This window comes from Sander vitreus, chromosome 24 (assembly GCF_031162955.1).
Source record: "Sander vitreus isolate 19-12246 chromosome 24, sanVit1, whole genome shotgun sequence".
NCBI lineage: Eukaryota > Metazoa > Chordata > Actinopteri > Perciformes > Percidae > Sander > Sander vitreus.
In genome coordinates, this window is record NC_135878.1 from 1,257,501 (window position 1) to 1,394,083 (window position 136,583).

General features: G+C 39.5%; 6 protein-coding genes, 1 long non-coding RNA gene and 1 pseudogene across 14 annotated transcripts in view; 4 read left to right on the forward strand and 4 right to left on the reverse strand.

Moving 5' to 3' along the window:
* Positions 1-4,367, forward strand: part of LOC144513005 (inactive dipeptidyl peptidase 10-like) — a 55,176-nt gene extending 50,809 nt beyond the window's left edge. The window contains 4 exon segments of the mRNA XM_078244046.1: positions 1,295-1,367; positions 1,584-1,657; positions 1,965-2,082; positions 2,085-4,367. Coding sequence (XP_078100172.1) covers positions 1,295-1,367; positions 1,584-1,657; positions 1,965-2,082; positions 2,085-2,281 — 462 coding nt within the window. The 3' untranslated portion in view covers positions 2,282-4,367.
* Positions 4,368-8,428: 4,061 nt separating this feature from the next.
* LOC144512777 (tubulin alpha-1C chain-like) lies at positions 8,429-14,451 on the reverse strand. The gene is made up of 4 exons (XM_078243700.1): positions 14,340-14,451; positions 10,730-10,952; positions 9,896-10,044; positions 8,429-9,636 (listed from the first exon to the last, which is right to left on the reverse strand). The coding sequence occupies exons 1-4, from the start codon at positions 14,340-14,342 to the stop codon at positions 8,662-8,664; spliced, it is 1,350 nt and encodes a 449-aa protein (XP_078099826.1). The 5' UTR covers positions 14,343-14,451; the 3' UTR covers positions 8,429-8,661.
* Positions 14,452-21,780: 7,329 nt separating this feature from the next.
* LOC144512992 (nuclear receptor subfamily 4 group A member 2-like) lies at positions 21,781-27,197 on the reverse strand. Of its 2 annotated transcripts, none has more exons than XM_078244032.1 (8): positions 27,031-27,197; positions 26,871-26,926; positions 25,806-26,662; positions 24,606-24,735; positions 24,347-24,504; positions 23,591-23,790; positions 23,120-23,298; positions 21,781-22,620 (listed from the first exon to the last, which is right to left on the reverse strand). In XM_078244032.1, the coding sequence occupies exons 3-8, from the start codon at positions 26,655-26,657 to the stop codon at positions 22,373-22,375; spliced, it is 1,767 nt and encodes a 588-aa protein (XP_078100158.1). In that variant the 5' UTR covers positions 26,658-26,662; positions 26,871-26,926; positions 27,031-27,197; the 3' UTR covers positions 21,781-22,372. The 2 variants fall into 2 exon arrangements, with proteins under 2 accessions (XP_078100158.1, XP_078100157.1); XM_078244031.1 differs by having other exon boundaries at positions 21,781-22,623.
* Positions 27,198-27,837: 640 nt separating this feature from the next.
* Positions 27,838-53,419, forward strand: gpd2 (glycerol-3-phosphate dehydrogenase 2 (mitochondrial)). 2 transcript variants are annotated; one of them, XM_078243362.1, is made up of 18 exons: positions 27,838-27,948; positions 31,792-31,898; positions 33,144-33,152; positions 34,710-34,881; positions 36,474-36,598; positions 36,685-36,782; positions 36,983-37,146; positions 40,415-40,579; positions 41,619-41,763; positions 42,378-42,571; positions 43,541-43,675; positions 44,636-44,811; positions 47,149-47,280; positions 47,359-47,517; positions 48,644-48,756; positions 49,003-49,081; positions 49,193-49,291; positions 51,922-53,419. In XM_078243362.1, exons 2-18 carry the CDS (start codon positions 31,797-31,799, stop codon positions 52,045-52,047), a joined length of 2,193 nt encoding a protein of 730 aa, XP_078099488.1. In that variant the 5' UTR covers positions 27,838-27,948; positions 31,792-31,796; the 3' UTR covers positions 52,048-53,419. The 2 variants fall into 2 exon arrangements, with proteins under 2 accessions (XP_078099488.1, XP_078099489.1); XM_078243363.1 differs by lacking the exon at positions 33,144-33,152.
* A 7,887-nt stretch (positions 53,420-61,306) lies between these two features.
* On the reverse strand, positions 61,307-65,087 carry LOC144512971 (uncharacterized). Of its 2 annotated transcripts, none has more exons than XR_013501060.1 (2): positions 64,750-65,087; positions 61,307-64,046 (listed from the first exon to the last, which is right to left on the reverse strand). It is a non-coding gene; the product is annotated as an uncharacterized LOC144512971 (long non-coding RNA). The 2 variants fall into 2 exon arrangements; XR_013501059.1 differs by having other exon boundaries at positions 61,307-64,081.
* Positions 65,088-67,535: 2,448 nt separating this feature from the next.
* On the reverse strand, positions 67,536-86,876 carry LOC144512932 (fibronectin type III domain-containing protein 4-like). The gene is made up of 7 exons (XM_078243916.1): positions 86,798-86,876; positions 76,237-76,352; positions 72,091-72,192; positions 70,554-70,656; positions 69,981-70,070; positions 69,229-69,395; positions 67,536-67,577 (listed from the first exon to the last, which is right to left on the reverse strand). Exons 1-7 carry the CDS (start codon positions 86,874-86,876, stop codon positions 67,536-67,538), a joined length of 699 nt encoding a protein of 232 aa, XP_078100042.1.
* Positions 86,877-112,976: 26,100 nt separating this feature from the next.
* LOC144512762 (poly(rC)-binding protein 3-like) lies at positions 112,977-122,223 on the forward strand. 5 transcript variants are annotated; one of them, XM_078243677.1, is made up of 12 exons: positions 112,977-113,051; positions 113,205-113,228; positions 113,316-113,348; positions 113,439-113,555; positions 115,034-115,165; positions 115,299-115,427; positions 116,560-116,703; positions 118,624-118,665; positions 119,820-119,898; positions 120,431-120,483; positions 121,378-121,547; positions 122,169-122,223. In XM_078243677.1, the coding sequence occupies exons 1-12, from the start codon at positions 112,977-112,979 to the stop codon at positions 122,221-122,223; spliced, it is 1,053 nt and encodes a 350-aa protein (XP_078099803.1). The 5 variants fall into 5 exon arrangements, with proteins under 5 accessions (XP_078099803.1, XP_078099804.1, XP_078099805.1 ...); XM_078243678.1 differs by having other exon boundaries at positions 119,823-119,898; XM_078243679.1 differs by having other exon boundaries at positions 116,560-116,634.
* Positions 122,224-132,260: 10,037 nt separating this feature from the next.
* LOC144512529 (leucine-rich repeat-containing protein 3 pseudogene) lies at positions 132,261-133,046 on the forward strand (annotated as a pseudogene).
* Positions 133,047-136,583: the final 3,537 nt, after the last annotated feature.

Consider the following 136,583-nt stretch of genomic DNA (forward strand, 5'->3'; position numbering starts at 1 on the left):
CAAATTTAACTAATAGTTTCATTATGTCCGTTAATTTAACAATTTAACTCGTCAGTTTGTACGCCACCTTCCAATGTAAAAAGAGTCATTATTTTGTGCAGCAGAAGTATGACTTCCCTCCTCTCCTATTCTGTAAATCACCTCTGGACCCTCAGGTTCATCTTGTGAGTTTTTGGAAGGTACCTGACACCACTGCATTCAAGCGAAGCAATAAGTCAGAGCACAGTGGGAAACATCGAGGAAAACATGTTTGGTTACTTAATGCAAGATCTTGGCAACAGAATTATTCAATTTCTAAAATCAATTTTACTAGCAGACTTGAATGGAGCCACAAATAAAAGGCTGCTGGTGTTGGAGCCTACAAATTAAAGTACTACAACAGTGTAAATTAACTACATACTGTTTCAAATTACTTAAAAAATGATTTTTTTTTCTTTCCACAAAGTCTCTCTTCCTCAATAGCGAGGTAGAGGTCACAGCTTTCTAAATGAAAACGCACTCTGCTTTGGTTCACTTCACAAAGAAAACGGTTACAAATAAAGACACAAATGTGGCCACAAGCATTTCAGGCAATTTTCCAAATCCTGTCCTTTTGCAACAGAAAACACACAAACATGAAAAGTAGGAAAATGCCAGAGGTTAAAAAGAAATTACAGAATCGTCCTCTATGTGAAGGTTGCAGTCAAAGTGTGTTTTTCCTCCTAAGTGGGTTGCCTAAAAGTGGGCCGGCTATTTTTGTGACTCTCACAGCAGGAGAGGGTGTCTGCTTTTAAATGACATCCAATGAAAAAGAAATGTGGCGCAATCTGATCAGACAATCAGCGGGACATCATCACTCGTCCTCTGAGACTGAACGAGAAGCAGACGGGGTTATTAAATGTCCGGCTGCTGATGTGCGGCGGCTGACTTGCTGGAATATCTTCTTCGTTTGCATCCCAGCTGGGAATAAAAAGTGAATGATGGGATTGAGAGGTTGAGATATCCTCTAATATAACAGCTACCATTCAAACTCCCCTGAGCAATACATCTAAATGCAATCTGGCTTCCTGTTGCAGAGGAAAAAAATACAAAATACTCACCAGTTTCTCTGCCAATGTGAACATGAGATGTATATGTCAATTTCATGTCAGGCTGCTCCACATGTGGCCACGTCGGCTGCACGATAAATATAAGACTACAGCCAGTTGCTGCTTAGCTTAGCTTAGTATAAAGACTGGAAACTGGGGGATTTTACATACAAAACTTATGTAAAAGTGATCAAATCTGATGTATTCATAAAGAATTTTTCTCCCAGGCATCCAGAGTTGTCACCAACATGAAAGGTCTGCAGGGCGGAACTCTGTTTCTGGCTCACGGCACTGCAGACGGTACGCACATCTCCCACTATTCTCCTCATGTGACAGTTTTCATCGCAAAATATAAGATGAAATCATCACAATAACCTTTTATGTGTTAATGATTGTGTTCTTTTGATGATGCAGAGCTTTAAAACTCCACCCTGCATGAGAACCGCAGCTTTTATATGCAGCAGTGTAAAATAACCCTGTTGACACGTATTTGCATGTCTTGTTTTTCCTCCACAGCAAACGTTCACTTTCAGCACACAGCAGAGCTCATCAAACACTTGATAAAGATCGGAGCCAACTATACTATGCAGGTAAATACTTTGCTCTTAAACAGACTACTTCAACTGGGGCTGGAGACAAAGTAAAAGAAGACTGTTTGACGTAATCAAAGTCTGTAACACGGTTTCAATGTAGAAGTTGTATGTTGCCAAAGGAAAGTTTGCAATCCTGAATCACAATGAAAAGAATCCTCTGTTCCAAACTGCATAGGAAAAACTGTCTTTTTAAGACAATACCAGACAATAATCCGTTAATATGCACTTTCTAAATTTCAGTTGACCTTATGTGTTTTTTATATCTTCTTCACTCTTTTATCTCTTGTGTTTGTTTTTGGGATAGATCTACCCAGACGAGGGACACTTCCTGTCAAGACGCAGCCAGATACAGTTGACTCACTCCCTAATTGGTTATTTTAGAGGATGTTTGCTTGATGCATCATCATTACTCGACCAACAACAACGGGACGACGAGTGAGAGGAAACGTGGTTATTATTACTGGACCGTGTGTGTTTATGATGTGCCCCTGCTTGACTGAGTGTGTGTGTGTGTGTGTGTGTGTGTGTGTGTGTGTGTGTGTGTGTGTGTGTGTGTGTTTTATACCTGTAGAACCACATTTGATGGACAATACAAGCTTCTTCCCAACATATCAGATATAGTTTCTATCGCTCGTCACCTCAGTAGAATAAAGCTCCTACAGTCGGCTCCCATGATGCAAACAGGTCATTCAGAGAGATATCGCCTCTCTCTCACTGACAGAACAGAGAAAATGTTACATTTTTTGTGTCATGGCAAGATTTGCAAACTATACAAAATGTGTGGGAAGATTGCAGGAGGTGATAAAATGACTTTCTTTATGAGGCCAACCTACTCTCTAAAAACCATGACAGGCTTCTGTCGGCACAGTCTCCGCAAAACATTGTGTGAAATTAGCACAAATTCTGAAACAAAGGTTTTTTTTTTACGTGTTGTTTTTATTCCTTCTTCCCATGTAAAGGTGAGATAACTGCAGCTTCAAATCTTCTCACATATTACTCAGCTTGTTTCCATGAAGCATGGCATTTTCCACCTAGTATTCATAAATGGATTTTATTTAGAAGCCCGTTACACTGATTATGTTTCAAGCTCTTTTTCTCAACATTGAGAGGTTTTTTTTCCGATGCCAGTTGCACCAATCTGGTCCATCAGTGGGACATGAAACCAATTTAAAAATGCACATTTATGACATCATTAATCCTCCAAAGCTTCCTGTATAGGAAAAGACGATACATTTGTTTTAAAGAACAACAAAACATGACAGCGTCATGTCAACATCTCTTATTGCTAAAACTTCATCTGAAAGCGATTAACTTGCAGGGAAACATAATGCAACGTGTGTAAGCAATCAAAAAGCAGACACCGTTCGCTCATCGTTCAGAAAACCAGTTTGTCATGTTAGGTCCTGTATATTTATGTTGGCATGGTTACCTGTTTTACAAATAAGGTTACAGATTTTGAAGTCATTAAGCCTTTATTCAGACAGCAAGAGTGCTAAACAGATGGACAGTACTTATTTATTACACTGTCTCCTTGTCAGTATATTACCTGAGATTTATTTATTTTATTATTTACCATGTCACAACAATTTTCTTTTGATATATGATAAAAAAAAACATCTCTAAATATTGAGCTTAAAGGAGCAATAAGTGCAGTTGTTCTCGTCCCATAGCACATAACTCTCACTACATAGATATTTATAGAACATTATATCTCTGGCTCACCATCTATCTGCAGCAGCTTCATACTCTTCATCTGGCCTCTTTCTGTTTGGACCTTTTTCTTCACACAAATCTGCAGCCGGTTTATTGCATTTTTTTTTTATGATAAACTATAACCTTGTCACAAGGAGTTTGCATTGAATTCCTGCTGTAATGTCATTTAATAGCTGCAGGGTATATTTTCTATGGTTTTATATTTTCTACTGGTTGCCTTAACGGTCTTACGTAAACCGCTTAATGTTCCTTCAAATCCTTGGCTGACAGAACATACCAATATTATTTTTGTTTTGTAAACTTGATTTGGAGAAACTCATGTCCTAATTTATTCATTAGAATTCTTCTGGATGAATTATTTCAAGTGCAATTGCCCTTCACTTGTGCATTTCCAGCTGCTAAAAATGTGGCTTTTGTTTCGAAACACTCCCATTTTATAGTGTTATACATAAAGCTTTGTAATTAAAAAGCATCTTAAGTGTTACGGGCAACACAATGCCATAGCAAGAGAGCGTTCCTCACTCTGATTATGCAGACAATTACTGTCGGCCATCAATCCCAGTGAGAAATGTCCTCAGTCAGTTGTAGCTTTTAGAGGAGCCAACATGTGCTCAGTGTCTGGAGTTTCATTTCCAAACTGCTATTAACACGTGAGGAGAAAAAAAAACGTTAATCTCAAATTGTGATAATCCCCTACATTGCATGGCTATTGGTTGTTATGCCAACCTGTCGGTAGTCTTGGATACAGCTACTCTCGGGCTGGTGATGCAACATCTTCAACGTTGTGTGCCGGCTTAACAGCAAAAGACCCACCTGCTGAACAGTCCTGCCTGTGCTCTGTAACAGTTTATTAAGTCCAACTTAAAGAAACAGTGTGTGAAGTCATAGTTATTGTTTTGAATGGGTTTTTACTGTGAGTTTAACTTGATTTATTTATTTTCTGGGTTGGAAACATTGTGGGTGAGAGGTGAATAGAGAAAAAGTTATTGTATTTTTTGGCTGTTTTAATATTAAAGAAACATGAATGAGCCATGTTTGAGTCTTATTTTTTAGGAGGTGGAGAGAATCCTGGAGAATTATGTATATTTATGTAATAATAGTTTCATTTGTCTCTTGCAGAGATGAAAGAAGTACTCACATCCTGTAGTAGACTTAGGCTACTAAAGTAAAAGTAGAAATACTTAAAAGTATCGGTTACAAGTCAAAGCCCTGAATTTTTTAAATGTTTGGTAAGTGAAAGTACAGAAGTAGTACTATCAGAAAAATGTACTGAAAATATCAAAAGTTAATGTACTCATTATGCAGAATGGCTCCTTTCAAAGTTACATAATAAATACACAAGAGCATTTTAATGAGGAGCCACTTTAAGATACTTTGTATAATACTGGGTACAGAGTACTATATAGTATACTAGTATATCATATAGGCATATCGTGTTTTGTGTGTAAAAAGTAACTGTGGGTGTCAAATAAATGTAGTGGTGTCAAACATACATTAGTTCCCTCTGAAATGAATTGGAGTAGAAGAGTAAAGTAGCATACAATTTAAATACTCAAGTATAAGTATTTCAAATACACTAGACATGTGTATTACTTGCATTCTTTTTCACATTATCAGTAATTTTTTAACCTGCCATTCCCTTTCTGACTCCCACAGCTGTTCCAAATCTCCTAATCCCCTTCCCCACCACCATATATACCACCCACCTCCTGCACTTCCCCACCCAATGACATGAAGCCGTTTTAATTACAGATGCCGTAAACCTTCGCCGTGTGCTAAATGCATGACACTGAAAGGTGACATAAAGTTTATTCAAAACAGTCAGTATGCAATGCAAATAATGCAACGCACAAAGAAAATGGAGAAGCTAAAACTAATTGTGGATAGTGGTGAAACAGCTCCATGAAATGAACAAATAAATAATTAAAGTTGCTGTTTAATTACACTACATTTTAGTGACCATCATTTAAGATATACTACATGTAAGTAAAGTAAAGCAGTAAGGTACTATGTTGATTTCGTGGATACCAACTTCAAAAATACTCTGTAAATGCTGCACTGATACAGGTGTACACGGCATTCCTGCTTTTATTCTGCTGTTACGGCATGCCAAGCTGTTAGTTGCTGCACCACCCAAACCTCCAACTTGTACACTAAACTTTTGGTATTGTTGGTTTTACCAAGGCATAATGTTTATGCATGTTTTGTTGAAAGGGGTTTTGTTCTCCCAGAACAATCCTCTCAAAGAAAAGAGCCTTTTCCACCAACTCTAACTGTAAAACCATTTGTCCTGACCCTGCTATGGTTGTTCATTGATATCAGCACCTTTTAGTTTCCCTTTGTCTGAGTAGCTGTGTTTGTGTGACAATGCCTAACCATCGTGTTCTTTTAACCATACTGAGAAGAAATATGAAATATAGGAGACAAAAACATGACCTTCATAATTCCTCTGCCCACGCTGCCGAGACTTAATTACATCAAAGCAATTACAGAGCCAATATGAAGGCCTCCTCCGCTGAGGAGGGGAAGAAAAAAATAATCCAGCAGCAACTTCAGAAACTATGAGTTAAGACCTGAACTGGGAAAATAAGTCTGTCTCTCATGGTCCTGCACAGGAAAATCTGTGAAGAAGGAAGTCTTTTGTACATTTTTTTATTCTTATTCTTTATTTTATAAAGGACGACACACATTAATTAACATTTCTGTAAATGTGCCAGTGTTAGCCAGGCGTCTGATTTTCAACTGTAGTCCTTTGGCTAGATGATTTTAGACCAGAGCAACAGGAAACAGCAAGACATTAGTACAGGTTAAACTATACAGACAGAAGTCAACAAGACACCACACAGACAGCTAGAGCAACAAATACGCTTTCTCAGTAAGCCATGCAGAGCTACAGGAAGCAGCAAGACACAGTTACACATCAACAGTATCCCCATTCAGTATAAGAAGCCATGCAAGCATCAAAACACAGCCAAGCAACACAGACCCGAGCCATCTTCTTGCACTGTTCAACCACGCTGTAGCAAACGAGAAGTCTAAATTAGTTTTAAATGAGCTTTACCTTAGAGCATTCACAGTAATTAGTCAGAACAACACAGATAGATTTCAACTGCATATCTAACTGGAACACAGCACAAGAACAGCCCCAGACTCACAAATTAGATCATTTATTTACCCAAGGATGTCCACATATATATATATATATGTGTGTGTGTGTGTGTGTGTGTTCTTGTTTAACTATATTCGTGGGGTCCAAAAACTGGGAATACAGTATACTTGTGGGGTCCGAACAGCTTTGTGGGTCCAAAATGCTGGACCCAACACCTTTAAAGGGCTGTTTGAGGGTTAAGACTTGGTTTCAGAATTAGGGATAGCATTAGGTTCTGGTTAGGGTGAGGGTAAGGGTTAAGGTTAGGGAACGCATTATGTCAATGACGGGTCCCCACAAAGATGGTGTGTGTGTGTGTGTGTGTGTGTGTGTGTGTGTGTGTGTGTGTGTGTGTGTGTACGCCGAGCTGGTGGCCTTGTCCTTGATAGTTCTCAATTCACATATTCTTTCTTTCCTGTTATCTTCCCTACAGTGTGGTTGTTGTAATGAGCTTCCTCTCACAGTAGCACCCCACTGCCATCTTGTGGTAAAACACCCACAACGTGTACATAAAAAGACAACACATTACTTTGACGCTTTTATCCAAAGTGACTTACAATTAAGTGCGTTCAACCTTGAAGGTGCAAACTCCAGACAACAAGTAGTAAGTGCAAGTACATTAGCTCTAAATAGGTAATGCTACAAAGAGACATATGAAAGTGCAGTATCAAGATATATATATATAATTTTTTTTTTTCCCCTTCATTATCCGAGGTGTACTCGGAAGAGATGTGTGGTGACAATAAACTGTTTATTGTGGACAAACGCCTCTGCCAAGAAACATACACAGACATAACATGTTTCAAATGATTCAGAAATAGGCCTATGTATAAAAAAACAACACCTTATCCGTGTCCTTTCCCGTTCGTTGTCCTGCAGATAACACAAACAAACACCTGTCCATGTGCTGTTTCTATGCTAGCATAAGAAGACAGCAGCAAATCTTTTCTTATTATGGCCTCCATGTTTTCACACACCTGATGCTCTGGGCTACGGCCAACAGTTGGTGGCAGTCATGCAACAAGTTGTTATGCCAAACACCAATATAACAGAAGAAGAAGAACACGCATCCCGACCATGTGAACGCTGGCAGTCGGAAAAACAACGTAACCACGGGGGCGGCGGTCCCTGTTATTCCCAGGTGGCATGAACGCAGCATTAGATCGCACACGCTGAACGTCAACGCGAAAACTAATTTTTTTTTAGCACGTGAGCAGAGTCTATTTGTGATTGACCTGTGAGCTCAATAATTTGAAACAGCTGAGGCAGAGAGGATTCAAAAGGAAAGGAACACCCCCCCTCCCCCCCCCCCAGGGGCAATCATTCTGACTAATCAGACGCTTTTAATGCTGCCTTCCTCCTTTTGTTTATTCGCTTTCACCTCAACCATGATGTGTGCGTTACTTGATTTACCTTCATGCACACAATTTATGTTGGATGTTTGATTTATCTGTTCTCTCTTTGCAGAGTATATGAAATTCCCCAAATAAGGCCATAGATGAGGGAAAAAGAAGAATGGCATACAAGAGAACCTTCTGGAAAGGCAGTAATGTTCTTTGTTTTCTCCTTTAGAACTGCTGTAACTGTGTAGGTTTCCAACTAGTACTTAAATAATTAGTTGATTAATTGACACAAAGTTCATTTTCATTTGTCTTAAGTTAGATCATTTATAAAGCCTCAATTATGAGGAGTTGCTAGTTTTCTATCTTTATATCATTGTCATATCTTTAGGTTTTATGCTGTTTATTGAACACAATTATTACTACATGTTAAAATAACAATTCAAATATGAATAGTGAAAATAATCATAGTTACAACTGTTTCCAAACACATTTCCAAAAGGAAATGCAAAGGTAGTAACTCTAAGTATTATACACTCTAAAATCAAACATTCTTGGAAGTCAAGAGAAGGTGGTGTCAACAGTTTTATTTAGAAAAAGGAAGCAAAGGCACATTCTCTCTCATTGGAGTAATTTTTTATTACACCAAACACCATGGGCTTGAGCTCGGACAGATCTCTGCTCGGCAGTAATGTTAGTGTTCATTAGAGGTCTACACAGCAGTCAATAAACTGCACATCAACACTCAAGGCTGCTTTTACTGTTACTGTTACCCTTTCCTTAAAAACGTCTGTCTGTTTTCAATACTCCTCCCCCTCTTCATCTTCTTCGAATGAGTCGATACCCACCTCTTCGTAATCCTTCTCCAGGGCAGCCATGTCCTCTCTGGCCTCCGAGAACTCTCCCTCCTCCATCCCCTCTCCGACGTACCAGTGGACGAAGGCCCTCTTGGCGTACATCAGGTCAAACTTGTGGTCGAGGCGAGCCCAGGCCTCGGCGATGGCGGTGGTGTTGCTGAGCATGCACACGGCCCTCTGCACCTTGGCCAGGTCTCCTCCAGGAACCACAGTGGGAGGCTGGTAGTTGATGCCCACCTTGAAGCCTGTGGGACACCAGTCCACAAACTGGATGGAGCGCTTGGTTTTGATGTTGCTGATGGCGACGTTGACGTCTTTGGGAACTACATCACCGCGGTACAGGAGACAGCAGGCCATGTACTTGCCGTGGCGAGGGTCACATTTCACCATCTGATTGGCTGGCTCGAAGCAGGAGTTGGTGATCTCAGCCACAGTGAGCTGCTCATGATAGGCCTTCTCTGCGGAGATAACCGGGGCGTAGGTGGCCAGAGGGAAATGGATACGAGGGTAGGGCACCAAGTTGGTCTGGAACTCCGTCAGGTCCACATTCAGGGCGCCGTCGAAGCGCAGGGAGGCGGTGATGGAGGAGACGATCTGGCTGATCAGGCGATTCAGGTTGGTGTACGACGGACGCTCGATGTCCAGGTTCCTGCGGCAGATGTCGTAGATGGCCTCATTGTCCACCATGAAGGCGCAGTCGGAGTGCTCCAGGGTGGTGTGGGTGGTCAAGATGGAGTTGTAGGGCTCCACCACAGCAGTGGACACCTGGGGGGCTGGGTAGATGGCAAACTCCAGCTTGGACTTCTTGCCAAAGTCTACTGAGAGGCGCTCCATCAGCAGGGAGGTGAAGCCTGAGCCGGTTCCTCCTCCAAAGGAGTGAAAGACCAGGAAACCTTGCAGCCCAGTACACTGGTCAGACTGCAAGAGAAAGGTAGAATTTAAGAAGTTTTGAAATGGACTAAATGGCACACTTTTTATTTGAGTTTTATCAAGAAATTCAAAGACTATACTGCTTGGTGAAATAGTGTTTCCTTCGTTCTATTTGATTTAAGATTGTGGTTTTTAAATCATCTTATATAGCATCAAATCACCCTTTAAATCAACAGCTGACTGACATATTTTGGATGTTGTGAAATTGCTGTAAAGCTTGGCCTCTTGAATTAAGAGCTTTTCTTACCAGTTTGCGGATCCTGTCGAGTACAGAGTCAATGTGCTCCTTTCCGACGGTGTAGTGACCACGGGCGTAGTTGTTGGCGGCATCCTCCTTTCCTGAGATCAGCTGCTCGGGGTGGAAGAGCTGGCGGTACGTGCCTGTACGAACCTCATCTGGAGGAGAGAGCATGGTAATACGGTTTAGATTTGGGGCTGTAGATAGAATTTGCTTGACTTTTATGTGGATAATGAACTGAAAAGACTTTCAAAGAAAAACACGTTGGTTTCAAATATCAGATTTGTCTAGAGCAATCCGACACATTAAGTTTCAAAATAAATTTGAGGCGACAGGCCATGCAGTGGTTGGGTTATGCATAATTTAACATCTACAATGCCTATTTTTCATCAACTTGGATAGATGAAGTTGTATTGAATTGAAGAGGTCTTGCTTTGTGAATGTTTTGTTTGCCCAAGACACCGAGTAATTTTATTGAATAGTTGATTAGAGTGTTGTTGGACTCTGCATTTAAAAATAAGAACATACTTTGAGCAGTTTCCGGACTTGCAGTGGAAAGTTAGCTTTTGAGATCTGATTGACTGATTCAAACTGAAATGGGCGTGGCCAAAATAAAACTGACTGCAGACCCATTCACTTAAATAGCTTGAAGTAAACTTTGGTCGAAATATAAATTCAAGTCAATGACAATGATATGCACTGTCTTGGACTTAGTTAATGATTAATGATCAGTTTCATCTTTAGAAAGCTGTATTGTCTTCATAAAATCTCAGGCAAGACCCTCTTCTCCTAAACACTAGCTCCCACATCAAATAATGTCAAACAACAGGTTGTTGCTCTCACCAATCACAGTGGGCTCCAGGTCGACAAAGATGGCTCTGGGGACATACTTCCCGGTGCCGGTCTCGCTGAAGAAGGTGGTGAAGGAGTCGTCGTAGCCTCCGCTGGGCTTTTCGCTGGGCATGTGGCCGTCAGGCTGGATGCCGTGCTCCAGGCAGTACAGCTCCCAGCAGGTGTTGCCCATCTGGACACCAGCCTGGCCAACGTGGATAGAGATACACTCGCGCTGCGGAATGAAAAAGGAGAGATTTGTATGTATATTATTTTATATTGTTTCCAATATGATTTAGGGATACTTGTGTATGTATAAACTTCAGAATATGATCAATATCAACTGTATTTCTCAGATTTTCAGCTGCAAAATTATCCCTGCATTCATCATGCAAACCAAACCCCATTGGAATTCACACTTAAGCCGTACCATTTTGCTGGATAGCTGGATGCAAACATTTCTGTTTATAACCTGTCGTGACTTGCTGAAAATGACAGTTAAGTGCCAAAAATAACAAAAAAAAGACTTTTTAACCTAAATTTGCATTTACACATTAGCCCCACAACCTGATTTCTGTGTATTCAAATTTCCAGGTCTGCATCTGCAAACTTTGCAGAAACCTGTTACATTTTCACATCTCCTTGCAAGTAGGATGTGACACCAATCCAAATCAGGAGTCATTATCTAAAAAAGCAAGCATGGATTATTAGCATGTTCTTGTCAGAGTATCTGTAAGGGCCAAAGTGCTTCCACACCCTCCTGAAGTATTTCTAGCTCATTGTAAAGGGTGTGGGTGGGATGGAGGGTGGAGGCAATGGGTGCACGTTTGCTGAGGCCTAAAACAAGTTTGGTCTCATAATTTAGAAGAGAAATAAGGCCTGAGGGAGTTTAAAATGCAACGTCAACTGTCCTGTTTGGTTAACTGGCGCTTCATGAGGAGATTAAAAGTGATGGAAATGAAAATATGTGACACAGGGAGTTTTTTTTTTTTTTACAAAAAAGTAGCACCTTTTGAGGGTGAATTCAACAGATCAATTTAATTTCTGCTGACCCATAACTGCTTTGTTCCACTGTGTGTTTACATTATTGCAGCTGTAGTCTGTCAACAAAAGGCCAGCTGTCACAGATGACAACACAAACACGCCAGATATGTCTCCAAAGAGTTTAGGTAAGCCCAACTCTTATATTCATGTATAATAATTCCATGTTTACATAGTGGTAAAAGAGGCTGCAGCTGACCTCTGACCTCATTTATGGAGGGAACATGTGGGTGTGTATTATATTGTTACATATGTTGTGAAATTCCTATGAAGTCAGTCTGTCTTTGAGCCTAGAGCCGAGCCTAAAAACATCCTGGCATGTTTTTCCCAGTGGGACCTCTTCAGCAACACAAACAGCTCTTAACAATGCTCTGCAGAACATGTCCGTCCTCCCGCACAAGATCATTCAGTCTGATAAGCAGTCTTGAAGGGTTTTACTTTGCTGTGCATGTTTTTTCAATCAGGAATTATCTTGACGTGAGTTGTGTTATTATTTTAATGAGTGGAGTGACCGACTTTCTTTCAAGTTAGCTACATTCTTAATATCAGTAATACTGTTTCAATTCAAACCACATAAACTAGTTAGATAAGTGTAAGATAAATGGTTATAATATGCCTTTATGTATATGAAAATAGTTACCTAAAAGTATGGATAAATTGGAATAATGTAAGCTGGATGATAAAGGTGGTAATAAATAACCAACAGTACTCTAATGGATAAATGCTGGAATAGCTAAAAGTAATGGGAAAAACGTAAAAAAATAGTTAGCTAAAAGTAATGGATAAACCATTGTAGTAAAGTTATTAATAATACTTAATACAAAAAAGTGTTGCGATAGCCAAATGTATCAGCTGTATTTAATAGTCGAAATAGTTACGTAAAAGTAATCAATAAATGGTTGAGATGTCAGTCTTCTGCCACAGTGGTAGTGCTACTAATACCTGAACTAAACATTGACAGCTGAGTAATAGTAGTATAATTTATATTATAAATAGCACAACCACCAGAAACGGCATATTTTAGCCTAGAATAACAGTTTTTTTCATTGTGGGCTTTTGTTTTGAATTTTGATCCCTTGACCTCCCCCCTCCCCCCTTAAACAGATTGTGAGAAAGACGGAGGAGGGGGTCAGGGTGACACGGGAGCTGCCTAGTATGGCGATGGCAGCCTGCTCAGCAGCCAGCTATTTTGAGTGAAGCCTCACACAGACAGCTACACCACAAACATGTTTAGATGGCAGCTTACATCATGGAAATAATATGCTTTAAATGCAATGACTTTATGGAGCATTTACAGCGTCTTAGCAAAATGCAGTATGCAGACATAACTGCGATGAAGCTTATATTCTGCCTTATTGTGAGCCGGGGAGCTTCGACAGGATATGAGAAAAGTGGGAGTGGTAGTGTGCAACATGCCACATTGGTTCATGCTTACAAGACACACACAGACTGAAAGTTACACTTCCTGGCAATGGCAGTACAGTGAGCGACTATGCGCTTCCTGGATCTTGTTCTAAAACTGTCACAGCTGACGTTGGGGCCTAGACATAGGCGAGCAAACACAGTGGAGCATTGTATTGTAAGTCTGTTGTGTACCAAGATACAGAACTTTAATTATTCTGTAGCTTCCCAATTCAAATGAAGTGGAGGGATGTGTTTTTCCACACTTGACAAATCACGTAATGTTCATAAAATCAAGAGATGCTATTTATCTTCATCTAAACCCACTCTAGCAATACTTTTTAAATGTGGGATGGCAACTCTGAAGGCAGTATGACTGTCCACAGCTCCCCTTTCATGTTGTATCACAAATGGCCCAACAGGAAGTGTCAGCGGAACCAAAAAACCATTTGGGGAAACACTTTTCTTGTAGTCAGCGCCTAAACAAACCGTTTGTATTCACTCCTGTCTTTTCAAATGGCCTGCAAACGTTACGACACACTCACTGTTTGCTCTTCCAAGGGAACAAAGTAAAAGTCATCATGCTGAACTCATGCTGAAGAATTAACGCAAGACTCTTTAGCTCTTGTAAAAATGTTGATCCATGGCTTTTAGGGTTTATTGTCATGTGCCAGACCTCATGTCTAACATGTTTTTTTTATTTTTATTATCTGAAGGGTGTTTAATGCATTCACAAGACGCAGCTTTAGGTCAAACACTGCAGGAATGCAGCAGCTTATCAGCACGATGGCGCTGAACGGCAGAAATAGAAATGTAAAATACACAAGCGGCCTCTGGAAGCCACATCAGCATTCCCCAAACAAGCACGCCCTCCTGACAGACAGACATATGGAAACAGTTAACCTTTACTGGGGCTGGAGCCACATGCCTGGTAGCAATGGTTCCACTGATTCACTTTATAATTTTCACAATTTCAAGCATATAAATGAGTTTTTAATGTGCTGTAGCAATGTCAAAAATTTATTTTAGTAGCAACCTGGGGCCACTAAAGTGGAAACGAGCAGAGGCTTGTAATAGATTTTGGAGGGAAAGTCTGCAGACGCAACAAGAAATTATCTCATAAAATCCTGCGAATGTTGCTTTTCTTTTGGATAAGTTAATAATAGTAAAAAGTACTCACCATTGTGCTGTTTTGATTGTCCTTTGAGAAGAGGAAGATGAAACTTGTGGGCTCTCACAGGGCACCTATAATGAGATCTATGTGAGTGAAGTCCTATCAGTCTGTGCCACACACACACTTTTATAGCTGCTACATGAGGAGGAGGAGGATGAGGAGGAGCTTCTTCTTCTTCCTCTGTGTTTTGACGACAGTTTGCATCCAGTGTGTTGCACTACTGCCAGCTACTGGTGATACAGTCCGCCTATAGTGTCCAACCCCATTATTCAAACTCTGCCCATCAGTTCAGTTTCTGTTTAAAAACTGATCAAACCTCTCCTGCCCTGTCCACCTCCTCGACATTCCAGTAGGTTTTTCAATCCTGTTCCCTTCAATCCTGGTCCTTTCATTCCCTCCATCATGATCCTTCTCTCTAGTATGTATTTCCTGCATTCAATTAAAACATGTTACACAGTTTCTGACAGCTACACAACCCTGTTGTATGTTTTTGGTGTACTATTTAAATAAGCATGCCCAATTCTCAATCCGGTGAGGACTGTCTCCTCTTTTCTACTTCCTCCTCCTCTCCTTACATTACCAACTCTATTTTGGATGCTGTATAAATGTAACTTTTAGTTTTTCTCCATTTATTCCATATTTGCATAATACCATGTAATTTGTAATACCACCTCACCTATCATGGATCATGTGGATGCACCGACAGTGTTGTCATTACTTAGAATTCCTCATGGGGGCGACAGAAACTACGCACTATAGCTTTAAAGTAAGTTTTCACAGAATTGGTAGTGGCTTTCTAGTTACATATTTCAGTGTTTCCCCTACTGTGATGGTCCAGAATTATGTTAAAATAGACAGCACAGTAGAATAAGGTTTTAAAAAACGACATTAAAGGGTTCCAGGCAACCCTAAGGCTCTCACCCCTGATTATGTCCTTACTGAAGTGCTTCTTTAATAAATATAATAATGTATCATAAACCAGCCAGAAAAAGGACTTTTGATATTTAGGTGTCAAATCTTGAAACAAAAAGTTTCAATAGTTTTTTGTATAAGGCCTTCATTGCACTCACATCTGAAAATAAGTAATTTCTGAGCACGTGAAATGCAACATAAAAAAAGAAAACAGCAGTTGTTGAAAACACTCCACAAAATAGAAAAAAAAGGTTAATAAAGAGAAAGAGAGAGCATTATCAATTTCATTAGCAAATTTAATTTACATGCGTGAAAGGAAGTAGGAAGAAATATAAACTTACAAACTTTACAAAAATGCAATACAACTATAGAGCTTGAAATACTTGTCAATTATCCCACCCAGTTCCATAGTGATGCAGGTTACAGCCACTAGATGGAGGCATTATCATTTATTATTTGTGTCCAGGTGAACTCTGCCAGTCGCACACTGTATACAGTTTACACTATGATGATGAGCAAATATCCTCAGTGTCTTTACGATGCAGGACACTCTCTGAGCACACCAAAGAGTGCTTTGAAGGTCTTTTAACATGTTGCAGGCCTCATGCTCACATGGTAGCAACTTCTTCTACATTTTGATCTGAGTGGAAGACAACTTTACTACGATCCTGAAGGAAATTTGGTTTGCAGGCAGCCAACATGACGACGATATTGCAGCATCAATTAATAGTCAAGGACATTAAAAACGTATATAAAAATAAATACAACTGTTAAAAAAAAAAAAACACACAAAAAAACAGGAGCAGATCAAGCCAGAAATGGAAACACAATTAAACAAGTGGAAGATTAAGACCAGCACTTAGGCTATAGTATATAGAGCCAAATGTGTATTGTAGCATATTCATGTACTCAATTATATTTTATACATTTCCCAATTTTAAAGTTTGGTATGAGATTGTTTTACACTGACTCTTATCCAGCTGACTCTAACCTGTTATTGAGGTTTTGTTCTCACTGTGAGTGAAAACATCCAAAATGTTTTTGTTTCTCTTTTACGTGGCTCACATCAACATTTCAGTGTGACCTGGAAAAAGCTATATAGTGAAATTCTGCTCCTGTCTGTGTGGATATGTTTTAAAATGTGAGTATATAATATATGTGTGCAACTTGTCATTATAGCAGCATTATGAGATCATACACCAGCTCTATGATGCTTTATGACGAATTCTCAAATCTCAAATTCAGTTTTCACCCCACAAATGTTTTCCATTTACCATCCCCACTGTTCGTGAACTTCAGCTGTCCATCACTCTTTACAGGAATGCAGAGCTGATCCAGGAGCCTTCAGAGACTCCTAATCCTCAAACAAACCCCTGAGTCCTCCGGAGCCTATACAGCTTCATCCCCTCAACCACTCATTCCTCTTCAAACACTCCCCTAAGCATCTTCTTTTTTTTTTTTTTTTTTGGAAAGGAGAGATATTTTGCGATAGACGGATAATGGAAATCTTTTTCAAGTGTTGTGTTTCAGCCTCCTCCCCTAGGAGGTCCACAGATTACTTTTCTTTTACATCTTCCTCAGTTGTTAAACTCTTTCTCTCCCTCTCTTCTACTTGGCAGCTTTTCTTTTGCCCTATCTTTTTTTTGCGATGGCTTGAATGCAATGAGAAGTCTTATTGCTGCAAAAGAAAGAAGTCTCCATTTAAGTCATTTAATTGTAAGAACAAGAAATACATAAACAAAAAAAAACACTGGGTCATACAGATTACATTTACATTAACAATAAACTTCCCAAAAGCAACTGTAAAACACTGCTAGGATTTAAGATTTTAGAAAAGAACATTCTGAAGCAAACCTGTTGTTGTAGCACAAAAAAAGGAAGAGGGCTGTGTTCATTCAGGTTGAACTGAAGCTGACATTTTATTGATAAAGAAGTTAAAAGGATTTTTTTTTAATACTGAATATATGAACAGCTACTTTCCACAGGCTGTTTTAAATGGACTGTGCCCCCTCCCACTGCCATGCTTCTCTACTGTGCAGCTACCTGCCTGAACTGCACTGTTTGGACTAAACACATTGCACTTTACACAGCTTGTGCTGCTGTTCTGCACAAGCTGCTACTCTCCACTGCACTTTAATACTCGGTGCCCAAGCTCCTATATGTCTATATGCTGTATTTTATGTGTTTTTATTATATTTATTTCCTTGTTTTATACTGACACAAGCTTGGGGAACAATATTTCATTTTTTGTATGTATGGAAGTACACGTGACAATGACAAAGTAAATCTTGACTCTTGAACTTCAGAATACAAATCTTATAAACAAGCATTTCACCATTTGATACAATTTTAAAAAGCTGAGCAGAATAGTCAGTATTACAGTGCAATATACACAAAAGTGACAATGAAAGCCATAACAAAAATTCATAATAAAAAGAATAAATAAATAAAAATTCGATACAGTAAAATAGTAATTCTTTCATCGGTCAGTGTAAATAGAAGGTCTGATAAAAAAGATATAGAGCATTTTTTTTATTTAATCAATTTTAAAGAATCTTAATTCTTTAAGGAACGTTGTGAAACGTGCAATAGTTTTAAGGAATTTGCATTTGTGTGTCAAATATTTAGCGAGTGTTATCAAATTATTAAACAATCTGTCTTTTTTTTTCCTCCAAAAGAAGTGAAGACTTTGTAGACAAATGTTTTACCCTCTGGGACAGGAAGCAGCTCTTGATCTGGATAAACACTAGAAACGGTCACATGTGCCCAGCATGGTTCCCATTCATGGTAATTATGACAAGATATTAATTAGATCATGTGTAACATCTCTAACATACATGTTGCTAATTTAAACTTTAAAGTTAGACATTTATTTATTCCACTTATAAGTGGAGTTTTCAAAGGAATGCACCGAATAACAGTCGGGACTAAAGAAGCGTGTTGTGGATTCTTCAAATGATGTGATAAATCCCTTCCACACAGTATTAACAAATGAATAAATGGATTCTGGATTGGAGTTCACTGAAGTGGGATATTTCATGTCCTCTGTGTGTATTCTGTCCTTTATTGTCTCAGGGTTTATAATCCAATCCACTGATTCAAGTGTTTAGACGATGTAACGGAGAGACTCCCTGAAGGATTTACCCTCAGAAAAAGGGAATAATAACCCCTTCCATTTATTGTCTGTTGTTTCAATGACAGGAAGTGAGATTTGGTAAGTGGACCCTTCATCTTGACTAAATCTGTTTTCATACAAAATCCTCATTACTTTCCTAAACAAAGGCTCTTAGACAAAGAGTCAGTTCATTTATAAACAGAGATGATTTAAAATGGAAGAGTTAATCTCCCAAAAAGCTAATAGCCCTGTTTCTGTTTTAAATAATATTACAATCGATAATTACTATGGTGAACAGGTTTGGCTCTTGTTCTCACTGTGGATGTTGAAATTGAAGCAGTTTATTAGCTTTTATTCACAAGAATGTGTCAATCAAATGTCATGTCACACTGCCAACAAACTAATTCAAATTTACAACTACAACAACTAATCATCTGATCAGTAATCTGTAATAATCTGTAATGGATTACATGTTGCTGTAACCAGGGGTCCCTGCCTGTAAATCCATCTTGATGCTGGCGGTCTCTGGGCTGGCGGTGATAAGGGTTAAGCTGTATTGAAGCTGGATGGATGCAGAGATCAAAGTTGGCAGTCAGAGCCTTTAAAAAAGCCGTGCTCCCCTGAACACCGCCACAACCAGCCGGCGGGGCCCGGGGCTTCAGGATCCCCCAAAAAACAACTTGTTTCTGGGAAAAATTGTTGATTCTTGAGGGACTTCTTATTGGTGCCTGTGATCAATAATAGTGTCCTTTTTGTATGTAAGTTAATAGGAGTCAACATTTTTGCATGTAGCACAATAATATGATTTGACATACAAGGCCAAAAACTATGTGGACACGAGCTTTACACCCATATGTGATTATTGAACACCTATTTCCCGCTGATCTAACAGCCTCCACTCTCTTCCCATTTCAGGCTTTCCACACAATGTTTGGAACCTGGCTGCAGAGATTTGCTCCCATTCAGCCTCAAGAGCATCAGTGAGGTCCAGCACTGATGCTGGGTGATCAGGTCTTCCTCACAGTCCATCACAAAGGAGTCGGATGGGGTTGAGGTCAGAGCTCTGTGCAGCTCAGTTAAGTTCTTCCACACTAAACTGGGAAAACCATTTCTGTTTGGAGCTGGCTTTGTCGCTTTGAAACAGGAAAGGTGGTGCAAGAAGTGTATACATACTTTGTTACAAGTAAAATCCCTGCATTCAAAATAAAATAAAAAGTACAAAAGCATTAGCATCAAAATATACTTAATAAAGTACCAAAAGTAAAAGTATTCACTATGCAGATTGGCCTATTTCAAAATAATGTGTATTATATTATAGGATTATAATCACAATGCATTAATGTGTTCATCACTTTAATGTTGCAGCTGGTAAATGGAAGTACTCAAGTAAAGGTACCTCTAAATTGTACTTTAGCACAGCACTTGATTAAATGTACAGTTTCTTTCCACCCCTTGGGTATTTCCCTCTACTCTGTACCACACAGTAGTACTCAGTAGTGACCTTACCACATCTATTGGAGTCTTTCAATATCCATACCTATAATATTGTATTTCTGCTGTGAAATATCTGATGTTGTATTGTACTCTCTCCACCTGTCAATCACCACCACCATCAGAATAAATTGGACGTTTCTTCAATACTGCCATTGATTCATTTCTATCTCGGCCTGCCATGCTGCAGCATTGACCAGCCTCCACTATTGATCTGCAGGCCTGTTAAAACCTATTTTATTTATATATATATATATATATATATATATATATATATATATATATATATATATATAATGTGTATATATATATATATATATATATATATATAATGTATATTTAAGACTTTTTTTAAACCATAAAATCAATTCTTTCTGCCAAATAGAAGATGTCACATTGTTGCAGACAAAGATGAGGCTGAGTACAAATCAGTTGGGATGATTCAAAGTGATTTAATTTCTCCCAGGTGATCTCATTATGATTTAACACATATTTGACTGATATGTTTAGGCTTCTGTTTTAAGTATTTGGATGTGTATTTTTAATTTAAACCATACTCACATAAAGATGAGCAACAGGAGGTTTTAGACTTTATTTGCCACTGTGGTCAGCAGCTGTATGTTCACATATTTCCCTGTTTTTTACTTCTCTTGGTGCATGCTCTGAATTCAGTTACGGCAGCAGAAACTGACTTCTTTAATGCCAGATGTAACCAAAGGGGTGCAGAAATGTCAGGCAGCCAGCGGCCATAAAACACACACACACACACACACACACACACACACACACACACACACACACACACACACACACACTTTTAACTCCTATCCTCATGTCTTGCAAAGTGATGAATGAAATCTCTAAAAACCTCTCTGTAAGATAGTAAGGATTGCCTTGACCTTTGAACTTGACACACACACACACACACACACACACACACACACACACACACACACACACACACACACATATGCATGCACACATGCAAATATGTAGAATACGGCCTTTCTTATAGCAGAGTTTGTTAATTACCCTCCACACTTTGCCTTTTTCATGTCTTTTAATGGTTAAAAAAATACTCGCTGAATACCTCACAGTACTAAAACCATATTGAATACATTTTAACTGTGTAAAATTAAGAAAACAGAAAAATGTAAAAACTTTAAATGAGCAGCATTACATTTGCAAAATGTCTCTTTCTTACTAGTTAACAACATGATTTATATAAATACTGTATATATTTTAGTTTTTTACTATCTTGTATTATCTTATGTATTCAGGTCTCTCTGGAAAATCAGATCTTAAGCTCAGTGGGACTTACCTGATTAAATAAAAGTTATATAATATATGTAACATATTGTGTATATAACTACTCCTGTTATGTAGTTGATCCTTGCATTGGGTTAGGTATCTTAAATACTAGAATATGACTTTACATGACCTGAAAAATACTTCATACCAGTTTAAAGACAGCCTATGAGCTTTGCAGAGTAGAGAATATCACATGGGTTATTATTATCCTGAATATACTATACACCTCAATATAATATATCATAGAAAGGTGATTTATTATAAGGATGTATACCTGTAAAGACCATTGAAGCATTTGTAAAACACATGGCTGCAGCAGATGCATCATTTTTTTAAAAGGTCATGCTTATAAACCACAACCTGCATGCAAAGGTACCTGAAATATTTCTTTTGACTGTAAAATATTATTATATAAACATAACTAATTGTTTTGAAATTGGCATTTTATGTCAGTAAATAAATGTTAAAAAAGTAAAGATCTAATTGATATTTGTGAGGACTAACATTATGATTATTATATTTGAGTCATTGCAACAGACCTCTGATTTTCTTTAAAAAAAAAAAAATAATAATAAATTAATGAGGTTAATAAAAAAAACAGCCCAGCAGCAGTAATGGTCATTCATTTATTAAAACATGAACACTGACAGTTTACTCTGAGAACACAACAGACCATGATAGAGTCTACCAATAATATTATTATATTAATCACTGTAAGACTAATATTTGTTGTGAAAAACCTAAACATGATGGGAAACACTTGTCTTGTATCAAAAACTGCCTCTTTATAAGAATGTAAAATGGGTTGAACATATAGTTCACTTACAGTCAATCATTTTGGCCTGACAGGCAGTTAAATCACGCTGCAAAAAAAAGATAAAGTAAATTCAAATTATGGACTATAAATGAATCTCCTTTCCTGCAGACCATTATGAAACTGGTCCTTTAGATACTCACATAATTCAAATTTTACAAAGCAGATCATTTGATATTATTACTCCCCATCAATGCAAAAAGTGGTCACAATTCTTTAAATAAATTAGTTTTCATTCTCATGTTCTCTTGTTTTGAGGAGAATGTGATATAACAACTCAATCTTAGATTTTAAAATGTCTTTTTCTACGGTGCACAGATGTCAAACTGGCAGGAATAACTGTTTGGATTAAATCGAAAGAGAAAAAAACGTCCCCATATGTATTCTCTAATGTCTCTAAAATGGCAACGTGTCCAGGAATAACTTATCTATTATTGCAGGCGGCGGCACCAAATCCTCCAGCTTCAAATAGAAAATCCTCTGCAGGCCTTGGATGCACAGAGTGCGAAGTTCACGCAGTTTTTCCAAAAGTCTGGACAAATGGTTGGACCAACAGTCCGAGAGGCCATCGGCGTCCTTCAAGCACTTGACAATGTTGTTCTGCAGCTCCTCCACTTTCTTCGGCTCCTTCAGTCCGTGCCGCTCTGCTGGTCCGTAAATCACATTTTAAACAAACATATTAGATCATAATGAAACATAATTAACCAAAAGTGGTAGGAAAATAACAGTACTGTATACTGCTATTCTTGTTTCTCAAAGTAATGATGCTTTCACTGTAAACTCTTAATTTCACATTCATCCAGTAAAGTTTTATCAATCAATTTAAACCATTTATCCATTCAATTTAGCTTTTTCAATGATGTATTCATTACTTTTAGCAACCTATTTCAACCAATACAGCAGTCAGTTCTCTGTGTCCTACTTGATGTCTGGCCCCTAAACATTACATGTGGTTTACAGCCAAGAAAGTTATTAAAAAAGTTATTACTAACCTCTTAAAGCTTAATCTCTCTGCATGACCTGACTTTACAGATATGTGATTTTGGGCTACTTTTGTTACTGGGTCCATTTAGTTAATAATTCATTTCAAAGGACTATTAATGTGCATAGATGGGCAAACAAAAGTGTTTTTAAGCATCTCACCAGTGACCAAGGCGAGAGTGCATATGCAGGAGAAGGTGGACACATCCAGGTTCATCCTCTGCAGATTAGCGGAGAATTCAACGATGCTGTCAATCCACTCCCCAAAGCCACGCAAGCACTGGAGCCGCTCCCACACCGACCCGTCGCAGAACATCAGCTTCCCGTCCTCTGGGTTGGATCTGAAACAGTATGACAGCTTGTGCTCAAATTTTAGGCCCCATAATGACAGTGACAAATCTTCCTTTCACAAATTCCCATGTCCTTTTGGGGCCTCTCCAGCTGTTAACCCGTCTTTCATTAGTGCCAAAAGTGCTGCAAAACAAATCCATTCCCAAGTTTTGTTGTGTTTATTGGCAGATCCATAAGCAAACAAATGTACATGCTGTGGACTGACTGCTAACTTGCGGTCCAAATTTGCTGAGAAAAAGGAAATACCATGTGAAAAGATGAGTCCCTTTGTGAGTTCTTTACCTGTACGACAACCGTAAAACAAAGAGCTCCAGAAAAGCAGAGTAGAAGAGGAGGTCTTGGTCGTGTTTGGGCAGGGAGGTAAAGCCCGGTATCTTCTGCGCCCAGCCTCGAATCACCTCCATCGATCTGGTCAGGAGGTCATAAAACTGCCGCACATGCTGAGCGTCGTCTCCTGGGGGGCTTCCTGGACTCTCCTTAAACTAGTGAAAGGTCACCGGTGGGATGAAGTAGAAAAGATGGAAAATACCTTTGATTACAGCTCTATAATGCCCTTCTTTTGTGTATAAGGGCACTGCACCCTCACTCATTGGTAAAGCAATGAAATGATGCCCACTGCTTATTAAGAGTGTAAATCACACGTTTTATCACGATATGATATTACATCAATTCTTTGGACAACAATACAACATTTACTGATATCACAAAGTCTGCCACGAAACGATTTTGATTCTATTCCATTCAAGGGCCTGCGATACATTACGATACATAAGCCCAATCAAAAAAACATTACATTTATATATATTTACAAAAAGCAACTATACTATGATTTAACAATTTCATTACTAAGCTCTTCCAGACATTTACATTAAAAACAAACTACTCTTATTAATAAAAAGAATATCTATAAAATGGGAATTTTAATAAAGGCACATCTTAAAGATGACGATATTTATCGATAATATTGGATCATTGAGGATTGAATCGATGTTTCGATCTTGATCGATGTACATGTATTGTCACACCCTCACTGCTTACTTTAAGAAAGTCAAGGCGAGAAGGTGGAGGGTTTGATTCCACATGCGCCCTGATGAGGGTGCTCAGGAGGGGGCTGACGGGTGAAGATGAGTCCGGGAGAGATTTAGGTTTGGACGGCAGGCGCCCCCGTCGACCTTTCAGACCATCTGTCCTCACCACTGCAGAGCATGAAGAGAAACAGGACACACTTTTCTTTGACTGTTCTGCATCTGACCCGAATGTCAGACATGAAACGTGGTTTCAAGGTTTATTGGTTTACCTTCTTTGACCATACCCACTGCAAGACACTTCTGGAAGCGACAGTACTGGCATCGGTTCCTCCTGCGTTTGTCCACAGGGCAGCTTTTGGCTGCTAAACACACGTACTTGGCATTTTTTTGTACTGTGCGCTGCATGGACAAAGAAAAAGATTCAGTTATTTTGCAAAAAACAAAGTTTAAAAATGTGATACCTGCACAAAGGCTGAGGTGATGCATTAAGCTTACTTTGAGTAAAATCAAACCTCATTACCATACACTAATGTTGTCTGTTTAATATAATAAAACATCTGCTTTTTAAGGTTCTTTGGTTAAGCTCCATATGAAACATTACTGACTCAAACAGACCTAAGATGTTGTAGTGTTATCTTAAATGTTCTGTTCTGAAAACCTCAAAATGTAAGACAAGCTAAATTGCACATGCTGCACTTTGGCACTTCTGGAAAGAGCATTAAAGCACGATCTTGGTCTTTGTAGAACCAATATCTTACTGTTCTCAAAAGGTTCACTATATGGCACCAAAGGGGGCTTTCTACGCCTAGAGAGATAATCTAAGTTGGTGGCATGTGGAACCTTTTTTCTTGAAAGAAACTTTGGGAATTTTTTTTAACATAAAGAACCTTTTTTTTAGTAGCTCCTCAACTCATTTTTGTTAAGACTTAAGTAAAAAGCCCTAAATGGTCCGTTGAAAATTTACAGCAGCACTCTTGCGCCTGTGGGTCATCTGAGGCACTATAAGGCATTCAGCAGGCGGACAGGGCAGTCTGGGTAAATACAGGGTCGTGGCCATTCATAATTTGGAGAATTGCCCCGGGGAATCTCCTTCAGCGAGAAGAAAGGAAAGGTTTTTATTCATGGCACGTTGTTAGCCATTTTCATACAGGACATTGCCCCTAAAACGCGTGTGTCAAGAGATCAGAACGTGCATCTGAAGCATAATGTGCAATTAAGGAGGCCAGCCAGGGGTCCCAGTGGGATTTCTTTTTTACATTATGTCCAATTACCTGAGGTTAGGGTTGAAGATATCCATTTTGACAAATCTGGTATTTAAAATGTTTCATAGCATTTGCATGTGGCATGTTTCATGATTTTAGGATACTAAAGATTCCCTAATCGTGTTTCCCCGTCTGCTGCCTGCGACTATCCAGGTTGAAATCGTAGTTTTCATGCAGCTTTAAAATAAAGTTGCATTGAGAACAAACCTTGAAGAAACCCTTGCAGCCCTCGCAGGTGCGCACTCCGTAGTGCTGGCAGGCTGCGTTATCCCCGCAGACGGCGCACAGTCCTTCTGCGCTCAGCGGTCCTCGGCTGGGAGCACAAGAAGTCTGGTAGTCCATAAAGTGGTGGCCGTGGGCGAACTGGGGCAGGTGAGGAAATCCCACTACGGGATGATCTCCGTGGGCAGTGGAGCCTAAAACCCCGGGGCTATCCAGCGGCTGGTGCGCCCCGGTTGCGTCCAGGTTCATGGACACCTGGAGAGAACCGTCAAATTTCATTTGGCAGGTGGACAAGCTCTGACCGCCGTGTTGCGCGTGTTTTAGGGAAAACAGCGAGAATCTGGATAGTGTGTCTTTCCTGTGTGCCGCCGCCAAATAGTCCTGTCGAAAACTGTACAGAGGGCCAGAGTCCTCCCATATATGTCCCAGTGGAGTTTGAAAGTTGGATGTGATGGGGGTGTGCGGCGACGGAGGCCGATAATAATAAATGGAGCCCGGGGAGGAGAGCAGCTCGTCGGACTGGTGCGGGTGATGCTGATTCGGCTGATACCGCGGACACCCGTGCGCATCCTCCACCTTGACGCACGGAAGCTCTCCCTGCACCGGCATTTGGAAGAGACACGGTGGCTTCACGTCGTACCCGGCGCCATAAGTGTCACCCATGGAGCCGAAACTGGGAGCCGATGTTGCAGTTGAGATTTCACTGTTAGTAAGGTCCATGCTATACTTGACAAACTCCGGGGTGAGGAAGTCGCAGCTGCGCTCTCCACCGGCGCTCTGAGAGGCCGGGCTGGCTCCTTGTGGAGAGGAGCCGCACTGGGTCTGCACACACGGCATGGCTCCTGCAAACATGGATATAATGCAGGGTTTTGCGCTTGGAGCTGATATTAAACAATACTTAAGAATGTTTTCCTTGTATAAAAAACACATTGCGCGCACGTTAGGCAGAAATATCCACTTGTTGAAAGGCCGATACTTAAGACTATTCTAAAAGACCTGGAAATATGTTGCAGTACGCAGAAAAACAGCACGAAGAACAGTCTTTATTACCTTAAGGCTTTAGTTGTCTTATTTTCCAAAGGATAATATGGCCTGCTTTACTTTGCCTGAAAAAAAACAACAACATCAGAGCATCACTTTCAAGCTTTACACTGACATGCATCATTGATTTCCTAATAAATAAATGGAGAACAAGTAGAATATGCAATACCTCAGACCTCCATGCAGTGCAGGAGGACAGTGACAAGTAATCCCATCTCTGCTGTAGTGTTGCGTGCGGAACTATTAAAGCTTTAGCTGCGGCTAGAAAGGTCCACTCGCTGTCTAGAGAGCAAAGGAAATGACTGTCCACTTCTCCCACTCTTGGCTTGCAGACTGGCTGGCAGTCACATCGACAATGTGCTTTTGTTTACGTGGTGCGCACCCTTCTGCCAAACCCTTACGCACGAGCCACAGACGGGTGGGGTGCTGTGTGTGTCTCTGGTGTGGGCACAGAAAGTGGTTCATGTGATTTGAAAAGAATGCTTGCACTCTCTTGCAATTATTTCATTTTTTATTATATTTATTGTGATTTTATTGCGACAACTATCAAACCTGGCGTTGCTACATAAATACACACTCTCTTTACATTTCTGGGGAGTAAGATTCAAAACATTTAAACATAAGAATTATCCCTCACAGCTGTTCTTTAATCTGGGGTTGATTGAGGAGCATAATTAAAACACGTTTGGTTTAAAAAATACTAGCCTACAGAAAATGTCAGTCTGATATATATCTTATAGGCTTTATTTTTTCTTCCATGTGTCCTGTGCTGAAAGACAGAGAAAGCGACAGCTGGTGGCACTTCTGTCCCTCTTTATTATTATCCTTAAGGAGGAGGATGGAGGGGAGACCAGCGTTGTGCGATCTCCTTACATCACCAACGTGGCACCGCCTCCTCTCGAACGCTATTGGACGAGCGTAGCTGAGCGCTGCGTTCTGATTGGCTCTGCGCGACGTCGCTCGAGGCGCTCTCTGCTTCCTGGTTGTAGTTGTCAAACACAAGCGGTTTGGATAACAACCGATGTCCTCAGTCTACGCCCTGCATCGCCCCGAGCGAGTTTTAATCAGCCACAAAGCAAGAAATCCTGTAAGTGGGAATGTCTGTTGTATAACCGAGTGTTTTTCGGACATTGTAAAATATGTCTGACGACTATTTAATAACCCTTTGTTGTTTTTGGCGTAGAGCCAAAAATGCAGAACATCTGCGAGTTTTTCTTAGCTAGTGCTTGTATGACCATGACTGAATGACATCTTCTCATCAATTGTTCTAGCTAACGATACGCCAGGCTAATGTGTGTATTTGGTTATATAAAACCGTAAAAACTGCTACATATTCCTGTCTTCCTGTGGAGGTGTATACCAGGTCTCTTTTTTTATACCGTGAAGAGCTTATTTGTGACTGTTAAGACGACGCTTTTTCTAGGGTTTCCCTCAAAGACTGAAACTGAAACAAACCGAGCAGACATTTTAATCCACAGCAAGACTTCGAAGAACAGGGACTTCCTCTTGCGTGGTGATAGATAACGGGACACTAAACCTGGCAATACATCTGACATTATAAATCTACTACCCCCTGCTGTGTGGGTTTGTCAATACTACATACGGGATTCACAATTATTAAATATATACGTTAGGCCGTTAAAAATAGGAATATGTCAATGGACCTCTCCACGTGAATCTTTAAAAACCCTAACCCCCTCTTCTGCTGACTCACTAGGAGTCTGAAGGCTGATGTAAGTGAATGAGGCGGTGATCATGCTTGGGAGAAATGTTTACATTGTTCGGCATTCTGTGGACAGCAAAGGAAGAATGTCAGTGTACAGGGAAACATGTTTCCTTACTGTGCATACGACAATACACTTTGAACTTGAAATGGTTAATGGGATACTTTTCCGATATTCAACCAACTTCGTATTATAATAATACTGGAAGTATGTGTAAATGAACTATGCTAAACTTCCCTCCATCTACCAGTGCCCAGATCTCCCTACTAACAGGCCAGCAGAAAAACCTCCAAGTGATGCTTTTGACACAACTTGGTGGTTTTCTGCTGGCTCTAGGGCCTGTTGTTTGAACTACAGACTGTCCTTCCACATATGGACACAAAAAGTAGATGGGATAGAGAGAGAGAGAGAGACGCCACTCTCTCTCTTTCTTAAACTCAGACTGAATTTAGACTAAACTGTAAAACTAAACAGTGCTGGTCAAATATGAACCAAGGTCCAGTTACCCTATTGCCTACTTGGAACTTGAACTTGAACTTGAACTACTTTACAGAAACATATTTTAGTGCATAGTGCACTGTTTGGTTGACTACAAGTAACAAGCGTTAATTGGTCGTAAATAGTAGTCTGGTACCTTTTGAGCGAAAGGGAGTAAATATAACTTCTTAAAAAATATAAAAGCTTCTTTTCTCTGTTTTCTCTGGTCATGCAGCACTAGGTCTGGGCAAAATATTGATATTATATTGTGATATGAGACAATATATCATCTTAGATTTTGGATATCGTAATATGGTGATATGGTAAGTGTAGTCTTTTCCTGGTTTTCAGGCTGCATTACAGTAAAGTGATGTCATTTTATTGAACTTTAAACACATAGTTATTATATTTACATTATTGATGATTATCTAAAATCTAATTCTGAAAATATTTTGTGAAAGCAGCAAAAGTCAACCCTACAATATAGTCGCAATATCGACATCGAGGTATTTGGTCAATAATATCGTGATATCTGATTTTCTCCATATCGCCCAGCCCTATGCAGCACCAATTTCCAAACAAATATTTTCACCATTCTACTGCATAGACAGCCCAGCTTTATGACAATGAATGGTTTTGTCACTCACTTATTAGGGCTTCAGCTTCAACAGTTGTGTGGTTCAGCTGGCTAAACTCCACACGTCAGCAAGTTCCAGTCAAGAAGGTTCTTTAGGGCTCATTTTTGTCCATGTTTGGCCTTTGTAGTCTCCAGAAATGAGCAGCCTGTGAAAGGGTGTGAAAGCCTGTGGTATGCCACAGAGAGAGAGGGTTTTTATTATACTGTAGGGGTTTTAAAGGCCAATACACTGGTTGGACATTGGTAATACCTGGCTTTGAGAAAGATAAACAAAAACCTATTTCATTTAACAAAAGATAGTGTCTTTGCTGAAATAAAATAGTGTAAAACTAGGACTTTGTATTGGAGTACTGACCATTTTTAAGTAGCAGAGTGTCTAGTCACACTTTTAATCTTGCTTACTTATTTGATCTAACATATCCTTATTTGAATACCAATTTTGGACTATTGTTTGGGCAATACTTGGTGAGTGTTATAATTCAGTCATATACTGTAGCTCACAGCTTTAGTGTCTAACATATGCAGTTGTGGTATTGCACAGTGCAGCTTCAGTTCTAAAGAGAAGCTTTCATATCGTCTTTATAACAGGTTATGAAAGAGGCTAATTTGCCTAAACCGAGGTGCCCTCTGGTAGTCAGGGAGCTCACACAAATTATACTTTTATGTTGTTGTTTTATATCCTTTCAGAATCAGCTTTATTGGCTAGGTTTGTGTAAACAAACAAGGAATTTGACTCTGGTTAATCTTTTCTCTCAAAGTACAACACTCACTTAACATATACAGAATTAAAACAGAAAAGACAGTAAGAAATATAAAAAAATACTATTAAGTATACATTATAACAATACAATAGAATTTACAATTTTACAAAAAATATACAATAACAATTGAAGAGAGGGAAGGAATAGTGCAATATCAGTATGGTCTGAGATTTAAGATTTAAATATAAATATAGTGCAAGTTTCAGTTTGTATTAAGTGACAAAGGCAGTGGCAGTAAAAATATGACCCCAATGTTTGGTGCTAATATTGGCTGACACTATAGGTCACTTGTTACCCAGAAGTCATTACTGACATTTGTGCCATCTGTAGCTGTGTTTTATATTAGAATCTGCTTCAGTGTATGGCACTCCCTGGAAACCTTTATTCAAAGTGCATTGTACTGGGGATGCAAGTACTTTTTTTGGGACTGCCCTGGTGAGAATTGAGGCCCTCATGCTGCCAGAGCTGGTGTCATGTTCTGCTCCTTATGGTACACAGGGCCATTATAAAAACATGGAAACAGTATCCTAGCAGTTGCTTAATGCTTAACTGCAAATAGTATTGTATTGCATTGCACAGCACAGTTAGGCTACTTATGTATAGTGAAGGAAATGCATTAATGCTGCATAGTTGGACAAACAATGATTTTGCAAAAGGTGCCGCTAACAATAATTTCCATTATCAATTCATCTGTCAGTTACTTATTTTTTAAAGCTAATCAATTTGTCTGATCATTTTGAAATGTCAAAAATAATCACAAACATCTATCATAGAGCGAATGCGGTGTCCTTAAAGTGCTTGTTTTGCACAATTAATTAAAGGTACATAATCATTATTGATTATGTAATGAGCAATTTCCTTTCAAATGACAAAAATAATGTCCCTTTTCCAGCTTCTCAAATGTGAGAATTTTCAGCTTTTTCTCTATTTTATATCATTGTAAACTAAATACCTTTGGTTTGTGGATGTTGGTCGGACATAACAAGACATTTGAAGACATCTTGACATTTTAATGGTAAAAAAAAAAATCAATGGTATAATAATCTCAGATGCAGCTCTAAACAAAATAAGTGATATAGTATTAAAATTGGCAATGCTTTCTCTGCGTAATGAAAGTTTCTCCTTATTCTGTGCAACAGGAAACATAAACACAGCATGCCCTGCCTCTGTCTGCACACCTTCTCTACCTGAACATTTGGCCTTACAGCCTTTTTAGAGCCTCCCACCCACCATACTTAGTTACATTCCTTCCTCATCACGTGTCATACCAGCCTTTTAACCCAGGTGTCCCTGATCTGTCTCCTCACTGCACTTTACGTTTACTCCAACAGGGACGATGGCGTTCAGGAAGGCTCTGAAACGGACAGTGATCATCGGCAGTGGGGCGGTCGCCACAGTTTTTGGCCTATCACAGCTGATCGAGTACAGGAAGACGCAGGTAAGCTGATGCACCTGTCAGTTTGTGTGCTGTTAGAGATGCTTCGCCAAGTGTTTGGTGTTGCATGTTTACACGTTACAAGAATTGCAGTTTTGCAGAATTTGACTGAAGACAAATGTGTTTAGGCTTCATTGTCAGTATTGTATATGCTGCTTCACGTTTTTACATCTTGACAGATGTAAAATGAAAGGACAAACCTTGAATACGTCAGTTTTGGGCATGACAACAGTACAATATTGAGAATAGTATTTCTTTTGGCCTGAAACAAAACGACCAAGCAGGGCACGTCCGTTCTAGATTTTGGAATGTGCTTGCTGTCGTATCCAAGGTATTTTGTCTTTTTGTTTAATTGGATGTTTTCCAGCTGTTGAGCAGGAGGCATCAGTTCACTTGCAGGCATGCCGGCACTCGATCCTGTTTTCTTACTCAGCCTTAGATGAGAAGGGCGATGCCACTCGCATGTTCATACGCTTAATATAAAGCCGTATTAGAATATAGTGTGGAACCAGTTTCTGGGAAGCCAGTGTAGACTCCAGGTCCCAGCCAAGAAAAAGTATGGTCCATAACCCCCAGGAAAACAGCAAATAGTTGCTTTTACACAAAACAGTCAACAAATGAGACCTAGCATGTTAATTAGTGAGCTCTAGAGGTGCTGGTAGGCCGACTTTTGTTACTTTTACACAGAGCCATGCTCGCTGTTTCCAGTTTTTGTAGGCAAATGATGTCAAGTCAAGTGATGGATGTACAGCTGTACATCACCTAGCTGCGAGCTTAATTCAATTTGTTTTGTTAACGCTGAACATGCCACACCTCGTGTTTAAAAATAGATTTTTGTGTTTAAAAAAAAAAAAAACATTTACAGTGAATTAAGATTTTAGCATTTATTTAATTCATTTGAAACATGAATTTTTGTTTTGACACTTAAATCCCCAAACTCTCTCTCAATCTTAAAGAAAACGGTTCGCTGCTTGACAATGTAGACACACATACATTTGAGGAATGAAGACACTTTGAAAAGATTAATTATCTTAATTATCTTAATGTCAAGCCTTAAAACTCAGCCACTGATTGTCTCTCTCTCTTCATTTGGACAAGCAGCTGTGTGACCTCTGACGTAGGCCTATTTCAGGCATGCCACACAACTACATACCAGACTTTATGTGACTGTGCAACCTAATGTGAACTTTGTTTTGTGCCCTGGCGCGATAATGTCTTCTCTTGCCCATCATCGTCTTCTCAACCAAGCATGGATTGGTAAGCAAGAAGTCGACCCTGATGAAATATAATAATGTTTCACAATAGTTTGTAATCATGCATGCCTCTAATCCCAGTGATTGCAATGCGTCTTGTTTCCTTTAGCAAGGGCATATGGCTTGGATAGGTTTTCAAGATAGCGGCCGATTGGCTATTAGCATGGGCCTTGCTGTGCCATTCACTGACTTAACTTGATTACTGGCCGCACGTTGGCACTTAATTCTGTGGCGGTGTTTGTCTGTATGCATCATCAAAAATAGACAATGATTATATCATCGTCTCGCTTGTGGTTGCAGACCTAAATTACAAACGCCTGCTACTATTTGCAAGTCAAATACCGCGTTTGCTTCAAAGCAGCTTGATGCAATCATTTAGCTTGGACTGCTAAATAGAAAAATGAATAAATATTTCATTAGCAATGAAGCCCTCATATCAGAGCGGAGCTCTGTTTTTTTGTTTTATCGTTGTGATTATTTATTTAAATTCATTTTTTTGCTAATCAAACAAAGGATACAAATAATGTAAAAAAATTGTTATTTTATTTTGTGAGGTTTGCAAAGTTGAGCAGCATGTTGCAGCAGATCGTAACCTTCAGCAAACTCTGCTTGCTGTGCTTTACTGGGCTTTTTTAGCAACACTTTTGGAAACTAATGATGAAAATGAGACATCGTGATCACTACCAAGAACAGCTTGGATTTCAGCTCGGACAAAAATCTCATTCTTGGATTTGTTGAAAATGCATTCCAACTACATTTGTGCTGTGATTAAGTAAAAGTAGCAATACTATCAAGTAAAAATACTCTTTTACAAGTAAAAGTCCAGCATCCAAACTCGTACATAAGTAACAGTTTGTAACAACTATCAGCAAAATATACTTAAAGTATCAAAATAATTTTTATTTTTATAAGGTGGTCTCATTTCTAGAGCTAGACTGATAAATGAGCTTATAGCCCATACAATAAATGGGAACCACCAAAGTAACAGTAGCTCAGCTGTCGCTATCTAACAAAGGCCAAAAAATAAAATAAAGAAAATCTTACAAAACGCACAAATGTACAGGGTTAGTTTGCTTTTGTTATCTATTAATGTAAAATAATGAATACTCGTTTTCTTCTAATAGGTTTTTCGAACTCCGTATTGTTAACTTTGTTAATCATAATCACAGTAGTAGATGCACTTCTAGCCTTCTGTACATACATTATACTCCATCCATTTCAACAAAATAATGCATATGATAAGCACAGTACAGTAATCTCATTACACAGTCAAATCCATAATGTATTAAAGTGATTGCAAGTCATTATGCATTATATCACATTGAATTAATTAATTCATTAATGCATGAACATATAACACTGGGGATGCTGACAATGTTTCAGAATAAACCTCAAGAAAAGTTTTGCTATATTTGCGTGACATTTGTAGTCTTTAACATAGAGTGTAAATAGAAATTAACATTGGAACTCGTAGTTTTGCACAATTTAGAGAATCTTTAGGTCATGGAAAGTATTCTTCTTATTGTATGCGTGTTGCTGCATGTATCTGTGTCACACCCAGGCTCGGTTAGCCCACGTGGCAGCAGAAGCAGAGCTGAGGGTTCCCTTTGCGGATGATTTCCCCGCTCGGCAGGCCCAGCTCGCGGTGCTGCAAAACACAGAGGAGTTCGATGTCCTGGTTGTCGGAGGAGGGGCCACGGGTGCTGGATGTGCCTTAGACGCTGTCACGCGCAGTAAGTAAGCCTATCTGCTTTCAAGTGCATCAACTCTCCTGGGATGTAACAGGTGTCGAGCTCTATAAGTGTCCTTATTGCGTTCCGACTGATGGAGGAAGACGCCTCGTAGGCTGGTACGGGAGTTTATAATGGTCTCGCTTCAGTATGTCAGCTGTTATTCTGGCCACAAAGGCTTAAGTGTAAGTTACTGTAAATACACCTACTGAACATATATCAGTGCTGTGGTAATTTAACATACAGTAGATTAATAGTAGATATTTATGCAGCATTATAGGATTGGGACGATATGCGTTTGTCCTGATTTGATTTTTTTCACGATACATGGGTGCCGATCTGATTGGGATTGCGATTTTCTTTTCCTTCTTTAACAAAAACAAAAGTTGAATAATACACTTCTAGAGAAGGATGCACATCACATGTCAGTCAGTCTGACTTATATTTCATTTGTAAAGAAGAACATAACACGGATTTTCTGCATTTTCTGCTTTCGCTCTGTTTTGCTAGAAACGGATATGATGTAGTCGCTGTCAGTGGTACCGCACAAAAAGAAAATATTTAGGAGAATCATTGGTAATAAAATAAAAAATATCAATTCTAGGGAAAACAATCAATTTTAAAAAATCATCACAAAATACAGCATTAATATATGTGCCCGTACCAAAATGTTGAACGGAGGGTGTTATTTCCTATTTGAGTAATCTTCATTTTAGAGTTTTACTTGCTAATATCTTTGTAAAAAGATACTTACTTAGCATTCTACAAATTACTATTGTTCAAACCAACCCAACCAAATTAGTTGACTCCCTGACGAAGGCTTGTATGCCGAAACGCATCAGAGTGTTTTAAAGGTTTAAGATGACCAAGCCAAAACAATAAAGGCGTTTTGATTTTTCTAAAGAGAGTGCCTTGGAGTTTCCTGAGTTTTGCAACCAAATTAGTTATTGAGGTTTTGGTTTTACACATCTGGAGAGTTCGCTCCCTTGTAATGCTAAAGAGTGGAACATTATTTGCATCGATATACATATATCGATATAGCACATATAGATATTAGAATATATCCTTTATTTTTTTTATTATTTTTTGGGCATTTTTAGGCCTTTATTGACAGGACAGCTGGAGACATGCAGGGGAGAGAGAGGGGGGAATGGCATGCAGCAAAGGGCCGCAGGTCGGAGTCGAACCCTGGCCCGCTGTGTCGAGGAGTAAACCTCTATATATGGGCGCCCGCTCTACCAACTGAGCTATCCGGGCGCCCAGAATATATCCTTTTTATGACTGACCAATCCTAGCACTGAAAATGCACATACACTATAAATCTAGGTTGTCTTGGTGAACAGTAGCAAGCTAACACGTCATTTTAAACTAGACACATGGATTGATTTTTGGATTATTAAAGCATGTTGTATTTTTTATATTTCTATTTTGTGTGTTTCTGGGTTTAAGACATTAATAGAGCCAGCTTTCTGTCAGCAAAACCAAATGAAATTGTCAGTCACTACTTTTATTGTCACTAATTTTCTCAGCTTTTAAGACATATTAGTATGAAACTGTGCAGGTATATTCACTTCTTCTTTGTCATTTCTTCCCAGACCTGAAAACCGCCCTCGTAGAGAGAAGCGATTTCTCTTCGGGGACCAGCAGTCGGAGTACCAAGCTAATCCACGGTGGAGTCCGCTACCTCCAGAAGGCCATCATGCAGTTAGACTACGAACAGGTTCCTCTTCCTCCTCCTATTTTTAATTGCATCTTGTTTTGTTGCTCTTCTTTGTCATCACCCTACTCTTTCTTTTCTCGGAACAGTACATGATGGTGAAAGAGGCGCTCCACGAGCGAGCCAACCTCCTGGAGATTGCACCTCACCTATCTGCGCCACTACCCATCATGCTTCCTGTTTACAAGTAGGTGTCAGGACTCGTACAATATGGAAAATGCACAAGACGTGGTAAAAATAGCACAACCAAGCAGGTTATAATAGGAATAGTTTGTTAGCGTGATGCTTTTAAGTGAAGAAAGTTGTTATTTTGTCTGGATGGAAAATTAACACCAGCTCCTGCACTTCTATCTAACTATCTAACTTTAATCCCTGTTTATTTCCAAGATGGTGGCAGTTGCCTTACTACTGGGCAGGGATCAAGATGTACGACTTGGTGGCTGGGATCCAGTGCCTGAAGAGCAGCTACGTCCTCAGTAAGACCAAAGCCTTGGAGCTTTTCCCCATGTTGAAGAAGGACAAGCTGGTGGGAGCCATCGTCTACTATGATGGTGAGTCAAAGCTCCAAAATGCTTCCTTTCATGCCCGCAGAGGCTTCTATGCCTTTGCTTTGAATGGGATATTTCCACATAGACACTGGTATGTGTGGACAGTAATCTCAAAAGCACACTTGGTTCGTTGATTCATTACTCACCTTTTTATTTTCTGTAAACACGTACAGCAGCTGAGTCAGTATTGTTGCCCTTTTCCACAGTTTTCCTTTGTAATTCCTTTCCAGTGGTAATGAATTGTATAAAATAACACCATGATTTGAAACCTGAAAGTAAACAGGCTTCTGTGCCGAGTAACTGTCATGATGTAAACAACCCAACCTGTGGCTCTGGGCCCTTTAAATGGATCCCGAGACATAGCGGAGGGGTTAGGAGATGATTAATGGGAAAGAAAAGAATGGAATAAATATTATTTCTTGTGGCTTTTCTGTAATTATTCTTTTTTCCCCCTGTGAAATTCATTGTTTACCATTTTTGGTCTCTAAAAATTGATTAAATGTAACAATTTGAGAAGGGAAATTCATTTTGCTTTATTAAAGGTTTTAGTCTGGTAGCTCTAGTGCAAATGCAAATATGAAAAACTATTTTCTAGTTCTGGATCAATTTTAATATTGTAGAAACTGCACGATCGAGCCAAACAGAAGATTAAAATAGGCTTCAGATGTTAATTTTGCCCCGTGGCCTTCCACTGGTGCCGAACAAAATGTGTTGACAGGCTGGTTGGATGCCCTCTCTTCCCCGTGGCAGTAAAAAGCTGCACGCTCCCTGGACGGTGCGGAGGAGAACCTATTGAGTATCAGCTCGTCATGTCGAATGCCAAAAGGCCAGATCTGTTTAGAGCTGTAACAATTCCAAATTGTACTGTACAATTAATTGTCCAAGAAATAATTGCGATTAACAATATAATTGTCTCTTTGAGTCAAATTTTATATATATATAAATATATGTATGACCATTTTCATAGAAATACAGTTTTGAATGAATCCCAGGATAAATCTTTTGGTTATATCTGTGACCCAGATGATGTAATAACACAAGTACACAGCCTATGAAGTTAACCACGCTTAAAGAGGCTTTTATTGTTTCTTATTCATGGTATTCAACAGTTGGACAGCTTTAGATATCCATCCAAATCTGTGCGATAGTAGCAAAAATAAAATCCATGCTGCTTTTTGAAGGATGTTGCAAAATAAAAATATCTGTGACTCCTGGTTAAATATTAGTTTTTTTATGACATTCATCAAATTCAATGTTTTGGTCTTGTTAGTTGTCTTGAGAGCTTAATTTACATGCTGTTATTAATGCTTTATAGATGCTACACACTAAATATGAAGATGTGTTTTTAAAAAACCAAAACATCAGGCTTTTTACTCTTTAAATGTAAAATATAAGAGAGAACTGGATTTGTGCAGGCTGGAAAAAGGGAAGAGCATTTTCTTGGTGCAAAGCAGCATATGTTTGATTTTCCACCCCCGCCGCCATCATCTGCTCTGAGGGGGGACAGGGCCGGGATGGTGGAGGGGTGGGCGTCTTTTCTCCAATTATGCCGTCTGGAACAATCATGCCGGTGACATTTGGAAATCTGACCTTCTCTCCCGGCGGTGTAGAGCGCAAAGGAGCGTCTTAGACGGTCGGAGCGGCTGAGCAACAGCTATTTCTCCCGGTGCCACCAACTACAGCAGACACCTTTTCTATTCTGCAGCAAATGTGGAGGCATAATGCTCTTATTTTGAATTGACTGCATGGTATACTTGTTTATATGCCCTGGATGCTCAGGAAAATGAAACTACAGTATGGTAATGCTGCTGTAGGTACAACAGACATGTCTCTTCTTACAGTGCCTCACTGTCAGTGCTATCAAAACCACTAATAATGCACAGAAGCCTACAGACAAAATAGAGCATTTAGAGTCAGGGATGCAGGGATTGGTACGTGTTTGTTGGTAATAATATTAAAAGTATGAATATCACAACCTTTACCTTTTTAATTACATTTGAGACAAAAGAAATCTGCAACATTTTCATGTATCTGAATGTCTGGTTCTATAGTAACATGAGTTGTAGAGACAAAGAATTGTATGTGTAATTACAAGATGTTGTGGCTGTGAGCCTCTGTGGCAAATATTTTGACGTTGATAGATGTTGATATGGCAACTTGCATCAACTGTTGTGATCTGTGCACTGAGAAATCCACAGGAAACAGTCGGTGATAATACCCAGAAAAATCAGGGGAGCCCTTGAATGCAGAAACATGAGAACACATACATGACATAAAACTGTAAATGCAAGACAATAATAGGCCACTTACATTATCTATAAAGAGTATTAAGCATGTGATCCTCTAACATAATGATGACATATTTAACAGAACAACAATATTTGTTATGTGGATGTGCAGCGACATAGTAATCTGGTGGTAGCCCACTGATTAATCCAATAATTAAGATAAAATGGACTTTATTGATCCCACAATAGGGAAATTCACTTGTCACAGCAGCTCAATGCAGCACAACAAATTACAAAAATGCACATTAAATATAAATAGGATAGAAAAATACACAAAGAAAGAAGAAAAAATAGGAAACGGAAGAAAAAAATAAGAAGAGAGTAATAACGGTAATGTGTACACTATAAACACTTCTTGTATTTACAGGTTGGGAGAATATATATATATATACAGATGAATATACATATGACTATGAAAAAGGCATATTGTACAGGCCATTATTTACATGTGGGGAGAATATATATATATATATATATATATATATATATATATATATATATATATATATATATATATATATATATATATATACAGATGAATATGATATGTCATATTGCACAGGTCATAGTAAGATGTACAGAGTAATAAATAAATAACTATAAATAGTGCAGAATATTTTTAAGCATTGGCTCATGTTATTGTGTTATCATCAGAGAGTATCAATATACAAAACTATGTATTACATGTGAGGTTAAGATGAAACAAACCTAGAACAGCAGCTGTTTTCATGATGTAAAACAGGGCTGGATTATGATTTTGATATACTGTAATGTCATCATCACTGGGACTTCTTGATTCATATTTATATATCTTTGTTACATGGACATAGTCAGTCTCCTTTAGCTTGCATTTTGTCACCGTCGGTGTACACATTGAAAGAGGCATCCGGCCTTAAATGTCAAATACATACAGTGTAACAAAAAGTGTATTATTAAATCTGCCTTAAACCCTCCCCATCTTTCTTCTTCTCTGTCTCCTTCAGGGCAGCACAATGATGCCCGTATGAACCTGGCCATCGCCCTCACTTCAGCCCGCTACGGCGCGGCCGTCGCCAACTACACCGAGGTGGTCCACCTGCTGAAGACAAACGACCCACAGACCGGCAAGGAGAAGGTGTGCGGCGCTCGCTGCAGGGACGTCATCACAGGTGAGGCATGCAGGTGCAGGATTTCCCCAGTGTATTGCAAGCCCTGTGGCCCACCAGGCCTAAGTTGCCCCCCAGCAGGCCTAAGCCACTGGGAGAAAAAATGTGAATGTATTTTTATGAGTTGTTTTTAAACTAGTTGGAAACTTAGATGTAGTCATATTTCCAATCTCCAGTTAGCTTTTAGCACTGACTTAATGTACAGCCCTATGAAACCTGTCTTATAGCTTTTATAAATTCTCAGTTTCGCAATTCCGTCCATGATTCTGTTTTTACAGAAACTACTGGGCTCTACATTAATGCTGCTGTCAGTCTGTGACTGGCCCCAGGCGGGCCCTCGTCAAAAAAAGACACTTGCCACCCGGCCTAACAACTTTTCTGGGGGAAACCCTGAGAGGGCTTGTATAACATTTCCTGCTGTAGCAGCAGTTAGAGTGACCGTCCCATATGTAGAGATTTAGACCTTCACCCTTCAAAGTCAGGTATTGCGATAAAAGCATGAGCATTTTTAGTCTCACTGGAGCTATCTTCAAGTGCTCAGGGGTCTTTCCTCTATCATTTCGGAGTTCAATGTGAACTTTATATTGGTTTAAAAGTTATGTGATTCAGCTGTCCTATTGTAAGATGAAGAGGTCAGTGAGAGGTGCAGTTTTGGAATAAAATCAGTCAAATCATTTGACCAAAATGTCTAATAAGACAGTTTCCTGTTTCAAGTTTGTTGTCTTAATTTAAATTAAAGTGGTAAAAAGTCTGCACACTGTCCTCTGCCCTTACAATGTTGTATTTACTTGCTGCGCACAACAGGACTAACAGGCATCACATTATTCATGTACATATGTCAAAGCACAGTGTGCAGATTCTACTTTTTACAATAATACATTGTTTTCTTCTCCATTTACTCAAGTTGAAGTAGTTACTTTTACACTCCTTCCTCACACTCTCTCATTCTCCCACCTGTAATAAAAACAACAACAAAGGCTGTTAAGTTATCTTGTGTCTTTTTAATACCATGGCTGTTTCCCCGTCTTTTTTCCCCTCACAGGACGGGAGTTTGACGTGAAGGCCAAGTGTGTGATCAACGCCACCGGGCCGTTCACAGACTCCCTGAGGAAGATGGACAACCAGGAAACCAAAAACATCTGCCAACCCAGCGCTGGTGTTCACATCGTCATCCCCGGTTACTACAGGTACGACATATCACATGTCACACATACAGCCCAACACTGTACAATACACTATATCCTTTTTAAAACGTTGTTTGATGATTTTTTTGTATTTCAGAGGTATAAACTTGTATGTAATCCTCAATGTTTTTCCATCTTATGTGTAAATACTAAACTATTATCTGACCTATACTTACATGCGCAGGACAATCTTTTCTGGTTAAAATACAGCAGAGCAATAGAGTGGTTTTAAAGTTCAGCGAAGCTTATTGAGCGAAACCCGAGGGAGCGCAAGCCCTTTGAACAGTGCCAGAAATGCCAACTACCTAATTCTCTTCCTCTCTTTCTCTCGTCTTCCTCCTGCTGCTATCTGCGCCCTCTCCACCTTTTCTTCCTCCCCCATATCTGTGTTTCTCCATTTGTGTCTTTTCTCCTCAATTTGTCCCTCTCTTCTTCTCATTACCACTTTTTTTTTTTTTCTCTTTCTTATCCTCTCATCAACACTCCTTCCACATACTTGAGACAGTAAAGATAACAGATTTAACCTAATAACTATGCTGCTACTCCGGCTACTTCTACTACTTGCACTTGTGATGATAATAATAATAATCCTACTTCCTATATTTCCTGTCCCACAGCCCTGACAACATGGGTCTCCTCGATCCGGCGACAAGTGACGGACGTGTCATCTTCTTCCTGCCCTGGGAGAAGATGACCATCGCCGGGACGACCGACTCGCCCACCAGCGTGACAGCCCACCCCATCCCAGGGGAGGAAGACATCAACTTCATCCTGAATGAAGTCCGCAACTACCTCAGCCCCGACGTAGAAGGTGAGGGTAGTCCTCCCTTTCCATGTTAACAGAGCATGCGGTTATGTATAGGCTTTTCTTTGATATTATTTAGTTGCTAAGTGCCCACTGCTTTGGTGTTCCTGGACTGCACTTCATAGGGTATGGAGATTTGTGTCCAAATATGGAAAGTAAACACCAGGAAAGAAATGCTGAATGAGAGATAGCATTACAGAAGCTAGAGTGGAGCAGAGGCTAAACAGGAAGTGACATCAGGACATTGGCTGTCTATTTTTCCATTAAGCCATGTTGGCTACCAGTGCTCCTGCTAACTAATCATTTCCCCAAGTAATGCTAAATAGGGCTGCACAGTATATTGGTTTTTTATTGTCAATGCAACATCAACTGCCGCATTATACATGTCGTGGAAAGGCTGCGACATATCGCAAAAGACAATCGGAGATTTATTGTGTTAGTTGAAAGAAAATATCAGTACTTTAAAATGTAACTGTCATTCATTTTTTTAGCGGTGCCTTTTATATTCAATTCAATGTTGAATTTGTTTAATTAAAGATTGTTGTTAATGACTTATAAAATTGAACAAGCAATTTGTTGTATTTTAGCAGAATACTGAAAGCAGCAGAAATGCAGAACTGGGTACACTCTAATATCTGTTTATGTATCGCAAGTTATATCGTTATGGCGATATTCAACAACATTATTGCATATTTCTCTGATATCATGCAGTCCTAATGCTAAAACAAAAACACTTTTTCTTGCACCATAGGTGTTTTTTAACCCCAAGGCAGAGTATGTGGAACAGCGAGTCTAAAAGCAAACACAAACTGGAGTGAAATGAAGTTTATTTGTATAGCTTAATATCACACATATCACAATGGACCAACAACCACAGCAGACTCAACTCATCAAAAACAAAAGAATACCTTGAAGAGTCTCCAGACATGCATAACCCCATACTGGAAATGTGTCTTGTGTTTGTGTCGTCTGCAGTGCGTAGAGGAGACGTGTTGGCAGCGTGGAGCGGCATCCGTCCACTGGTCACTGACCCCAACTCCAAAGACACTCAGTCCATCTGTAGAAACCACATCGTCAGCATCAGTGACAGCGGACTGGTCACCATCGCTGGTCAGTTTTTGGATTATTTTGTGATATTACTGCACAGATACTGTTGGGTATAGAGCTTAACTGTGTGGTGCCGGAAGTAAAAATCCCGTTCATTTTCTTTTTGATTATTAGCCATAATGTCTAAACGAGAGATCTTCAACAGTCACTGCAGGGGGTACCGCCAAATTATTGTTTAATACATTTTTAATGTGTTTTTCCCCAAAACTTTAAATATGCCGTTGAAGACCCCTGATCTAAACCATCCAAGGTAGACTGACCAGGAGCTGTGAGGTTGTGAAACCAACGTTTCTACAGCTGTAGAAGCTAGAAGTCCATATGAAATCAAGCTTGTTTTAAGAGAAACATGATTTATTCCCGGTTTTATGGAGAAATACAACACTACCCACAATCCTAAGCGTAACAGCACCGTCTCTGATTGGTGGAACCCACTGTGGGTGGTGATGGCGCAGTGGATATGACCTTCTTATATACAGTCTATGGATATGACACATGCCTTTGGTGTGGGAGACCTGGGTTTGATTCCCACTGCGATACATCAACCAATGTGTCCCTGAGCAAGGCACTTAACCCTTAGTTGCTCCAGAGGCGGGCGACCTCTGACATATATAGCAGTTGTAAGTCGCTTTGGTTAAAAGCGTCAGCTAAATGACATGTAATGTAATGTTACCATGGAAATGTTTACTGAACCTGCGAACTGCTAGAACAAGCTTCTACCATTGAAATCTATGATATTTTCTGTACACAGGCTTGTGCCTTTGCCTTTTTTCATCAAATGTTTAATGGTCCACGGTTCCTCTCAGAGCTGGTTGGCTCGGTTCCAGGCTTAAAACTCTTTATATCAGCATTTATTGAAACGTCAATGGAGATGTTGAACGGGGAAAAATACTTCCTAAACCAGAGCCGTTAAAAAAGTGTTTACATCGTTGAGCCCTATTAAGGCTGCTTATTTTGCGTGTCCAGGTGGGAAGTGGACTACCTACAGATCGATGGCTGAAGAGACTCTGGACGCAGCCATCAAAGCCCACAGCCTCTCAGCAGAGCCCTGCAAGACCGTGGGCCTGATGCTGGAGGGAGCCAAAGGCTGGACGCCCACGCTCTACATCCGCCTGGTGCAGGACTACGGACTGGAGAATGAGGTAAGACACATTTGCATGTTAAATGAAATTGTGAATTTTTACTTCTAGCAGAGTATTTTTACACTGTGTTATTGCTACTTTTACTGAATGTTTTGAATACTTCTTCCACCACAGTAATTGTACCAAACTCAGTGTGGCGATAAGACTTCAGTATGCCAGTCTAGCACCACAAATTGTCATTTTTACATTTCTGTTAAGATGCAACATGTGAGCTGTCGAGGTGCTTTTTAATGGTAAGAAATAAAAAAAAAAAACATATCTCCCCAAAATGTTGAACTATTTCTTAAAGCTCTGGCTCCAAGAACAGCTTGACTTATGTACTAAAACATTTTCAGCATGGCGAGGCGTAGAAGAGAAGTAGATCTTTAACTACCTATGGATAAAAAACAAAGCTGTAAACGCTGACGCAGGTCCCTTCACTGTCCTCTTCTCCGGCAGCAGTGGAGCTGACATTAAAGCCGCCGCTGTAACAATGCTGACATTTCTACTACACAAAAGACTGGACACACATCGAAATGCACTGTATTCTGTACGATTTACCAATGGCATTAAGTAAGGGCACATTGATTTACATCAGCCACACGTCATATTTCCAATAATTAGGCTGTGCGTTTCATGAAACCCAATAGAACATGGTTTCATGAAGAAAAAGTACTCCTGCGCCGAGTGCCTACAGTACACATACTCCTCATTAGAGGCGTTCTGCACCGGCTCTGGTGAAAAGGTCACTGTTGATATTTGGACAGGGTGTGCCCTTTCACATGATCGCCAAGCCAACGATCTGAATAGCAAATAGCCCTCTTGTGTTCTGTAAACATAAGACACCTCATTGACAAAGTGGCGCCAACGCTTATCTCTTAACTCGGAAGAGGTGAAATCGATCATGTGAATACCAGAAGCTACATCTACACTGTTTAACCTGTGATTTTATATCAGCACAGTGACTAAAAATCACAATAATCCACAACCAGCTCAGGGCCAAATAGCTCCATCTTTGAATAAATACGCAGTTAATAAAGGTTATACTGCAACCTATGTTACAATTTTTAATAATTGATCATTTAGAGATGCACATACAGCAATTTAGTTTGAGTTTGAGTAAAAGCAGTCTGGCTAGTGCACACAGCATTCTGGTTTATGCTCTGGCATAATCACAATTGGTGCCGCTGCAAAATAGTCTCAGGAAGGAACTTGTTTTGGTGGAACATGTGTACGTACAAAAGTTGTTTTAGTTGCAACAGAAACCTCAGATTGGACAGATAATCTAGCTAGCTGTCTGGATTTACCCTGCAGAGATCTGAGGAGCAGTTAACCATAGTCCTCACAAATCCACCAGAGGTTAGAACGCCAACACAGAGACAAAGGAAGGGGACGGACATCTGGCCGTAAAGAGGGACATCCGGCGGAATTTCAGGCAGCACCTGATCAATCCCGGAAGTGGAACGTCGTGGATATAGACTAGAGTAAAAGTTTCAATTTAGTCTATCGATGCATATCTATCAATAGTTTGAGTCCTTTTTAAAGCATAAATGTCAAACATTACTTAGTTCCAGCTTTCCAAATGTTGTATGTGATATTAAAATGAAATATGATTGGGTTTTGGACTATGGAATGAACTTGGAAACAAGCAATTTGAAGATGTCACAAAACTGCGAGGGGCATTTTTCTCTCTTTTCTGACATGTCATGCATCAAATGACCAATCGATTAATTGAGAAAATAATCGTTAGTTGCAGCCCTAGTTTACATTTGTACGCAGATATCGTCATGCATCTTGTCTGGTGATCAACTCAGCTATATGATACCATATTCGCTTATTAAAAATATGTGACGTGCAGTGTGAAATAGTGCCTCTGCTCTTTCTTCCTAAAGGTTAAAGTTTTGTTTCATAAAAGGGTTTTCATTTTATTGATATTAGCGGAAAGAAAGCAGGCGAGAAACCTGCTAATACTGTGTTTTTAAGAGCATAAAGTGTGTTGGTTTGACTGGAAAACTGGAGATGAAACCTGATAAGGAAGACATTTTATTTAAAAAAATGTTGGTGATGATTATTTTCTTTTCTTCTTGTACAGTAATTATTGTATTTCTTAAGAACTATTTTAGATAATTGTAACGTTGTCTTGTATCTTTATCTATATTTATAGCAGTAAAAGTTGCAGAGTTTCTGTGTATTTTCCCTGTCTAATTTTTGCTGTAGTACTATGAAGTAGTTTACTGAACTGACGACAGAGAAGCCGCTGGTTGAAACTTCTGTACAGGTTTTTTTTCTGTGCAGGCGTTGCAAGTTGAATGTCTTATATTTTCTTTTTAATATTGTATTTTTTTCTTCTGTGCACAGGTCGCTCAGCACCTGGTCTCCACGTACGGAGGAAGGGCGTTCGACGTGGCCAAGATGGCTCAGGTCACTGGGAAAAGATGGCCAATCGTGGGGAAGAGATTGGTGTCTGAATTCCCCTACATCGAGGGCGAGGTAAATTGGGATTTGATGCTTATTTTTTGCCCTCAAAAGGCTCACATACTCCAGCCTCATGTCAGTCTCCTTTCTCAGGTGCTGTATGCAATTAAGGAGTACGCCTGCACAGCCATTGACGTTATCGCCCGGCGAACACGCCTGGGCTTCTTGAACGTGCAGGCGGCTGATGAAGCCCTCCCACGCATCGTGCAGATCATGGGGAAAGAGCTGGACTGGAGTGAGGAGCGGAAGACGGTACGCTTTTACAACACATTGTTAATTGAGTGGGGGAAAAGATCTGCCAAAATAGAACGATATAATGACACAAACTGAGGATTTTGTTTCAGTGGTTTGTGTAAACCTGCTCTGTTTTACATAATGCTTTAATCCCTGGTGGGTTTCTAAAGTCCTGGCTTCTTTGTCGATCAGTACACAATAGAAAAGGTCCACACCCTTTGGAAGAGGAAGCTCTGTCTGTGTGTGTATGAAAGAGATGACGTGATATGGGTGCATGAAAACTGAACTCTTTTTGAGCTATTTTTAGCCGGTATAGTTACAGCACAGGGAAGCCACATGTCTTACACTGTAACATTAACAAGACATCTGCCAGTATGGGGAATAGTTTATTCAAGATTTTAAAACAGTAATTGTGTATGCAGGGGTACAGGTTCAGTGGACGTATTTTATTTACTGTATGCTTTCCAGTCTTGTATAAAGTACTTGGAAGCAATACTTGAGGAAAAGTACAAGTATCTTACCAGAAAATGACTTTGGTAGAAGTAATTTTATGATATTAAATGTACTTAACTATTAGAAGTAAAAATAAAAAATAAAAAAAACTTTGATTATGAACTTTATTGTGGCTTCCTTATAGTGAAGCGTAATATTCAGGGTTTCCACACCTTCTTAAACATCAAGTCTGACATCAACAAAGAGAAAAACAGAAATAGAATTTAATTTTTTTTGTGAGAAAGAATATTTCACTCCAACGTACAAAAACATTTCTTGCAAGGAACGAGTAATGAAGATGCTGAGGGGAAATGTAAAAGTATACATTTTCTTTAGGCTATGTAGTGGAGTGAAAGGAAAAGTTTCCAAAAATATAAATAACAAAGTAAAGTACAGATACGTGAAAATTCTACTTAAGCGCAGTAACAAAGTATTTGGACTTTGTTACACTACAACACTGATGCTTTCCTTAAAGAAGTATTTTTACAACAATTTCCAATGTAAAACATTGGGGGGTTATGTTGGTGCTGCCATCTAACAATAGAAGTCTTGGTATATTTGATGTGGATGGATGGAGAAGAGATGGAGGGATGCAGTATCACTACAAGCTCTTTTCTGACTCCTCTCTTCTCTCTGCTGATGTGGAATCCAGGCCGAGCTGGAAGCAGCCAGGAAGTTTTTGTACCTGGAGATGGGCTACAGGTCTCGCTCTGAACAGCTGACCAAGACATCTGAGATCAATCTGGACAACCAGGAAGTAGTCAGGTCATTAATACACTTCACTCTTTTTTATTGTTTTTAAAACATGGTAACGTTTGTTTTCTGATGCAATTTGAGTTTCTGTAGGTGAGCTGGTGATTACATCAGTCACAAAATAGTTCTGTTTATCCTCATTATGAAGACAGACGTCGATCACTGGTTACTATTAAATCTAAGTTTTGTCAAAAGCTGTAGAATCAAATGTAAAGAAGTGATTAAGAAAACTCTAACACTCTAATATCTGTGCAACAGGTACAAAAAGCGTTTCCATAAGTTTGACAAAGAGAGCAAAGGATTCATCACGACTGTTGACGTCCAGCAAGTTTTAGAAGTGAGTTGTCTTTTCTTCTTTCCTTTTTTTCTTTCTGTCTGCCTCTCATCTTTACACACTTGTCTCCATTACACGTCATTGATCCCTGGTCCTGTTTTTCTGTCTCTGCAGAGCATCAATGTCCACATTGATGAAAATGCGCTCCATGAAATCCTTAATGAAGTGGACCTGAACAAGAACGGACAAGTGGAAATTGATGAATTCATGCAGGTATGTAACACGCAGCTCAGCGAGGATGCATCTGATAACACATCATTTCCCATATTTGTTCAGTCAGGAACACACTCGTCATAGATGTAACCATTTAATGCAACTCAGGCACCGTTTAGGCACCGGCACCGTATTAAAAGCATCGTTTTAGCATCGGTATCGGTAAAAATCCAAATGTGAGTGAAGCAGTGTCAGTGTAGCAGGGACCAGTGAGCAGGTTGCTGCAGAAGAAGATAAAAAAAAAAAATCTCTTTGATTTAAGAAAAGCTTGAAACATGTTGATTTGCGCTGGAAATGGACAATCATTCTTACTGCCCTGGGACATTCTTTCACTTGTTATTAGAAAATAGCACATATGAGGGAATTACTTTATTTAAAGGGTGATTTCTGCAGAAAATATAGAATTTAAAACCAACTGAAAATGCAAGTAAAAATGACGAGTGCACCTAAGCACTGTGGTGTGATGAGAGGAGCCATTAATGCCTAACACCTCTGTCAGTAACAGCAGAACCAACAGGACATAATATAAACCCAGGGGAATGCAATCCATTAAACACACTTCTTCTACTTAAAAAAAAAAAAGTCCTTTCCATTTTTTTGTGTGTGGACATATTCCTTTAATCCGTTTCAATCGCCTGCCTCGTTATGCTTCGGAAACTGTTATGAAATTTGGCTTTTAATATACATTTTTCCTCCCTGACATATATATCAGTACATCCAGTTGAAAGCAGGTATTTGTAGGTCTATACATCCTTATAGATACGTGTTTTATATTGTATACATTAATTTACAATATCAGGGAATCATAGCAGGGAGAGCACCTTTCTCTTTGTTTGTCGTTTTGAGTATTATCAGCCAGATACAGACATATTCCTCCTTCTTTATGCTATAATGTCACCAACGCTGCAACACATATTACCCTATCATTAAAAAAAGAGGCCGTTGTCCACCTGAGATGTGAGAACAATGAACTTCCTGCAAACAGAAACAGGTGTGAAGTCCGACTAGATGGAGCTAATTAAAAAGGCTCTGTCAGCAACTTGTGTAATGAGGCCTGAAGTGTCCGTCCGCCGCTAAAGAAATTACTTTCTCACTTGACAACGAAGTCCAGAAAAAGAGTCATTATAGGAGAGGTTGATGTCAGTCGGTGATTTAGTCTTCATTAGAGTGCCGGCGTCTCCTCTGGCCGAGGAGACGAGCTGATGGAATAAATCAACCAAGAGTCAAAATATCTTTTAACTAGAAGCCTTGTCTGTCCCCCTCTGTGACAAGTAAAACAGGAAAGAGTTGAGTATTTAATCATGCATGCCATGTAAGCCCCATCGTTGTCCACAAAGGATTAAAAACTTTCACTAAACTGTACAAACATATTTGTACACTTACAAAGTTCTCAATGCTTCGGTTAACATTTAGGGACCCTCATTATGCTACCGTTGAAGTGTGGTGATATTTTGAGCCTTTTTAGTGGTATAAATAGCGATTTGTTTTTAAGTTCCCTGTGCCCCGAATACTAGCGTTGTTAGCTAATCAGCGGTCCGTGCTAGCTTGTTTCAAGCTACAAAGACATTTGATTAGCATGAAAACATGTCCCAGAGAGCGACAGAGTGGGTACACATCTGTTAATAAACCCTAGGTTCATTTTGCGCCGGAATTGTCCTTTAAACAGCGTCTGCCTGTTTACAGCCTACTGTCACCTTAACAACCAGAGAATGTACAGACATCACATCAATCAGTTTGATGTAAATCTTCAGTAAGAGCCAGTAGGTTCGGGGCTTGCAACTCATTGTTGGTTTTGGTCTTAATGGAATGTGTTAACAATTAGAAAAATATAGACTAATATCATCCTTTTTAAAAACTCTAAAATAAAAACGCAGAAATTCTGAACATGCTGTATAGCAAACTGAAGACCACACGCTGAAGAGTGAGTCCTGCATGTTTAACCCTCGTGGTGTCTTCCCGTCCACCATGAACTTGTTGTCCTTCCGGGTCACAAATGAAGAAAAAAAAAAACGTATGTGTGTACTTTTTACTTTTCTTTAAACGTTTTTGTCACTTTTTTCAACACTTTTATAAATTCATGGTCAATAAACCTAATTTATATGACATTATACCTAAGTTTTGAGTTTTAAAAAAGCAGAAATTATGAATTACTTTGACTAATAGTTAAGATTATAAGATTTTGAGTGGATCACAGACTGGTATATGTCAAAGTTTAGTCAGGATTCTGTTTTGAAACCATTTCATTTTTGTTTTCAAAAGCTATAAAATTGAATAAAACACCCAAAATTCAAAATGTAATGAAAGCAATCATTAATGTTACCTGCTAAGATTGTTGTAATCTATGCATCCATGTTATTTTGGGGCAGTTTGCTTAAAATAGTCTCTCTTTAAAAGGAAGGAAGGAAGGAAGGGGACGCTGCTCTTTTTTGTAGAACCAGTCACTGTTAAAATGGCTTCTTTTTCCAGCTGTGCAGCTTTAACACATAAACAAGACAGCCCGTGCTGGGTTCATGGTCTACTTCTTGAAGTCAGGGATATGTGAAGGTGGCTGAGCGGTGATCTTGTTGTCCTGTACCGATAATTCTAATAGTTAACCTTTTCCCTGCTGTTCTCTGCCGTTTCCTGTGCAGCTGATGAGCGCGGTGAAGAAAGGACAAGTGTCTGACAGCCGTCTGGCCATACTGATGAAAACGGCGGAGGAAACCTTGGAAAAAAGAGGGCCAGTGACGGTGGACCGAAGCGGGGGCGGAGTCTGAGTCGTAGTAGTGACAACAAAAGGGGCAAACGGTGCCATTTCAAAGACAATAATGCAATCAAGCACGCGGCGGGATGAATTTAGCCAAATCAAGCGTCACACCTGAGTGTGTTTTTGAGTGGAATGGTACCTAATGATTGAGGCTGAGGTTTGTGTCTCATGACCAGTTGATCTGTCTCTTTTTCTCAACATCTGGTGCCTGTTACGCAGCACATCTGTTTTATACTGTCTTTTGATATTTCAATCATTCACATTATCTTTGTACTTTCTCCAACGCTGCTTTTTAAACTTAATTTATTTTTTACCATTACCGACACTGATTGTTGGTAAGACACTGTCCTCGATGCGATGCAGCTTTTTCATGTGGCAACTGAGCATTTGGTTCTGCTTTATTTTACGGGTCCGTTATTAATTATCCTAATAATTCCCTGTAAGAAATATGTAACCTGCTACCAATTATCGGGAAAATCGAGACATACTTTTACAAGCATACAACTTAACATAAATGAAGAATAAAGTTTCCATTAAGGAATGACTAATAATGAATATTTAATTGGCTTAAATGGACCCTATTTTTCCTGTAATCAGTAAAATGTCACCAATTATTTCCAGGAAACTTTCAAATAAGTAATTATGGACCCCTAAAATAAAGCCTTGGCGAGATTTTCAATGTGTTGTTTCTGACCTTATGATGTTCCAAGCACTAGTCAGGTAATATTGAATGGTTCTTAAAGCACTCTGAGATGTTTCTGAAGTACTTGTACTGATTTGGATCAAGTGTGGGATGAATCTTGCATCTTCTTGCCCACTGTGTTTTTCCATTTATTGCACTACTGACAACTACTGACAACTACTACAGATACTGAGGTTTACATTGCAAGGTTTCCAGCTTTGGCATTTTTAATCCTTTCTTTCCATCTACTGTATATTTTAATTATTTATTCTTTTTTCTCATGTTACTACAGCCATTTATAGACAAATACAGTTAGATGTTTTAGTATGTCGCATGAGATAATCTGGATTTTAAAGGGACTTTTTCTTTGCATGCTACCCTTTTAACTCAAATTTTTATTTTTTTATTTACACAAAATGTGTTTTGGAGTTCATTCTTTTATTTCTTGTGCTTGTGGTCGAGGTGGAGATAAAGTATATACTCCTGCTGACATTGGTAATCCAGCGTTGTTGTCATGTCAGAGCATGTTTGATCATTTTGTGATTTTTAGGAAATGAAAAGTATGATATGTGCCTTGATGTGCCTAAGATATGAATCTGTTTTTCACAGCACACTCCATGTTAAACAAATACAGAAAATTTATGTTAAAGAATGTAAAGATATTTAAATAATAGTTGTTATATAAAGAATAGTATTTAAACTGCATTGTATGTTTTTTGTTTAGAACAGAGGTCTTGTTGGAAGGAGCATGCTGCCATGTTGGAGGGGTGAACCCGAGTTTAACCCGGGTTATTTTTAGTTTGGTCATTTGACCTGCACAAGTCAATAGGGCATAGGTGTTTTATAGGGCAGAGGGATTGTTTACGTATCTGAAGTATTTTAGTTTTTGTGTGAGCCTTTCTCACAGGTTTAAAGTCAGGCGGTTGAAAAAAGCAAGAAGGTGATCTCATTTACTTCTGAGCCCCAATCAGGATTGAGGAAGCAGGTTAGTTGACTTTTTGAGTCTTAAGTAATACGTACAGATGTTTTTTTCTGAACTTTAGCTTTGAGTGAGGCATATTTAGTTATAAATTCTAATGTTGCAGAGAAGAGCTTAAGATGAAACCAAGATTTTAGGGTTTTAGGAGCTTGAAAAAGATTGTTTAGTAGTAGTAGATAGTAGTAGTAGATAGTAGTAGTTATAATATTCCTCAAAGACCACATTCAGACTGACTTTAGCCTTCTGGCAAGAAAGTTAACCCTCAACTTGCAACCTAACGCATCGTTGAGTATTTGTTGCTCAAAATAGTTCCTTTTCCAGAGTTGTAAAATCCTGTCCTCAAGTGTTGTGCAGTGTTGCATCTGAGATGCCTTTAAAGTCTTCGATCTGCTGCTCAAACTCACTTGCATTTCATTTCCATCTAGACGCCCGCTATTTAAGCTATCAAATAAATAAAAAAATGGATGAAATTGTACATTGTGTAGTAGCAACACCGGAGTTTTTGGCCCTGAAATTTAGGCATCAGAACCAGTCTCAAAGCATGAAGAAAAGCCTGTACTCAGCACTTTTATTTATGTTCACTCCTCTGAAACAACATTCGTACCAAATAATAAATAATGGAGTGGTAAATGAAAACAGAAAAATAGAAAAGAAACAGTTTGTTTTCATTCCTCCAACATGGCAGTAGGTCCATCCTCACGCTTCCTCTTCACAGACCTCCTGCAGACGGTTTTATATTGTAAAAGAAATGTGTGTGTGTGTGTGTGTGTGTGTGTGTGCTTCCTTACTGCCTTCATATTATGATTTATATTTTTATCACTTACATGAGATTTTCTATGGACTTATTCATATTCAGTAAACATAATTCCATAAGGTTTCCTCCCATGAACCATCACTGGAACAGTTACTGTGTGTGTGTGTGTGTGTGTGTGTGTGGGTGTGTGGGGGTGTGTGGGTGGGTGGGTTTGGCTACAATACGTCCACACTGAGGACCCTTCAAACTGCAGCTGCTCGTCAACAATATAGCTCATGGGCAGCACGGCGTAAAACCCCATCCTGATGTTTGATTGTCTCCTGTGGATGAAATTACAGCTTTATCTATGCTCAAAGAGAATCATATTCCATCTACTGTAAGAATGCTGTGAGCAGGTCTTCAGGTAAAAAAAACAACAATTATCTATTTAAATGTATCTGGTTGCTTGCTAAGCTTTGTTTCATTTTGTGTTTCTTGTGTGAGCATCATTCGTAGCTGGTGTCATACAAGCGGAGAGAGGGAGAGGGGATGTGACAAGACAGACAGAAAAAACGTGTTTACTGTATGAAAAGGTATTTTTTTTATTATTATTTTTATTTTAAAATTGTGAAATCACTGAAAAATGAAGCTTGGAATCAAGGGGATAAATAAACAGCTACTCAATGGACTTTGTAGTGAGATCTTTCTCTCAAATATAACTTAAACCTACATTGTGTAATGTTTTGAGTTGATTCTTAGCAAAAAAAAACTTTGTTCTTTCACAAATATATGTTCATTCATGTGTAATTACTTCCACCAACTAATCAAAGTATTCTCATAAGCGTAGAATCTGACATTTAGAATCATTCAGAATACATACAAGCGAGTCGCTCGAATGACGGCCGCCATGTTGCGCCTCCATCTTTAAAATACATTAGCCAAAGAGGGACATACCTCCGCCTTTCACCCTCTCACACTCAGAGGCACCGTGACGAATGCCAGGGTTAGATTACTCGCCAGGGAAGCGAAAAAGAGAATTAAAACGACTACGTGACGGGCAAAGCAAGAAGACCAAAGTTAATATTGGAGTGGCTAGAACAGCTGCGTGGAAATTGTGGAGATACTAGGAGCTAATTTCGGGTTCGGCCACCGTAGCAGTTAAAACACGCTCGGAATGGGGCGGGGGCTAGAAAGTAATATTCAGTTGGTTGTCATATACAATTTCACCGCTAGATGGGAGAAATTCTTATACAATGTAGCTTTAAATTTGACTTCAACTTAAACCTAATTTGACTATATCTTCTGTCTCACTGCTGACCTCTATTGTTTAACAACAGCTACTCTAAACTAAATTAGTGAGGTAAGAGTTTATGATCTAAATATAATGATGCAGGGGGAGTCCAAAAGCAATTACTGTCCTATTACCTGTCGGATCGGGTTGCACCTGGTAAAAATAGCCTCACTCAGATTGGTTCTCACAAGGATAGAAGTACACACACACACACACACACACACACACACACACACACTAAACTCCATCAGTCTGCTTCCTGGAAACTGGGTGAAAAACAGCCTTTTCCCCCCAAAAGGTCACAGTGAGATTTGAATGACAGCTTTAAGTCCTTTGCTCATATTACAATCTGCGGCAGAGGAGACGTCCGCACTGTGCTGCCTTCCTTGGAAAGGCCGGGAGTACAGGGAAGCAATTAATTGAAATGAATAATGGGACAAATCTGGTTGGCATATGAGCGCTAATGCTCCTTTTCTTTCTCAGGAGGATTTAGGACAGCAATGCCTGCCCCGCTGAGGCGTCTGCCTGCACACTAATTGAAAAGTGTGAGGATGCTGGCACTGTCTCCCTCCATTTCCGTATTTATTCATTATGTTCAGTTATCTCTTGTAGGCCTAATTGTTTTCTCCCTATACAATGCTGTTTTAAAAGCATGTTTGCATGTGAAGAAATACCATTTTTGGGAGTAAAAATTTAAAGAATTTAGCATGAAGAAATATCTAAATCAGCCTCAAAGTGTAACTTTGTTGTTCGATATAAGTCAATCTTACTATAAAACCTTTAATTGGATGACAAATTCTGCAGTTCACAATGATAACAGTGTCAGATATTCCACTTGAAGTTTGTAGTGATTTTGAAAGCTATATCTAGATAAATGCAGGCCTCTTATTTAAAATGTATGTAATTTGTGTGGGGTTTGTTCGCCCCCCCCCGCCCCTCATTTGTGTCAGACTTTGAGAGGAGCAAAGAGGAACGAAATGCCTGGTAGCCCTGAGGAATCTCCACTTTATGGGGTGAAATAATGGCTCACACCTTTTTGAACCTCCTCCGGTGGAACAAAAAGCCATTTTGCACAGTGTCCTGACATTTCCCTGGGTCATTCACAGGCTTTGTGTCTGTCCAAGTGTGCACAGGAAGCTCTTTGAGATGCATTTCAATGGACACCTGCCAATCAACGCAAACCACGAGAGACTCTTAGGTCCTCAAATCCAAGAAGAAGAGGACTATTAACATCGAAGATTCCTCTTGTCCTGTAAAACTACAGTCTTTTTGTCTCAAAATGTGTCCAACTGGTGCAACTCGAGACTAAAAAACACTGTACAGCTCTTTTAATTTTCTAAATATATATTTTACATATTTTTGTACTTGTTTATTGATACATTTTTTTTTTTTCCTCCATATTTAAGAAGTGTTAAACTGCATGAGAAGCTCGGAAGGATGTGCAGCTGGATAATTGTGCAAAAGATAATATCCAACAAGTTGTAGGCTACGTAGCAGGATTGTAGCGGGTGACATGGGAGCAAAGGACCACCAGCAGACTCTAATGTAATAATGCTAGAGACGAAACAAAGAGGTCTGCAAATAATCACAACTGCAGCTGCAGAAATGGATAAATAGAGTAATAGAGTAGTGGGTCAAGCCTGAAATGTATTTGTGCTCATAACTTCTACAGGTTGAGAGGACAACTAAAAGCATCCTGTGCTTTTGCTCAGTGAAATGAACAGATTGTTGTGGCGTTAATCTTGAGTGTGTTAGTGAATGTTGAGGTCCAGCACCTGAAGCTGGGGTTGCTCAATGTGTTTACCTTATATGTGATTTGAAAGAAACTCGTATTTTTAGCCTAATTGTTTATCAAAAACATATAGCAAACTATAGAGTACTAGTCTATTACTAGACTTATGATTTTGTATTATATAAGTTTTTGTATTGTTGTTTGCCCGTCCCCCTCTTTTGGTATGGCTCTGTAAATGATCAAGATCGATGATGATGATAAATGAGAGGTATCTGATGATGGCCCTCATGTGGCACTGACACTCCAGACCCCCGGCCGACTTCAAACTGACCCGAAGATACTCTGCGACCTCTGGACACGTAGCAACTTGAGCGGATGAATTTATGGATTATGAATCATCTTCATAAAGAGACGAATGGAGGGACGTTATGAGGCCACTCAGAGGCTGGACGGTACGTCACACACATACAGCAGTCTCCGTCCTTAGGCAACAATCATCCGCGGCACTATCCACTCGCCATAGGCCGGATACTGAAGCTCTGAGGTAGGACATGCTTTCTCTCAGGATTAACAGCTGCTGTGTTTAATGTTGAGGGACTGAGTTCATTTGAAAGGGTCAGGTCACACAGAGTCCAGAATCTCAACAACATTGTCCACAGTAAGGATTCTAAAATATATAACTGGAGGAACTGAGACACTGTTTGTGGACATTTCCTCAAACTAAATGTTAATGAGAAAATACTTGATGGCTCACATGCTTGTGTTGTTAGGTCAGTGGTTAAGTGTTTGCACGGGTTTAATTCCTGCTTGTGGTAGAGATATTTCCAGTGGCACAACTGTTACCTTGTGTGTGTGTTAGACCCAGGTTGTGTTGTGTTGTTTATGCTGAAGAAGTATAATAGGACTATGTAGTGATAGAGCAGAGTGTAAGCCGCTGTCTTCCTGTGTTACATCTTTCTAAAACCCGCCGGTCAGGCGGCTGCTTTGGTGTTCAGAAGGTTGTAGTTTGAAGCCCTCGGCAGGTCTGCTGGGTTTTGAAGGAGTAAACACACAAAGCAATGTGTGAAATGTTTCAGAGAATTAGTGCTGAAGCTGAATGTTCTGTTAGCTCCCCGACACTGACGGCAGCGTTAGTTTTAGAGTTGTTGCTAAGCTGTCAGAGAGGACGTGTGAGTGTGGTAGTCTTGGTGGTGTAGTGCTGTTGTCACATCTCATATTGTTCTCCCGCCCTCAGCTTAATGCATCCCTGAACACACATTACATTTTCTAACGAAAGAAGTTAGAAACATGTATGAAAACTCATTTATTTAAATGGCATAAGTAACACAGAATAGTTTGTGAATGTTGACAAAACTTTAAAAATGGAAACATTTAGCGCTTTGTTCTTGCCCGGTGCAGATGACATCATTTGAGTGCTTGGATCATAAAAACAATTAAATACAGGAACATTAAATCAAACGCACCCTTCCAAGCGCTGCGTGTGTGTTTATTAAGTAAAGAAGTGCGGTCGCCCACCATTATTATTATTAGTATTATTATTAGTATTATTGTTGCATAGCTTGTTTGACCTGCCGTCCGTGGTGTTGGAATAAAGCGAAGAGTCATTTAACTTGGGAGATTTTTGCCATTAACGACCCACAGCTCTGGATATCAGGCAGTCAGCTGTAGGAGAAGTTGACGTTAGCCAGCAGTAACTAAACAGCTTTGGACAGGCGCTTCCCTCCAGCATGGATTAAAAACCCACAGGTCAAACACTGACACTGGAACAATTTAGAAGCAATTCATGAGAAAAGTAACTGTTGTTTATGTCAGCAGCTGTCTTTTCTTGTTGGAAATGCGATGGTGACGGGTTGTTGTATGTGGGTTTTGGCAGGCGGCCGCCGTTCCCACTTCCTGCGTACCGGCACTGAATCGTTTAGTGGTACGGGGTATCGGACCGCACCGGCCTTCTTTCCCCCCCGGTTGCAGCCCTAATATTAATATGTAACATTTAATTTGTTACGGTCTTTGTGTCTTAGCTGGATTGAAATGCAGCTGCATGCAGTTGACCTTAGGGTGCAGCTCAGATACTAAATGATGTCAACAAAACACGGCCTGTCCTCTGCTTGTGAGCTCCAGGTGTCGGCACTAGTAGCTTTACCGTGTGTCTCGGTGTCTTTTATTCCTCCTTGAGGAAAAGAAATGGACCCAAATGTATTGGAGCAGAACAATCCAATAAACTCTTGCTTTCTCTTGTTTTCTCCCCAGATGAGTGCAGAGTTTCCGGACCACAACGGAGAAGTTCCTTCACTCCATTCATGCCGCCTTCTTTCCGTACTCACTGTATCCTCATAGTATTGTATGTCATGCAATAAATTAATAAAAAAGTAAGTAATAGTATGTATTATGTCACAAAATCTCAGAAAAAGTCAAACAAAATGTAAAAAAGTGTTATTACATTGTTATAACACAAAATAAATCTAGCAAAAAGTCATAAAAAAATGTCAGAAAGTGTTATTACACAGTTATACACAGGAAGTGGATGTAAATTATTTATTTTTTTAATACTTTTTTTTAATTATTAAAAAAATAAAAAGTTTTTTTTTTAATAAATAATTCACATTCTCTACTCTGGTCGCTTCCTTGCCCTACTCTGATCTCTCCCTTATTCTGATCCCTGCCTGTTCTTGTCTTAATACTTTCCTAACCTCTTCTTTGCCTGCACTTCCTTTTCTAACCTCTCTTTCCTATCTAAGGGGCCTATCTATGTGCACATACATTGATACCGAGCTGGTCTTGAACCCAACACCGGCGCCTTTAGTGTTGAGAACAAACCAACCGCGCTATCCACGCATGTACGACCTGAAACAGTTCTCTGGGTGTATTTGTCTTTGTCATTCTGGGTGTAAAGCTCAAAAAAAAATTGACTGTTCCTGTGTTGGAACCCATGCCCTTCATATCTTCCTACCAGCATGCCTTCATGCTGAGCTATCACATCTGATGCGAGCAGTATCTGTTTAATTGTCTATTTGACTTCTTCATTCTCGGTGTTGGACCTTAAAATGTAGTGTGGTGTAAAGAGTTGAACCCACAACCTTCTGAACAGATTCCATGGCATTCTTCATGCTGAGCTACCTCTGAAGCTGGAAGCTGTCTGGTTGGAGGTTGTATTTAACGTTCACATCACTGAGGCGAGAAATAATAAAAAAAAGGCTTACCTGAGCTGGGATTTGATCCTTCAACCTCACGTTGTCACATCAGCATCTTAACCTGGTGAGCTATGCTTCAGGCTGGGCTTTTTTTTCTTTTTTCGTTCTATTATTTGTTCTTCACACTACCGGAAGAATCCTTGGACAGCTTTTAGCCAGACAGGGGAGCCAGGGGATAGATGCTAGATCGGATCCACTAGACGTGTCGATGTCAAACGACATGCCTTGTGGCCTGCCTTATGGCCTCTGATTGCGCACCACTGAATAAAGGAAGCTACGTTAGTTTAGCTAACAGCTAATTCGGCTAACCGCTAGCTGAGACAGCATGTAATAACTTTAAAAGACCCTCAAAATAAAACCTGAAAATAACCCTTAACATATATAACGGCTGTTACGTCAGCTGTAGACGGCTTTACCCAGTGTTAAGTTTGAGTTCACGTTATTTTAGACCGAATCAAGCTGTCAGCTAGCGGTTAGCCCAATTAGCTGTTAGCTAAACTAACGTTAACTTCCCGGCAGAGCCTAACGTCAGAAGCGTGGAACAGATCGCGATTCGTGCAGTGTCGTGAATTTAATTTTTTTATTTATTAAATTAATAAAAAAATTTTTTTTCAAATTTATAAAATAAAAGAAATTATAAATTTTTTTTTTTCTTTTCGTCAAATCATCAAATTTTTCTATTCTGTGTTACTTATGCCATTTAAATAAATTAGTTTTCATACATGTTTCTAACATCCGACCCCGGAGAAGCGGATGAAGATGGATGGATGGACATGTTTCTAACTTCTTTCGTTAGAAAATGTAATGTGTGTGTTCAGGGATGCATTAAGCTGAGGGCGGGAGAACAATATGAGATGTGACAACAGCACTACACCACCAAGACTACCACACTCACACGTCCTCTCTGACAGCTTAGCAACAACTCTAAAACACAGACCAAACAGGGGTCAATCATCCACTGTAGAAAGTAACTTTCAGTATGTCCAAAAATATTTAAATCCCTGAGTAAACTGATTTGCCATTATTCCGTTTTATCCACATCCTAAAATGAGATAACTCTGCTCAACAATAACATATGTGCTGCTTGAGCACATATGTAACACTGGATAAATTCATATCCGATATGAGCGCAGTGATCTTTGTACAGTGCACTCACCGCCTTGTGCTGCAGCTCCTGGGTCAGCTGGTCGTCCACCTCTGGGCTCTTCTTGTGATCTGCTCGCTTCTTCAGTCACGCCGAAGTGTAATATGAAAGAGTTTTAAAGCAACTACTATTTCAATCATTTTGAGTGAACAATTATTTATTGACTTGTGCACAATAAAAATGGTAGGTGGAAGGTCATAAGTCTTTGGCGATTAGACCCCATCAACACATCATCAGATTCCCATTGTGATGTCATCACATTTAAAAAGGTACAGTAAGCGATCTCTCCCCCAAAATCTTTTTTTCCCGTTTGCATTCCCACTGGCCCCTTAGGGACTGGTAGGAGGGGTAAGGGAGTGACGCAAGCACGGCAACGGTCTTTATAGCATCGTCACTAGACCTTAGCGCCACACACAACAACAACAAAGCAGCATTCCGTCCATTCTCGTAGTAATTCACGTAATGTTTTGCTCAACACAAATGGGGCTTTATTATACTCGGAACAGACCCCGCCTCTGCCTGCTGCTGCGTTGTGGACGTGTGTGTGTGTGTGTGACGGCCGGGGAGGCGCAGGACGAAATAAAAGCCTCTTATTTACGAGAGCGGTCTGAGAGACCTCCAGCTCACAGCGAGGTGTCTGAGCAAGACTGGCCGAGCGACGAGCTAGAGGCCGGGGCAGGCGCTTGCTGGCTGTCGCCTCACTTCATGGAGCTTCTCAACTCCGAAAACTTTGAAGCAAATTGTCAATTCGCCATACATTTTTGCATAGACTGCCTATATTCCAAATCTAAACAGTTAATTTCTCGTCTAAAACGTTGTCAGAAGTGAATTTAATGATGAATAAGATGGCGAAAATTGTTAAAAATGTCCCGTTGTTGCTCTGTCTGCAAGTTTCCGAGTTGGCAGTGGGCGGGACTTATAAGTTCGACCAATCAAGTACACCTAGGAAAAGGGAAAAGGGAAAAGACCCTGCTCTGGAGTAGGAGCTAAAAAAGTACGCTACAGCGGCCAGACGAACTTAAAAATCCCCAAATTTTTCCTGTCGGAACACGACAAAAAAAGTGTTCTAGGAACGTTTAGTTTTAAGAACTGCAAAAATCCCTCCGGTCGGAAAGCCCCTATAAGATAGTCTTCATTAGACGTGTACATTCCTGAATGTATACAAAATGTATGCCATGTATACACTGAACTGTGGCAGTATATGTGCTCTGTTGGTGGTATTAAAGACTTTGCTTTGGACACTAATGTTTGTGATGTCATTCTTTTAGAGTTACATGTTTGAAGCATGCTCCCATCTCTGTTACCTCCAAGTCAGAGGGCAGACTGTCAAACAAGAAGTGGAAGAATCCAATTTCACTGATAAAAGCGGGACCCAGACTGTAGACTACTAAGTGGGGTAGAGTACAGAGGGGGTGTTTGGTTCCCCAACTTTCATATTAATACAGTAGGAAGAATGTTTTAACATTGTTGTTTTGAATGGAAATATTGTATGACGTTATTAAAAGACAGCTTCAGAGACTTTTCTTAGAGGATTTAACCCACAACGACATGCTCTTCTAGGTTCAGAGGGTTGACTCTCAGTTTTTGAGACATGGGTTTAAACTATATTGAACTATCAACATCATTATGATTATCATAGCAATCCACGCTATAGATATCATAGATATGATATGAAGGATGAGTGCAATATCCTGTGCAAAAAAACCCACTCGAGTCCGATATTTAGGTCCCTTTGTGAATTACAACACTTCTGGTGTGACTCAAGGCTGCAGGGTTCCTTTAACATTGTCTAAAATGTCACGTTACTGTACAGTACTTTGAGTAAAAGTGTGCACCAAACTACAATTTTGCTGTCCAGAACATTGCGAGAAAGAGCAGAGACACAATTTCCCAGCCTGCTCCTTAAACCCTCTTTCTCACCCATCACCACTTAATGACTTCTTTAAATGTCACCTTGGAGGCTGCTGTTATATACGTCGGATTAAAATCTCATTAACTCTGAATGAGGTGCTCCACCGGTTCCTTACACTCCTTTCAAAGAAAATCAGACGGTGAAAGCAGCATTAAAACAGAGGATTTACCCACAGTCAATCCATCTTGTACCCCTGACTTGTCAGAAAGTCCCTCGCAGCATCAGAGACGGTGACAAGCCCCGGGCAAGCTGTGGTATTTCAGTCTGTCGGCCGGCGAGGGTGACCTGCCTTTTCCATCACCTCCCTGCTGAGGATTCCTCCACTCCTCCATCCTGCCTTTTGTTTTCCTCCAGAAAGAGGGAATGGAAGAAAAAGACTGAGGCTAAAAACAAAGACAAAGTACAACAGAAACATATTTGACTTTCTGTGCCTGCAGGGTCTGCTGTGGCTGTCCTTCCTGTGATCTCTGACCCAGGAAGCCCTAAAGCTGCAGCTCATGCTCACTGTGGGGTGAACGGTGACATTTGCCTCTATTCAAATGAACCTGAAATACATGCATTCCTTTTAAACAAATATGCACACCTCATCCACTTCTAATGGCATTGTTTTTTCCAGGGGAGTCGTGTGCTCTTTCATTGTCAACATATGTAAATACAGCATATTAAATCTGTTAAAGATGATGGATATTATTTACATTATCTACGTCTTTTTTCTTTTTTTAAGAAAATTTGATATTGCTTTATCTTCTTCAACAGCATTTTTTGGTATAAAAACAATCAAATATAAAAAAAATACTTAAATATCAGAATCAGCTTGCTAAACCCGTGTTTAATGTGTTTGTGTTTTGTCTTGTGTTTTTCCTTAGCTTAGCATAACAAGTGTTAACAGGAGAGCAGTTAATTAGAGGTGATGGTAGGGAGGGTTGTTTCTGTTTACACTACACTCTTCTGCTAAAACTGTTGGCTCTCACTGATATTTTGCGTGATTTTCTACTTAAAACTTAATAAAATCTGACATGTTACACATATGTTTAGATTCATTGTGACTTACTCTTCCTCAAAATAGGATTATCTTCGATGTCCATCGCAAGTAAACGTCCGTAAATCCGCAAAGATATCAAGGAAAAAGACGCTGCTTAAAACTCTCGAACTTGCATTAAAATCATCACGGTTTTAAGTTTTCTTCAGTTTTCTAAGTATCCCAGTGTTGCTTGTCTGTAAATCCATGGGTACATGCAATAATTAACTACTAATGGCTAATTCGGCATACTTTAAGGGTGCCAATCTTCCAAAAAAAGTGAACAAATATCGCAAAACGTGGCTCAAGTTGTAGCCATAGACAGTATATAAACGGTTGTAGCCCACAGCTGACTCGCTCACACAGCAATATTACACTTCCTAAAAAAAAAAAAATTCCGGGAACTGTAGTTCCAAAACCTTCAAAATATCAAACTATTCCTTCAAAAATTCAACCATCTGTACTTAGGACATTTTTGTATAACTATATTTATATTTTGAATCCATTTGTTTATCTATTATTTATACTTTTATAGATAAATAATTATCGATATATTCGTGCAGCTTGCAGGACACAACGTTCATCTGACTATAGCGCCCTCTGTTGGCCACATATCCACATATCTAACGTCACAACATGTCAAACATTGTTCATTTTTGCACAAATATTAGTTATATAAGCCTAAAAATAACAACTCAGATTTTATAACTCATGCTGAGGACAGGAAAATTACATTTCTGACATAATTCCTTTCAATGTTTGTGGATCCTAATATCACTGATGGAATTATCCACTCTATACATGTTGTAAAATTCACTGAATACATGCTTCAAATCTCAGTGTTTGTCCTCATTGAAATGTTTTTCTAGAAAAATATCTCTTCATATGTGCACACCTATATTGACTCAAAACCAATCAAGAATAATGTCTACCCACACGTGCACACAGGCTATTGATTAACTGTATCCGTTAATCATCCTGCATGTACTGGTGAAATGCTGAGTGTGTGCATGTGCTACTACCACAGCATTTCTTTCATTTGTTTTTTATTGAAACTGGAGAATACAGAGTCAGACATTCTAATCAGACACTTGATTCACAAACTTAATATTCAAGGTACTGCCATGTAATATGGAGCAACACGGATAATAAAACAAATGACATTTAAAAAGATATTTTTTTCTCACCATTTACATAATAACGGTGAAAAACTCTTGATGTCTTTGGAGTTTGATTATGCCATTAGAGATGAGATAATATATTTTAATTTCCAGATTCCCTGGTTTCATTGTACATTCAAGAAAGAGCTGTCAGTGATAATATCCTCACCATGACCCATAAGTCCTATCATTGTGTGAGCCAACGGCTCCATCTGAAGGCCAAGATTTCTTCTACATCCCATTCATTTACAGAAAAAGGGGGCGAGATGCATTTGCTTCCTGTTGCAAATCAAACATGGCTGATCTTTGCAAGTCTACTGGGGTTGACGTCTCATTCAAGAAGCATCGATTGTTGCAGTTTTAGGATTTCATAGGATTTCCTTAGGTGTATAATAACTGGATGTTGAAAGAAGTCAAGCAGCAGAGTAGGAGATATGCTTGTTTAGATGCTTCTCCGTCTCTTTCTGGCCATAATGTAAAGGTTAATTTCAGTTTTTCATACTTTTTTACAACTTGGATGTTTGTGGCCAGAGATCTTGCAGCAACATTGTTAAACAGGACAAGAAACACTAAGTAGACGTGTGACATATAAAGAATGGGAGATGGATCTTTTGTGTTGTAGTCCCACTTTTTGTTTAACGTTAATACATGTGGCCTATAGCAGCTTTAATTATTATAATCTCATTGCACCTGGATGTGATTCTAATTATACATTTACATCTGTATTTTATGAAACTTACAAGTTCATCAATCTATATTGAAATATATATATATATAATATATATATATATTGGCTTGATTTGCAGCTGTTGCATTCTGGGAACTATGCTAATAGGTGAATAATGTTTCAAAACAACTTCATTTGATGAGTTTCATGATCATTAGTCATATTTTTAAGACTTGTGATAACAATATAGAGCACACATAGAAACATATCTGATTACATTAATTAAATGGCAAAATGATGAATTGATTTTATCAAAACCTACTATACTTACTACTAACTTTGACCTATGTACATATACTAATTACTGTGCATATGATACACTATTTCTGATGTTACTGTACATCAAATTATTGATTAGAAGATGCAAAATACAGATGAGGGGAAGTTATATGCAGAAATTGCACAACACACACACACACACACACACACACACACACACACTTGCATTCATATCTTCAACAACAAGTTGTCTCAAACTTGACACACAGATCTTTTTTGAATTAATTTGAAGCCGACATGCTGGCGAATATTTACAATCAGTCTTTGAAATCAGAGAGACGACGTAATAGAAAAAAAAAAAAATTGTACAGCAGGAAATGAGTTTGGCTGCAGGTCAGACTGTGTCCTCTTGCACTGAACTGCTCTTGGGAAAAGCTCTAAAAAAAAGCTGCAGTGCGCATGTGTTCCCATGTAGTATTTAATGCTGCAGTCGTCTGCCACTAGAGAGCAGTAGTCATCCATTTCCTCCACAGTTTCAATTGCATGGAGTGCTACTTACTTTCTCCATATTTTACAATAAATCAGACTCTCAGTCAGGTCTATAAATTCTCCACTTTTGGTGATAATCCCACTGAAGTTCCTCAGGCGTCATCCCTGACTCCAGCCGTCCTGCTCTGTACAGTATGTTGAGTCTCATAACCAAACGTCCAAACTCAGACTCTAATGATGCTGATGGAGGAGGAGGCTCTGTGGAGCTAAAACAGAGAGGGAAGAGTGAGAGGGAGCTGTATTCATAAACACATGAGTCATATACAGAGAGGTTCACATATATGAGCATGACTCATACACCTCAGAGTGTGGGATATATTCACATGCACCGCCATGTGCCTTCATGCACTTTATATATAATGTCTGTTGCACTTTATATATAATGTCTGTTAAAGATGTATTCGCTAATTAAATGGCCTGTGCATTGATCCTCGACCTTTAAGACACACTCAGATGAAGTTCTCACTTCACTGAGAAGTGAAAAGAAGTAATTCGAACTGTGGGGAGGATGATGAGAAACTCCTTGTTATCGAGGCACCCAGACATTAAATAAATCACGTTTGGCACATCTTGTTTTGCTCTTGTTTCTCTGCCCTGAGGCAACATGTGCAAAAGCAACACATTTTTAATATATTCCGCCTCTAAATCTGACATCTTTCTTCTTTAACATGCATCCTCACCACACAGTTTAAGCATTCATACCATTTTATACCCATTTAATATAATTGTTCATAATCCAATTTGACTTTTAACCTTTTAAATTATTATAAACTCATGCTGTGCAGCCAAACTGTATTCAAACTTTCAGAACTTTACTTGAAATTCAAGCAAGAAATTCAAGGAGATGCAAAAGTTAACAAAATATAAGAAAGATGTCAGGCTGAATTAGGGGGGGGAAATGATTGTAAATGATGCCTAAAACATTTGGAATTCATCTTTTCATGGCATATATAGTCCCAGGTTTTAGTATATTCAACTATGTTATACAGAGAGTGGAATAAGATGATTTTTTTCAATTTTAAAGCTATTTTGGGGGAAATATAAGGACATTAAAGGGTTAATGATTTCCTTTCTCAAATGCATTAGAGCTGAAGTGATAAGAGGACTAATTGGACAGAAATATTTTTAATGACTGATTTATTGTTTAACAATTGATAAACAAATCTCTACATAATCATATATATGGTTTTTAAATCACGCTTTAAGTTTTCCAATATTCAGTGTGGGTACATTCACAATCACTGTCTCACTGAAAGAAAATATTTCCAATTTAGACATGCACTATCAATGCAAGTAGAATCAATTTGCACCTGCAAACATATAACATCATGGAGAATGATCCTTCTTTTTGAGCTTCATGATTTAGGTGTGATCTGGCCTTGCTTGTAAGTATTATAAAATACATTTTGATGTTCATGTTGCAGCTCCTCAGCACCTTCCATTCCCCACTCATTGATTTCTCATCATCTTAAGAGAACTGAGAGATTACTGTGAACACGAGTGCTGCAGTGGCAGCCAAGACTGACTGATCCGACTCAAGTTTATCGTCTCATATTTGGAGACAGAGCTACATTGGCAGACTGCATGCCACTGATCCACATCAGCAAACTAACAAGCTCTCTCTGTTCCCAGCCTGGTTGTTTTATATTTAGCCACGATGGCAGCAGCTCTGGTTGCTAGGAGATCTCGGATGCAACTACAAAGGCTCTCTTCAGAGACAAAACAAAATCCTCCTAGCAGCCAAGAATGATCATGCATTATAGAGAGGGGCTGCAACCAAATGAAAGCCATGGAGAAGAAAAGTTTGGAAAGATGGAAGAGTTTGTTAACAAAGTTGATGGAGTAGAGATGAGTCACCCTGCTGCTGTGCACGGCTCCATTGTGGTAGATGGGGGAGCTGCCGGCTGAAGCGTTGTAGTAGGGGGGAGTGGCTCGGACCAGCGGCCTCTTGCTTTTGTCTTTGCTGCTGTTGGAGTCGTTGTCTTTGATGATGTCATACTGACGGCAGAAGAGGGCGATGACAGCTGGGGAGATGACCGAAACAACGTCAAAAACACATCAACAGTCAGTATACTCCAAATACTCCCAGTATACTGTATCTGTCTACGCCAGTGATGGAGTACTCGAGTCCTGGACTCAGACTCGAGTCCGACTCTAGTCACTATTCTCTGGACTCATGACTCGACTTGGACTCGCGCACTGTTGACTTGGATTTGAGGATTTACGAAATTGGACTCGAGCATTCATAAATAGGACTCGGAAGTTGGATGAAGTTTTTGACTACTTTTATGTGTAATAGGCAGTGATGAAGCACTCGAGTCCGACTTGAGACGCTATTGTCTGGACTAGTGACTCGACTCGGAATCAAACTCAGGTAATGGTGACTCGACTCGGACTCTTCTTTGGTGACTCAGACTTAGACTCAGACTCTAACACTGGGGACTCAAGACTCTTATTTACATGAATGCATGAGTCATGATATTTTTCTAATGATAGAATATATAATAGTATAACAGTCACAGAGGACATTTTTATTCTTTTAACACTTTAACTACATTTTCCTGATTATTCTTACATTTATTTTTTATTTTTTAATACTTTGCCCACACCTGCCCACAGCAGCAGCACAGTGGTGATAATGAGCAGCTCTCCTGTCTGTAAGTGAGGAGTCATGCCCAAGCCCTCCATCGCCGGTTCATCTAAAGAGAAATACAGAAAACAAAGTCACAAGATTTACATTTACATGTGTACAATGATGGCTTTATCAATCCCCAGAAGGGAAACTACTTTGGTCGCCAATGCACAAAAAAGCACCAGGCTAGCTGTTTTGCCCTATTTCCAGTCTATATGCTACGCTAAGCTAAACAGCTGCTGGCTGTAGCTACAAACTGTACAGACCTGAGAGTGGTATTGATCTCATCTAATCCTCAACAAGACAAACAATCAGCGTTGAGCGATTTCTTTTGTAAACTTTGTGAAAAAGGTGCAGTTCTTGGTGGTTTAACTTGCACATACAAATGTTTGTTTTATTTAGACTTTTTTCCTTTTAAAAATGCACATTCTTAGTGATAAACTGTAAGCCATGGTGTCAGGAAATAGAAATAGAAATAAGTAAGTTAAAGAGTACAATATATGTAATATATATGTGTGTGTGTGTGTGTGTGTGTGTGTGTGTTATTTACGGTGGTCCAGTACTCCGGCTGGATAATGGTCACTCCTCTCCAGAGTCCTGAAGTGGATGGCACGGCTAGGCTGGCTGTCACCATGTGGCCCAACAGACTGCACCTAAACCCCCCCACAAAAGAGTGTTTCTTTAGGTGAAAGCATGAAGCACTCCTTGTATATTTAAGGAAGAGTACTGTAGTTGAACTTCTTTACAGCGGATCACGGGGTACATTCCCAGCTGACATTAATGGAGGACGACATTATGTAACAATGAGAGGAAACTGGCTTGCGAGGGTATATTTAGCGAGTGAATGGTGCTTTGGTTTTTTGGCCGTGATCCTGAATGATCATTGGAGGACGAGCAGTACTGTAAATGCAGAAGCAGACTGGAAGATTGGAAGACAAAAGAGAAAATATAGATTTCAGATAAAGACTCACTTAGGGACAGCTAACTGAGAAAAGTGAGAATCCATCCAAAAATGAGGCGACTTGCAAAAAATTAACATGGTTTGATTGTGTGTTCTCACTCAAACAGAACATTGAGATTGCAGCTACAGTGGAATTTGATAGCAGAAAATATTCGGTTCGACAATTATACAGTTAGAGAAATCCATCACAGAGGAACATTAAGATACACAAGAGGTCTAACTGTGCCTCTGCCTACACATTACACCCAAAGAATAGCCATTCTAGGAAAATTACTAATCAAGGCAGAAGTGGGTGCAAAAACAAAAGTTATTTACAACACACATCACAAAATAGTCCCTCAATTAATGTAAACATATCAAAAAACACTTTTTTAATTGGAAAGTTGCAAGTTTAAGCTCTGCAAACCATCCTTGAGCAAAAAAGGCCCACAAAAGTCTTTCACTAAACTCCACAGAGAAATTCTCTTTTTCTACCGTCCTCTCATCTCAAATAAAGGTCAGAGTTGAAAGGTTCAAATCTCCAGCTCCTGGGGCTGGCTAGGCTTCAGTGCTTTGCTCAATGACACTTCTGCAGGACTTGCGCTTGCTGACGAGCACATTTTACGAGTTCTCCAGCTGAAGGACAATTTGTATCAGTCTATTAAGTCTATAATGGATTATAAAAAGTTGAATAGAGTCATGATAATGGAGTCACATTAGATCGTCCTCCGTCAGAGAGTAGCTGTAGCTTGTGCTGCTGTTTGATTTAAAAAAAACAAAAACAACCTTTAATTACAAACTGAGAGGAAGTTAATATGAATGTCCTTAAATGTGGTTTATCTGGTGGTTACAGCTGCACCACAGACATCTGTAGAAAGCCTCTCATTGGCTGCAGCTGTCACAAACTATTTGTTAATGCCAACTTTTATGATTTATAAACCATTAATAAAGTTACATCTTAGAATTTAGAACTTATAAACCTGCTTCATGGTAATCTTGCAAACATTGCATGACAGTGCAAATTAAGCCGAGTTATTGCACAGGGAACAAAGGAGTTTTTACTCCTATTGCTCTTGAACTGGGGTACTCTGTGTGTGTGTGTGTGTGTGTGTGTGTGTGTGTGTGTGTGTGTGTGTGTGCAGCTCACCTGGACGCTGTAGTGTGTGTCCTCGTCCAGGTCCCACAGCACACACCAGCGGCTGGAGGTGTTCACCTCTCGGATGGAGCGCTGCATCAGGCCGTCCTGCCTCTGGAGACGAGCAAAAACAAGGACATGTAAATACCCTGCCTCTGGGGGGGGGGGAGATACGTGCAAACACAAGGACAAGTCACAAACACTCCATTGCACCATCGTGCCTAATTTAACAAATGTTATTTCACAATTTCAAGACACACATAATAAAATCCCCCCACTGTTACAAGCAGCTTCACTTCACTCGTATAAATTCAAATCCCACTGGGGGGAATTAGGTCTGCAGGCAAGGTAACACCATCAATCACCATTTGGAAGAAACACGTGCACAGGCAGAGATGCTACAAATGTCACCTTCCTGTAGATTTTGACCTGGGGAAAATACATCTTTAAATAATCAGGTTCACTCAGAAGGATTTGGGCTTAGCTTAAAAGCTTATTACTTACAGTAAGACAAAACAATGAGACTGTATTCTTATTTAAACATCATACCATTAAGGGAAAGCAGTGAGTCAAATCTACTAATCACCTTTCCAGTAAATAAGACTAACTTATTAGCAAGAAGTTGCTGATTTTACACATCCAGCAGTTACATTTTCATTCATTTGGAGTTGTGCTTCAGTCCACTTCATCAATATAAGTCCAAGGTTCTTTCTCTTTAAGCTGTGAAATATACGTCCTTTGGCAGGATGCTCAAGGCTCTCCAGATGTCTGAATCAACTGAGTGGTGTCTTCTGCTCCTCAGCAGCTCTGTGAGGGTCAGTGAGGAAGCCTTTATTGTCCCAAAGCACTAAAAGACCATCATATATAAAATATCCTTATGGAGGTTAAAAGTTATTCAATACCAGTGACTCAGCTGCAAGATTCTCTGAGGATTAAAAGACTGTAAAGTCCTCGCTGCTGCTCTTTAAGATTAATTCCAGCGAACGCCTGGTAATAATTCAATTTCGGCCTCTGTTTCATTTGTATTTTTGGTCATAAATGCCACCCTTTTTTTTTGCACTTCTGCCAGCTGAATCTGCGTCTTTAACATTCCCTTTAAAGTTTCTCCAGTGCCACACAACATTAAATCAAGTTGAAGGTTTTGCAGGGTCTTTAAATCCCGTGGCTGTACAAGTGATCATGGCACTTTCCCAAAAGAAACAATCAGTATGGTGTGACATGAAAAAAACAAGCTTTTAGCTGGGTTGGTTGGAGTTTAATTGAGACAAGCTGCCCCAGAGGCCTTTTAAATGTTCGGTAAAATGTGTCTTCACTGAGGACAAAGTTTGGTTCCAAAGCTATTTTTAGCAGTCAGCAGCTTAATGTATTCCAGCAGTGAAGTGCAGCAGATAAACAAACCTTTCTGTCACAGGCTGACAGTTTTCTTCAGCAGCAGGTAAAGAAACACGCCTACAGTTGAAACACACCTCTCTGCACCTGCAGCATGGATTTATTTGATCAAGGTCCACCCACATATACACATTAATCATCAATTAACCCTGTGATAGTTTGGGATTTATGAATCAGAATGAGGATTATTGTGCATCTCAGACACACAATCTCAAATTGGGTTCCTTCCTTTCTTGGGTTATTTGTGTGTATGAAAGTGCTGTTGCATAACGTGTGAATCTCAGCAGCCGGAGCTTCTGGGATATGTAACAACTTCAGATGAGTGAAGCAACTCGTTGTCTGAGCACATTCACTCGTCCTGCTTCTCCTTCACTAATAGAAGGCTCAGCTTGTTACTGGAGATGAAATAATCTTCTAAAGCAAGCTGGTATACACTGGTGGGATGTAACTAAGTACATTTACTCAAGTACTGTATTTACTGTAAGTACTAATGTTGAGTCTTTTTCTTTTCATGCCACTTTCTACTTCTACTCCGCTACATTTCAGAGAGAAATATTGTACTTTTTACTCCACTACATTCATCTGTTACAGCTTTAGTTACTAGTTACTTTACACATTAAGATGTTTGCACACAAAACACATGTACGTGTTTATAAAATCTGATGTTTTATTATAAATTAAACTAGCCAACAATATAACGGCCTACAAGTCCAGCTGAAATGATTAGACCATTAAACACACAACTGTTTGGATCCTTTACACTTTCCCCAATGGGACATTGTTCTGCATTGAGAACTTTTACTTTTAATACTTTAAATACATTTTTCTCATAATACTTACATACTTTTACTTAAGCAACATTTTCAATGCAGGGTTTTTACTTGTAACAGAGTATTTTTACAGAGTGGTATTAGTACTTTACTTAAGTAAAGGTTCTGAATACTTCTTCCACCACTGCACAGGTATACAGTATGTGTGTCCAAACCAAGCCTAAAGCCTGACATGGGATCATTGGTGCTTTTACACCATAAAAGCAGAAAAAAGTCCTGAAGACATGCATGATTGACTGCAGCCTTTTATATAACTGCATCCTGTGAGGTCTTTTGTACATTTCTCCCTCAGCCAGAGCACCTTTTGATGACTAACAGAAACTAACTGAAAAAAGGAGCTCAGTAGATAAAACTGCATTTATACCCGCTACCTGCTCCAATCATCCCTATTAATATTAGAGTAAGGTTCTTGCTTAAGAGCTTTCTAAGGTCGTGGCAGGAGATGCTTTACATCCTCATCCTCTGTTATCTTGCAAATGCTAAGAGGCTGATGGATTCTGAGTCAGATGTGAGACGACTTTAAAAAAAAACATAAAAACCACAAGAGTTGTCTGGCATGGCCACCGCCGCCGCTGTGGATGTTCCTCCTGTGATACGAGTCCCGGCCAAATCATTTCCACTAATGGAGACAACTCCTACTCAGAGCTCAGCTAATGTCGGATTGTCCTGTTGCCAAACTGTGGGTGGTAAAACCTCATTAGAATGAAGCAAGGTGAGTTAGCAGCTTGGCTTCAAGAGGGGAACCAAATGTGGCGATATATGAGCAGAATTAAATGTCTAGAGATTCCTAACACAGTGTATTTGTACCGCAGGGGGTATGTGTGAAAACACGGTAGTTTTGCAACTAATTTGAAAAAAATAGACGTTTTAATTTGAATAAAACTCCCACTACTGAGTCAAAGTTGAAATAGTAAGCTAAAGGCAACAGATAAATGGTTGTAATAGCTGTTAGTAATGGAGGAAATGTGTCGAAAAGTAATGGATACATGGATAAAATAGACAAAGTGAAGGACACGCAGTGAAATAGCTGTACAAATCATTGCAATCGAGAGATAAATACACGGATTAACAGTTTAAACAATGAGCTATAAGTAATTTGGTTCATATATTGCTTTTTGATATTTATAAGTATCATAGTATGTGAATAATATGAAAAACCTAAATAAAAACTATGTTAAAGAAAAAAGTTCAATTAGTTGAAATAGTTAGCTGTAAGTATTAGACAGCTGAATTTGTTGGTGGATTAATTGTTCTAATCAAAGTGTTTTATGTACAGTAATTCATAGCATCAATTACATCCAAGTTAAGCTAAAAGCTACTGGTCTATTACTCGGTTTCCACTTATTAACCACATTTCTATTACCAATATTTGTCTGTTGCTTTTTCTTTGTCTTCTTTTGGATGGAACGTTTGTAATCAGACCTGCATCAACCGGCAGCTAGCCTTGGCATTACAAGTTTATTGTTTATGAGTGAGTTCCTCTGACATTTCCAAACTTTTAAAGGAGACTAAAAGTTCCTGGCCCTGTGAATGATGCGGCGTTTTGAAAAGAATGAAGTCCTCAAGAGATAAACAAAAAAAATTATACATAATTCATCTAAGGGAAAGCTATCTTCTAGCCCTGCGCATGGCAGCGATCCAAGTTTTCTGAACGATTCATAATTAATACCCCTTCCATTTGTATCCCTGCTAAATTAACTGGCTGTCAACCAAATCAGAGTACAGAGGGGACAAAGGGTTCAATCAGGGCGAGTTTGACGTGATACAGATAGACTCATTATTTTCCAAGCTTTTTGAGGATTAGAGCAATTAAGAAAAATCAATCTTTCAGCTGAGCATATAGCAAATATTCTCTCTCTCACACACACACACACACACACACACACACACACACACACACACACACAGAGCACAGAGTGATGATACTATTTTATTGTACCTGCTGTGAGATGGAGTATCCAATGACGGTGTCTCCCTGAGGGACGTTCCAGGTCACCATGGCCGAGTGCGCCCTCAGCTGGGTCACTGATATGTTCACCGGGGCTGCTGGCACAGCTGTTGAAACACACACACACACACACACATTACTTCTTAGGGATGGTCAGTAACACACTTTAGATTCTACACGTCTAGTTTGCAGAGGCCTTCGTGTCCTGCTGCAGCAAAGACAACTCAAACTCTACTGCAGTTCCTGGAAATACACTACATGACCAAAGGTATGTGGACATGCCAACATTACACCCATATGCATTTTAATCTGCTGCTATAACAGCCCCCCGCCACTCTCCTCTGATTCAAGGCTTTTCACCAGATGTTGGAACTGCTAACAAGAAAGCAAATAAGCATACTGTATTTTCCAAAATGTCAAATTAACAATCCACAAAAGATGAAAGCTTCTTTAATTACAGCTGGTGTTCCCTGACTAATGTACAATTCTCCCTTAGTGCTTTCAGTGTCCTGGACATCCTGAACACAAAAAACAAACAGCCACACTGATACTCCGTCATAACCCAGTGTTTCCATTCCTGTCCAAGGATCCTGTACTTGGTGTGGATTAAAGTGTCTGTTAAATGGCTGAACTGTAAATGTATGATCATGTGCAAAAGAACACACACACACACACATACTGTACTTACACACTTGAAGGCTCATACTAATGATCCTCTGGGGGCAGGTTAAAACTGATGGGAAATCTGAAGTGTTCAGCTGAGAGAGTGAGAGAGTTTTTTTATATTGTTAAATCATCAGTAAAAGCTATGACCTCCACTGAGAGGGAGGGACACAGAAGGTAAATAACTATTAAATAATAAACTATTACTGTACTTATTTACTTATTTTTACAGCTAGTCGTTAGGAGGGAAGAAGGGAAGTGAAAAAGAGAAGAAATGGGTGAAAAAGGGTTACAGAAACAGAGAAAAAGACAAATGTTTTCCTCAAAAGCTAAACAATCAGAAAGAAAGAAACTGTCTGAAAAAGACAGAAAAAGGAATGGATACAGATAAAAAAGACAAAAAATGTGAGAAAAGAAAGACTGAAAAAAAAAGAAAGAAATAAAATGGAAGAAAATGAAAGTGATAGACAAAAAGACATGAAAACAAAAAGACGAAACATGAAAGAAAAACAGCAAGAAAGAAAGAAAAGACAAAAGAAAGAAAGACAGAAACGAAACAGAAGGAAACTCAAAGAAGAGACAAAGACTAAATGACACAAAAAGACAGAAAGAAAAGACAGAAATAAAGACAGACAGGAAAAATACAAACAAGAAAGAGAGAAAAAGAGAGAGAAAGGCAGCAAGAAAGACATAAAGGGAAGACAAAATGAGACATAAAACCCAGAGAGAAATGATGAGCAGACATCCCTCTTCCCTCTAAGTGATGATTTAAGCTCTGATGGAATCAATAACTGGATTTATACTGTGAGTCAGGAGCTATAGATGACTTCACTTATATATATTATATATTCAATCCAACTTCTTCTTTTAGTGCAGGAGGACAGGAATAGCAACTCCACATTTCTCATCCATTTCTCTGGCTGCAGAAAGCAATTCATATGTGTGTGTGGTTAAAAAAAAACACACACACACACACACACACACACACACACACACACACACACACACACACACGCCTTTTCCCATCAGAAGGGAAAAGGCGCCGGCACAGCAGCCAATTAGGGCATCAAGGCTGAAAAGGGACATTCAAATGCTGAGTTTTTATCAAAAGAGGACGAAACAAAGAAGCACTTCAGATTTAGAGAACACATGCAACTGGAGAAAACCAAAAACAGGAACGCTCTGCAAGTTAAACATGATGCACACGGCTGGGACAACGCTTGCTGTTGCTATGGTTTTGGGCTCATGGAGTTATTGAGGTCAGCTTTCTGTCAGTGGTGTTGGAAAATCAAATGGAGTTTTTAACATTGTGATCGCACGATTAAGATATTATTGCAAAGCTGAGTGTGTCATGTAAAGTCAGCCTACATTGTGTTAGTCTGGTATTTAGTGTCTCTTTATAGAGAATAGACATACACTGAAATATTTATAATTTATTATTATTAATAAATCTTTTGCAATCTAATTCTAATAGTTTTAATTTGGATTACTAGTATCTTAAATTCGTTATGCTTTGCAGATGTTAGTTATTAATGGTGAACCAAGTTGCACCAACTATATAGATTTTCTTTCTTATATTACTTCTTTCTTTATGTTTTCAAATTAAATTAGCTTCTCTCCATATTTCATTGATGTTTCTTTATCCTAGTTATGTAATTATGTTTTTATATCATAACTGCCACAGAGTCATCGTGTTGTGTTTGGTCTGATGCGCTGTTGATTGTTCTCATGCATCCAGATACTACACACATAAACACAACTGCAGTGGTGGAAGAAGTATTCAGATCTTTGACTTAAGTAAAAGTACTAATATCACACTGTAAAAATACTCTGTTACAAGTAAAAACCCTGCATTGAAAATGTTACTTTAGTAAAAGTATGTGTCATCAGGAAAATGTACTTAAAGTATTAAAAGTAAAAGTACTCAATGCAGAAGAATCCTCCCATTTTAAGCTGGACTTGTAGGCCGTTATATTGTTGGCTAGCTTCATTTATAATAAAACAGATTTTATAAACACATACATGTGTTCTGTGTGCAAAAAGTTTCATTTGTAAAGTAACTAGTAACTAAATCTGTGAGATGAATGTAGTGGAGTAAAAAGTTCAATATTTCTCTCTGAAATGTAGCGGAGTAGAAGTAGAAAGTGGCATGAAAAGAAAAAGACTCAACATTAGTACTTACAGTAAGTACAGTACTTGAGTAAATGTACTTAGTTACATCCCACCAGTGTATACCAGCTTGCTTTAGAAGATTATTTCATCTCCAGTAACAAGCTGAGCCTTCTATTAGTGAAGGAGAAGCAGGACGAGTGAATGTGCTCAGACAACGAGTTGCTTCACTCATCTGAAGTTGTTACATATCCCAGAAGCTCCGGCTGCTGAGATTCACACGTTATGCAACAGCACTTTCATACACACAAATAAAGTAAAGTACCTCAAATTTGTAGAGTACAGTACTTGAGTAAATGTACTTAGTTACATTCCATCACTGCAGAAATGTCAGCAGCATCGCCTCCTTTTTGCTGTAAAAACAAATGAAAGTGCTCAATCCCAGGCTGCTGGACACCAACTGCACTGACACCAACTCTCCAACCAAGCATACGGTAGACAGACTAAAAAAGTACCAAACCGAAAGCATCCAGTCGGGCTCCTTGGTGCATGACCGTGAATGTCAAACTCTATCTCCGGCTAACAAGCTAACCGCAACTCAATATGCAAGCCAGCCGTGCTCCGCTCCCTGCTCAGTCATTCAAATAAACATCAACATGCCTCCTTTTAAACTCTCATACAAAATAATCAATAATATGTGATAGAGTGTATCAAGTTCCTTCAATCTGTCTGTGTGTTTCCAACATTTCCCAGAATGCCCTTTGACAGTTCACAGGGAAGGCTTATGAACCTGTTGCACTCAGCGTGTGTAGGTGGAGTGAGCAAGAACAAGAAAGAGCGAGGCTTGTTTTTTCAGTTGAGAAAAAGCAACTTGCCCTGTGGCTGAAATGCATTCTGGTCTATTTCCTGATACTGTGGGCGTAGAATCTGGCCACTGTGCTGATTAATTCCTCTCTGTATAATTATTGAATGTCTGAGCTAAATGGATGCTGCAGAAAATGCTCTTTGATTCGGAGGAACTGACTTGAAACCTCATGTTTAATGCTGAATTTCTCCATTTTCCATCATTCTCTGAGATTAAATGCTGCACAATATGGCCAAAAGTAGGTGGACACCCAAACGTTACACCCATATGTCATTTATTTTTTATGAACACCTTATTCTAAAAACTTTCTGCAAGATTTCGGAGCCTGGCTGCAGGGATTTGCTTCCATTCAGCAAGCAAAATTTAGTGGCTCAATTGTTGCAAGTGAACACAAACAAACAGATTCACTATCTGTTTATATAGGCCAGTATCACAAATCACAAATCACCCCTCTGTCCATAGACCCTCAATTCGGATAAGAAAAAACCCTTTAACAGGGAAAGAATGGAAGAAACCTCAGGAAGAATCAGAATCAGAAAAGGATTTATTGCCAAGTAAGTAACACTTACAAGGACTTTGCCTTGTTGGTTGGTGGGTACATAAACACACATATTACAGAGGAGGGATCGGTCTCCCTGGACATCTCACCAAACGTGCTGTGTGTGTGTGTTTTCGGTCTAAACACCCAGTAACACAATGCAAAACATTGCTTCAGTGTCCGAATACATCTTTCGTGAGTTCAGCAACTGATGTTGGACGATAAGGACCGGCTCATAGTTGGAACAGAACTTATTAAGTTCATGTCAGGTCAAGTTCTTCCACACCACTCTGGAAAAAAACATCTCTTTATGGAGCTGGCTTTGTGCACGGAGAATGGTCAAGTTTAAAGAGGTACTGGTCCCCTCCAAACTGTTGCTACAAAGTTGGAAGCACAATATTGTTTAAAATATCACCCACATATGCATGTCCACATACTTTTGGTAATATAGTGCATTTATTCACAGGAGGACCTTTTAGGAGGATTTGTACAGAGAGAATAAAGGACATACAAACCAAATCCCCTCCTCCACCTACAGTACACACACACACACACACACACACACACACACACACACACACACACACACACACTCAAAACCATGTTCCCTTGTCTCTGCCAATGACAGCCAAGATCCCCCTCAAACTCCCATCATGTTACATGCTGCTAAATCCCAATGGCTCTTATCTGCCAGGGCTGCAATCAAGTGCACACACACACAGCGAATAGACCTTTGCAAATACATTATACAAACCGGGGGAGGGGATGAGAGGGGAAGCTTGGATGGAGTCAGGAAGACAGAGGAAAAGAGAGATGATGATGATGATGATGATGATGATGGAGAGAGAGAGAGAGAGAGAGAGAGAGAGAGAGAGAGAGAGAGAGAGCAGACGACAGAAAGAGGAAGAGGAGGATGAAAGATGACAGAACAATAGATGAACGAGTCAGAGGGGAAAAGGGGGAAAAGACAGCAATTATCTCAGGCAGATATCAAGAGATGGCGAGTGAATTTTCAATCTTTTAGTTTTGAGATAAAAGGCAGACGAAGGGCAAAGTGAGATGGATGGACGGGGGGGGGGGGACAAAAAATAGATCAATGATGGAGGGAGTGGTAAGAGATAGAGAGAGGGTGGAGGGAAAATATAGCAGTTCAGGTAGACTTAAAACACACACACACACACACACACACACACACACACACACACACACGTCCTTCATGTTTTCGGCTGGTTTGTCCACATTATTTATTCATTCCCATTCATCATTTTTTATTTAAACATTTCAGGATGCATTTAGCCACCTTTCCAGCCTAAAATTCTTCTTTATTAAGATGAATTATGGATTCTAAAGTTGTTTTTCTCTAAAATCTATTGAAATAAAATATATATCACCATGCACAAAATATAACATAGATTACATCCAACCCTCTTAATAGAAGAAAAACAGAAGTTAAACCGTAAAGCTTTGTTACTCCACAACTCATATTACACTAACCCGTGCTGATCAAGGATTTATTTTACATTAATAATTATTTTAGTGTGAATAAATGAAAGTTTTTTTTATTTTTTTTTTATTTCCAAAAAGTGTCTCTTTAGGTGTTATCCTGCAGCAAACAGCAGTTTTTCCCCATCACCAAGCAATAAAAAAGGTATTTTCGTATCTAACTCATAGTCAGGACTTTTCACAAGAAATTATAGCTGAAGCTTACAGTTACGTCTTAAAATGACCTATGGTCTGGAAATGTTAAGTAGTACGTGAACATCATTCGTAGGCGATAACATTGGTTCTTCTACAGTACACCAGACTGGGAAATCTGCTTCACAAAGCTTTTGATAAGAAATTAGATTTAAACCGAAGTCTCCATATTTCATATAAATGTGTCTATCTTATTTAGTTTGAGCAAAGAAAGTCACCATTTTCTCTGACTCCAGGAAACATTCCAAGAATGAATAATTGTGGGCACAGAGGCATTTATGATAAAAACATTCAGTACATTTTGCCAAAATCTGAATTTCTTTACACTTAAAATACAAAGGAATAGGTATCCTTTAATCTTTTAGTTAGGGTTCAGATGGCTAGTCTATTTCCTGAAAATGCCCTCTTAGATAGATGATGCATGCTTCCATAAAAGTACTCCAAAATAAAAAAGATACCTCTTAACAAATACAAAATAAAACATGTCAATCTGTTTGAGGTCATTATCTATTCTTAATAAATATTACAAACATTTATTTAAGAATATTTTGCTATCCTTATTGCAATAAGTGGATTCATATAGCTACAGTGGCACAATGAAAACACTGTGCAAAAGAGAGGAACAGATGGGATGTGTTTACTTTTGAGGATCCCCCTCATCTTTCTGCACTTACAGTATTTGGTCCTAAGAAGGTTAGAAAAACACATGCACACACACCCGGTGGTTTTGATCTTTCCAAACACTGCTCTATTCATTTATTGTACTACGAGACGGACAAAAGCTTCTGCCAAACGTACATTTTCTTGTCTGATCCAGCACGGCGTTTCTCTGCAGATCCAAGCAACACAACAATGACAAAAACCACAACACTACACGTGACAGCTGTTGTTTACATCAGTTCCCTGGAGTAGAGTGACTGTGACGTACGACTCGGAGTGTAAACCACAGCCAAGTCACACTTTGCTGATAGACTCAGACAGACAGTCTAATCTGGCTAATGGCTCCCTACCCTCTCTGGGATGGATGGCTGCTCTGCGTGTGCGTGTGTGTGTGTGTGTGTGTGTGTGTGTGTGTGTGCGCGCGCTTGAGATACAGAAACAACCTGCGTTCTGATTAAGATACAGTATGATCATGGGCGTGGGGCATGGGACGCGTAAAGGGCCCCCGATCCTTTCTACGAAGACCTGACGACTGAGAGAGACACAAAACACAACACGTGTTATGATGCAAAATGAGCATTTTGTCTCTCTTTGCGTTCACTTTGCATCTTTTTGCGTCCGTTTTAAGTCTCTACGTAGTTGTTTTGTCTCTTGTTATGGTCATTTTGAGTCTCTTTGCAGCGGTTTTGCCTTTCTTTGTGGTCACTTGATTACCTTTTTGTGGTTATTTTGTGTCTCTTTGTGGCAGTTTTGCATCTTTTTTTGTGGTCATTCTCTCTCTTTGTAGTCGTTTTCTGTATCTCTCTTGATGGACTCTCCAACAACAACAACAACAACAACAGTATACAGTCGCTTCATACAGAGGCACAGGGGCCCCCTGATCCCTGGGGCCTGTGATCGGTAGGCCCACTCAGTAATCCTTCCATGACTATGATTATATAACGGTAAGACATGACGTGATAAGACTTTAAATTATTTTTTAACTTTTCTGCAAGTCAACTAAAAGTTGCTAATCATTTTCCGATTAATTATGCAACAGCAGCTTTGATCTTGACCCAAATGTCAGCAATTACCTGAGAATTTTAGCGGTCGAGTTTAGGCACGTTTCACAAGAACCCATCAAAGTGATGCTGCAAAAGTGAAACAACCCAGGTACAAGAAACCCCCCAAAAAGGAGACCATGGGATCACTGAAATCATTAAGATCAGAGTGAGCAAAGACTATAAATAACCACAATCAACGATGAGAGGAGCAGTGATGTGAAGCAGAAAGAAAGCCCTCCCTGCATGAATAAAGAAGCTCTTTGCCCTGCTTCTGTTCAATAAAAACCTCCCGTGCTCCCAGTGGGTGCATTTGTATGTTCCTCTTTGTGCTGCTTCTGTGCAGCTTCTGTCTTTAAGCTCCTTTTCCAAAATACATTGAAGAATGTTAGGTCTGAAAACAAACAGCAGCTATGGTATGGTAGCTGTCAGGGGATTGTGGCGATGCAGGACAATGTGAGGAAATTGCTGCCTTTCTGGAGAGTTGGAGGGGATTCCATGCCCACCATGAACTACAACATGTTTAAATCTGACCAGGGGGCGGGCCTCATTTCCTGTCATCTCTCCACTATTGCTATCAAATGATGGCATAAAATAACCCCCAAAATACATCACTGAAACACATGAAACTGCCTATTAAGCAAACATCACAGACAATACGAGCATACAAGTACTTCTTGTACATGTTAAACGTTCATGACAACTGAGCGAACTCAACTGAAAGCTCCAGAACAGCTACTAAATGGCAGTGTTACTAGTACTTGAGATCGGTCTTGGTCTCGAGACCACTTTTCGAAGGTCTCGGTCTCGACCACATGTTTACTCCGTCTGGTCTCGGTCTCAGATAAAGAGGAGTCAGGCCTTTTATTTCAAGACCCCGGCTGTCTTTTGATTATTTTATCAAGGCATTTCTCATGATACACTTCTGCCAATAAAAGATGTGAATGAAGAAGAATCTTATTTTGTTTTCTGTGGGTGTTTTTTTTATGGGAATGTGGATCTATCAGATCAATTTGAGGAGTGCCTATGGTTAGCATTTTCCACAGATATGCAGTGTGGGACTCGCACTGGTCTGGTCTTGGTCTTGTCTCTGTCTCAACCCCTCAAAGTCTTGGTCTTGTTTCAGTCTCGATACACACTGGTCTGGGTGATGACCCTGTCTCGGTTTAGGTGGCCTTGACTACAACACTGTTAAATGGACCTCTAGGTCCACTGCTCTTTTCACAGTCAAGAATGATTTATGACTCTTTAAGATAAATATTCTGCACATATTCAAGTGCATCTCAAAAGTACAACTTGCCAAAACCTTCACTACCAATGTAGAAATTTAGTTTGCAGTACCAGCACAGCAAACGTCATACCGTAGTCCATAATCAAACTCATTCATTATAGTTTCCCATGTGCAGTAAATACTATTATTTAGAATTTGGAAAGTAGAGTTTCAGTTTTGTCCCACAGTGAGATCTGCTGGGTGAGGCCGAACATGACACCAAGCAAGTTATTGTTGGAAAACAATGTTTCCACGTTAATAAAGATATTTCTCCTAAAACCTTGTGTGAATAAATCTGTTTGCCCTGCCTTCCGTAACATTTTCTAGTAATTACTGTTTAAAGCCAATACTGAACAAGAAAAAGCTTTTCGTCGTTTAACCTGAGGCAAAGAGCAGCAGGATTCTGAGCTCCTGTTATGGGATGGTTCTGTCATGAAGGCCATGTGGGGAAATATACAAGGCACACTTCATTAGCCTAATTAACACAGAGCCTCATAAAAGCAGATTAGTCGCCTGTTGGTCATCAGCCAAGGAGACGCACGTTGATTTTTGCTAAAGGTTGCTCTTCATAAAACCTTTTATAAAGATAGAGAGAGCAGAAATCTCACCAGTGGCTTGGATGATTTAAGTGCATTGCTACTACCACTAATTTAAATGGCCAGAGAGTGAGAGAGAGAGAGCTTTAAAACCCTAATCCCGTGATAGACATCACATTACGGTTTTGACAGTTTTACAACAGCTGTTTGTCTTGTTGAAATGTATGGCGTAAATACAGTACAGCAACCCCCCACTCAACCCAAATCACACATTTAGTCACATGTTAATGTAAAGCTGTGCATCCAGTTTGCCCTTTTTGTTGCACCTTTAGTAGCTTTACGTGTATTAATATGATGTTATTCCACACTGCCTCATGTTTGCAGAGTGAAATGTGTTTTCATGGCATGATTTTTGTGTGATTTTATACAGATTTCTCCAAAATGTACCCCAACATATCTATTGCTATATTTAGAAATGTTTGGAACCCTGCTAGAATTTCAAATGAAGTGATCTGGGTTTAAGAAATGTTTGCCTGCACAGCATGAGGTTATATTGACTGGAGCACCAGCATCTTTTCATGTTATTTTCCAAAATCTTGAAAACGAGAGCAGGATGAAAACCACGAACACGGAATGTCTGAACATGATGAAAGAGACCAAGCAGCTTGCACTGTGAACACTGGAAATTAGATTAATTTCCTTCCTTTTTTTTGTCCAAAGTCCAGCATTCAGATTAACATTTTAAAATGTCCATTTTGTTTACAGACAAAACATTTGAAAGTAACTTAAAGGCATGCCTCAATAAGTGACCTCAGAAACAACTGAATTATCCCCTTAACCGATCAGCATCTCTTACAGTCATGGTATTTTTGATGTTCTAAATGTTATTTCTGTAAACATTGCATAGAAATCATCATTCCACTTTCACAAATGAGCTTAATATTTGTTCATTTATGAGAGAGGTGGTTGGACAAACAAAAACGTGTTTCAGCAAATGTGTTGGATGACAATTGTCTGCTTCTAATGCATTCTTTGCATGTAAGCACCTTTAAAACACACATCATATCCCTGGTACAAAAATCTCCTTATTAACTGAATTCTGCCAGATATTTGCACCTGGACTTCACTTTGACGATGAATATTACATTGAAAATGAGAAACCAAACAGAGACTCACTTGCTCCGACCATCCCCGGTGTTTGCCAGCAGGCCAGCAACAGCAGCAGCCCGAGGTGCAGGTGAAAAGACGCGGTCATAACCTTCTCTGTCTCCGCACGCACACACACCCACACCTCTGGCTCTTCAGCACGCCTTCTCCTCTTCCCTCCTCTAACTCTCCTGCGTTTCACTGGAACTTTCCCCACAGGGTCACTACTGTTCCTACATCATCTTCATCTCTTACAACTAGAACATGCACTGCTTCCTCTTCTTGCGTCGGTTTTTCTCCCAACTTGCGCAAAGTAGGTCAGCAGGTATGCAACTGCGATTTCAAATACGCTGAATGAATATGAAACGACACTTCTCAGTCGCGTCGCGCAGCAGAGGCAGCATAATCCCGCAGCCCGGGGAAGCTAACAGGTAGTTGGACCCTGTACCGCCAATTGTCCTCGCCTCTGCATGTATCCAGCGGGCTCGATTTTGCGTCAAACGTCAGATGGAGACGCAGAAATATGTGCCTCTCTCCGCGGCAGCCAGGTGGAAGGTCGCGGGGAGTTTCAGCACCGCGGACAGCGTTCAGGCAGGGTGGCTGGCATTTCAGCGAAGGAGAAAGAAAACATCGGCGTTGTTTTGAGGATTTCAATAAATAAAAGAGAAGACAATAGTGGGGCTCACAGGAAGAGGCTGGAGCGGCAAAGGTGGCGCGTCTCATCCAGGTTTAATCTGACAAATTATGGGAAGCCTGGAGGAGCAGAAAATGTCTGTCTGCAGGAGGCTTCGGCGCAAACTCCTCCAGCAAAACACACACACACACAAATCCTGTCACTACACTGGGGATGGAGGAAGGAGGAGGGAGGGAGAGAATGGTGCATTTCATCACTCTGAATTCCAGCACATGAGTGTTGTGATCAACAATAGGGGGGAACTGTTGATTATGTAATCAGATTACATTTGACATTAAAACAATCCTATATTCATTTGTACATTAACTCAAAGTACAAATTCGTAAAAAATAAAAACAAATAGTACTTTTTATTGTATGCTATTGTATAGGCTACTTCATTACATTTCAGATGGGAATAGTGTACTTTTATTTTACTCCACTACATTTATTTGACAGATATAGTTGCTTTAAAGATTACAGTTTCACATTAAACATCTGATAAGCTTGTTAAACACACCAAATTGCTAAATATGAAAGCAGTGGCTCCCAACCTTTTTTGGCTTATCCAAAAATACCCTTTTCACTTTTCAAATGTTAGCAGTTCCACTAAGAGACAATTACCCATTCATTGCTAAGAACTGTCCGAGGCCTAAAGAGATAAAATGAATAAAATCATAAAAAGCAAAGACTGGAGAAAAGTCCAAACATTAACTTTGACCTCTCAGATTTATCTTGTGAGTCTTTAAAAAAAGCATGATCCCTAGATTGAGATCACCACAGCACAGTACTTTAATACAAACAAAAAAACTCAAAATGTACATAAAAGTCAAAAGAAATCATTTAAATGTATCTTGTTAGCTCTTGAAGGGGTCCAGGCCTTCAGGTTGGGAACCACAGGAGACATAAAAGATCCTATTGATGCCACTATAATATCACTTTAAATCAATGTAGCATTATTGAACTGAAGTATTAGAAGCCTGTAAACACTGTAAATGGAGAAAAATAAATGACCTTAAGTAACATTACGAGGTAGGGTTATATATTTTCATTATGAAGCAGAAGAGAGCACCCTATTTTCTGCTTGTTATATTCTCATAATAACTTCTGGTGTGGCAGCCATGCGTCTATAAAATGGACCATTTGACCTTGCTTGTAAAATCGAGTCCATAAACAAAGACATGCTCCCAACCTCTTGCGAAGCCTTTTCTATGGTGTAAACTGGCATTTGTCCCAGATTTGGTGTCAAAAATAAATACCTGTTTAATAAAGTCCTTTAAAAGCTGCGGGCGGCAATTACTCAGTGACCGTCTTCACACATCATTAATCTTCAGGTTGAAGCCTTTCAACATGATTTATTTGACTTATTTCACGGCAAAGTCATACAGTTTGACATATCTGACATTTGATATTGATTCAAGATCAAGGCAGGGTTTTCGCTCTTGGCTTCTGGGATCGAACAGCACCGTAATGTCTTAACAATCCTCTGATGCACAGCAGATTCTTCATCATCGTCAAATGAATGGGTGGAAAAGTTCTTATTACTTCTGAAAACATTTGAAAAATAGACAGTGTATTAAGTAAAAAGAGCCACAATGTCAGAAAACCAATGAAAACAACCTGCAGCTGCATTTAAAAGTCAGTTTAACTGAAGTACAGCATCATGTTATGTGAGTATTAAATAGCGTAGTATACAGAAAATAGCATACTAGCAGGATCAGTACTTATTAGGGTGCATTTAGTATGTAGTATGGCAATAAAGTAACCCTTCTGCCACATGCTGTCACCATTTAGTGCAACTAAGAGTGCTGCACACCAATCCCCTGCGAGAAGTGGCGGGGAAGAAGTATTTACATTCTTTACTTAAGTAAAAGTAGTAATACAACACTGTGAAAATACTCCACATGTTAAAGACCTGCATTGAAAAAAATAAGTCAGCAAAATGCACTTAATGCTGACGAATTACCCCTGAGTATTTCACTATAAAATAGTCTTATTACTCATGCATTCATGTGTAAGTATATTGTTGTAGCTGATTTTATGCATTGTATAGTTTTATATTCAAGTACAAAACATGAACTTATAAAACATGACGTCATGTTTTCTACGTTAAATCTCAGTCTGCAAAGTTACTAAAGCTGTAATGTATTGCAGTAAAAAAGTACTATATTTCCCTCTGAGATGAAGTGGGGTAGAAGTATAAAGTAGCATACGGTAAAGTGTACCTCAAATGTGTTACTAAGTATAGAACTTGAGTTAAGTTACTTAGTCACATCCCAGCACTGCAGATACTAGTTGTATGCAGTGTGTCAGATTTTCTACTGTTTCCACAGCTTGTGTACAAGAAATCCACATACTCAGATGTAGTACAATAAGAATTTGATGAGAATGTTTCACTGCAACTTTGGAACATTAATTAAATGGAAATTAAACATAAAAAAAAAGAAAAACACTTGAATTTTTGCTTTTTTATTTTTGTTTACTATAATCTCTCTCAGCTGTCTCCCCATCCATAATTAGTGTTAATCGTTTGCAGCTGCAGCTTCTCCTGTACGTGTTACCATCAACAGCACACTCAAAAATCACACGCTGGTTAGTATTCATGGAGACTTTTTGAGTGTTTGCATAATGTTTCATTGTGTTTTGCTATAAACCTGTACAGCTTAAAACCTGTTCAGCAGTTTGTGCTGAGAAGTTTTCATGTTTTAGTTTCTTAAAACATAGAATTCAATGTATATTTAATGTGGCTTTTTTTGACTATTGGCTTATTTTTTTCTGTTGATTAGTGTCAAAAGAGCCTCACTGAATCTACTTTGGTTCAATGTTGTAGAACAATAAAACATGAAAACTTCCAAGTGGGGGTGAATACACTCTAATAGGCAATGTAAGGACAGTGGCGATACGTCATAGCTTTGTTTGAAAGTCTATGGGGTCACAGATCTGTGAAATAAATTATCCATACACAGAACCAGTATTTTCCTTTGTTGACAGCTGATTTCAGACATCTGCTCATCTGTTTTATAACTGGGAGGAGGATCAAGAACATGCCGGAGGGTTTAAATATCCCATCTGGTCTGGGAACGCCTCGGGATCCCCCAGAAAAAGAGTAATCATCCGTAGGGAAAAAAACTTTTGCTACACAAAGGCAGAGAGATGCATCTATAGAAGCGGTGAAGTTTAGAAAAGTTAAAGTTTCAAGTTTTCAAGCTGGCCGGAAAACTGCAGAACAGATACAAAGCTGTAATACCTTCATTTTATGTCTTTGGAGCTGATTATTTTACCCTTCAAAAAGCATTGCAACATAATCTATATCTTGCAGATGCAGTTTAAATAACCTGTCAACTTTCATATTATTGGTTATTTTATTTCATTTAAATTTTTATATTCTTTTTCATTTGTCCAATATGATTTGCCTTATTGCAGTCCTGAAATGTTTTGGTTTAACCACGTAAAGCTTCAAGTAACTGTTTTTAACTCAGTTTGTTAAAGAAAAAGTATTTTTTATTATTTGCACTCCATAGTTCAATGGAATTAAATGTAGGCCTATTTCTGTTTTGTTGTGTGTCCCTCTACTATTACTATTCATATTGAAGTTAATATAATAAAGTATTTTACAATAACATACATGTAAATATGTGAATCAAATATAACTAAACCATATTGGAATTAAGTCAAAAGCTGAGAGGCTAGTTAAAGAGATTTGGCTGGGTTTGTTTTCTCCACAGTAATTGGATTAGCTCGTCTCAAAAATCTCAGCGTAACGTCCTTTACCATCGACCAACTTGCAGCAACCCAAAAGATTTCCAGGCCGGATGTTATACATTGTGCTCATATGAAAAACTTGTCACCAAAGTTAAAAAGCTATGCCCATCACCACTGAAACATCACAGTTAATTGCAGTCACAGTTGCTTTGTTGTTAAAGTTCCACTTTACTGCTCTCTGTGCCTGCTCCCTGGAGGACTTGTTGGCAAAAATCAAGTTGTATTCCCTTATTTATTGCAATATGCTAATGTGTTTCTGCTGTGTAAAGCTCAGAAAGAAAAACGCCTCAAGTCAAAGGATTAAAGTTTGCTTCTGCTTTGAATAAGACACAAAGCAGGAGAAATTATGTGACATTTGGTTTTGGATATTTGAGTGTTTCTGGAGTTTATTTTGAGCTGATCATTTGCATGTTTTATTAACTGTAAATGTGACACCAGATTAAATGAATGCTCCTGCTAACCACTGTATCTCCACATACTAATGGAAACATGCACCAGAAACAGGTTACAGCAGAGGAATCCTGTTTACTCCAGTGTACCAACTCTGTGTACCGACTCTCTCCACCAAGGGGAGCTAGCAGCCTACAGAACATTTTTTTGTCCTTTGGCAATACCAAGATTATGAGTCAACCAACTTCAGATCACGTCTTCCTCCAGCCAAGCACACACATATCCAGAACAGGCCCAGTGAAACGAGGCCAGACCACATCACTGTGTAGATGTACAGTATGATTAGTCTGGGCTTTCAACTGTAAAACATCAGCAATAGACATAAAGGGATTGTGCTGCATCAGATGTGTTAACTTGAAACAGTGAGAAGCACCAAAAATTTCACAAGAATATATCAGACAACATAATACTACATTAAATAACTAACAAAATGGATGGCATTAATTTATGGAATACATTTACAATTTTGCAATCTCCCGTCTTGTATTAAACCCCACACTGTGTTCTTATAACCAGAGTTTACTCATTTTTTTAAAGGACCAATTATCAACCAACATTGGGTTTTGAAGGCTGTTACTGATACATATATGCAAAGTATTTATCATGTGCCAGTCTTGGCAAACAGACAATAACTAACACCACCAAATCATACATGCATGTCGCTCTTTTATGTGCATCAGCTGCTCCTAAAACAGCGTCCAACCCCTCACAACACAAGATGTATTCAATGAGAGGGGAAACCGCAGGACGTTACAGCCTCTGCATCAATAAAATACACAGGGCGTAAGAACAAGAGTTGTGCTAAATGCTAATGCTACCATGTAGTGAGCAGGTATAATGTTTACCAACTGAGGCATGCTAGCATTTGCTAATTAGCACTTAAAGCTGATATAGCTGAAACTGATGGGAATGTCAGTAGTTTTGACCTGCAGATAGCATGAGAGGAACAGTTAATGGATCACCAAAGTTATTACATTTCATCCTGACTGGGATATATATATATATATATATATATATATACACACACACACACCTAATTCTATGGCAATCCATTTCATATTTGCCAAGAAATTTCACTCAAAATCACAAATGTTAGTTATTTATCAAACTAATACAGTATATTAACTTGTGTTCACATTTGTTCCTAAAATATTCCCGAAACCAACTTTATTTAACAAACTTGTGAGCCATTCTGAAACAGTACTTTAAAAAACAAATGAATGAAAATATGTCCCTGTTATAAAAAGCACTGAGCTGCAGGGTTCTTTCCAATCTTCCACAGCTGAGTGGTTCATGCTACTTTACAGTATCCCTCAGAGACGAGAATGCAAATTACAACACAATGATGATGATGCGGCAAGAACTACAGATCACAAAAGCTCCCTGCTGAGGTGTGACAATTTAATTTATGAAGTTTTAATTCAAACACTGTCCTGACATGACTTCTCGATTAACATTTTCCTACTTTCATTTTTCTTGTATTTTACACATTTATGCAGCTGTGAAAACGGCTGGATCTTTACTTGAGGGGGGGGATGAGAAATGCTTGAAATTGCCAGGGCTAATTAAGTTTTTTTTTTTAAACAATGTCTTTGCCAATTATGAAGGCCAGCCATGCATAGGCTAAGTGGGCAACTCTACATATGGTGCTGCAGCCAAGAGGAATGTCTGTGTGGCCACGGCACACTAAACATTTACATAAAAGGGTTGGTAGTTTGACGCCTGATAAAAAGGAAGAGGCTTTAGTAAATCAGACACTGTCCAGAACATCATGTTGGCAGATACTGTAGAAACAAGTGAGGCTTTTGTCTCAGTGCTCAGCTTTTTATTAATACATGGAGCAGCCCATTATAATTTCATGCAGACGTGAGCACTAAATGGCTCAGCCTCGTACGGCTCCGTCTCAGCTACATCTCATCTGGTTTCTTGTGTGTTGTCTGATTTGAGACACATTTTACACATTTAGTGGGTTTGGATCTTTATTTAGACTCTGGTAAAAGTAGAAATATGTTTGATTTGATCCCTGACTAAATAATATCAAATATATACCCATACAGCATTTCAATAAATATCAAGTTGTTTATTTATGCAGTAAATTATAAGTTTTTTTTTAAATTGCTCCGTAGTGCCATTCATGGATGGGTTACAGAGCCTCTGTTTTAAGGTACTGTTAACATTTCTTGTGGATGGCACAAAATGACTAGAAAAAGATGCTAAACGACCAAAGAGCAGCTACTAAGAGTGTATCTGTGCAAACACCAGCCTGATAATACAACAAAAGAATAAAACAGACAGAGAGCACTTATTAGCAGTGTTTTCCTCTGAACTTCAGCTTCATTAAGCTAAACTACTTCACTCAAGTGACTCAGGATCTCCATCTTGCCAGGCACTTAACTGTACTGTACATGTCTGTTTGATACTCCTCATATATCTGTCTGTTTTGGTCATATAGATTTTGATCAAAAATCCTTAAATCTGCCTGAACATGCTGTTGTATTCCCATTCGACCATGACAAAAAAAGAGCTTCATATTATCTTTTACACACATGCAATCTTACCTTAACCCTACATTGACCATTTAACTAACCCTGGCCTTTCTATGCTTGTGAGCACATTTTGTCCTCACAAGTACAGTAGAGAATAAGAAGACTCCGCAGGACCTTTGGATACACTATACAGACACTCAAGCACATACCAGCATGCAAACAGTGACACTTATATTCAGGGCATCAAAGCTTCAGTCCTACTGACACCTAGGGGAACTTGTGTCCTTTGTCAAAGCAACTGGTTCTGCCACACTGGCAGCTTCCGCTAGAAGGCAGTCTGTGTGTGTCTGTGTGTGTGTGTGTGTGTGTGTGTGTGTGTGTGTGTGTGTGTGTGTGTCAGTAAATGAGAGAGAGAGAGAGAGAGAGAGAGAGAGAGAGAGAGAAATCACTGTATATGCTGCTCTGTATGATCAGTAAACCCAGTGGGTGGCCATGCAGCAGCAACAACTAAAAAAACTTGACTTACAGTCACCCAATCTGTTTGATTGACAGGTGATCACTAGCAACGGCATGGCTACGAGTGCTTAGCAACAAGGACAGGGACAAGATGTATCAGCTCTTAATCTGTCATCTTGACAAAAAGGCGGATATTCCCAGCAGCCAACAAATGATCGCTTTATGTTTGAAACTTTCAAATTGAATTATAAAAACCCAATGGATAATAGTAGACATTCCAGCTTCTTAAAATGATCTTACCTAGGCTTTTATTATTATTTTCACATATTATATCCTTCAGATCGCAAGAGATTTTTTGTTTTTGGAGAATGGGAGTCACTACTGGGCAATAATTGTTGCAGTTTCCTTCCTTTTTGGTATCCTTGTGCAATATCTATACATTTTCCTAAGACAATTTTATGACTTACAAATATGGACAAAGCATTACAAATGACACAATATACTGTACATGGACATTATAGAAGAGCAGGAAAGAGGGGCAGGTACTGTACATAATAAATTGTGGCTGCACAAGTTTCTATTAAAGTGTTTGAAACAAAAAGCTGATCTCTGCATGTTTAACAGATCAAGATAGTCCTCAAACCATCTCTTCTTTTACAAACCAAGATGATTTACACTCGCTCCAGATCATAATTATCACGTTTTCTGAGAGACAGAGCCGAAAAGGGTTGGTAAATAATGAGGGCACAGTTTCACACCAGTACGTGATAACAGATAGAAATAGCCACAACAAATATATTTTAAAATGTATTCTTGATTACGTATATAGTCCTAATTCTCAGTGAGATGCATATATTATTAAACCTATAGTGCATAGTTTGTCTCCCCCATGAGGAACAAAACTGACGGCGCGTCCACATGATACAAGCCTTCTGTGATCGCGCACAGTTCTATGGTAACCTAAAAAACTTAATTATTTATGGCTGATAAACACTATCTACTGCATGCATTTACAGTATATCTGCAGCTTTTGAATATTTCATAAATGCAGTCAGGCTGTTGCAGCCGACTCCACTTCTACTTGAGGCCCCCGAGGTCGTCTCGAGTGTTTGTGTGTTAAGGGGCCCTCTAACTTCGCTAGCGTCAAAAACTGTCCTTCTGAGGTTCGGTGATGTTCCTCCATGTGTGTGCAAGTGTGTCTCGTCTCCAGCCTCTGGCATGGTCAGCTCCCATTTCTATCACTGCACTCTTTGGATGGGCTAAGAAAATGGTTTGCTCTGCTGCTGCAATGCACCAGTCATCCATGAGTTTATGTATCTTCCCGTTCATTCATTGTATGCATCCATCTGTCCATCAATTAATCCATCATCAGACCTTTGTTTTGTAAATCATCTCCATTCCAGATGTGTATTCCTGCACTGTCTGCCCTGCGGTTACCCTACCAATAATCCCCTGGCGCATGTCTCTGTAGTTTAGCACATGGTTGCCCTGCTCATAATCATCCTCATCTGATTTCACAGCTGTATGTGCCCGACATCTTTACATGTCAGATTTCATTGGATGGTACAAGTCTAAATCCTATCGGGATTGTTCCAGGGGAATTGATTAAAATAGATTTCCGTTGTGCAGAATTTGTTATGACTCAATAGCAATGTTCCGTCCTGTATTACCGCCAAGGTAATCCTGAGATTGAAGCGTCACCCTGAGAAAGATTGTGTCACTTTTAACACCTCTGTGTCTCTACATGGGGGCAAAACATACTGGAAATGTAAGCAACAACACTGATCCACATCACATCAGCAAAATGGGGCTGTAAATGCAAAAAAGAAAAAACAAATCCATGCCAATTGTTTGAGGAGATTCAACATGATTTTCCCACAAGAAATGACCAATCTAAAATAAAATGGGAGGAGGTTTGGTGGGAGCCATGACACTGAGCCACAGAATCTGGTTGTGGGCCAAAAGGACCAAAATTAAAAGCTTACCAATGTTTAAAAGCCACATAAAGATGCATGGCTGGGTGCAATTACCTTCGCCAAGGAGGTTATGTTCTTGGACGGGTTGGTCTGTTTGTCTGTCGCCAGGATTACAGAATACTACTGGCCAATTTTCAATGTAGCATAGGCCAAGAAAGAACCAATTAGATTTTGGAGCCGATCCAAATTTCTGGGCGGATACACCATTTATCAACTGTTGTTACCATTGTGAGCTAGGCCGAGGTCGCACTGAGTGATCACTGCTGCTTTATGTAGGTTTAAAGACCAAAGATAAAACTAAAGACCCTCTTGAGAAAAGTGAGGTCAAAGGTACCGGCAGCAGGCCTAAACACCACTACAACAGGAAAGCATTGGTTATCATGCCGTGTTTGTTTTGATAGAAAACACAGCCTGATGTTAGAGATTTTGACAATACATTTTAGATGGTTAGAAAAAATTAGGATCGACAAAAATGGGCAAGGGTTTCGTTAGTTTACCTCCATTTAAATTTGACGTTTTGTAAAGGTTCTTTTAAGTACCTGCACTTTATTCCCATCGGATTTGATTTGTCTCTCGATTTTAAGAGGTAACTAAATCAATGGTGGTTGCCCATAAAGAGTTGACCTAATAACTGCAAGAAAAGGGCCAAAAAATAGAAATAGACTGATCTGCAGCATCAGGGTCAAGAAAAGGCTGTTTTATAGTGGTACAAAAGGTGGAACTAATATCTCTGCTTTCAAAATGTTCTTCCCATAACTTTTTCTGTACTAACTAGTGTTTATTTTCAAAACCTCTACAGAAAATTAATATTTCATGTATCCCTCTTCAGAAGACAGCTTGTTGGATTAACATGGGAAATACAGCGTGACTCAGTGTTGTCTGCACATCAATGTGTAATAGGTTGCCCCTCGTGTTTGCCGTGTTCTCTTTGGTGGCCCAGCCAAAACTAAACTTCCTCACAAATAAATATCCTGCATCTGCATGGTACAGTATATTGTTCCTTTGTACAGCATAAAGCGAGAACACAGTGTTTGAGCCCAGAGGAGTCAGACACAATCACAGTTCTTCACCAAACAGAAGTCTATTCATCATCGGTTTTTGCCAGGAGGCAATGTGGACCCATTACTGGCTGTATTGACCACATCAGCGGAGAGGGTCAGGCAGTACTTTCCATTAGGAACATGGAGTTGCTTTGTGTGGAGCAGCTTTAGAGTTCTGGGCGAGGGCTTTTAGAGCATGCTGAACACTTATGGGAGGTTTATTGTTCCTCTGACACAAGAGTGCTGCAGTTATGGCTATCGGGGATAAACTCATCAAAAGAAGATGGTAAGACATTATCAAACCGAAAAGGGTTCAAAGGGGCGTCTATATTTCTTTTTAGATTACATTCATTTGTGTGTAAGTAAAGCTTCCTTTCTGCGTGTTTATTGCCTTTTACATTCATACTCCACAAGAATATCTGAATACTCTTTTATGCAGAGCCTTATGGCATTTTTCATTTTAATGCGTTTTGAAAAATATATTGAGTTTCACATCTTCATTTAAGGCACCAAAGGTCATTCACTTTAAGACAAGTTCAAAATACCTAAAATATGCCGACAAAGAGTACACCTTAAAGCTCCCTCCAAGAAATATTAATGATTACGGTTCATCACCATGATCCAGAATGACATGCCATGAAATGTTGGACAGAGATTCATGGTGCCCAGAGGATGAACTCTAATGACATGAGCCATCCCCTCCTGACTTTTCCTCTCACGCCACCATGAGGTTCACATTTTATTTGTATGGGCCAATGTAGAAAATCAGCTTTTACATAATAAATAAATACCATCCTTTTACAGACTCAAGTAGTCAGGCTGCAGGAACGAGACGATAAAAGATTAAAACTGACATTCTCAACAAAACACAAAGTGTATGCTGTCTTATCTCGTCTGTCACTGGTTTTATTTCTCTGCCTGCCCTTTCTAATCATTTATTCAATCCGTTATTTGTTGAAAATGAAATGATGAGCAGTGATAACAGAAGCTTGTGCCAAAACCATTCAGGGTTTGAATCCTAGATGAAACAATGGAACTACGACACAACTAATATGATTAAGTGCAGCGCTGAACACATACAGTATGTTGACGCTTTTGAAATCTTTACTGGGTAAAAGAAGGAGTTACACTAGGGCTGAAACAATTCCTCGAATAATTAGATTACAAAAAATCCTCGAAGCAAAATTCTTTCCCTCGAAGCTTCGTTAAATCAATGTCATTAAGGTTGTACGGCTCATTGTGTTTCCGCACGGAAGATTATTACTAGCGCACAACAGGTTGACGCTTCTGTGGACACAAGACTGACGGCCCAGATTACAAATGAACGAAGACGAAAATAGCGAGGGTCTAAGAGAAGAGACAGGCGAGAGAAAACGACAGAAAGTTTGGGATCATTTTAAGCTGCAAACATGCTGCTACATCATCTCAGTAGAAAACATCCAGTCTACTCATCCATTCCACGGAGCGAACCCGACACCAGGTAGCTAACTAACGTCTGCTGCTCTCGTCCCCGCGCTGTTTTACACAACTAGCCTACAGCATGCTACTCTGCTAATAGCCATGTTTTACCAACAAGCTAAAACGAGAGCTGTCGGTTTGTAGTCTAACTGTTTATTAGTTTGCTACTAATCTTTGGAAACTTAGCTGCTGCCGGAGACAAACCGGCTCCTCCCCCCAGCATGGCCACTTAATAAGAACGTGATTGACGTCATCATGCCGGTGATGTCTGCATTCTTTATTCTTTCTCCTCACTGTGTATTAGGCTTCTTAAAATGTGTCCCCCAGAACAGTGTAGTTGAATAGCCCTGCTGTAAGCTTTGTACCGTCACATTTACCCTCTGGTTAGTGAACAGCTCTTTTGCATATCCAGTGCAAAGAGCCAGAGGCAAGAAGGGGAAGGGGGTGAAAAAAATTAACATTTGGGCCACCAAAAATGTACTTTAAGGGTCTTTTTTTGGCAATAAAAAAATGTTGCTTTTTCTAAAAAAGGAAACAGGTTTCCTTTTTTTTTTTTTAGTAAACAGCAATAATAAATATTTACTATTGCTTTTACTAAGTATTTCTTACTAAGTATTTCTCATCCGATTACTCGATTAATCTATGGAATAATCGGTAGAATACTCAATTACTAAAATAATCGATAGCTGCAGCCCTAAGTTACACATACAATGTATTACTGTTATTAACTAATAAAACATAATCTAAGGCTTTTTTTTTTTAATATGTTTCCTGAGGGAAAAAGAATTTTCAGTCTGAATGCCTACGTCAAATTTTACACAGAAATTTAGGCAAAATGCTTCATGTTTTCTATATAACAGTTCTTGGCACCATGCTCATAAAGAGGACAGCTGCAAAGGTCTAAGTCAAGTGTATATAAACAGCCCTTAATCACAGTTAAAGCCCCAAATGACACCCAAGAGAGCCGCATTATTAACCAAACAATAACCGAAACGACAAAAATATGTTAGAGATCAGTGCCTCAAATATCTATGTATATTTCAAGACTATATAAGTGAGGATCCTCATTGTCCAAAGCTGCAGGTTGATTAGTCATATCAGTGATGGGGACAAAACAGTAACTAGGATATCACTGATCTCGTCGATGATATAAGCCCAATCAAAGCAATTTATAGGAATTGTTTTTGGACCGATACCCATTACATTGGCTAGCCCGGGTCTGGTCTCTGACAGTTACATGCTGTTGGTCACTAATGGAAAATCAGCATTGATTGTAGAGGACAGTCTGACAGAAATAGTTTAAAGCCAATATGACCCGTCACATCACTCTTTTAAACATCTTTTATACACATCACTTTCTATTCATAAATTGTAGAGTTTCTCTGACTGTTTTCTTTATCTTAGTTGTAATCTTACTTTCCTGGCTTTTACAGTTACACATTAAAAGGACAAATGTATGAAACTTTTAACTATTACTGTAAAATGACCCATTGGTGAAATGTTCCAATTTTACTTGACTTTGTCCAGAAGACTTTTGCTCAATGGAATACACCACTTAAATGTAATGAAATTCCAGAAACAGTGGACATTTTTATTCATTTTCACACTAAAATGGTACAAATGAGGTCAAGTCAGCCCCCTTTTGTTCGCCCCTCTCCTGCATCCAACAATCATGTGGATTGGCAGTCACTGATCTACCTCGCGCTCTCCTTCACGCCCGTCTGCCTCCATTAGGACCCTGGCACCCTGATACACATGAGTGGCTGTGATGACATGCTCTAGTAGGGGTGGGGTGGTAATGGGGGGGGGGGGGTCTGTGCAGTTCATCACCTTGCTGGAGGCCATGGGCGGGGGGGGTTAGTCCACTTATAGGACCCTAGGAGCTGCCCCAGCCCTTAGTGTGCCCACAATCTGCCATCTTGGTCCTAAACTCCCAGACTGCACCTCCTCTCTCCTGATAAGGAGCTTCCCCACATCTTAACCGGTAAGCAATTTGACCTTTGACCCATTGACGTGCTTTGTTAAAAAGGGCCTGACCGAGAATGCTTTTCCATCAAACCATTTTTTTTTTTTTTTAAGGTTTAATCCTCATATAGAAATCTTCAGCTCCCAAATACGATTAATTCAGTGGATAATTATTTATTTTAGTTGTTTTTCTTATTTAGATGACTTATTATAGTCCTCTACACCAATAATACTGCACCATGATATGGAATATGTAATTTCTCAAAGACTGAGGACAGAGCGCATTTAGCACTAACAAATATTAGATTTTACTCAATTACAATACAAGAATGTTGTGTAAACTAGTGTTCTTTCCCCAGTGCTTCCACAAGTCTTGGTATTAGGTTGGAAGGTGAAAAACAGTGTTATTCGAATATAAAGCAGATTTCCTCTGACACAGCGCTCTTTTTTTTTTTTTAAAGATAATTTTTTGGGCATTTCCGCCTTTAATGGATAGGACAGCTAGATATGAAAGGGGAGAGAGAGGGGGAAGATATGCAGGAAATTGTCACAGGTTGGACTCAAACCCTGGACCTTCTGCGTTGAGGAATAAACCTCCATATAGGTGCGCATGCTCTACCACTGAGCTAACCCGGCCACACACAGCGCTCTTTTATTTTTTTACCACACTCGTGCGCTGCCTGTTACGATTCAATGTGGAGCAAATTTAATGCTCTATTTGTAGTTTATCCCATGGGCCATTTTACAATCGAGTGGGTAGGTAAAGGCATGGTTACCATGTTGTTGTATAGGTACAAATAATTAAGAGCACATGCATAGTGGGAGCCTCATTACAGAGCCTTTAGTCTGATATAGGACTGGCTTTTGCAGGGAGAGCATCTGTGCTATATGAAAACACTTGGCAGTGAATGTTGAGGTGAAACCCGTTGTCGTTCATTGTCTGCATTGCCCCTAATCCAGACAGCATAACCCCACTGTTTGCTTTCCCCTGGCAGCTCCCTTAAACGTTCTGCTGTCATCCAACCCTAATAATGTCAGATTAAGCTCTGCACACAACCGTCCATCTGACATGAGGGCTGGATTTGTGCTGGATTGGAAAATCTGGATGAGATGCCTCCAAAGCTCTGTAATTCTGCACACACACACTCACAAATAGAAGCAGATTAAAAAGCAGAGGACCAAAGAGGCTGCAGAGAATATGCATGCCACGGTAACGTGTTTGTGCACTGTGTCTAAGTGTTTGTGCGTTTGCTTTGACCTCTACTTTTTTTTAGGTGTTTGGTTGCATCAAAAAGTTCCTCAAATGTCCTGAGTGAGGCTCCACATAAATAACTTTGAGCAGCAGTACTTCAGTTTTTTAAATCTAAGATATTTGAACATAGCTGGGTTATTTTTGTGTCAATTGTTATCTACAAAGACAAGGACGATAGCTTGGTGGATTTCAGGGGTGCTCGACCCTCCCCGCTGATAGACGAGAATCCCGGAGGCAATACTTCTGATTCAGACCACCTCATCCCCAAACGTGCCCCCACAATGCCCGCGTGCCTCACTGGGCATGCCCCCCTTTTGTTGCAGCTGAGGGAAGGGGGGCGGCAGACAGGGAGGTGGGTGATGGTCACCCAGATTACTCATTATCATTCGGCCTATTTACACTTGACACCAAACAGTACAGAAAACAGTATCGCAACGCAGCAACTAAAAGTGTGCACTTTGAGGATGCCAGTCGGTTTCGTTTCATCATATAATTTCGAGAAGTGTCACGTGTTCCTCTGGTCGCTCATGTGACCCTGCGGTACGAACCAATAGGGTGGCACCGTTTGTCGTGGGCAGAGCGAAGAGGAGAAAAAAAATATTTTCCCTTTGCAATTTTTAATCTTGCAACGCCAAAAGTGGACGTCATCTACTGTATCCTGCGCTACATAAAGGTAAACTCTCTTTTTATGGCTCTTATGGAGAATCATTTGGTAAATCCTACATCGTGTGCGTTATTTTCTAGGATGCTAGTTTTAAAATGGGTAATTTTTATTTTTTAGAAAACATTGTTTCCGGACTTCCAAAAGCATTAAACTGTTAAAAACTTGCATTAAATACAGGTCCATGCTGAGCCGGGTAATGCCGTTCAATAATTAATTAACTTGATAACTTACCCACCGTCAAGAATAATTATCATCCTGATAATGAGTTGTGACAGTACGACTTATTGACTCGCTATCTAATTTGGTTATTTGAAGTAGATTGAGTTAACATTTTCCGAAGTTATCCGCGCGTCCAAATAAGCCGACTGCATACAGTGTGGAAATATTTTGGTTTCTCCCAGAGAATAGTCAATTTTATGGTCAGTCGATTTTGCTTTCGTGGGTCTTTTGATTATCATTGTTTGGGTGTTCATTGTCTTGGCTTAGATTCAAGCATGAGCGATTTTATTGTTGAAGAATCTTCCCCAAACAAGGAACATGAAACAAATGGATAAACTGGAAGAACTGCCGTTTATCTACTGCAAACTACGACGCTGGACTGACCTTTTTCACAGTAGGATTGATAACATGATGGTCAGTGGCATTGATACATCAGCCCCCCCCGACCATTATTCCAATTATCGTCACACTGATAATAGCGCTGCTGATGGCCTTATTCTCGGCTAGTTATGGACCAAAAATGTCATTCGTCATTACCTCAAACGTTGTGTTCGACTTGTACCATGCCGATATATAACTCCTTTGTCTGGGTAAAGAGCAGTGAAAGTCTGGGGTGCTCACAAATCTCTGCTCCTGCTGTAGGTGACAATACTAAAATAGAGCAATGATTGGTGAGAATGACAGTAAACCAAAGAAAAGGGGACGTGCTTTGGACCCGTTCTGCGTGACTGCTCGGCGAAAGCTTCGCGTATGGAAGCCATGACTTTGTGACAAGCAGTGATCTCACATTACAAATTGTGGCAAATCTAAAATGGCCGACTTAACGCTCAGCTCTTAGCACCGCATTCCCAGCACAACATGGTGTGCCTGCATCGTAAAGCCCTTTACACTGTGCCACTGCCAGCACCGACTCACTGGAAACTCCCCCCACCCCTGGACTATTTCAAGCCAACACGTAGTACTCCGAGGTACTTTTAAAGCTACTTGGTGATAGTTGGTCCCCGTGTCTTATTTGTCCTTTTCTTGCTCTGATTTGACTGGTTGCGGTGAGGATGTGGGGGCCACAGTTTTGATTGTGATTTAGGCTGAGCTATCAGGATGCTGGGCAGCTGATGTGGGCTGACAGCTCTTGAGAGCACTGTCATAGTGGCGTATAGGAAGGCCGATGGGGGTAGACGCCCCCCCTACTTCGCCGCACAACACCGCACCACATACAACAAAAGCCTGCGCCAGACGAGATGAGAGCTGCTCATATACCAGTAAACTGAGGGCCAAATCCTAAGGACTCAGTGGAACTCCTCTCCTCCATCTGTCTACAGTTACTATTTCTGACAGGTCGCCAGAAATTATTTATCCTTCACCCTTTGCTCCTCCTGCTCCTCAGATGTCCTCATCCCGGCTGCTTTCCCTGTCATAAACTTTGTCTCTAAAGAGGTTTTCTCACTGTCAAAAATGAGTTGATAGAGGCCTGAAAGTGAGAAGTTCCTTCATGCAGAACTGAGATGCTTTGAACAGATTGTGTGAAAACATATGGATCAATGAGGTCACTCTGTGTGCTCCCCCTCTGCTGCCCTACATGCACGCTAATTTTCCTTTTGTTCACCCTTAATTGGAACACAAACATGTACGTTAGGAGATCTCCTCGGCTGTGGGTCGAACATATTGGCTAAATTACAAGTAAACCTTTTTTGGAGGTCCAGTTCATTTACTGTGACTGTTTAAATCGCAGTACAGTAAAATAAATGTACTACGATACAATATGTAAGCATTGGACAGCTTGGATAAGATACAGTACTTAATCCCAAAGAGCCATTCCCATTTAAAAGCACTATATGCATAGTATATATTTACCACCACACACCATGGTTTTATTTGTTTAGAAAGGTTTTGAAAGGGGCTTGGATTTTGCAGAGAAATAGTCTGGATCGACAATTTATTTACCAGATAATCGCCGGAGCATCAATCGCCACCAGATCTTTCTCAGATGTCCCTCGCTTTGCAAAACTCGGTTGGTTTCGGGAAACATCAACAAACTTCGAGCTAGCAAGTTATTAGCTGAAAATTTGGATCGTGCAACCTGTTTGGTTCTTTCGGGGAATGATTGTAAAATTTTACAGAAAATATGTTTAGGGCATTTCCTCTCTAACTGGGACGTTTTGGGACTGATTGGTGGGATTTGCTATGGACAAAATACACACAGCGATACAAGGATAAGAGCTTATGAGGCTTAACCATGTATCAGCTAATTTAAATAGCTCACGGTACTGTATTGAACAGGTAACTTCATTTAATATTGTATGTGGCATTTTCTTTTGTGGGGTGCAAATGTTCCACCAAAACAAGTTGCTTCCAGAAACTATTTAGCAGAGCCACCGTCGCTGCGTCCAGCGCTGCCCAAGAATATTGTGATTGGTTAAAAAAAACACAAACAACCCAGAGTGTTTCTTTCTCCCATCCAGGAGTGTGTGTGTGGAGGGGTCAGACTTTACTCCACAGCACTGTGGAGATGGAGCTGGCAAGCAAGACTGGCAGAGAAAAAGTGATGACTATTAAAGTTTTCTAACAAAGTCTATCCTATAGTCTGGCAAATATAAAGAAAACCTTCAGAAAGGCAGAACCATAGCTGTACACAGTTTACCTTGAAGTGAAACTTGAACTCTAAAAGAAACAGCTGCTTCCATAAAAGTTATTCTCAAATTTACGGCGTCGTTTTAAATGATTGTGAATGCTTGAATGAATCCTTAAAAAAAAGTTGTAAACTGTAAAAAGGTCACGAAGCTCCAAGTTGGACACCTCATTCAGTAGCATGTAAACAGTACAGATTAACTTAGTTTGGGATGTATTGGGACTATTCTTAAGGGCGAGTCTGCTCAGCAGTATGACAGACTGAAACCTCACACAAAAACTTTAACCATAAAGAACGACATTAAAATACTGAATTTAGTGAGTTTACTGAAAGGAAAACTCCCCGAGACTTTGCATTAAAATGCATTATGTCAAATTTTCTAATTGAAGAAACAAAGAACCGCACATAATAAAATATACCAAACGACTCTCACTTGAAATCTATTGTTCAATATTGCTACGCATGAAAAATGTTGCTCTACAACTGCAGATTCATTTAGTGAAACCTCGTGCTCGCAGCTTCTGCCCAGGCTCCGGTGGACAGTCATGGAGGGTTTTATATCAAAACATCATAATGACATATCTGTAGATATGTGGATTAGGATGGAACAGATGACAGCAGCTTTGGCCTAGATTAGACTGCCGGTCATCCATTTAATGATTTTCCTTACTGGATTTCAGATGTCTCGGTCAGCTATTCTGTTAACACTGGAACTGATTGTCTGACAATTAATCTTATTTTAAAATGATATTAAATGCCATATTCTTTTCATACAACTACAAAAAACAGTTTAAAACATGCATGGGAATTTAAATTCATAACTTTTTTTCTTCTCTTTCAATTTTCTATTTTTTAAAGTTGCATTTTGGTGTTTCAGTGGATAGTTTTACTGTCATATGATCGTCTAAATTTACCCTGATGAGGATCTGATGGAATCACTGAATCTTAGTTCATTTAAAAAATGATCATTATTTGCATTAAGTATCCAATATTTGCGGTTTGCAGCAAATACTAAAACTTAATGCGTAGCTTGAGCAGTAAACACATTTACAAATGTCACAATGTAAAATGTAAACAAATGTAAATAAACAAAATTGCATACGGTGGAGGTTGTAGCAGTTCCTCCATCCATCATATAAATCTTGAAAGGCAAACGGAAACCGCTTCAGAATCGATTAATCCACATTTTATACCTTTAGGTGAGGCGCTAGATTTGTTTCCTGTCCACATACGCATCTAAAAAGACTTAAAACCGAATATATTGGGCATTTATTTTTTTCAAAATGACAAATGAAGGTTTCAGGATATAAGTAAAAAAAACAACACGTCTTGAACTTTTTTGCTCTTATTCTTGAAATATTGAAATACATGCTGCCAGTTTTTTCATGCTTTAAAACACTTTCCGAACTCACGACACTAGACGGAGTGAAGTGGATCGTGTCAAAAGGGGCCAAAGTGAGTTGACTGTCTCTCAGCTGTGCAGCGGCTCTCGGCCTGGAGTGCAGGGCACAGTAACCGTTTAAATGCAGTGGAGTGCTGTAATGAGATGTCTCCATATCCTGTACCCTGCCCTCTTTCTGTCAAAGCCAAGAGAACAATTGATAATCCTCAATATTTTATAAATAACGACAATTTTTATGTCTTTTAAACTGATATACTCAGAATAGCATCAGTGTTCAATAATGATCAATAACCCGAGCCCTTTCCAGCTTTCCTGCTCACCAAAGCTCTTCAAAATGCACTTTCACATGCCAAACATCGTCCCTTAAATTCACTTTGAGTGTTTTTGCATCACTTACACCCCAATAGCTCTGCACAAGGGCAGCATCTCCTCAATGTTAGGGAGTATACAAAAAGATAAAAAGAGAGACGAGACCTTAGATTCAAGTTCTTCAAGAGCAATGCACAAGTCTTTCTGTGGCGAGCACCGAGCAGACGCAGGGAGAGACGGGAGGCGAGGGGAGGGGGGAGCCATTTTGTGCACTGCGTTGTCCAGCCGAGCGTAAAGCGTGATTAATTCAATAGCCGCCATAGAGGAGGAGGCTAGCAGCACTGCAACACCGAGTATGACCCACTTTCCCCATCAGATGTCATGAAAAATTCCCTGCCGTCCCTCTGTGTTCCTCATTTTCCCCTCCAACTTCCTGCCTGATTAACAGACACAGGGAGGACAATTACAAAATCAATGCATGGGAAATGTGTTTGAAATGACCAGAAGTGGCCACAGAGCATGACGTTTAGTAAAAATATAAGCTTTTAGGTGGATGGTTAGTAGCTTTTAAAATGCAGCCAGAAATTCATGCCTTAAAATAAAAAGCAAAAACTGCCAATTAGCTGGAAGGTTTTAGCCCATTGGGGCAAATGATTCACAGGGCCTTGACCTAATTCTATTATGCTACAGGATGTATGAGCAAAATACAGTCTGGGAGGACATCTATTCAAACGCAGCTCCTAACGCTGACCTTGCTGATCTCCGAGGTCCAACAGACTCCTTTTTGTTGACCCAAATCTACAGTCGAGTTTCTCGGTTTTAATCACAGAAAAGGAGGCTCTTTGAAGACATGTTTATTCATTACTGTGAAAGCGAGAGAATCAGAAAAGGTCAGAGGAGTCAGAGGAAGTAGGAACGAGCCTCAGTGTTTCTAAAATAGAAATGAGAAAGCATGTACAAATGTTATTTAGCCAAAGACATTTTGGAGTGAACGTCTGTTCTTTAAGCACTTCTAAAACCTCAATTTGTAGCCTTAAAAGGGGGATGAATACTGTGCCATCTATCATCAGCGTGAGCTTGAATCCTGTCGTCAATCTTGGAGTTTTTTTTTTAAATGTTTACTGCCCTCCCTTTTGCCCCTGGAGAGGACCTGCACCGCTGGCTTGGCTCTTAAACCCGGATTAAGGCTTTTTATGTAATCTGGTCTCCTCTGGGAGATTGGAGAGACAGCTGGCAACAGAATCCCTGTCCTTATCTCTGGAACCTCCGCTGGCCTCCAACCAGCACATCCCTCCGCTCTCAGCTCTGCATGCAGCGCAGATTAGAGGAGGAATCATTTCTGGAGCCAGTGGTAAATGGAACCGCCATGCTCTTGCAAAGAAAAATGCCTTTTTTGTTTTTAACAACTCGCAATATGTTATAACAACATAGCAACTATTTGATTAACTGTTCAGTCGTCTGGATTCCAGTGTCATTTTTACAGACTTTCACACTTTATTTAGCCCCTTTCTGTCCCAAGTCCCACATTTATGGTTTTATATTTCTTTAACACAAACTCAGCTGTAAATCCAGTCTATCATTTTGTCAAGTATAAAGTAGCCAGGAAACCAAAAAAACATTAAAATGTACAAATCTTTCATAAGAATTCCTTAGAATATTATAGTATGGTTCAAAGTTGTAAAACTATTGTTTTTATATATTCATACACACAGCTACAGCAGAAACATGTCAACAATTAAACTATAACAGAGTCTATATACATGCAAAGTGATTTTAGCTCAGTGAAACCAAGTTATTTCGTGCCACTGTCGATTGAAAATATCAACGTTCACAGGCATAAATGTGTTACTCTTTGCCTTTACACAATATAAAAATAAAGTTATGTAACAATACAAAGTGCTCAGTAATTTCATCGAGGAAAAGGACTCCTACAGCCTCTTAAATATTGTTTCCAGCCTCTCAAATATGAATTTGGGGTGTTTTCTTTAGCCGTCTATGACAGTGAACCAGATATATTTGGGCTTTGGACAGTTGGTCGGACAAAAGAAAACATTTAAAAGACGTCATATCAGGCTTTAGGGATTTATGATCCCTATTTTTCTGACATTTTAAAGACAAAACAACCAATCAGGAAAATAAAAAGTTGCATCTGGACTTATCTACAGTCTATTACTACCATGCTTTCATAGGATGAAAAATGTGAATCCTCCCTTAAACTTCTCAGGTTTTTGGAGTCCACCTACTTTACCTATCGCTTGACATAAATCAGAATCTATTTTGATAATGGATTCATTCTTTCAGGTTATTTATGACACAAAACCACGAATCATTCTGTGGCATCTTCAATGTGAGGATTTGCTGCCTTTCTCTGTTTGATAACTGGCTGATTGATGAAGATAGCAGTTAGTTGCAGCTGCTTTTACATTAAAGTAAAACTTGGTTATGCTTTTCCTGCATGGTTCATGACACTAACAAGAGAATACAACATGACATCCTTGTTGAAAAAAAGAGAATATTCCTAAATTTATGTCATGTTTTGTCCTTTAGCTTAAAGCACTGAAATAACATTCAGTGGCTCAACATGTTAGGCATCTTGTTTCATCCATCCATCTTCGTCCGCTTATCCGGGGTCGGGTCGCGGGGGTAGCAGCTCCAGCAGGGGACCCCAAAATTCTCTTTCCCGAGCCACATTAACCAGCTCCGACTGGGGGACCCCGAGGCGTTCCCAAGCCAGGGTGGAGATGTAATACTAAGGCCTCTTCCCAGAGGCCTCCTCCCATCTTGTTTCATAAAAGCATTTCCTGCCATGTAATGTAGCAGCAGTATCATCACCTCTCATAAACCGACAGTGCTGAGCCAATACTGTATGTAAGATAGTTGTGTATTCAACCTGAGCACCATTCAGTTAAGCTGTTAAATCAGGCTCATTGTGTGGGTGATCAAGTTTGTCCCATTGTGTGGATTCAGTCAGCCAACTAGTGATCACACAAGGGAGAGAGGGAAGAAAAGGAAAAAAAGGAGGGATATTTCCATTTCCACATAGCAACAATGCGTTTGACTGGCAGATGGTGACTTTATCGGTCTCTTCAGTCAAGTCAGCTACATCAGGAGCTTTTCTTTTCCACAGTCTTTTAGTTGGCCGTTAAAAAAAGATTTTTGTTTCAACTCACATTTAGTGCTGCAGCTCCCTCCACGTTTTAGAATTCTATCAAACTCAAAATGTAGCAAACTGTGGCATTAGATGTGAAGGTTCATAGTGTGGCAATGCAAAATGTGTCTGCATCTCTCTTTTCTTGGGATAGAACAAAAATAGGAAATATCTAATAGTAATTCATTTAAATTCACATTTTAAGGGCTATCGTCTAACTCCTGACGGTTAATGTTATCTCCTTGTTAGCTCTCTGTAACCACAGAATCTGCCTGGTAGGATTAATCATTCCTTAATTAATTCTTCATTCATAGTCATTTTCTTTATCATTTGAGAAGTTAAACTCATCTACAACCATTTATTTCAATTTAAAAAAATTTAGTAGCAATCATTTAAATACTGTTATTTTAGTCATCATTTGGAGCCATTAATTAACAATGGGTAAACTGCAACTCTCTAAAATCTCACAATATAAAGGTCTGATCAGTTTGAAGACATTTCTGATCGATTTATTTCCCCAAAAAAGTGGCACATGTGGCCTGGAATGTGTCCCAGATTAAAATCCGCCAGTCCTGATCCACTGGCAGGACTGCGCCGCCCTCTTGTGGCCGCTCTCCTAACTGAAGTCTTGTTTGAGTCATTACATCACTTGTCAGCCAGAATTAGACGGGTTCCAGCTGAAATGGGCTTGATAAAAATAAATATGGCGCGCAACGTTGGATGGCTCATCTCATGACTGAAGAGACATATGCTGACCTACATTTCAATGGCTTTTACTGCAAACTGTTGTGGACTGCATCGGTCTTTGTGGACAGAGACACATCACTTGGTTGTAACCGAGATTGTTGGAGCATATACGTCCTACAAAAGAATTTTATCATCTTGCGATTTCTGGGCCCTTAACCCCTTTTCCTCACTCTTTCTATGCTATTGCTTACAAATGCTACAAGGACCTAGGTTTGCGGTGTTATAATTTGATTAACAACACTATAATATGCAACATGAGCACAACATTGAAAGAATAAAGTCCCTAATACTAGATTTGATGACCCTCTTTTAGACAGGGCATACAGGTCAATGAAACAAGACCAAACAAAGGATATATTTGGTAATATTCTGTATATTTCTTAAGAAAAGACCAAAACCAACAGTGAATGTATCCACTAACAAGTGATGTGTGTATCACAGCCTGATATATCATCTTCCTCTGTGCCACAGAGGTCTATTGTTGTACAAAAACTATTAAAACCCCATCAGTGAGCCACTGGGTGACACGTTCCTTCATTACCATGAACACACACACACTGAATAAATCCCACACACACACCGCACTGCTGATAGAAATACCCATCACACCACCAAATGGTTTTTAATCCACAGCTGAAAATAGTCCCAGATAAATTCCCTTTTCACTACGGTTTGCTAAAAACTAAAGATTTACATCTACCGTAGGAGCCAATAGCGACAGAGTAGAGAAGTCAGAAAGTACTGAGAGACTGACTAACACATTGTTTTTTTTCGTGGGATTTGTTGACAATAAAATATAGAATATAACCATAATTATCCTTTCCTTTATATAAGCTGATATTTAGAGGTACACAGTAAACCAGGAGCCTTCAAGGGCCCCAGTCCCCAATTGGTAATCTTCCGTTTGTAAAACAGGAAGCTCTTCAGTCACACTTTATTCAAGTTGTCCTCGTTATGGAGCGACAAGCTTAAAGTGGAGGTAAAAAAGTGTGAAAGAATTAGCATTGGAGTCAGGGTTTTCCCTGCTTTTAAAAGGTTAAGGTGCAGAACCCGAGCCGTTTAGGGCAGCACCTAAGCAGAATGAATGTAACTTAAAGACTTTTCCCAGATCTAATGATTGTAGTTGGACTCTTTTGGCTTTAGGTTTTGTCTTTAAGCTTTTTGAGTGTTATTTATTATCTGCTCTAGCTTTTCCAACGTTTTGACACAGATATGGTGATAATAACGGTCCAAAATGATGTCAAAAAAAGATGCAAAACACAGATCCAAAACAACCCCAAAGAAAACAAAAATTATCAAAAAGACAAAATCCCACAAAGACATAAAATATGCACACCCAAGTCTTCTTCAAAGCCAGGGTAAACACAGAGTATCCTGCAAATAAAGTACCACACTATATTTTCGTTGCTAACCATCTTAAATTGAAGATTAAAAGCAGGCTAATCTCAGCCGGCGTGTGTCTTTATCTTTCTTATCTGGCAGGTGACCGGTTGGCTGACTCCCACCATCACACTCGCGTTGACCCTTGAACTCCTCTCTCACGTGACCACGCCCCTTCCTTCACATCCAATCCCGACATGGAGCCCATTAAGGTCCAATCAGAAGGTGGACTGAATGTGACCCTCACCATCAGGCTGCTGATGCACGGCAAGGTACCAAAAACACAAAAACAAGGTTTCGCGGCTCCTGCTACTTTTGTTTTGCTTTTGCTTTTATTTCATTCTGTCAGAAGACAATAAATCATTACAATGCCCCCTGTGGCAAAAAAACAAACACCTAATATTGTTTGTCTGTGTTTCCTGCAGGAGGTTGGAAGCATCATAGGAAAGGTATATATCACAGACACAACAAGCAGACCATGTAAAGCATCCTAACGCCTGTGGGAAATACAGATTAATGTTTTTCTTTACTTCCAGAAAGGAGAAACGGTGAAGAAAATGCGAGAAGACGTAAGTAGAACTTTTCTGCAAATAATGTATTATTGTTAACACTCCTAATACGTGTTTTGGGTCTCATAATCATGTTTTTTTGCCCTACAGAGTGGTGCCCGTATCAACATCTCAGAGGGGAATTGCCCTGAACGCATAGTCACAATCACCGGGCCAACAGATGCTATTTTCAAGGCCTTTGCCATGATAGCCTACAAGTTCGAGGAGGTATAATATTCATCATTTATACACCATAGATTAGATCCTTTACTTAAGTAAAATTACTAACACCACAATGTGAAAATATACTTAAAAGTATTAAAAGTACTCTTTGCTGAGAGTCCAACTGTGACTTGTATTAAATTGTAGATTTACATCTACCGTAGGAGCCAATAGCGACAGAGTAGAGAAGTCAGAAAGTACTGAGAGACTGACTAACACATTGTGGTTTTTTTCGTGGGATTTGTTGACAATAAAATATAACCATAATTATCCTTTCCTTTATGTAAGCTGATATTGAACTTTAGAGGTACACAGTAAACCAGGAGCCTTATGGAGTAACCTGCTGATTTTTTCTCCATTAAATTGATTCGACTGATAACATTTCTGAATATATTGACACCTTCACAATGTTTTTTTCCAACTAATAGTCCCGACTTCAAAATGATTAAAAATGAATTAAAAAAGCAGAAACCATGAAATCTTTTGCTTTTTTACATTAAAGTAGAAGTGTATAAAGTAAGTATATAGAACGTATAAAGTGGCATGAACACAAATACTCAAGGACAGTACAGGTACTTTAAATTTGATCTTAAGTGCAGGACTTGAGTACTTCGTTACATCCCACCACCGGTATGCTTTAGTGTCTGTACCGACTCGTCTCTCTAAATGGAATACAAAGCAGGCTTGGCACCGTTATGTAGGACAGAAATGTGCTGATCTAACCTTGCAGCACCCTTTGAAAGTGGGCCAATACTGTGTTTTGATTTGGGTGCTGTATCAGGGCGTGTACAGTCGGTCCAAACCAAAGAGTCTCCGAAACACTACACATGAACCTGTGCAAGGGATGAGTGTGTATATGATTTCATTTCCAGATTTACTCTACTTAACCCCTCATTTATAATTTCAAAGCAGTATATAAACTGCTGACAATGATGTCCAATATTTTCAGATACATTTTATACAATTAAAACATTACATATTGTCCTTCATTATGTTTATACACCAGCATCCAGTTAGACGCTTCACAGGAATAAGTTAAAGTGGTTGACAACTACATCAATAAAGACTTTATATCTATCATAGTGTTCTAAACAATGTTTTCTTTATTTAAATACATCCATCCATCTGGTATTACAGATTATTATATGATTACTGAATAAAACTTTTTTTTACCAAGGTGACAGCCATTCATTGCAGCAGTAAAAATGCCAGATTCAATATTTAAAATTTATTTTAAAACTTAAAGCATTGAAAACTGACATGTATGCACTTAAAAGTATTTATGCACAGCTGACAGAGTAAATGACAAAATATAAAAAGAATCACAACCTTTACTTTGGTAAAAGTAGCAAAACTACGCTGTATAAACATAGAGTTTTCTACACTTTCTTCTGACACATGAAGGTTGATTTCTCCAAGGCCAAAACTACACAACCAACCGCTGATGCATTTGTCTGATAACACTTGGTCGTTCCTCCCCTCAGGATATAATCAACTCTATGAGCAACAGTCCAGCCACCAGTAAACCCCCTGTAACCCTGAGGCTCGTTGTCCCGGCCAGCCAGTGTGGCTCCCTCATTGGCAAGGGAGGCTCAAAAATCAAAGAAATGAGAGAGGTAAAGCCTTCCTCTATCCTCTACAACACTAATACATTCGTGTTGTAGCTTTTGCATTCGTGTTGAACCATCTCGGCCACCGTACATATGCTTTATTTATATTTCCTCATTTAATAAACATTCTCACCTTTAGTCCACAGGTGCTCAGGTCCAGGTTGCGGGTGACATGCTCCCCAACTCCACCGAGAGAGCAGTGACGATCTCAGGGGCCCCCGAAGCCATCATCCAGTGTGTCAAACAGATATGTGTGGTGATGCTTGAGGTACAGTATGGACTGGAAGGGAGGGGGAACATGAAGGAAACATTTATTTACACTGAACATATGTTTGTATGGAAGATACAGTAGTTTGTCTACAGTTATAATACTTTCACCCAAACAAACTTACACATACAAACATGGATTTAATAAAGAAGGCAGTCAATTGTCCATCATGCCATGAGCCATGTACAATCATAAGACATAATGCATATTGATAAAATGGGACACCCTGGTAAGCTTTTTGAAGCCTGTGTATAGGGGCCCAGACACTAGTAAATAATACACATTATAAATACTATGATACCGTTTATTTTTTTACAGACTAACATTACAGCTGAGTTTGACGTTTTGAAAATCTTAAGGATTACAGCTAAAAGTTTGAGGACTCAAGGGCTCTCTGATTATATAATACCAATTTCTGTTTTATCTTCTGTGAATATAATTTAATAACTGCTGCATTTGATTGTTTTTTATGTTTTAATGTCTTGGTTTGTAAATCTGGAAAGCTGCCCTTCATTATGTTGCTGCAAACACGATTCCCAGCTATCTACAGTAACAAAGCTGACACTAGGTACATGTCAAACAATTAGGATTCTATTTTGCAGGGTAAAATAAAGCCTAAACTCAACTGTTTGTTACCTCAGCTGACTCTCCTTAACATGCAAGTCATAATGCTTTGAATCAAAGGGCTACACACTTTGTAGTTGTCTCTCTTTTTCTTGCACCATTAATTTTAACTATCTGCACAGCCAGTTCTCCATTGGGCCTTCATGATGGCACCAGCCATGGATACTAGGGGATATGTGACATGACTGTAAGTCTCTCGAATGTGGACTTCAAAAAATGTAAAACACAGTATGTAGAGTCATCATTATCCAGTTGAAAGTGATGTTCCAGGTAAATCCAAGTTTAGTTGGGCACTGAACCACGATTTGGACGTTCTATGTCAGCATGAACACACAGCGAAGAGCACTTTTGTGTGGGTGTCACAGGTCGTCTTCCCTAAGGCACTGTCCCTCTTGGTTTCACTTTGTGCAACTTCTTTTCTTTCTCTCTTTCTGTTCTAACACTCTGTCCACATCTCACCCTTTCTTCTTCTTCTTCTTCCCCCCACTCTCTCCTTTGCTCTCCTCAGTCCCCACCGAAAGGTGCCACCATCCCCTACCGCCCCAAGCCTGCCTCCACCCCTGTCATTTTTTCAGGTGGCCAGGTAAGAGCAGACCCACTGGGGGCGTCCACAGCCAACCTCAGCCTCTTACTGCAGCACCAGCCACTGCCTGTTAGTGTTGCACCAGGTTTTTTCACTTTTCCTCCCGTCCTCACTGCCCCCCCCCCCCTTACTAGCATGAAACCATCACTGCTGTTTACTGTGCCCTCACTGTCACCCATCACCTGCGGCCACTCCAACCAGAACTGGGATAAACGGCATTAGTCATTAACAGAGAATGGGGAATTTGGCCAACTTACCTAATAATTGATGAGAACAAGGGTGGTGTCCTTGTGTTCCGCTTTGCTGGGACTCGATATTCCTAAATGGACAAAAACACAACCACTTACTTTTAGGAACTCAAGTCAAAATAAAGAAAAGCTCTAAAACCAGTCTAAACAGACAGCTGAAATAAAGTTACTTGTGAATGGCTTTCTATTTATTTATTCATTCATAACATTGGAATTCATGATATTGGTCTGCCATCATGCTAGCTCACTTACCAAGACAGAAATAACCATGATTTTGGAAGAATACCTGAACCAATACATCTGTTCAACTTAATCCTGGGTCCAAAAACAGACATGACATCCTGATCATGTTGAGGTAAATTGACTTACACAGCAAGAATATGAAAACTGAGCCAGGCAGTAGAGCAACAGGTGAACACATGGCAGCAGAGAATAAAGGGAAGCAGGTGTGCAAACATAAGGCTCAAAAACTCAGGAGGGGCAACTAGTGGACTGGATGTGAATGACAGGGGATCCACTGAGGCTAATGTGCAGAGGAGATGGAGACAGTTATACATTTAACCCCACCATTAAAGAACAGCGACTCACATCCACTCCAAGCCTTGTCCTCATCCTAATATTTGGCTACATTGCAGCTGTCAAAATATTGTTTTTTATTATCAATTAATATGCTCATTATTTTATTAATTAATTAATTGGTCTACGGATAGTCAGTATAAAGAAATGCCAATCACAATTTTGTAAATGCTCGTTTGACCAACAGAACAAAAAGTTTAAGATTTTACTGTCATGTAAAACTAAGAAATTCAGCTATATTCACAGTTGAAAACCAATGAATCGACATTTTACGATTTACGTTTCCCCTAAGTAGCTTTAAAGTTTGAAAAATCACTTTTAAAACATGCTAAAACCCCCAAAATATTCTGCTTACTGTCACATAACAAATCAGCTGGAAAAAGAATCTTGGCATTGTGGTTTATATATGACTTTATAATCAACAAATTCATTATAAAATTGGGTGATATTTGCTTCAGCTCTATATTTGACAACCACTAGCATGCTTCTTGTTACCATATACAGTAGCGCTAGGATTATCCATTTACCAAGAATATATGAGTAATCACAGTAAACTAAACTAGTATTCGCATCAATAAACAGGAAAGCTGTGGGTTAGCCAAAACAGTTTTACTTTTATTCATTTATATTGAAATTCTACATGAGACATTGAGGGAGCAAAAAAATACCTAAATCTGGAGAGATTCAGAGAGATCAGAGATACGACATGTTTTTGTTCCCAGTTACAATCTAGCTCTGGTTTCCGTCTTGGCTGATAAAGTGAAATTAAACTCAGTTCTGACCGCTGTGGCCCCCATAACCCACACATCCAATAGGTGAAGTCTTATTACTCCTCTCAGGGCCGCTCCTCTGGTTTCCCCCACACCCTCCCCGCTGTCTGAGTTGTCCCTTATTACTTTAGTTCAACTGGATCTGATTGATGAATAGCAGGAGGACATGACGGCGTCCGTAGTGCATGATATTCCCGTTATGTCATGTCTGTAGAGTGCTTGTGTTGTAGAAATGAATCAAGTTTTAATACATTTTTTTGTACAGTGAATAGTTTTACCTCATCAAAAATGTATTTATACAGTATATGTTCTGTTTTATGTAATTACATGAGTATTTTTGTTGGCTTGTTCCGATGATGTAACGAGATAACGACACGTTCTTCTCATGTTTGCAGGCCTATACCATTCAAGGACAGTACGCCATCCCACATCCAGACGTGAGTGCTAACCCAGTCAACACTGCACTCTCCATCATTCTGTCTCTCTGAGTCGCAGGCTCTTTACTCTTTCCACCCATATTAATATTAATTGATAATATTAATACAGCTTTTTTTCTGATATGCAATTCCTGTATCTTCTAACTTTTTTGACTCTTGCCTCCCTGCCCTTTGTTTGGCATTAAACCTCATGGGGCTTGGCCTGGTGGCTTCAATTTATTTTAATATGATATAACCATCAATTGGAACCTGCTTGAAAAAGATACTCTATCAGAACATTTTATTTCTATGGTTACAGCCTTATAGTAATGCAGCTGGAACTATTAAAAAAAAAAAACTGTTGGAGTTTTAAAATGCATTCTGACATTCAAGACTTTAAATGTCAGTTGACAAAAAGCATTTCATTCAAAATCAGACGCAGAAGACGAACGGGAATAAAAAAAATGACTAAAAATCTGCTTTGGTGGCTGATTTAAGATGAGTTGACCTTTATAGGGGGGAGTTTAAAAAAAAAGTTCTCTCCTTCACAATGTCACAATGTTAAACCGCTACACAATCACATCTTCACTGTGATGTATTAGCTTATAAAAGGAAGTTTTGTGTCTTCAAACTGCACAAAGTGAATAAAAGCTGACCGCAATAAAGCAATGATCGCACCCATATATCCCAAACCAACCAATTTGGTCACATTACCAATTGACCAATCGCAGCTTAGCAACCATAATTGGGCTAAAAATGATATAAAAACCAATGATTTTATAAAATAATGGTATTACAACATTACTCCAAATTAAAAGCCATATAATTTTTTTTTTTTTAAATACAGAAAGAGCTTTCCATTCTAATATCCAAAAGGCAAGGAGTTCCACAGTTTAGGGGCGTAAAAACAGAATGCACTTTCACCGGTACATTCTATCCACCAACATCCATCGCTTCAGTCTCAGGCCAAGTCCTCTATGAGCTTCTTCTCTTCTTTCTTTCTCATGGTCTTTGTCCATCACCTGTCTGTGCTGTTACTTCTCCTCAGATCCTCTCTCTACTTTTGTAAAATTTCCGACAGACCTGTGTGCGTGTCTGTGTGTGCGTGCGTGTGCGCAAGGTTGGTTTTTAACGATGACCTCATAGCTCTGCTGTCCTCCTCCTCCCCCCCTCAGCAGTTGAGCAAGCTCCACCAGTTGGCTATGCAGCAAACCCCCTTTACCCCCCTCGGACAGACCACCCCTGCCTTCCCCGGTACGTACCCACCTACACGACAACCCTCTTTACCAAAGCTCCTTCTTTCGTTTTTACCTGTAGAGACAAACACATTCTCTACCTCCTTTTTTCTCTCTCTCTCTCTTCTTTTCCTGTCTCTGTCCTTACTCTTTTTCTTCTTCTTGTCGTACTCCTCCTAATGGTCTCTGTGGTGCACTGCCATTGACATGGCCTGCTGGTGGTCTGCTCTTGTTGATGTTGAGGTTTCTTTTGTTCTTTGGTGTTCCCTTAGTAGCCTATCCTTTTTTTAAATGATGCAATTGCCTCAGATCGTAGAGCAGAATTCAACTTGTCAGGTGATAGGAGTTGTATAGACAAGTTGTTTAGAGTGTAGGCTCTGCTGAGCCACACTTCCCAATGAATCAGAAATGCTACTGGTCAATAGCCAGGAAATGAAAACACTCCAGGACTTCAGTTCATCAATGCTGTTCACGCCCTCAATGTGCCAAACTCTATTTTATGTCCTCTTCCTTCCCTCCTCTTCCTGTCTGCGCCCTGTGTCCAGCAGCAGGTCTGGATGCCAGTAACCAGGCCAGTACTCATGAACTCACCATTCCCAATGATGTGAGTACATTTGTCATGTCTAAAATGTCTGCTTGTGAGTGCTTTTTGCTGTCAGGTTTCATTTTCCCTGGCAAGCATTCAATCTAAACAAAACTGCAAACACCTTTATCCAAAATGAAAGCTTTGTCGTTCAAAAACTGACATGGCGTCCTTTTTTTAAAGGATAACAGGCTTCATTTTGCCTCCAGCAAACCACAAGTATTCAAAGAGAACATTGTCGACACTATTGCAGATAAACTGGCACACACATTCAGCACTTTGTGCCAATTTCTCTCTGCCACTGGCAATATAATGTGACTGAAAGTAAAACACTTATTTCAAAACATGACAGCAAACTTGTCAGAAAATCCATAAAGGTCAATGGGACATTGCAATCACATTATCTACAAACGCCTTCTTGAATATTTAAGTATATTCACAGAGAGATTAGAATGATGAATTCTTAAATGATTGGTTAAATTATAAATAAATTCCCCAAATAGCTGCATAGAACAGAAACAAAGCACAACACTGGTCGGGAACTAACTTCTATCGAAGCACAAACTCACAAATGTTGGACCACAATGTCAAAAACTCTGGTTGATTATCTTTAAACGTGGCTTCCTGTTGAAGCTTCCACAATACAATCTGACAGCAGATCAGCTGCAACGATTGAGATCTTCTTCTCCACAGCAGGGATAAAGTACAGCCAAAGGCAGTTGGCTTTGTAAAGTGAATGTCCTTAATGGGAAAGACTTGTTGGACCAAAGTCAGGAGTATTAAAGTTGAATGGCTGACAATGACTGGCCTGTACTCACATGCATCATAGCGAGTCCAGTCGAATATAGCATCAGATCAAAATGTGTCTTCCATATATTCTGGCCATCCTAAGTCCCATTCCCATTTTCTTCCCAGCTAATAGGCTGCATAATCGGACGCCAGGGAACCAAAATCAACGAGATCCGTCAGATGTCTGGGGCGCAGATCAAAATTGCTAACGCTATGGAAGGGTCATCGGAGCGCCAGATCACCATCACAGGGACCCCCGCCAACATCAGCCTGGCCCAGTACCTCATCAATGCAAGGTCAGAGCTTAATGACTGTTGAAGTAAAACTGTCAAATGGAAACAAGGGAAACCTTGTAAAGATGTAGTCTATATCCACGACATTCCATTTCCGGGATTGCTCCGTTGTCGCCAGAAATTCCGCCGGATGTCACTCTTTTGGGCCGGATGTCCGTCACCTTCCGTTGAGGACTATGGTTAACTGTTCCTCAGATCTCTGCAGGGTAAATCCAGACAGCTAGCTAGACTATCTGTCCAATCTGAGTTTTCTGTTGCACGACTAAAACAACCTTTGAACGTACACATGTTCCACCAAAATTCCTGAGGCTATTTTGCTGCGGCACCGTTGCTTCGTCCGGCGCTTAGTGCTGCCCAAGACGACTGAAATGCATCAGATGCATGCAGAAAGAAATGCATCCCGGAATGCTGTGTGGACTAGCCAGACCCTCCTAAGCAGCGCTGTGGAGGAAGGTCTGGCAATCCGAGACAAGTACAGATGTGGATATATGCACCTGCATGATAATACAGAAAACTGAAAAACGATACAAAAATCACTTTACGCTTGCCCCAATTTGTGGTGAAATGCAGGCAGCTTGTAGGAAAAAGAGAAATGATTGCTTACTTTCCAATGATCCCCTTCAGGTTCAGAGACGTGGCGGCCATGTGGAACGACCCATCTTCCATGACCACATCCTGAGATCCCTGACTGGCTCCTCCGTTTGGCCCTTTCCAATGACTGACTACCGCAGACAACCCTGATGAAGCCCTTCGGACTCTGGCTCTGGCTCTCCGAAAACCCTGACCGCCTTCCTGCCCTGGTTCAAAGTTGTTTATACGTCAGGGATGGTTGGGCGCTCATTTTTATTTCAGAGAGCCAAATTAAGTTAACAAAAAAAAAAAAAAAAAGGAATTACAAAAAAGAAATTCTGTTGATTAGGTTTTTTTTAGAGAACTGTTGAAGCATGTTGAATGTTTATTAGGAACAACTTGTGTTAATATTTCTTCTTTTTCTCTCTATTGCTTTCTCTTTCAGTGCTGCGTCATAGAACATCATATAAAAAGTATAAAAAAGTACTTGTAAAAGGTCGAGAATTTTTGTAGAACATAGTTATTTGCATATTACAGCTGCGCAGTGATGCTATCGGCAGAGTGTGTGGTGGGATGTAGCCAAATTATCAAATTTTGATAATATATTTTGAAAAGAAAAAAAATTGGACCGTTCTGCTTTTGTCCTAATTTGCATCTTTGTCCACTTACAAATCCAATCTCTACCCATGACTCTCTGCTGCATCACATGACCCTTTTAAGCCAATGGTATCACTCCTAGAGCCTCCCTTCTCGTGTTAACTTCCTATATTTACATTATTGCTTATATTGCATGTGTTCAATGTCGTATCGTTGTGCATTTGAGTAAAACCTGTTCAGTGTGTTCAACATTATTATATCTTCGTGCTCCCGTTCTTTTCCGCAAACTTTTTCAGCATTTTGCCATTCATGTCTAGTCCTACTCCCTGCCCAAAATGAAAAACTTTCCGACATAGCCTCCTATCAACACCGATTATTAGTATATAGATGCATGAATGGGAATTAGTGAATAACAGTGGCTAAAACGCTAACTGAAAATTTAAATGATTGTTTACTAATTTATTATTATACTGTATTTGTTTTATACAAGGAGTATTGTGATTTAGCACAATAGTCGACTATGCGGCGCTCATGCAATAGACTATTCAACACTTTACTCTGGACTGTCTCTGAAATGGGAGGAATTAGTTGGACTTAAAAGCCAAGTGTTGCGTCCAAACCTTTCGGCTTCCTTCCCTCGTCTCGTGGTTTTGGGTGCTTGTGAACGCTGTAAGAGTGAGCGAAAAAACGAGGGAAAGAAGCAGAGTCTTCACGGCAAAGAGGCCTAAACGTTTGGACAAAGCCAAATGGTATTTTTTGGGCCAAGGAATGTTCAGGGGTTCATTGGGGGCGGGGGGAACCCATGGGGCCTGGGCGGACATGACCACTCAGTCTCTTTTTCAAGATTGTTCATCTTGTCTTTTTGTTGTCATACTGTTGATTTGACACTTTGGGTTTGAATGTCTTTTTATTGTCACAACTATGTCAGCAACTTAATTGTTTTCATTTGGGAAAAAAAAAGACAGGTTGGATGACAATTCCTGTGTCACTGGTTTTCAGTAGAACCAGCATATATGTATTTATGGTGTGGTGATGCACATATGACTCTTTGTTGACCATGAAACTTAAGCTAAGTTAGTTTTGTTGTATTGTATTTAATTTGAGAGGGAGGTGTGGATGAGATTTGGTATGATTCAGTATTTCAACCATCCCTCGCGTGTTCTACTAAGAGGATGCTAAATACTATTGACAGCTTGAGTCTTCTCATTTCTGATCAGCTGAGCTCAATTAAGTTTGGACATAATACAAACAGCTGTTGAATGTTATTGTCAAATCACATTATCTACTGTCCAACACTCTGCAACATTCTGCATTTTCTGCAGCGTCTCAATTTCTTCATACATACCATTCTTTTGTTTTATTTCCAGTAGCCTATGCTGTGTGTATGAGTGTATTCTTAAAAGGAAAAAGTTTGACATTTTGGTAAATATGCCTAATCACTTTCTTGTCAAGAAGATCAGTAAGTGATACCACTTTCATATTTGTATGCTAAATATGACGTGACCACCAGCAGCTGGTTAGCTTATATCTTAGCATAAAGACTGGAAACAGCAGGAAACCTTTACCAGCACCTGAAGCTTACTCATTAACATGTTAGTTTGTTTAATGACAAGAGGCAGGCTAGCAGTTTCCTTGTTTTCAGTCTTTATGCTAAGCTAAGTTAAGCTAACAGTCCCATGGCTGTAGCTTTATATTTAGCGGGGAGCTAACTCTTTGTAAGAAAGCAAATTAAACGGAGTACTTAAAATTTGAGGAAAAAAGTATTTTTGGGGGGGGGGGGGGTCAAAAACCCTAACCTAATAAACCAGGACTATATTTTTTGGTCCGGACCCATTGCCAAGAAACCAGTCAATTGTTAATCAGTGAGCTTTAGAAGTTTTAATAGGCATATTTTGTTACTTTTGAACAGAGCCAGGATTTCCAGTCTTTTGTGCTAAGCTGAGTTAGCTGGCCGCTAGCAGTAGCTTCACATTTAGCAGTCTAGAGATGAGTGGTAAGAGCGGTATCAATCTACTAGTTTTACTATCGGCAGTCTTATTTGCCAATATGTCAAATTTGTCCTGTAACTTTGGCTCTTAAGCTCTTTGATGACATTATTTTGATTATGTAAATGGACAAATGCTGTATCACTATACTGAACCATGCATAGTCAATGATTACTCTGCAATAATTCTTACATTTTGATGTGAACTCAAGTAGTAGTGCTAGCATTGAAATTACAAATTTGTGTTTATATTTTATTTGGAGTTGTCATAGCTTGTACTTCAATGGGAATGTTTGTCAAATGATTAAAATGAAATGATGTTTTCGGGCAAACTTGTTTTTTAGAACAGTTGGCTAATACCTAAGAGGGCATTCTTTCCCAACAGTACTGTACCAGTAAAGAACATCCTCAAGGGTATTATGGCTTTTATACAACTGTTATCTGTGCATGTGTACACATGTGTGAGCATTTTAAACGTAGAAAAAAAGGATTGCTAATGCTTATTAGCACAGTTGGTACGTGCATTTGACAAAGATCTTATTTAATATGAATTTGATCGCTATGGCAGTGTGATTTCAATAACAATATTCATGTGTTACTCAGTGTTTGAAAACTGTATTTACATTTGTGTATATGCCTGAGTATACTGCGACTTTGAAACAAACTGCAACTAATGCAATAATAGGGTGCAATGTGCAATTATTTATTCAGTTATTATAAACATAGAAACAGGAGAGCTGTGTAGCTTGTTTAAAAACGATTTTTTCACTTTCCATGTGGCAGCAACAGCAGGAAAAAAAGAATGACTAGACATGTTTTTTTTGTTTTTCAGCTTTTGGTTGTGTGTATTGCAGTTTGGGGAAATAGTTATAGAACTTGGTAACTATTTTCAATTGATTTCTTTGCTATGTGCAGATCTATATTAGTTGTGAGTAAATACATAGGTTTTCATTTCAAAGTGTTGGTAAGTTTAAAAACAAATAAAGTTTCATTTTTTCCTTTCTGTGACTTGTTTTTCTCTGCTTTCTTTTTGCTGCTTCTTTAGATCATATCTTTGGGATCTCTGTGCACACATTAAGGCCTGATGAGCCATCAGCTGACAGGGGCCTCTGTAGAGCCAAAAACACCCCTGGGGAAATTGGAGATTAAAATAGGAATCTTATCTACGCTTCTTTTTTTTTTTAAAGTGCGATTTTGCTGGAACAAACATTTTTATCAGATTTAAAAACAGTCAATTAAATATTACCAGTGATACAATTAAGAGCTGCTTATTGCATTTGTTGTCAAAGGAGGGTTCGTGGACCTTATGAGGTCTTGTTTCATAAAGGTCTGCAGCAAAATGAGGAATAACTATAATTTCTTACAATTACAACCATTATCTTCAATTTCATTTTAATTTGTACAATTAGAGAATGATTAAGTATATTAATTATTATTCCAATCATAGGTTGCTCTCCCACCAGTTTTTATTTTATTAGCTGCAGTACAGACAGTTGGATGATTTATTCATAAACCAATGGCACTCATAACACTCATGAAAGGTCCCCTGGGATGATATCTTATCAAACAGCACTGCTTGACAATCCTGGATTAAATCTTTGTTTTGAAATTTTATAATGGAGGTATGTGAAACTTATTTTATGCTCGGTTGATCAACTCTAACGAGTCGTTCTTAAATAGATGACAAATAACCATGACGCTCAACATGTATTCTATATTTGAGAATTAAAAAGAAATACCATCATGAATAGATGATGTGGGGAGGCAGCAGACACTCCTGATGGTTGAAGTTTGAAACTGAAGAAGTGGAAACTGTACGGAGGGACAAATGACCTGAGCTCATTTCCCAAACCTTCATCCGATCAGTGTAATTCCCTCTATTTCTATAGTCGCTCCTAAATTATTTAACACATTTGTTCCTTTTCATTCTTTTCCTCAATAAACCAATCATACTTTTGACACTTCAAACCAGCTTGTATCTTCCCTGTCATATTTCCAAAGCCACACACACACACACACGCATGCATGGAGGTCATGTGTCAGTGTAAATTAGACAGCAACAGACAGAAGGTAAGATCCAAAGATTTCTCCCTTCTGCAGTCAAAGACTAATTTCAACATCTTGATATGAGGCTGGCTCAGCTTTGAACCTGCAAATTGCTTTGCTAGAGTGGAGGTCAAACATCCAGACAGCTCCCACGCAGCTCTCCCAAAGCCTGTAATAACCATCTTCTGCACTCTAATATCAAATTATGCACCTACTGTATGTAGGCTTTGCTTTGCTTGGATTAGGCAGAATAACAGCTACAACTTTCACTTTCTTTAGCTCTGCTAAGACTGTGGGCCGAGTGGTTTTGTGAGCATTATACAGGTGAAAAGACAGCACTGGATTTTCCGATGGTTAAGTTGTTCTGTGTCTGGATGTGTCTGGATTTCTTCTAAGGCAGAGAAGATCTTTGAGGGCAGAAAGCTTGCCTTATTATATGGTGTGTGGCTGAGCAGTGTAACCATGTGTGATGGCCAGAATACCACTGACGGCTTAAGACAGAGCACAAGACAACGCTAGGAAATATATGTTTAAAGCTTCTGAGATGGACACCCATAGTCTCAGGTGGGATAATAGCTTCTGTACTTCAAGGGTGGATCAAGAATTTTGGTGAGACCAAAAAAGCTGTCTCAGAAGTTGATAGGTAGGCCATAATCATTGGCCGAGATCCAGTGCAGAACTTTACAGTGTATATCAGAGTCTAGCAGACCGCCGCTGACCGTGAGCCAGAGGATTCAAGTCCTGCCATACAGGTCATGACAATGTTTTCACATTGTACTATTAAATAACAAAATGGTAGAGAGCGCTTTGCTAAGCAAGGGTATTTGTTTATAGCAAAAACAAAATACCGGTCAGCACTTCCGCATGGGATTTAACAGTGAAACAAAAGGAGATGGTGAAGTAGCTTCCGAACCAGCTATATAGAAGGTGCTGCTGATTAAAAAAAGAGGTCCGTAAAACTCAAATGTCAAGTAGTACTCTAGGTATTATGATTTTTTAAACCAGGAAGGTTTTATATTTGCTCATTTTTAGAAAATGGATTGCATGTGCAGTGGGCTCTACGAAGTACAAACAAACCAAGAAGAGAGTTGCATACATTTAACAGCCAGAATCTGAAGGCAAACTGAATTAAACTGCTGAATGGTTCATCAGCTTTCTACAAAGTTGTATCTTTAGCTTTAACTTGCTGTTAGTGTTCCATGCTAAATGATTGGATGTTTCTTGCCGACATTTTCCTTGGGCCACCATATCGTCAGACAAGAACATTGCTTTCTAAAGTATCCGTGCATGGCTGTGGTCAAGGTTAGGGGGAGACCGTGGTTATGATAAAGGAATGGTTAGGTTTAGGTTACTAAAACAGGTTAAAGATAGAAAGATTGTGGTAACGGACGGTTAATAAAAAAAGCAAGAATTTATTTCATGAGGTCCGGTCTCCTGCATTAAAAATCAGATGTTATTCACGATCCTGACCTCCACTACATAAAAGGGTACACTACTTCCTGTATAAGAGTTACCAAATCGTATATACTGGGCTATCTTGAGACTTGTAGTTTACTTCTGTCCTTATGTTTTTATGTACAGTCGTTCATACACCTCTGACTTATCATTTTCTAACACCGTTGCTCTCAACAACTTAGGTTTAGTATCAACATTATAACTGGGTGTTCAATTCTAAAAATGTAACCCAGAACGCGTCGAAGCTCCAGCTAAAACAAAGGACATTAGTAAATCAACGGCCAATGCACTGTGCATCCAACTTTGTTCCCCTCGGCCAATTTACCTTAAATACAGATTCATTAAAGGCTTTGTCCGACTGGGCTCGTCCCAAAACGTAAAGGCATTCTCTGCCCCTGTGCAGGCTCGGCATCCAAGTTGGAGTGGGTCCATGCTCTCACTCAGCACTGCTGTAAGCTACAGAAAACCTTCTCTATAATGCAAAAGGACTCACGTTGAAGCAGTAAGGGAGACAACATGCAAATGTACAAGTCTTAGCAAATGTCGAAGTGTGGGGACATCCCCTTTTTCCTTTTGCACTCTGAGTTTGGACGTGGGGGTCACAGTGCTTCAAACATGCTGCGTCCTCCCTCGTGAGCAAAAGCAAAGTCCAATGTCAGATAGTCTCTGCAGCTGGAAAGCATTTTATCAAATGTACTGAGAGTGGCTCTGAAGAGGTCAATATAAACTGGAGGGCACAGAGGGACTTCACAATGTCATCTGTAACAAAGCAGGCAGAGTGCAGATGGGACACAATGTTGTCTGGCTTTGCTCAGAGGAAATAGACTGTTGATGATAAATATGTCTCAAGAATTGCATTGTGACAGTCTATAATGCTTCCGACTTTCCCTAAATTGGCTCAGCTCCATATCATTGTGATCCTGGGAAGGAGTAAGATTTTATTGACGATAGGTTACCAGGCAGGGAGTCTGCCAGGAGTCCAACAAGATGAGGAAGAGTTTTAAACAAATGGCAAGTTTCACGTATCTTAAACATCCGAGAAGTAAAGCTTTTACCCAGGAGCAACAAAAACACATTTACACGCTATAATGCTTCAGTAGTTAATATAATCAATGTTTCTGCCTTTCAGCTAAATTGACAGGGCTAAAGTCTTAGCACATGGTCACCATTTAATCATGCAGATGCTTTGCAAAGAGCTGGCTGCTTTCAGGTGGCCTTTGCATCGCCGCCGGACAACTGGGAGTACATCCAAGAGGTATGTTGTTGCTGTGGGTGTGCAGGGCTCTGCATTGAAGTCCTCCTTCAGGGAAGGACAATTGTAATCAATGTTTATGAAGAATGATGGCGTGGGACATGAGGGACAGGCAATCAATCACAAAAATGGAACCAAAATGGGGTTCAGGAACCTATAGGGGGGGCTTGGATGTGCTCCAGTAGGTTGTTATGATTTCAGAGGATTCATCAAACTATTTTCTTTCTGTTATCTACCTCACTTGTATCATATTAGTAACTGTACCCTAATGTGCATTATCTAAATCAATTTACTTTGTCTAAGTGCTCATTGGTGGGTTTGTTTGCCCTAGTTAAATTCAATTAAGTGCGTAAAGCAGAACAGGCAGGAGACCTCCAAACACGAAGAGCTTTAGGTTTCATTCAAAAGTGCAAGTGAGCATTACATTTAAATGTGCTACATCAGTGGTTGCAGTGGGATGAGTAGATACTGTACAATAGGGCAGTGCCAAAAATTCATTTTAAATTCAAATGTTTAAGAAATCAGCCAATCATTTAGTCTAGTAAACATCAGAAATTTTGAGTGTCTGTCAGAAGTTACTAAAGGTCTCTCACAAGTTGTCTCACTTATCCCGTTCAGCAAAAAGGTTTAAAACGGCAAAAAGCAAACTAATGTCAGCATTCCTTTACAACTTGGCAAAACAACACGTCGATTACAGTCGTGGACAACGTATTCAAATTAATTACTTATGCTTATTTCTGGTGGAGAGTTGCATGAGTTAGCTTAGCATACAGACTGGAAACAGCTAGCCTGGCTCTGTCCAATTTACCCACCAGCACCTCTAAAGCTCACTAATCACGTTACAACACGTTGTCTCTTGTTCGTTTAATCCGTGCAAATTGCTGCAGCAGTAAAGCCTTCTGTATGATTATAATACAAGGTATTACTGGTGGCAACAATGAAAGTAACTAAATACATCTACTCGAGTAACTTTTTCTCCACCGCTACATTTCAGAGGCAAATGTACTTTACTCCACTATATTTGGTAATTTTACTTATTAGTTTAGATAATACAAAAATATAAAGCAATAGGATACATGATGTGTTAAAGGTTCAGCTACCCAGCATTAAACTAGCCTACTGCAACATTAAAGGGATTCATTCATTAATGCATCAATAATTATAATCCCGGGATATAATAAACATTCTGAAATGAGTCATTCTGCATAATGACTATTTTTACTTCTGGTACTTTAAGTATATTTGGATGCCAATACTTTTTTACTTAAGTACACTGTGGTATTACTAGAGTAGGGGGAGGGGGCAGCGGTGCAACTGCTGCGCCTCTACACACACACACACACACAGCTGCAGCAAACCTGAACTGACAGGAGGATGGAAACTGCGAACAGTTGGACCCGGACTCTTAAGTGGCGCTATGCACTGGGATTATTGCCGTTTCCTGCACGTGCGTTTATTTGCAAAGGGTTGATTTCTGATTGTCGCCGGTCTATTATTTCTTCCTGGCTGTCTCAAAGAAAAGAATCCCGCGACTGCACGGTGATGTGAACCGGTCAGAGTGAAGCTATCAGGTACAATCTAAACTCACTTTTAACACTGTTCTTTATTGCAGCGGTGGAGGTTTGCAGTCTGACATGCATTTTAAATAAGTGATAGAATTAATAATTAGCAAATGGATTTGTTTCTAGCTGTGGTTGTTCATTTAAAGATTAGTTTGTCACCACCAACTGGACTCATAATTTATATAAATTATTGATTTACCACTGCCAGACATGCTCTAAGAGATTCTTATAGCGTTATATTCTGAAGTGAACTTTAGGAAACTAGTGTTTTAGGGCTGCAACTTTATTATCCATTCATCTGCTGAATATTTTCTCTATTGATTTATCAGTTCGTTACACTTGGGTTTTCCCAGAGCTCAAAGTAACATCTTCAAATGTCCAAAAAACAATATTGATGTGTTATCATAGAAGACGAAGAACACCAGCACATTGAAGCAGAATTAATCTTATGTATAGTCAATGAAACTTGACTAATTCTTTCGCCTCTGTTCTGCTTTTATCTCCCTAACATAGGTTTACAATTGCAATGTGCTTTCCTCCAATCCTCTGTCTCTTGCACCTTCAATAATATGTCTGGAATAATGTAAACAGTGACAAGGTTTATTGAGACATTTAGCTTATTATTCTAGGACTCCGCAGAAATCAGAAACTATTTTTGAACAACTTGTCACTTTCATCATCTTGATTAAAAAGCTGTCTGCTTCTTATCGGCTGTATTGTTATCTTCAATACTGTCATTTTATTTTGCAGCCTGACCGTCACTGCTCTCACATGCATCCCATCTTACAGACAGTCCATTTAATCACAAACTGATTCAAAGCTCATCTGCTGCATAGTGATGAGCCATCACCTTGTTTATTGGCATTTTCTTAAAAGAGACCAATCCTGAGCTAAGAGACCCAGCTACAGAAACATGCTATTATGATAATGGTGAACTTTACTTACGCCTGCGAGAAGGAAGGCATCTGAAAAGGGGAGATGATGTTGAAAGTTCACTGAATATGTGCTCTAAGAACATATGGTCAGAAAATTGTAAAAAATGATCAAAAGCATGCAGGACGTTCATCATCAGAAAATCATTTCACAGGTTTTAACTGACTTCAAGTAGCAAAATACAAAACAAATTCCTGAATTTGAACTTTCAGTAGGGACTTTTTCTCTGTATCACCTTTTGTCCATCTTTCTCCCTTTTCACAGGTTTCATCCAATCAGAAGACAAAAAAAAACGGCGGGCTGATTTCGATCCGCTAATGGGGGCCTCTCACAGGTGCAGGCCATCCATAAAACCTTGCGCTTCTCTGTTGTCTGCGGGAACATTGTGGCTTCTGTCTGTGATTATGAGTGTGTATGCTTGTCCTAACATCTGTCACTGCACGGACAGGAACGGTGTGGTGGTGCAGTGCACCTCGAGCAACTTGGAGAACATCCCATCCAACCTGCCCAGGGACACCGTTGTTCTGTTGCTTTCGTCAAACCGGATCAAACACATCCCAAAAGAGACCTTCACAGACCTCTACCGCCTCAGGGAACTTGACTTATCTCACAACGCCATTGACAGCGTGGAGGTCGGCGCCTTTCAAGGGATCTCCGAAAGCCTGCGGACCTTGGATCTTTCCAACAACCACCTCAGCAGCCTCCCCAAAGACACCTTGGCCAAGCTGCACGCCCGCGTCCGATTATCCCACAACCCTTGGCACTGTGACTGCTCTTTGCAGGAGGTACTGCGGGAGCTGAAGCTCGACCCCGAGACGGTGAATGAGGTCAGCTGCTACACGGCCGTGCAGGAGGAGTACGTGGGACAACCGGTGATCCAAGTCCTGGACTCGGGGATCAACTTTTGCAATTTCCACCACAAGACGACAGATGTGGCCATGTTTGTGGCCATGTTCTGCTGGTTCTCCATGGTGACAGCTTACATCATTTACTACATCAAACACAACCAGGAGGACGCCAGGAGGCACATGGCATACCTCAAGTCTCTGCCCAGCACTTCCCACATTAGCAAGGACTATGACACAGCCAGCAGTGGGTTCTAGTCTCCAAAAAGCACTAGTGAATACAGATTCAGTGTACCAAGGACGATGTTTATGGCACATATAGGAAACACTGATAAGTGCTGGATGATATACACTGCACAAGGCACAAAGACATTAGAAAAAGGTTTAACTCGTCATTAAAAGCTACAAAATAAAACTAACCTCAGACGTGGGACGAGCAGGCAAAACAGTCTGGATTTGTTTTCCTTCCATGATAAAAAGGTGGATAATTACTTTTTTCACTAAATGTTATATATAATGCATAAAGCCTCTAAAAAGGTCAACTTCGCCAAACCCCCAAACCATTTTGCATATTATGTGGTTTAAGAGTTTGCAGTGGATTTGGTGAACCTGAGAACCACTTGTGTCAGAGTTCAGTGAAATTACTTTAAAAAAAATAATCCCCACAGCTTCACACCGGAATACTTGTAGAATACCACTTTTAAAATTGTTTTTGTGAGAGTGTAAAGTTTTATGATTTTTATAATTAAAAAAAGAAGACTTTTTGGGGAGTAGCAGAAGAGGGAAAAGTTAATATTTTGATGTATTGTGTTAAACTCCGTGTATGCTTTTATCTAATGTAAAAAAGTTTGTTTATTTAATAATCTATAAAGGATCTAAGCCAGTATTTCAGATTTGGTGGCATTCCTACACCTTACATTTTTCTACAACTTACATTTAAGTTGAAACTGCAACCAGAAATAAAATTTTCCGCTTGCTGCACTTAACTTAATGTTTTGCTTCAAACTGTAATAACTGTCACTGAGTGACAATAAAACTCAGCTGCAGGGTTTTATAAATTACACTTACATAGCTTTTCTCAAGTTCAAGGCAGCAGAAAGTTTTATGAAATTCCTACATGCAGTTTGAGGATTGTGGAAGATCACACAACAGCCAAATTCAAGTTCTGTATTCATTTTCTTTGTTGGACAATAAAATACAACTTGGTATTAATCAGAATCCTGCTCCTCCTTCCCCTCGGGAAACATAGAAATGGCCTGCATCACAGAAATGAGTCTGTGTTTGTTTGATGGAGAAAAGAGATTTGAATCCTGCATTATATTCTGGGTTTTGTTATGGTCATTGTTGTCACACCACTTTAAAACCTCTCACACAATCCTCTATCAACTCATAACACACTCCTCACAATGACATCCTGTTATTTATCTGTTGCTATAAAAAAAAATAGCCGGAGCTCCAAATATGGAACTCATGTATCTTCATCTGCATTAGGCAGAATATTAATACTCGTCCTGCAACCCAGAAATAGTGTCATCCCACTGACAGTTTAAATCCATTAATCTAATGAGCCTTTGTAGAAGCACTTACAATCTCACCACAGTATCCAACAGGGATGTCCTGTCTGTTTTATTTATTCATCTATTTTATTTTTTAAAAAGGTGGCCAAATTAGATATTGTGACCTGAAGGCCAACTGCGCCTTTCGTCAATACTTTTGACCATAACAAAGTCACAGAAATGCATTACATGTGCTTGTTTTTAGCCAACTATGAACTTTCACAGGCTATCAGTTCCCTTTTGTGTCTCTCTCACACACTCACAAAATTATATTTTTTTTATAGACTTATATTATGCTGTTTTTAATCTAACGAATACATGTAAGAGCATTTTAATGATGTAGTTCATCGATGTGGAGCCAGTTTTAGATACTTTGTATACTGGGTAGATTCATATGAGGCTACTGCTGCATCATATTTATGTAAAAAGTAACTACAAGTGTCAAATAAATGACTGAGTAAGCAACTTAATCACAAGTTGTTTTTTTGACAAAGTGTAAAACCGGCGTTGCACATGCAGAGTGATATTTATCTGATGGAGTTGAGGTGTAATCATACTTGCTGCCTAAGCGAGTATCAATTGCAATGAACAACTGCACCAAGAGGCATGTGAAATTGCAAAAAAAAAAACAACTTCATGGAAAATACTCCTGCTGCCTCTTACATTTGAGTGCCAATTGTGATAACATCCGAAGCAGCTGTCCCATCATTTAAACTTCATTTAGTAGCATACAGTGTAGGATATGATCAGTCCACCGATTAAACTGCAAGCTTCCAACACTGAGACATCTGTTCAGCAGTGACTGGACAGACTGTGGCAAAGTCTAAAACATTTCTTATTTGGGAAGATAAACATCAAGTAGGAGGTTACTTTAATTAATTAAAACATAGTCATGTCCAAACTCAAATTAAAAGTGAAAGCAGAAAATCTTCTAACGCATGGGTTTCTGTCATGCTGACTTCTTACAATGCTCATCCACACCTCACCTTTACCGGTCAGAGCTGACGTGTGACGCAGCACCTTCACGGATCACTGTTCAAGATTCAAATATCTGCTGAAGAGACAGGGAATCAGAAGGATATTTATATTGAGGTGCCCTTACATCCTGACCCGCCTGTCTCTTTCACAATCTCTCTTTTTTTAAAATAAATAAATAAATATACTTTTTCCATTTAGGGTTAACTTTGTATTACCTTTTAGACTGGATATTTAGAGCAGTTGAAAGTTGACCAAAAAAAACTAACTAAACTAACTTCCGTTTTATTGCTTGTGATATCACTAACTCCGTGATCTTCAACAGGGGGTCCGGGACCTCTAGGGGGTCCTCAGAGTCACTGCAGGGGGGGCATCCAAAATAGTTAATTTTTGAAAGTTAGTAAAACATCTTAACAATACTTCAACATTTTATTAGCAAATATAAATCCCCACAGATGATAGGGCTTACTGGCCTATAGGTGAGGTAGTCACTAAAGTAGCCATCCACAGATGTGGCAGGATCAGTTCATCCTGAGGATTCACTGTTCCACATGTATGTTTAACAATAAAACATGATTTATAAAACCATGCCAACAATTATAAGGCTATTTTAAAAGTGTAGAAGTCTATGCAAAAAGGCCGCCCTACATGTAACGTAAGCCTAATTTATAATGCAACTTAATTTTATACAATATAAACTTAGCATAAAAAGTAAGGAAATTTGTGTTTGGTAGATTATTTCTCTGTGGTAACAATGCTTTTTGGCAATACATCTTATACTATTGTAAATCTGTTTAGTTCCCTTTCAAATGGTGCCCCATTTGTAAGGAACATGCATTTGTGAGATGAGCAGCAGCGCTGAGTATGTGGGTTGAGCCCATGACAAATTTACCAAATCTTCTCTGCCATTGCCAAACAGGTTATTTTGCTGTTGCTATTGACACTTGTTTTGGGCTTCTGGTACCCCCAGGTGCTGCCAATCAGGTGCCTGATTGAGCTGATTGTCCAGATTCTGCCTACAGCAGTTGGATCGTAGGGTCAAAGTGTGGAGAAGACGCGGAGAACGCTATGCTGATTGCTGCACCAATACAGTAACACCTTTTGGTGGAGTCAGTGTTATGGTGTGGGGCGCCATCTCTCACCTCCAAGATGACAATGCTCGCCCCCACAGGGCAGGCTTTATCAGAGACTACCTCCAGCATGTGGGAGTGGAGATGATGGAATGGCCTGCCAGCAGTCCTGACCTCAACCCCATGAACACTTG

Excerpts from the sequence above, each read along its gene's own strand:
- LOC144512777 (XM_078243700.1), bottom strand. Across the intron at positions 10,045-10,729 it reads CCTGGAGCCCACTGTGATTG|ATGAGGTTCGTACAGGCACG; the intron begins GTGAGAGCAACA and ends TCTCTCCTCCAG. Across the intron at positions 9,637-9,895 it reads TCGACAGGATCCGCAAACTG|TCTGACCAGTGTACTGGGCT; the intron begins GTAAGAAAAGCT and ends TTTCTCTTGCAG.
- LOC144512762 (XM_078243677.1), top strand. The coding sequence starts at position 112,977 with ATGGAGCCCATTAAGGTCCAATCAGAAGGTGGACTGAATGTGACCCTC. Across the intron at positions 118,666-119,819 it reads ACGCCATCCCACATCCAGAC|CAGTTGAGCAAGCTCCACCA; the intron begins GTGAGTGCTAAC and ends TCCCCCCCTCAG. Across the intron at positions 120,484-121,377 it reads AACTCACCATTCCCAATGAT|CTAATAGGCTGCATAATCGG; the intron begins GTGAGTACATTT and ends TTTTCTTCCCAG.
- LOC144512932 (XM_078243916.1), bottom strand. The coding sequence starts at position 86,876 with ATGACCGCGTCTTTTCACCTGCACCTCGGGCTGCTGCTGTTGCTGGCC. Across the intron at positions 72,193-76,236 it reads GATACTCCATCTCACAGCAG|AGGCAGGACGGCCTGATGCA; the intron begins GTACAATAAAAT and ends GCTCGTCTCCAG. Across the intron at positions 67,578-69,228 it reads GAGCCGTGCACAGCAGCAGG|CTCCACAGAGCCTCCTCCTC; the intron begins GTGACTCATCTC and ends TCTCTGTTTTAG.
- gpd2 (XM_078243362.1), top strand. The coding sequence starts at position 31,797 with ATGGCGTTCAGGAAGGCTCTGAAACGGACAGTGATCATCGGCAGTGGG. Across the intron at positions 41,764-42,377 it reads GTCATCCCCGGTTACTACAG|CCCTGACAACATGGGTCTCC; the intron begins GTACGACATATC and ends CCTGTCCCACAG. Across the intron at positions 44,812-47,148 it reads ACTACGGACTGGAGAATGAG|GTCGCTCAGCACCTGGTCTC; the intron begins GTAAGACACATT and ends TTCTGTGCACAG.
- LOC144512992 (XM_078244031.1), bottom strand. The coding sequence starts at position 26,657 with ATGCCGTGTGTGCAGACCCAGTGCGGCTCCTCTCCACAAGGAGCCAGC. Across the intron at positions 24,736-25,805 it reads GCTGCAAGGGTTTCTTCAAG|CGCACAGTACAAAAAAATGC; the intron begins GTTTGTTCTCAA and ends TTGTCCATGCAG. Across the intron at positions 24,505-24,605 it reads AGTGGGTATGGTCAAAGAAG|TGGTGAGGACAGATGGTCTG; the intron begins GTAAACCAATAA and ends CATGCTCTGCAG.